At 54.4% G+C, this 134138-nt stretch overlaps 4 protein-coding genes and 1 long non-coding RNA gene across 8 annotated transcripts; 3 read left to right on the top strand and 2 right to left on the bottom strand.

Moving 5' to 3' along the window:
* Positions 1-45460: 45460 nt before the first annotated feature.
* On the top strand, positions 45461-92714 carry AIFM3 (AIF family member 3). 3 transcript variants are annotated; one of them, XM_020996686.2, is made up of 21 exons: positions 45464-45664; positions 56052-56251; positions 60826-61039; positions 61617-61726; positions 62377-62486; positions 62895-62939; positions 65942-66038; positions 66631-66743; positions 70402-70488; positions 75515-75606; positions 78458-78588; positions 78783-78898; positions 79086-79157; positions 82724-82787; positions 83376-83452; positions 84071-84188; positions 86621-86719; positions 88059-88134; positions 88506-88610; positions 90084-90104; positions 92173-92714. In XM_020996686.2, exons 2-21 carry the CDS (start codon positions 56116-56118, stop codon positions 92210-92212), a joined length of 1923 nt encoding a protein of 640 aa, XP_020852345.1. In that variant the 5' UTR covers positions 45464-45664; positions 56052-56115; the 3' UTR covers positions 92213-92714. The 3 variants fall into 3 exon arrangements, with proteins under 3 accessions (XP_078010605.1, XP_020852345.1, XP_020852348.1); XM_078154479.1 differs by lacking the exon at positions 86621-86719 and having other exon boundaries at positions 45461-45664; XM_020996689.2 differs by lacking the exon at positions 90084-90104 and having other exon boundaries at positions 45470-45664.
* Positions 92715-95387: 2673 nt separating this feature from the next.
* On the top strand, positions 95388-114747 carry LZTR1 (leucine zipper like post translational regulator 1). The gene is given in 21 exon segments (XM_020996394.2): positions 95388-95629; positions 95830-95892; positions 96474-96530; positions 97391-97470; positions 98109-98217; positions 99183-99266; positions 99917-99974; positions 101291-101430; positions 101695-101896; positions 103303-103362; positions 103364-103414; positions 104466-104558; positions 105151-105246; positions 109293-109455; positions 109844-110013; positions 110548-110704; positions 111141-111267; positions 111445-111594; positions 112159-112264; positions 112363-112443; positions 114280-114747. Coding segments are annotated over 21 exon segments (2382 nt in total). The 5' UTR covers positions 95388-95411; the 3' UTR covers positions 114397-114747.
* A 1598-nt stretch (positions 114748-116345) lies between these two features.
* On the bottom strand, positions 116346-119490 carry THAP7 (THAP domain containing 7). Its single transcript, XM_020996395.2, is given in 6 exon segments — positions 116346-117187; positions 117189-117291; positions 117581-117721; positions 117822-117977; positions 119202-119281; positions 119419-119490. Coding segments are annotated over 5 exon segments (945 nt in total). The 5' UTR covers positions 119419-119490; the 3' UTR covers positions 116346-116722.
* Positions 118083-121902, top strand: LOC144457156 (uncharacterized). The gene is made up of 2 exons (XR_013486515.1): positions 118083-118466; positions 121280-121902. It is a non-coding gene; the product is annotated as an uncharacterized LOC144457156 (long non-coding RNA).
* A 2085-nt stretch (positions 121903-123987) lies between these two features.
* Positions 123988-130526, bottom strand: LOC110215276 (tubulin alpha-3 chain). Of its 2 annotated transcripts, none has more exons than XM_020996630.2 (5): positions 130431-130526; positions 128505-128727; positions 127454-127617; positions 125419-126099; positions 123988-124380 (listed from the first exon to the last, which is right to left on the bottom strand). In XM_020996630.2, exons 1-5 carry the CDS (start codon positions 130431-130433, stop codon positions 124084-124086), a joined length of 1368 nt encoding a protein of 455 aa, XP_020852289.1. In that variant the 5' UTR covers positions 130434-130526; the 3' UTR covers positions 123988-124083. The 2 variants fall into 2 exon arrangements, with proteins under 2 accessions (XP_020852289.1, XP_020852290.1); XM_020996631.2 differs by having other exon boundaries at positions 127454-127602.
* Positions 130527-134138: the final 3612 nt, after the last annotated feature.

The following is a 134138-nucleotide window of genomic DNA, read 5'->3' as shown; positions in this document are numbered from 1 at the left end:
AACTTCCGAATGCCCCGCGCCCTGGCTCCTCTCCCCCTGTTCGACAGTCTTGTTCAGACGGACTCCACCCTCCTGCGAGCATCTGCGGCCGCTAGGGTCGAGCGCTCCTTATTCCCACCTCCGCCACCAGGTGGCAGCAGTGGCCCACTGCCAAAGAGGGGGCATGGCCAAGGCGGTCAACAAGTTACCGGCTAACTCGACGCCGGGGATACAGATACGAGCAGAAAGCAAGCTGGCGCCTGCCCGCGGGGAGCTTCCACTCTAGCGGAGGAAGACAGGCCGGAAAGGAGGCGGGGGGCGGCGAAGCCGCAAAGGCCCCTCACGGAGGGAGCCGAGGCGCTGCCTAGAGGGTGGGGGATGCGGGAAGACCCCTGCAGCCCGAGCGTGGAGGGGGGCTTGTGCCGCGGGAGCTTCTCGGTCGGGCAGGGGTCTGGGGCGCGGTGGTTCAAATACGGGGTTTAAGAGAAACGTGAAGAGACATGTGCGCGATGTAACGGACGGAGCGAGGACTGACCAGGATGGGGAGGTGGGCTGCGGGTCTCCCCCGAACCCCTTGTCGTCAGGGGCCTTGGAAGGAGCCCAGCGAGAGAAAGGCGGCCGAGCCCCGCGGTCAGGTCTTGGTGGTCTTCAGGGGATGAAAAGGACGGGAGGAGGAATGTCTTTGGGGGGGTGGGAAGAAGGGTTCGGGAAATTATCCCATAATCGGGTAAACGAGTAGCTTCTCTACAAACAGGGGGAGGGGCTGACACCTGGACCTCACTGTCATCTGAAGTGGTCAAAGGCGGGACCTCCCCCACCCCCACCCCATAGCTGGGTACAGGAATACATTTCACTCAGCGGGGAAATAGGGGAGAAAGGGGGAGGGACATTGGAGGATGGATTGGCAGTGGAGGAGGGAAGTTAGGTTAAGGGAGGGATTGACTAGTTCCAAGCAAAACAAACTCTAAGGGTATGCACACTTTGATAGCAGCTCTTTCTGATATGGCGAAGAATGGGAACCTGAGGGGCTGCCCATCAACTGGGGAATGGCCGAACGAGTTCCGGTCTATGATTGTGACGGAATACTGTCGTCTTAGAAGAAATGAGGAAGCAGCCTATTGGTACTAATCCTGACGACATGACTAATGTGAAAATGTTTGATAGGAATGTGTATGGAAAGTCTGTATCAGATTGTGCGCCGTCTTGGGGAGGGAGGTGGGGAGGAAGGGGGAGAAAAATTTTCAACTCAAAAGCATATGGGAGTGATTGTTGATAAATCAAAATAAATCAATTATTCAAAAAGAAATGAGGAAGTAGGACGCTGTCAGAGAAACCTGGGAAAACTTGCATGAGCTGATGCAGAGGAAGAGGAGCAGAGCCATGAGAACATTTCCTACAAGGATGGCAATATGGCAAAGACAACTTTGAAGGACATGTGGACCCTCATCAATGTAATGGCGGCCACGTGTCCTGGGCCTCATGATGAAACAGCCTCCCCACCTCCTAATGGAGGAAGGACTGCAGAATGGACATGGCGCGAGGTGGAAATTTGCTTAGCTTGACTCTCCGTGTTTGTAACAGGGCTTTTGTTTTTCTTCCCTTCTCAGTTGGGTAGGTTGGGAGAGGAGGAGGATTTTTTGCTGATTGAAAATCTACATATAATCTTTTAAAGAGAAAGAGCTGCTGCCTAAGCTTGTCCTCCTGTCCTAGCTGTGCTTGTGAGGGTGATTTTTTGACCCCGAATGTAAGGCTTTACGTTTCTCCCTGATGCAGTTCATTTTATTAGATTCAGTCCCTCTCCACCACGAGCGTCCTGGGGCCGTTCCCTTCTGTCCCGCTCCTCTGCACCCTCTCTTTCTCAGTCTCTCCCTCCTGACTGCTTCTCTGCTGCTGCAGCCTTAAAACCCTTCTCTTAATGAGAGCCGTGCTGCCGGCCATCGGCCTCTCCTCTTCGGCCTTCCCTCTCTTTCAGAGTCATCATTCCGCCCACACTGACTTCTCCAAGGCCACACTGATCTCTTGGGTTCTTTTTTTTTTGGGGGGGGGGCTAGGCAATGGGGTTAAGTGACTTGCCCTGAGTCACACAGCTGGTGAGTATTATGTGTCTGAGGCCCCATTTGAACTCAGGTCCTCCTGACTCCAGGGCCGGTGCTCTATCCACTGCACCACTGATCTTTTTATCACCAGGTCCACTGGCATTCTCAGTCCTAAGCCTCCTGGCCCTCTCTGACCCCTTTGATGTCCTTGACTTCCCGCTGGAAAATCTCTCCTCTCTAGGTTTTTGGACCCCTCCTCTCTGCTGGCTCTCCCACCTGGCTGACCTCTCCTCAGTCTCTTGTTGCTTCTTCATCCATGCCCTGTGCTCCAGGGGTGTCCCCCGAGGCTCTGTTCTGGGGCCTCTTCTCTCTTCCCCTGTATCACCTCGCCTGCTGATCTCATCAGCTGCCATGGATTAAGTTATCATCTCTGTGCCGATGATTAGCAGGCCTGGTCTCCCCCAGCTAGTCACCCCTCCCCACCTGCCTCTGACAGCGTCCTTTCCATCTCTCATGTAGGTCATCTTCTCTCTGTTCATCATCCCTACAATCCTGGACAATTTCAACAGTTCAGTCGCCTTATAACTGGTCTCCCAGCCTCTAGTCTCTCCCCACTCCAGGCCTAGATGACTTTTGTAAAGTGTCACTGCCCAGCTCAAGGACCCGCACTGGCTCCCTATTACCTCCAGGATCAAACAGAAAGCCCTCTGTTCTCCTGACTCCCCTCATGTACTCTATACTAGCTGTGCCCCCTGCTGGGATGCTCTGCCCCCTCCCCTGCCCTCTTATCTAGGATTCCTTCAAGGCCCGACTCAAACTCCACCATCTGCAGGAAGCCTTTGCAGGCCTTCCAGCTGGCTGCCAATGCCTTCCTCTTTCAGATTGCCTTGCTCCGCCCTACGTGTGCACCTTCTGTGTTAACTCCTATAGGAATATGAACTCCTTGGGGGAAGGGGCTGGGCTTTTTCTTTTTTGTATCCCCAGAACTTGGCACATAGTAGGTGTTTGTTTGTTTACTGATGCACCCACCGTGAGCAGCCCGAGGGCAGCCTGATTCACTTTGGGACTGTTCTGATAGGAAGGTTTTTCTTCCTCCTCAGCTGAGGTCTGCCTCCCTCTCCAGAGCAGGACAGAGATCTTTTGCTGTGCCCTGGGAATGGAGATAGGGGAGAAGACTTCATTCTGTGAGGGTCCATAAACTAAGACTGCCAAGGGTTAGGTGGTACAGGGTGGGTGAGAGCCCCCTCCCCCCATGGTCTGGAGCAGCCCCCAAACAAGGGCCATGAGGCTTCTAAATCACTGGGCTCCAAAGACTGGACTGGAGATTCCCCCAGCCCCTCCTCCATCATTCCCTCACAGTAGGGGGCAGCAGACTGTATCCACTCCTGTCCCAGTGTGTTCAGCTCCTGTCTTCCCTGCCCCCAGCTGAAGATTAGAGGAAGAGCAGCAGCCAGGCCAGGCCCTTTCCTCCCAAGCCTCTGAGCTGCTGCTGGTGCCAATAGTCAGGAGCCCACTGCTGACTTTAGGATTGAGTCTGATCCCCCTGACTGGAGCCCTGACACCCTTCGGTGTCCATCCTAGATTAGGGCAGACCAGCCTCGGGTGCCAGGGTCCTCGACACTTCCCCTGTTTTCAGGCCGCTCGTGGTAAGTTTTTAGTAAATGATTGTTTGATGAAACTCTGAGCTTTGTATCTGATGCCTCAGTTACCCACCCAGCCATTCGTTGTGCCCCAGTGGCCAAAAGCATTTTCCTGAATTGGCTCTGGCCAAGTCACCCCTTTGCCCTGAAAGCATCTGTGGCTTCCCATGGTCAGCAAGATAAAATCTAACCTCCTTCTAGGCCTCCACGAATGGGTCCTCACCGCTTGGCCCATCAGATGTCTGCCCAGCTCAGCTCCTCCCTGAATTTAGCCAGCTCAGTCTCGTGGTTCAGCCCACACAGGAGTCTGCTCTCCCCCACCCCCCATCAGATTCCCAGCATTTCTCAGGAATCAGCTCCACTGGCTGAAAGACTCAAGATAGGGCCAAGGCCAGATTCCTGTCTGCCCTGAGTGATGCTCCAAGAGGCCTTGGCCTTCCCTTGAGGGAGTTTGGTTGTGGGAAGGGTGCTGGCCCTCCAGGCAGAGCCCACTTCACATCCCAGCCCTGGGAAGTGGTGGTGGGTCATCCCTGGACAATCGCTGCCCTGACGCAGCCGTTTTCCTTCTCTGGAAGATCTGATGGAGGATGTTTGTGGCAGCTGTCCCCCAGTGTGGTCCTGAACACCCAGTGGAAGCCCTTTAGGAGCCTGGCAGCTGTCAGTGGTCCTGGCACCATGGACCCCAGAGGGGCCTGGCCTCTGCTTGGAGGCTGGAGAGACTTTCCCCTTCATAGACAAAGGACAGGCACCGGGGACCCCCTGGATTGGCGACAAGCTGAACACTGAAAGGTCCTGTCGGCCAGAAAGGAATAGGTCCCCAGCACTACTCTGGAGCCCTTACTCTGCTTACCTTCTCATAACCTCACAGCAGCACTTGGAGGTGGGCTTTCCTGCTCCCATTAGACAGAGAAGAAAGCTGAGTCTGAACAAGCAGAGAGACTTGGCCAGGGTCCCCCAGCCAGAGTATTGGAGGCAGGCTTCAAACCCAGACCCTCTGAGTCTCTCTGCCTCTGTGGCACCACCAAACTCCCCAGAGAGGTCGCCATGACAGCAGGCTTCATCAGTGGCCAAGCCCAGGGTTCTGCATTTCCAAGTCTTCCCTCCTTGAGGGCAGGGACTGGCTTTTTGCCTTTCTTTGAATCTTCTTCACATAACTGATCGTTTCGGACACATCGTAGGTGATGAAAGTTTGTTGATTGATTCTTGACTGATGGCTCAGTGCTGCCATTTTGAGTAGCCCACTGTTTCCTGAGTCAGCCTGGTTCGCTCTGGGATGCTTCTGATTGCTAGTTTTTCTTCCTCCTGAGCTGAAATGGCCAGCCCCCACCACCACCCCCTGTCTTTAACACAAGATGGTTTGGGGAGGACTGGCTTTCAGAGGATTCCAAGGGCGGGGTGCCCGTGAATTCCCTCATAAGGTAGCAACGCTCCAGAGTCTCACAGTAACTAAGTGGAGTCCAGGGACCTCCCCCAAGGTCTCCCTTCCATAAACCAGCACAAATCCCGGCACCTTTTCCCCCTCAGAGGCAGGACTGGATGAGGCCAGGCCCAGCAATCTGGCCCTCTGGGTCTCAACGGCCATACCATCTCTGTGCCTCCTGAAGTCTCCAGACTCCAAACCCATCAGCTTCCAAAGGCTGGGGATGAGGCACCTCCAGGTGGCCCTGCCGAGAGAACCCATTCATCAAACAGTGGACAGTTTGGTTTATTATTATTATTGTTATTGTCAGCTACAGATAGAACACGGTACAGAAGAAGGAGGATTGGATCATACCAGTGCTGGGTGTCTGTGGGTTAGTGCGAGAGGTTGGCAGTGGGTATGTAGCTGTTTCCACCCAGGCTAACTCCTGGGATCCAGAAGACTCTTCCACAGAGAGAGCAGTGTTGGGGGACCTGAATGATGTCCCAAACTCTGAATATCCTCCCAGGAGGAGAGGGGGGAAAGGGAAGAAGACAGGGAGGGAAAAGGGAGGAAGACAGGGGAGAAGAGGAAAAGGGAGGAAGACAGGGCAGAGCCAGGAAAGAGGAAGCTTTGATGAAGACGCAGACAGACAGGTGTAGGGATTGCATAGAATATCTGGGACTCCTGGTGTGGCTAAGACTGAGCCTGTCGGACTCTCTCCCCATTCCAGTATCCTATGCACTGAGACAGCCCCTCTCCCCAAAGCTGCTGAGGCCTCATCCAGGCTAGACCCGGCCTCTTCTCCCCCCTCTCCAGCCTCTGCCTTGGCTTCCCCTTAGAGGTGCCAGGGCTGTGGGTAGGGAAGCAGCCAGTGGGCTGAGTCCCAGGGAGGGGGAGAAGGACACCTTGGCTCTCACCAGCAAGCATAGGAAAAGAGGGGGCACTGGCCCCAGTCGGGGGAGCCCCCGTGGGCAGCACCATCCAGGGAAGGGAAGGGCCGGGGCTGTCCGTGAGCAGGGGTGGGGACCAGCCACTGGCCTGACCCAGCCTCTGGGCTGTAGGGCGGGTACAAGGGACCGTGGGGGCCAGCCTTGTCTGGGGGAGCACAGCCCCCGGGCAGCTGTCTGACCTCTGGCTCGACACCAGAGAGCACAGGACCCGGAACCACAGGCCTGGGCCGCCGATCACTGCCAGGAACAGCTTCCCAGACGCTGGGACTGCAGTCCTGGAACCTGGAGGAGGGCAAAGGGGAAGTCTGAGGGTGCAGAAGGCCCAGGCTGGCATTTTTGTCCTGAGTGTGAAGGCAGAGACCCCTGACTATCTAGAGGCAGTGAGGTAGGGCTCGGCTTCTGACTGGCTCTTTTCCCTTTTGGGCCTCAGTCTCCTCCTCTTTAAAATGGGAGCATGAGTCAAACACTGGCACAGTGGCGAGAGTGCCCATTGTGGCTGCATCAGACTACTTGCAGGAGAGACCTTGGATAAGTCTTTGCCCTTCTCTGGGCCTCAGTTCGCTCTGGATTGGACCAGATGGCCCTGACGGTCCGGGTCCCCTCCAGCTATAGATCTGTGCACGGGAACCTCCAGCCTATCCTCTCTGGGCAGTGACTTCTCCCCCTCTGGAACTCCCTCCCGGCATGATCCAGCCAAACTGGCCATCTGTGCTGGTGACCCTAGCGCTGACCTTCCTGTGCTTGGCTTGGCAAAACGGTCACCATTGCCTGCTGGCTGATTAGGACCCAGAAGCTTGGCCCAGAGAGGGGTCACAGCAAGGCCCCTCCTGCCCTTCTGGATGGGGGTGGGGGGCTATGGGAATGGAACACTGCATAAGTGGACTCTGGGACTCCGTGCGTGTGTTGGTAATTTTTGTTTTCGGTCTTTGTCAGAAACACTTTTGGTGGGAGGAGGAAGGGAGATGTTCAGAAACGTAGGTGGAATAAAACACATTATCCACACACACATTTTAAAGGGCTTGGTGAGACTACAAGCTTGGAAGAAATCAGCTTTGAGAGAACTGGGGGGGCCCTGAGAGACCCTGAGAGATCCTGAGGGACCCTCCCAAGAGGCCCCCTGAGCCCCATGCCCCTGGTCACTCCCTCCCTCCATCGCGGCGTCCTTGTCTCTTTCTCAGACATGGGTGAGTGCCCTTCCCTGCCCCCAGACTGGAAGCTTCTGGAGGGAAGGCCCTGCATTGCTGGCCGTTCCACGATCCCCAGCACAGCTTTGCGCCCTGTCACAATCATTTGCGGCACTTAAAGCGGGCAGAGTGCTTCACACACAAGATCTCCTCTGGTCCTCATGACAACTCTGGGAGGCAGATGCTATTATGAGCCCTGCTTTACAGATAAGGAAACTGAGGCAGACAGAAATGAAGTGACTTGCCCAGGGTCACACAGCCGCTAAGCGTCTGAGGCAGGATCTGAACCCAGGTCTTCGTGAGCAGGAGCCCAGTACTCTAACCACCGCGTCACCCACTGCCTCGAGTAGGTCGGATTGAATCTTTTCTCCTAAGCACCGTCAGGCCACGTGCAGGCCCACTCTCACCTCCCCTTAGCTGTGAACCCTTTCCTGGGGAGGAGGCCCGAGGGGCAGAAGGGCCAGGGGCCCTGGTCCCTACAAGGGCCTTCTTCCAAATCTGCTCTCAAATGGCCTCCCCCCAGTCGAATCCACAAGCCCGTGCCCCTCGGCTTCAGAGCATCAGCGTCAGCCCTTGGATCTTCTCACCTCCCTTAGCTTGGAGCCCTCTCAGAGAAGGGGAAGCCCACTATAGTGGAGAGAAATCAGGAAGATCTGGGTTCAAATCCTGCCTAGACCTGGGCAATCATTTAAAGTCTCTGGGCCTCAGTCTCCTCCACTGGTTGGCGGCCTGCCCCAGCCTCTTCCTGCCTCCTCTCGGTGTCCTCCTCCTGTTAGACTGTAAGCTCTTTGAGGACAGGGACTGTTCTCTATGTTCTTAACTGTATCCCTAGTGCTTCACAGCCTGGCGTGCAGTAGGCACTTAATAAATGTTTCTTTGTTTGGCCTCAGCTGTCCTGTTCTTCTCAGTCCCTTACATCTCCCTCACAATGGCCGGGCCTGCAGGACACCTGCACCTGCCAGGTCCACGACCAAGCTCAGGCCTTTCCCTTCCCCTCAGCTCTCCATTTCTGCCTGTGGACTCACCGCTCACCTGGTGACCCGGTGTAGAAGCTTGCTGTTCTCCCAGAGAGGTGGGCTTCAGGGCCCACCCTCCTACTGCGCGCCATGGGGTCCACCCCGGGCTCCTCCTGACTCCAAGGCCAGTGCCCTCCGATTGGTTAAATGGAGTCAAATTCCCTCATTTTGACCAAGTGGCCAAGGTCACATAGCCAGGAAGCCTCTGAGGCAGGATTCAAACCCAGGTCCTTCGGATTCCAAGTCAAACACTATCTACCTAATCACAGTTGCTGTTACTATTTCCCTGTCTATAAATGCCCAAAACAGAGAACCCCACCCCCCAACCTGTCCTGCCTCCCTAGGGATCTGCAGGCTGTCACTGGTGCCAGAGGAAGGGGACGAGGCAAGCATCGATCACCCTTTTCTCCAGGAGTGGAGCTCACCTGTAGGCAGGGTAAGTTGTACCCACCCCAGGGGAGGGCCCTGCTGCTTCTCTTGCCGGTTCCTCCCTCTGGTCTGCTGATGCCGAGGCCCTGGAGAGCCCCAGGGGCCCCCAGAAGGGGGAGTACCTTAGGCTGACCGGCCCAGGGCTGGCACTGCCCTGGACCTCCACGGTGTCATCCTTGGTCAGACCTACCCAGAGGGACATGGAAGAGGAAGGGACAGCTCAGTGCCCACTGGCCCAGGACTGCCCCCAGGCAGTAGGAAAGGTCCTCCTTGTGAAGTTCCTTGGTGCCTCAGTTTCCCCATTTCCATCCCTTCCTGCCTAAATAAGCCCACCCCAGGTCTCCTGAAGCCCCCCTTTCCTGGGAAGGTCAGACTTTACTCTCTTATCTTTCCCCTCCTCCCAGATTGCTTCCTTCCTCCTCTTACCAGATTTCTCGGACTTGGGGCTGGAAGCAAGCTCCCCAAGCCTCTTCCTCTTCTGCCCCCGGGCTGGGCTGAGTCTGTGGGCCCTGTGCAAGGGATGGGATCTCCTCAGTCATTGTCCTTCAGTAGGAGGCAGGGATGAGGAGCAGAGAGGGGGATGGTTCACTGCCCCTTCAGTGTGGGCAGGGATGGGGGCCGGCACTGGGGGCTCTCCCAAAGGGTGAGCAAGGCTCTTCACCAAGCCCCTCCTCCCCGCCAGGGGGTCCCGGTTACCTTCTCGTCTTCTTCCCTTGTTCCCGGAATCCTTTTGCAAAGGGATTGTTGTCGATTTTAAGTTTGGTGATCTTTAGAAAGGAACAAAGTCAATTTTGTCATGATTCTAAAGGCCGTAAGCTGACCCTGACCAACTCTGACCATCCTAGTCGGGGCCCTCTGCGCAGTACTGACGCTCTGGAACGTTCTAGGTCTAGACCCTGACTAGACTTGGCCCCTACGGGCCAAGAACCCTGTGGCTTCTGGACCAGCCCATGCAAAGTCCCTGAGGCCAGAGCGTCGCTTGTACAAGGCAGCAAACGGGCCAGTTTGACCAGAGTGTGTATACGGAGGCTGAGCCGGAAAGGTGCACAGGTGAGCAAGACCTAAAATGCCAGGAAGGTGTGTCTTCTGGTAGAGGCAGTGGTCAGACACGGACAGCCCTGTGCTTTAGGACTATCCCCTGGCAGCCAGGGGAACTGTGGACTGGAATGGGGAGAGAAGCAGGGGGACTGGGCACCTGAGGGCTCCCAGAGCTGGACACAGAAGACACAGGAGGGTCTGCCGCCAGCCTGGAGGAGAAGGGGGAATGGGGCAGGACAGCTGCCTTCTAGTGCTGGCCGCCTCGTTCTGCTTGGCCCCAGAGCGACCCCAAGTAGACTGGGCTGCCTCAGGCTCCCCGCTTCTCTCTCCCTGGAGGTCTCTAAGCAGGGGCTGAATCAGTACTCATGGGGGGCTTAGGGGGTAGGGGAATTCCTGGTCAGATCTGGATTAGGCATGAGATGTTGTCATTTCACTCATATCCGACTCCTCGTGAGCCCATTTGGGGTTTTCTTGGCAGAGGTACTGGAGTGGTTGGCAATTTCCTTCTGCAGCTTATTTTACAGATGAGGAAACTGAGACAAACAGGGTGAAGTGACTTGCCCAGGATCACATAGCTAGTAAGGGTCTGAGGCTGGATTTGAACTCAGGTCCTCCTGACTCCACTGCAGCACCACCTAGCAGCCTCTGGCTCACTTTAGACCCTTAATAAAGGTTGCCTATCGTCTGGATTAAAGGTACCTGTGCTCTCTAATCTACTCTATCCCATGGTCCACCTCCTCTTCCCCAGGCCCCAGACCCTGGGAGTCTGCCTTCCCCTCCTGGGAGCTCCAGAACCCCAGGTCGGCCCTTTTCACCGGCCTGTGCTGGCAGAACCTCGTGGGGGACCCGCAGGGAAGGCTGGCTACCTGTTCGTTCTGGTAGGCCGTGACGGAGATGAAGACCGTCTGGGGGAAGCTGAAGACTTGGAAGCCGTTCCAGCAGACATTGAAGAGGTCGTCGGCTTGGACCACGAGGAAGCGGGGCTGGTAGCGGTGCATGGAGTGGAGGATGATCTGGGGAGGCAGGAGACCCGCTGTGGGCTGCCCCCTCCTCCTGGGACAGGCCCCCCTCCAGCCCTAAGTTCTGGGAGCCTCTGAGTGGGGACGCATCATTCCCTCCCTTCTATGGGAAGAAGGGACTGCAGGCACAGCAGGGGTGCCTCAGCAGGTAGTGAGCTCCTCCTCACGGCAGGACTTTGAGCAGATGGTAGATGGCTACTCCTCAGGGACTGCTTTGGAGGAGCCTCTTGGTCAGAGAGAGGTTGGGGCTGGACGGTGACCAGAGGCTCCTTCTGGTTTGTCCACTCTGGGGATTCTGGGAGCAGAGACATATGGGGAAGGTGGGGAATGAGGAGGAAGGCTCTGCTTACGTGGCCATGCTGGTCCAAGGTGTTGTTGGTCAGTTTCATTTTGTGGAAGGACACGGACTCCTTCATCCAGTGGCTGCCATAGGCTGGCGAGTCTGGGTGGATGTAGGAGCGGCTGGGGAGCCGCGGCTCAGCCTTGCCCGCCACCTCCCACTGGTCTTTGGCCCACTGCAGAACACAGAAAGACCATGCTGAGAGCAGGCAGGAAAGATTGCTGTCCTTGGCAGGTGGGGAGCAGGGAAAGGCTCAAAGAGTTGTCGAACCCCGTCCCCAGAAGAGGAAACAGACCAGAGCAGAGGAGGTCCTCACTCAATGTCCCGCACCCAATGAGGTGGGACATGCTTGGGGGAACATGGATCTGGGTCTCCTGAGCCCAGCTCTGGTCCCTTGCCATGGTCCCTCCCTTCCCAGGTTCTCGTGTGCCAGGTTCCAGCTCACCCCTCCCCCAGAATCCCGCAGGGAGGGAAGGGCCCCAGAGAAGAGCAGGTACCTTATACCTGAAGTTGTCCATTGGTACGAAATCCGCCAGCACCACGTACTTCAAATAGGGGAGCAAGCCAGAGAGTCTGATTTTGCACTGAGGGAACATCCGCCTATGAAGGACAGAGATGGACATCGCCCAGTGGAGGCTGCGGCTCCGAGGAGCAAGGGAATCACAGGGCAGCTTCCCTCCAAGAAAGCCTGAAGAGAGGGCCCGGCCCGGGAAAGGACAGGGCTCACTGAGGCCACTGAGGAAGCAGCCGCCTTGAGGGAGGGCGTCCCAACAGCACTGACTGAGAGTTATGTGGCGCCTTCCTTGGGGGGTCGTTATCCTCGCACCCTCATTTTACAGAGGAGGAAACTGAAGCACAGGCCAAGGTCACGCTTGCCAGTGAGTGGCAGAGAGAAGAGCCCAGATCCTCTTTTCTCACCTCTTCTCCATCCGCTCCATGCCCTAGGACCCTCTCCCCACAGCCGGTTATGTCTTCATGACTCTCAGTTTTGAGTTCTCTCTAGGGCCACCCACTCCTGGGAGGCCATATCCCTTACCCCAGCCTCAGGCAGAGGCCAGAGCCTGTCTACAATGATCCCTAAGCCCTCAGCCCTGACCCTGGGCCTATCCTGACTGGGCAGGGGGGAGGAAGAAGGGATTGGGCACAGGGATGTAGATGGCTCCATGTGGCCCTTGCCTGCTGCTGGGATCCCAGGCCATCCGAAACTTGGGGCGCAGGGCTCTTTTGGATCTTTATTATGATGTCATCCTCCACCTGCCCACGGCCCTAGGGCCAAGTAAGCCAGCCTCACCTGCCAGATTTGGTGATGACCATCTCTGTGCCGGCCTGGTAGAACTGGGTCCAGAGCTCCAGATCCTCCAAGGAGGCGGTGATGGGACCATGGGCACCAGAAGCTGCCGTGCCCCTTGGGGCAGTGGGCTCTGGTGGGGGGTGGGGAAGACAAGAGGACATTTAGTTGACCAAGCTGCTAGAGGCCACTCAGGTCCCAGAATCACAGAGGAGCTCTGGTGAAGCTGAATACCTGAATACCACTGCCTGGTACAGTATCCTGGCTGCAGCCTCTGCTTGTAGACCTCCAGGAAGCTGCCCATTCATTCCCCCTCGGGACAATTTTGGCTGTTAGGGTTTTTTTGGGGGGGCACAATAACCCCTTCAGACCGCCAACACTCCCTGGACACTGGGGGCCAAAGCCTCCTAATCATCTCTCCTCACTCTGATACAGTTGTCAGGGATTATCCTCAAGCTCAGATCTGCCCAGGTCCTTCCCCTCTCTCAGTAATCTCAGTGGCTCCCTATTATGTCCGGGATTAAATCAGCTTCCTTTGGGCATTTAAAGCCCTTTGCCACAAGCTCTGGCCTGTTTACTTTCCTTCATACCCTGCTGTCAAACCAATCTTACACTGCCCCTCACAAGAGAGGCATCTCCCCCTCCACCCTTTGCATCAACCGCCTCCATGTGTGGGCTCCTCTCTCCCCTTATCACTTCCTCTTGGAACACCTGTTTTTTACCCAAGTTGGCTCAAACAACACCTTCTCCATGATGCCTTTCTGGTCCCCTCCCAAATGGCAGGCGCCCTATCCCAAACAGCGCCAGGTATTGAAATATAAGTATGCCTGCTCCATGGAAGGATGGGCTGCTGATTCCCTTCTGTAGCAGTAACTCTAGAGCCTGACATAGGGTGGCCTCAGTACCAAGTAGGGTCTTAGGTTCCTAGACCTCTCTGAAAACAGCTACACAAAATTCCTGCAGCTTTGGACAGTGCACCCTCTGCCCTGGAAGCAGAGCCTGACTTTAACAAAGAGTTGAAAGTCAAGTAATAGACTAGGAAAACTGAGCAAACAACAGAAAAAGCTGGGACTATATAAAGTTACTATGGTGACAAGGATGATCAAAACACACACTCAGAAGAAGACGACAAGGTTAAAGCTCCTACATCCAGAGCTTCCAAGAAAAATAAGAAGTGGTCTCAGGCCAAGGAAGAGCTCAAAAAGGATTTTGAAAATCAAGTAAGAGAGGTAGAGAAAAAATTGGGAAGAGAAATGATGCAAGAAAATTATGAAAAACCAACAGCTTGGTAAAGGAGACACAAGAAAACAACACCTTAAAAAACAGACTAGTCCAAATCGGCAAAAGCCGATGAGGAGAAAAATGCCTTACAAAGCAGAATTGGCCAAATGCAAAAGAAAGTCCAAAAGCTCGCTGAAGAAAATAATTCCTTAAAAATTAGAATAGCTAATGGCTTTATGAGAAATCAAGAAACAATACAACAAAGCCAAAAGAATGAAAAAATAGAAGACAATGTGAAATATCTCACTGGAAAAACAACTAACCTGGAAAGTAAATCCAGGAGAGATAATTTAAAAATTATTGGACTATCTGAAGGTCATGATCAAAAGAGCCTAAAATCGTCTTTCAAGAAATTATCAAGGATAAATGGTCAAAAGATAAGAAGAGGCAGTTTTCAGATGAACAAATTAAAGCTGTCTATAGTCATATGAAAAAATGCTCTAAATCATTATCGATCAGAGAAATGCAAATCAATACAACTCTGAGGTACCACATGACACCTATCAGATTGGCCAACATGACAAAACAGGACAATGATAAATGTTGGAGAAGATGTGGGAAAATTGGAACAGTAATGCACTGTTGGTGGAGTTGTAAAGTGAGCCAACCATTCTGGAGAACAATTTGGAGCTATGCCCTCAGGGCTATCAAATCATGCATACCCTTTGATCCAGCAATACCACATCTAGGTCTGTACCCCAAAGAGATCATAAAAATGGGACAAGGACCCACATTTACAAAAATACTGATAGCAGCTCTTTTTGTGGTGGCCAAGAATTGGAAATGGAGGGGATGCCCATCCACTGGGGAATGGCTGAGCAAGCTGTGGTATGTGAATGTGATGGAATGCTATTGTTCCATAAGTAATGATGAGCAGGCGGATTTTAGTAAAACCTGCAAAGACTCATATGAACCGGTGCTGAGTGAAGTGAGCAGAACCAGGAGAACTCTGTACACAGTAACAGCCACATTGTGTGATGACTGACTTTGATAGACTTGGCTCTTCTCAGCAATGCAAGGATCTAAAACAATTCCAAAAGACTCATGAGGGAAAATGTTATCCATGTCCAGAGAAAGAACTATGGAGTCTGAGTGCAGATTGAAGTATACTGTTTTCTCTCTCTCTTTTTTCCTCTTTTGTGGGTTTTCCCTTTGGTTCTAATTCTTCTGTGCAACGTGACTAATATGGAAATGTTTAATATGAATGTATACACAGAAACACACACAGACACACATATATATCCAATATCCGATTGCATGTCATCTTGGGAAGGTGGAAGCAGAAGGAGGGGGAAAGAATTTAGAACTCAAAATCTTGAATGTTGAATGTTGAAAACTAAAAACAAACAAATAAATAAAATAGAAAGAGAAATTATCAAGGGAAACTGCCCTGATATTCTAGAACCAGAGAATAAAATAGAAATTGAAAAAATTCACTGATCACCTCTTAAAAGAGATCCCATAATGAAAACTGCTGGGAACATTATAGCCAAATTCCAGAGTTCCCAGGTCAAGGAGAAAATATTGCAAGCAGCCAGAAAGAAACGATGAAAGTATCATGGAGCCACAGTCAGGATAACAGAAGATTTAACTGTGAAAAATATTTTGAAGCAAGTTTCTTTGATAAAGGCCTCATTTCTCAAACACAGAGAACTGAGTCAAATTTAGGAAAGTAAGAACGTTCCCCAACTGATAAATGATCAAAAGATATGATCAGTTTTCAGATGAAGTCATATGAAGAAATATTCTAACTCACTATTGATTAGAGAAATGCAAATTCAACAATTCTGAGTTACTATCTCATACCTATTAGATTGTCTAATAGGACAGAAAAGATAAGTAATAAATGTCGGAGGGAATGTAGGAAAAATGAGACATTAATTCACTGTTGGTGGAGTTGTGAACTGATTCAACCATTCTGTAGAATGGTTTGGAGCTGTATCCAAAGGTCTATAAAATCAAGCATACCCTTTAACCTAGCAATACCACTACTAGGTCTATATCCCAAAACAGATAAAAAACAAAAAGGAAAAGGACCTATATGTACAAAAATATTTATAGCAGCTCTTTTCTGGGAGTAATTTCTGATTCTTATCAGAAATCAAGGGGATGCCCATCAATTGGGGAATGGCTGGACAAATTGTGGTACTATAAGAAATGATGAGCAGGAGCTCTCAGAAAAACCTGGAAAGACTTGCATGGGTTGATGCAAAGTGAAATGTATGGGTATGAAGTAACACCAATATTAGATGATCAGCTGTGAATGACTTGGCTATTCTCAGCAATGCAGTGATCCAAGACAACTCTTTTTTTTTTTTTAGGCAATTGGGGTTAAATGACTTGCCCAGGGTCACGCAGCTAGTAAGTGTCAAGAGTTTGGTCTGAGGTCAAATTTGAACTCAGGTCCTCCTGACTTCAGGGCCAGTGCTGTATCCACCACGCCACCTAGCTGCCCCAATCCAAGACAACCCTGAAGGACTTGTGATGAATGCTATCCATCCCCAGAGAGGGAACTGATGGTGTCTGAACAGGTTGGAGCATACTTTTTTTGCTTTACTTTTCCTGAGTTCTTTTTGTCTATGTTTTCTTTCACAACGTGAACGAAGTGGAAGTGTTTTGCATGACTACACGTATAACCTATATCGAATTGCTCGTCTTCTCAATGGTAGGGAGGGGGGAGAGGGAGGAAGGAAGTCAGTCTAATATTGGCCGTACATATACATTCATGTTAAACATTTGGAACACAAACTTTTAAAAACAATGTTAAAAATTGTTTTTACCGGGGAAAAGTAAGATACTAAATAAAAATTAATTAATTTAAAAAACTTACATCAATAAAATAAAGAGCAGGAAAAAAGTCAAATTTACAGCAGTGAGATGCTAAATGACTTGCCCATGGTCACACAGCCCAGAGTGTTCAGAGGCTGCACTTGGAGGGCTCTGCCATCCCAACTTTAATATGTGTGTTTCTGACTTCAAGGCCAACTCTCTAGTAACAGCAGCTAATAACAGCTGATAATTACATAGCAGCAGGTACCAGGCTAAGTGCTTTCCAAATAACATCTCACTCCATCCTCACAACAACCTTGGGAGATGCTGTTATTATCCCCATTTTACAGATAAGGAAATCGAGGCAAAGAAAGGTGAAGGGTTACACAGCTAGTAAGTATCTGAGATCAAATTTGAACTAATGCCAGGCCCAGTACTCTGTACGTCGACCCATAATTCCAGGGTGCTTCTTCTCATAAACATACTTATTTGATGTGCTCATTATTCATTCGTCCATTCATTCACTCATTCTCATGCTGCATCTCCGCAGTCAAAGGTCAACTTCTGGGGGGGTTGACACAGAGTAGGCCATCAGTCTGGATTGGAGGGGAGGTATACCCCTGGGAGGTAGGGACAGTAGCCCCTAGCCAGGGCAAGCACCCAACTGGCACTGTCTCTCATCCAGTACTCGAAGGTCCTTCTAGCTCATACTCACAACCACTGATCCTAGGGAAGGCTTGGCCATGGCCCCCTGCCCACTTATCCCTGCTCTGCCTCGACCTCTCAGGCCCTTCCAAACACAGGCTGTGATGCCCTCAGGCAGCAATGGTTTCCCAGGGCCTGACTAGCACAGGAAAAGGAAATTCAAAGTTCTGACAAACGAGGCTCTTCCCCTACCCCCAAATTCACCCCTGGCCTTCCCTCCACTGAGGCCATCCTTCATTCTGGGACTCCCAGAATCTCTCCCCACCCAAGACCCCTAGCTCCCCTCCCAGGCCTCGGGACTCCCATCCCTCCGGATTTCCCTTGGACTCCCCCAGGGTTTCTGCCAGCCGGCCCCCTCCCCATACTCAGCCCCCTGGTCTTCCTGGGGATTCCCGCGGCCATGACTCTACCTCCTCTGTGATCATTCCTCTCAAGGTCATTCTGATCAGCCACAAGACCGCTCCCCCCCTAGAGAACACCTAGTCAAGGCTCTGCCTGACTGTTTGGACCTTTCCTTCCCTGCGGGAACCTCCCTAGCTCCCAGTGACCTGCGGTTTCATTGTTCTGTTTGGATCCAGAGGAAAAGACCCGGGACATGGTGTGGGGGGTGGGGAGCTGGCTGTCAGGAAGGGCTTCCTAGCAGGGAGCTATCCCGAGATGGGTGTGGGGCAGGGAGGGTCTCCCTCTTGGAGGGTTTCAGGAGACGCAGGATAACCATTGTTAGAATTTCTCTTTCCAAGTCTGAGATCCTTAAAAGCCTCCGAATCCCTCTCTTAAAATCTCTCCCAGTGAGCCCTGCCTGGTCCCTCCCTAGGATCTTTGGGATCCCCACCATCTTCTCAGCTCCCCACCAGTGCCCAGTTTCTGATCATCTCCCAGACATCCCAGGAACCTTAGCCGAGGACTCCCCAGCCCCTCTACTCATCTTCCAGCACCACTGCACCTCCATATACCTTCTATGCCTTCAGACCAGCCATAAGATACATCCCCCAACTCCTCTCCACGGTCCCCTCAGGTTTCTGAGATGATCTTACCCCCCCCTCCAGGACCTCCCCATCCTTCTAGGAACTCCCTGATTATCTTGGAACAGCCTGAGATACCCCTCAAGAGCCCCTCACTTCTTACGACACAGACTTTCATTTCTTCTGATCGGCTCCAGTCTCTCCCCAAGATCCTGGAGTCCCCCCCAAATGTCCAGCACCCTGAGACTTCCATCCCCTCCAAGCCCCTTTCACTCCTAATTTTCCCAGGACCCTGTGATATCCAGTCCTCCTTCACCCCATCACCTAACCCCCCAATCCATAACAACTCCCCACCCTTTTCCATCCTTCCTTCCCCTCTCAGGTCCCGCCAAGAATCCCTGGCTCTAGACTACCCCGCGTCCTTGGGACCTCTCCCCATTACATTTGACCTTTCACAGGAACTTTATGCATCTCCCCCCACCTCCCTTCCCACACCCTCACTCCGACCCAAACCCATGCGCCAGAGACTTCCCTGTAAAGAGCCTTTCCACAATCCCCTCACTACTCAGGGTATCTATCCCCCCCCTTGTTTTCCTCCGAGCTCTCTCCGCAGTCCACCAGCCTAGCCCTCAGGGCTGATTTTGCCTGGGATCCTCCCCCCCTTCCCTCCCTAATCTCCGTCTTCCTTCTGTATTCCCCAGGATCTTGTGGCCCCATCTTCGGGACCCCCCTTTCTGATCTCCTAATACCTAGATCCCCCACCCCGTCCACACGACCCTTCCCAGGAAGCGCCCCCTCTATAAAGCACCCCATCCCCATCCGGGGTGGCCCTACCAGGCAGAACTTGCATCTTCCATGGGCTTCTGGGGGTGGCACCCAGGGCCCACGGAGCCAAGAGCCTTCTTCAGAGACAGACTGGACGGCAGGAAGGAAGAGATTCTGCAGAGCCAGCCAGGGCCGGAGGAGAGCTAGGGAGGTAGATGGGAGGCGGCAGCCCAGGTGAACTTTAAGGAGGCTAATGAGGGAGGAGGAGCCTGGGGTCCTGGGGTCCGCCCCAAAGGCTTTGATGTCCCCAGGGACAAAGACTGCAGGGGAAGCAATGGGAGACATTAGCAAAAGCTTGGAGGGTCCGGAAGCTTGGAGGTTCTGAGGCCACTCACTGGGCTGCTAATGGGCCCGGGAAGTGCCCCAGCCCTGGGGAAGACGACCCAGCCCAGAATCACACGCTGTGGGAGCCCTCATTTGACAAATGGCAAAACTGAGGCATAGATTGGAGAGGGACTTGTTTAAGGTCACACAGCCAAGCGTAGCTGAAAGAAGGCTCTGTGTGGAAAATGGGCTGAATCCCGGCTGTGCCAGCTCTCACTGGGGTGACCTTGGTCCAGTCCCAGGCCCTCTCTGAGGTTCAGCTTCCTCCTTTGGGCAATAGGATCGGATGAGACAGAGTTAGGAGTCTCTGGCCCCAGGCAATGGCAGAGCCAGGGCCTAAACTGGTCCTTTTGCATCCTCCCATTCAGGCATCTCTAAGGAGGGATCTCAGCGGTGCAGAGACCTGGGGAGAAGAAGGGTGGGGAGATCTCCTCTCCCCATTCCTGCTGGGGTGGAGACCCCATGTTTTTAGTCTTATTGGGTGATCTGAGCATAGAACCTCCATAGCCGGGAGGGGCCTCAGAACAGAGGATGGCGGGCCCGGGAGAAGGCCATAGAGATCACCTAAGGACTTGTCTCTACTCTCGCTCCAGCCTTAACTGACTTACCCAGCTGGGTGGGAGGGAGACGAAGGGAGGATTCAGAGGGCAGCAGGAGTCACCTCCTTTCTGGGGATCCCCCCCCTGCCAAAGTCCGCAGGAGCTGGCAGGAGCCCAGAAGGAGTCCTGTCGGGGAAGCCCCTGCCCTTCCACCTGGTACTCTCTGGAGGACAGGCTCTGAGGCTCTGGCTTCTCTACCCCCACCTGGAGCCCCCAGCACAGCCTGGAGGGAGCCTCTGTGCTTGCAGGGGCTGTGGGGGCCTAGCCCCAGGGGGCCTCTGATAGTTAACTCCATGTAGTCACTCCGGTGGGGATGTCCAGAGCTTCCTCCCTCTGGACTCTCCCTCTCTGGCTTCTAGGGACAGGAGAATGGGGGAGCGCTCCCCAACCACCAGCTGTGTATGTGCAGCAGCAGCTTGAGACAAGGGGAAGAGCTGTGGTCTGGGGTCAGGAGGCCTGGCATCTGTACCGCTGACTTCTCCTACGAGCTTGGGCAGGCCACTGGCCTCAGTTTCTTTCTCTGTAAAACGAGGGAGTAGAAGCTCCCCAAAGGGCCTTCCCTCCCCACCATCCACTGGTCCATGATTCTCTAGGGGAGATGGAGTCCGCTGCCAGTTCACACCACGCCCCTCACACTCTGCATTGCGTCCAGCCATCCAGACATGCCTCCTCCATGAAGCTTTCCCAGATTTCGCCATTTGTGAGAGTGCTCTCCCGTCTCATAGGATTGTGCCATCCTGGTTCTAGAGGCCTCAGAGGTTGCCAGTCCAAGCCCCTCATTTTACATATGAGGAAAACTGAGGCCCAGAGGGAAGCCATTTGCCACCCAGGACAGGGCAGAGGTGACCTTTGGTTTACCAGATGGGAGCTAGTTCAGGGGGCATCCTAAGCCCTCCCATCTTCAGGGAATTTTCTTCCAACTCTGTAGCAGCTCGTTTCCAAGGCCCCATCTACCAGCCTGCCCCCTTCTTCCTCCCAGACCCAAATCCATTAAAGGGCTGAGGGGGGGAAGGAACAAAGCTAATGGCCAGGGCAAGCAGGGAGGCACAGATGGGCCATTGGATTTCCCATTTCACTGATTCATGAAGGCTTCCTTCGCAAATGGACAGAGGCCATTACCCATCCTGAGACTAGGGCCCCTGGGGCCGCTCAGAGTCTAGCCCTGCAGAGCTGTGTGACTGGGGGGGGGGGCGCGCACTTCAATGTAGGCCACTCAGCCAGGCCTGCTGGTTTCTTGCCTTCCTGCCCCCACCTCCCAGGGCCTGGCCTGCAGGGTTGGGGTCTGCTAGGTGGAAGGAAGTTTGGTACAATGGACAGAACGCTTGGGCTGCAGGGCCTGAGTTTGAAGCCTGGCTCTGCCCCTCTCCAGGCCTCAGTTTCCCCACCTGTAAAACAAAGGAGTTGGACAAGATGTTCTAACGCTATAAAAATGCGCTCAGCTCTCGGTGATGTCACTTGTCATCAGAGAAACTGGCGCCTGATACAAAGCAGCCAGTATCTAGGTGCCCTGGGAGGGTGGTGCTGCAGGCCTGGTCAGGCCCCATCAGGCGGCTGTGGCCAGGGCTGAGTGTCCAGAGGGGCGACCAGGAGGCCGAGAGAGACCTAGTCCTGTGTGGGGATAAGATCAGAGAGAGTGGCTGGGGACAAGAGCTAGGACAGCCTGGCTCATTGGCCAGGACCCTGGGGTCAAAGCCCCACCTCCGATGCTCACCATCACAGGCGAGCCACTTAAATTTCTCTGTACCTCAGTTTCCTCATCTGCAAAATGGATGACCTCTACGGCCCCTTTCTAATTCTAAATCTATGATTCTAGAATCCCCCTGAAGAAGAGAAAGAAGGCTCAAAAGACCCAGAAAGCCAGATGAGGCAGCTGTGGGGCCACAGAGGGAAGGCTGGACCTGAGGTCAGGAAAACCTGAGGTCAATCCCCACCTTACATGCTTACTTGCCATATGACCTTGGACAAGTCACCTAACTGCTACATGGCTCAGTTTTCTCATCTGTAAAATGGGGATCATAATAGCACCTACCTCCCAGGATTGCTGTGAGGATCAAATAAAGTAGCAAGGAGAAAGAGCTTTGCAAACCTTAGAAGGCTTAATAAATGTCGGGGGGGGCAGGCAGGGCGAAGTTGCGAAGAGATAGATTTAGGCTTAAAATCAGGAAAAGGTCCTAATATCAAGAACTGACCCGAAAGGGAGTGGGTCTGTCTCAGGAGGGAGGTAGTGAGTTCCCCATCACTGCTTAGTGATGTGATAGAGGGCAGGCTGTGACACTCCCTGTTCTGAGGCCCCTCCCAGCTCTGACACCCCCTGTTCTGAGACCCTCCCAGCCCTGACATCCCCTGTTCTGAGACCCTCCCAGCCCTGACATCCCCTGTTCTGACAGCATCCATGGGAGATTTTGTGAGTGTCTGATATGTTCAGTGGTGAGAACCCCAGGCCAAGCCAGAAGGGTCTTAGATAAACTGCGGCTTCTCCCCACCCCCAAAATTAAACAGCTGGGAAGCTAAGCCCCATAAGGAGCCCCGACTTGGCATAAAGCCTGGCACAGAGGAAGTGCTTAATAAATGTTTTCCTCTCCAGTCTCCACCCCAGGAAAGTGGGGTTGAGCTCAGACCAGGCTTCATTGTATTCAGAGCTCCAGGCTGGGAGATGACAGCTGTAGATAAGCTGGGCCCCTGCCCTCAGGGAGCTTAGATTCTCCAAGGCTTCCTCGCTGCTCCCCTTAAGAAAATTGTTTCTCCTCCAAAGTCCCAGAGCACTTGGGCCAGCTCTCTCCCCAGGCCCAGATACTCCCAATTTCTGAGTACTGGTGGCATCCCCCTCTCTCCCTTTCTGTCTCGGTATCCTCAGCCCTAATCACATAGGTAGGTCAAGTTAACATTGTTGGCTGACTGTGAGGTCTGAGGAAGGAAAGGAGGAACGTTGACAGAGGGAAGGGGGTGGAGTTGGTCTTTACCAGCTGGGCTAGAGTTCTGTCGAGGGGCCTGGGGTCTCAGGGACCTCTTAAGGCCAGCACCCTTGTGGCTTCCCCTTGTCTCAAGGATCCATAGAAACTCCTTTCTATAGCATTTCAAGCCCTTCCCCAGCAGCCCACCTCTTGCCTTTGTAGCTTTACCACATAGTGGTACCCTTCCCCTACAGCTTTCTTACTGTTCTTCATACACAGCCCTACTTTTCCCATCTCCCAGCCTTTGCAGCAGCTGTCCCCTATGCCAGGAGTTCCTTCCCTCTCTACCATTACCTGTTGGAATACCCTTCAGATTTCAGCTACACCAGTGCCTTCCCCACCAAAATCACCAAGCATCTAGCCAGTCAGTAAGCATTTATTAAACACCTACTATGTGCCAGGCACTTTGCTAAGTGTAATTTTAAAAAAATCTATTCATAGGTACTGATAGCTATTCCTGGTTTCTCCCCCAGCTTGAGTGGAAGCTTCTAGAGGGAAGGAGATGTTTCACTTTTGTCTTTGAATGGTCAGTGCTTAGCACAGTGGCTGGAATACAATATAGAAAGAGGTCATTAAAGGGTGATTCATCTTGGTTAAGCACGAATTGTGAGAACCAGAATCTGAACCCAGATCCTATCTCTTGACCCCTGTCGGATGAGGTTGAGGTCACTCCTCATCTGGCCTCAAGCAGGACACTAGGGGAGTCTGCTCCCCGGTCCTGGGCCCCGGACTCCAAGTGACCAAAGCTGCTTTTCTCACTCATCACCAATGGCCAACTTCATGCAGCCCCTTCCCTCCATTCTCAGGCCCCAAGAGCTGGACTTGGTTTTGAAGCCTGTCTGAGACACTGCCGCTCACCAGGAAGGCACCCTTGCGAGTCCCATTCCCTCTCTGAGCCTCAGTTTCCTCCTCTGTAAAATGAGGGGATTGGACGAGATGGGGGCCTCCACGTGGGTCCTGAGCACAGCCCTCTGGGTCAATCAATCTGGTTATAGCTTAGGAAGGTGTCCCTGCCTCTTCCTGCCCTGACAACACGTTCCCCCCCCCCCCCACACACACAAGTCAAGACATTTCCCTTGTGAAGAAGACGAGAGATGAGTTTTTTTTTTTTAAAGCAATCAGGGTTAAGTGACTTGCCTAGGGTCACACAGCTAGTAAGTGTCTGAGGCTGGATTTGAACTCAGGTGCTCTTGACTGCAGGGCAAGTACTTTATCCATCGAGCCACCTTGCCTTGGGTCTTAATCATCTTGGCTTCTTCCTCCATAGGACCTTGTAGGTAAATTCTGACTGGATTGTGTGCGGAGCCCATGGCCTATTATCCAGAGCTTGGTATCCAGAGCCTAGAGCCTAGTGTCCTTCCTGCCCATCGAGTTCCCTCGACCTAGCAGAGCTGGCTTGGGGGAGAATGGTGTCTAGGGCACACAATGGGCTGTGAAATTTGAAAGGAAATGGTGCATTTGCCCTTTTCCAGGCCCCTGGGGCTCCCCCGGGGAGGTGCTGGCCAGGCTGGTTCCTGCTCCTGGGGAGAGGGAGGGGCAGGGGAATGTTTGTAGGCCTGAAGCTCCGCTTTGGCTAAAGCTGCCCTTCTCCTCACCCCTCGGGCCCGTCTGTCAGTCTTCTCCACCTCTCATCTGACTCGCAAGGCAAAAAGGCTTGGGGGGGAGCCCCTCCCTAATCCTGCCCAACCTCAGTGATCTAGGACCCCAGACGTACCTCCCATCCCTGTGACGAAAGACAGAGAGGGAGATGGAGAGAGACAGACATAGTGAGAGCGAGGGAGAGACAGAGACAGACAGAGACAGAAAAAGAGTTAGAGAAAAAGAGGACAGAGAGACAGAGAGAGAGAAGCGATGAAAGAGACAAGGAAAAAGAGAGAGACATAGAGACAGAGACAGAAAAAGAAACACAGGAGAGAGAGAGAAGGAGGGAGAGAGAGAGAGAGAGACAGAGAGAGAGGGAGAGAGAGAGAGAGAGAGAGAGAGAGAGAGAGAGAGAGACAGAGAGAGTGAGAGAGAGAAAGGAGGGAGAGAGAACCAGCTTCTTCTATCTGACGGGAATTGACTGGGGCACAAGTTTGGACCTCAGACCATTGAGAAGTCCTTGAAGACCCCCGCTCCTCCCACCCGCAGGAGACAGCTTCAAGTCAGCTCTTTGACCTCCAGGAAGACGTCTGTAGTCTCTGGACCTGGGGGAAGGGGAATGTCTTGCCAGTGAAAAGCCTGAAATTTAGATTCCTGAGTCCCGGCCCTGCAACAGCTCACAGCAAGTCAGAGCCAGATGCCCTCTTTGGCATCGTCCACCCCACCCTCATTTGACCTGGGAGGAGACGAGATTTCCCCAAGGCTGAGCCGCCAGTCAGCGCTGGAGCCAGGATTCAGGTGGACAAGCATTCATTATGTGCAAGAATGTGCTAAAGTGCTGGGGATACAAAAAAGGCAAAGCCTGGGTCCCTGCCCTCAGGGGAGCTCACATTCTAGTCGGGGAGACCCCATGTGAGCAGGAGAACATGCGGCATTGGGGTGCAGCCTGTGAGAAGGCGCAGAAATGGATGATGGTGTCATGTGGGGGAGAACAGCCAGGAGGCCGGTGTAGTTGGCCGCCAGGAGACAGGAAAGGTAGGAAGGGGCTGGGTTGTGATGAGCTTTAAGAGCCAGACAGGATTTTGTGTTTAATCCTAGAGGCAACAGATAGCCACTGGAGTTCACAGAGCAGGGGAGCTAGTTGGTCAGACCCACGCTTTGTTCCTATTCAGTTGTCTTCCATTGTGTTTGACCCTTCCTGACCCCACTGGAGGTTTTCTTGGCAGAGATACTGGCACAGTTTGCCATTTCATTCTCCAGCTCATTTTACAGATGAGGAAACTGAGGCAAATGGGGTGAAGCGACTTGCCCACACAGCTAGGAAGTGTCTGGGGTCAGATTTGAATTTAGGGAGATGAGTCTTCCTGACTCCAGGCCCGGCGCTCTGTCTACTGCGTGTAATAAGGCCAGGAGCTGTCCTAAGGGACAGAGGTATAAAGAAAGACTCTCTCAGGAGACCTGAGTTGAATGGAAGGTCACTTTGGCAGCTGAGTGGAAGGCGGCCTGGGGAGAGCAGAGACGGAGGGCCAGCGCAGTGGCCTTGGCCATGCCTTCTCACTCCAGCCCCAGGACTCTCTGGGATGCTGCCGGCCCGTCTGGGGGCCTCAGTTTCCCCTGTTGCCTCTGCACGCCCAGAGCCAGTCATCTCGTCCCTTGGCCTCTCAGTTCTCCATCAGTGAGGGCTGGGATTCCGTCCTCTCCTAGAATTGGCTAACCCAGGAGCTGGGGGCTTGCTCTCCGAGGGGACCTCCCTTCTCCAACCAGCCCTTGGGCTCTTCCCCAGGCCCCATCAGAGCCCCCAAGGCTCCCACTCCTTTCTTCCCAGACCCCCCCAACCCTGCTCTGACTCCCAGGGGACTCATTTTGAAACCAAAGGAGCTTGGGATGAGTGTCTGAAGATGGTGATTAAGCCTCTGGGCAGGCTTTTAGCAGTTGGAGCTGATGAGTTAACAGCTTTATGGCCTGCTCTGAGGTCTTTTATGGCAGGAGAACTCCCTCCCCTCGGAGGGCTGCCCAGTCTGCAGTGACTTTCAGAGATGGCAGAAATAGGATTCTAGTTTTAAATGGTACTTAGAGTTACATTACCTTTCTAACACACTCATACTCTCACACACAAACGTACCTGTATGTTGTATACATAAATCTGTCTGTCTGTCGATCTATCTATGCATCTGTGGATACATGTATGTATGTATGTGTCTATCTACTTTCTATCTAATTGTTAGCACAGGCAGTAGAGAATGGATCCATACTTTGTTGCATCTCAGCTGCAGAGGCTGCATTGAGGGCGCAATCATAAGCAAACAGAAAATCATGCACCAACACTCCCTCCACTCTGGTCTTGTCTCGTGGCATTTTCAAGTTGAAGAATTTACCATCATAGTGGTAGCTGGCCTTGATGCCACGTTCATCCTCATTGAAAGCATTTGACAATATGGCTGAAAACATCCTGCTAAAAAGCTTGGGAGCAGGCACCCAGCCTTGTTTCACTCCATTGGTGCCTGGGAAAGCACGAGAGCATCGTCCATTATCTAGAACCGGGGCAATCATGCCATCAACGTCATGAATCGATGAACTTCTCCCGGCAACCACATTGTGCCATGGTCTTCCACAAGCCCTCACAGCTAACAATATCAAAGGCCTTGGTCAGATCAACAGACTTTATATACATACCTGTGCTCTGCTCCTAGAACTTCTCCTGAAGTTATCAGGCAGCAAACACCATATCTACCATTCCTTGGCGCTTTCTGAAGCTGCCCTGGCTCTCAGGTAGATGGCCATCTTCCAGGTGAAGGATCAGCCTATTAACAAGGGCTCTGGCAAGAATCTGGCCAGCAATGACTGAGAGAGAGGTTCCCACAGGACAATCTATTTCTTTTATCTTTATACAGATGGACAATGGAGGCATCCTTGAACTCCTTGGGGATAACCTCCTCTTGCCGTATAACCTGGAAAACTTCAGTCAGCTTTTATATGAGCAATGGACCCCCACCTAGTAAATCTCAGCTGGAATAGAATCAGTACCAGGTGCTTTGCCACATGAAAGACAGGTAGTTTTCTTGCCACAGGAAAACACAGGTGCTCAATCAGCCAGCACCACACCATCCATATGTGGAACCATAGGTTACAGCAAATGGAGAAGTTTTGAATGCTGTGGACAAGTTCGCTTACCTTGGCAGTAGACTTTCCAGGATGTCCACATTGATAATGAGGTTGATGCAGGCATTGCCAGAGCTAGCTCAGTGTTTGGGAGGCTCTGAAGGAAAGTGTGGGAGACAAGAGGTATTAGACTGCCTACCAGACTGAAGGTCTACAGAGCCATGGTGCTGACCTCATTGTTGCATGTTCCTGAAACCTGGACAGTCTACCAGTGCCATGCCAGGAAATTGAATTGCTTCCATGTAAATTGTCTTAGGAAGATTCTGATGATTACCTGGCAAGATGAGATACCAGACAGTGAGGTTCTTTCTCAACTAAACTGCCAAGCATTCAAACTCTGCTGCAGAGAGTACGACTCTGATGGGCTGGCCACATTGTTCAAATGCCAAATGTAAGCATGCCCAAAAGACTATTTTATGGATAGCTCACACAGGGCAGGTGTTCACATGGTGGTCAGAAGAAGTGGTACAAGGACACTCTCAAAGTCTCTCTGATGAACTTTGGGATTGATTGTGGACATGGGAGACACTGGCAGAGGACTTCTCAGCCTGATGTGCCCTTATCAGAGGAGGTGCTGTGCTCTATGAGCAAAGCAGAATTGAAGGAGCTCAAAAGAAACTCAAGATGCGCAAACTTAGAGAATCCACCCCAAAGGTTCGTATGGACTGTTTGTTCTCGATCTGTGGTACAACATTCTGAGCTCTTTTGGTCTGATCAGCCATAGTCAGACACACTGTACTTTGACTCCAACATAGTGATGTCATTTTGGTCCTCTTCAAGAAGGAAGGACAACATCCCAACCAACCAGCCTTACAGGGAGGCTGTGATTCTGTTTATAGTTCATACAAGTCTTCCCAAATTTCCTTGAATTCATTCTAATTATCATATCATTTCTGATGGAGCAGTAATGTCCCATTATATTCACTAAATTCTACAATTTGCTTAGCCATTCTCCAATCAATGAATGGGTACCCATTTTCCTTCCAATGAGTGTTGCTATATGTATTTTTGTATATGTAGGACATTTCCTTCTGTTTTTTAATTCATTTAAAATATTTATATGCCTAGTAATGCCACCTCAGGGTCAAATAGTAAGCCTCAACAACTTTTCTTTCTTCCTTAAAAAAAATAGTTTTGTGGATGGCATTTGCTTTCTATGAGAAGAAGTGATGGTTTAGTGGCGAGAGTGCCAGTCTTGGAACCAGGAAGACATGGGTTCAGGTGCTGCCTCTGACAGATCCTGGCTGTGTGACCTTGGACAAGTCACCGAACCTCTCAGTACTCTGGATAGCTCTGTAACACTAGGAGCTATAGAGAAGACGCTGACCTGCAGAGGAAGTGTCTACCCCCTACTAGGTAAAGTTCTGTGGCTCCCTATCACCTCCAGGAACAAATACACAATGCTCTGTTTGGCATTCAAAGCCCTTTATAACCCAACCCCCTCCTCCCTTTCCAATCTTCTCACACCTCACACCTCACTCCTCAACACTTACTCTTCAATCCAGTGATGCCGGCCTTCCAGTTACATCACAAACAAGACCCTCCATCTCTTGGCTCTGGGCATTATCTCTGGCTGTCCCCATGCCTGGAATGCTCTTCCTCCTCTGACCACTGACTGCCTGGCTTCCTTTAGGTTCCAGCTAAAATCTCATCTTCTATAGGAAGTCTTTCCCAACTCCTCTTAATTCTAGTTCCTTCCCTCTGTTAAATATTTTTCATTTATCCTGTCTATAACTAGTCCATGTGTATTTGTTTGCTTGTGTCCCCCATCAGATTGTGAGCTGCTTAGAGCAGGGATTGTCTTTTGCCTTTCTTTGTATCCCCAGCATTTAGCACAGTGCCTGGCATATTGTGTGTGCTTAATAAATGTTTATTGGCTGACTGGCTGGGAGCACTCTGTGCCAATGAAGTCACAAATCCAATACCTATCCTAAGTTCTTTATATCACTTTAATTCCTGGATATTCATCCCTACCTCCATCCCTGACTTCCCTACCCTAGACTTGAACCATCTCTTGTAACAAAGGAAAACAGTTAAGCAAAAATAATGTAGTTATGACGTCTGATACCATCATACAACATTCTGCCCTCTCAGCCCCCCACCTGGCTGCTGAGAGAAGGGGGCAGTTTCTAAATTCTGAATCATTTTCCATAATGATTGGACTAATTCAACAACTTTGGCCACAGCATATCTGTAGCACCACAGCCCCTCCACCATTGACCATTTTTGTCATCGTTTTTCATCTTTACCAATCTGATGAGTGTAGGTGAAACCTTAGGACTGGCTAAATGTTTACTTCTCTTGTTAATAGAACTTTGGAACATTCTTTCAAGTGGTTGTTGATATTTCTATTTCTTCTTTTAAAAACTGTTCATGTCCTGTGACCATTCATCTACTGGGGAATAGCTCTTGTCCTTACATATTTGTATCAATTTCCTATATATATTGACTATCAGGCTTTTATTAGAGATATTTTCTGGGTAAATTTTCCCTAATCAACAGCTTCTTATGTATTTTAGTAGCATTGATTTTTGGATTTAAGTTTAAAAAGCTTTTTAAATTGTGTGTTAATGTGTGGTTGCATTGATTTTTAAATTTAAAAGCTTTTTAATTATGTTTAATTGAAATTATTTATTCTTCCCTTTTATTATTCTTCTATCTTTTGTTTGGGTAAAGATTTTCTACACGCTTTTTTTTTTTTGGCTAGGCAATGGGGTTAAGTGACTTGCCCACAGTCACGCAGCTAGTGAGCATTATGTGTCTGAGGCCACATTTGAACTCAGGTCCTCCTGACTCCAGGGCCGGGCGCCACCTAGCTGCCCCATGGGTAAAGATTTTCAACAATTCAGTTTAATTCAATAGGCAGTTACTGAGTGCCTATTTATGCTAGTGTAGCAAGGTTTCTCCCTATGTATAACATGGGGATATTGTTATATAGCTCTATGGGAGGCAGGATAGATATCTTTAGCTTCTTCTCTCCCATGCTTCCTGCCAGGAGGGGAAGCAGGAGGTTCAAGCCAGAAGGTTGACCATTCTGCTCTCCTTGGAGAGAAAGGGTATGGCTAGAATTGTATCTATCTATTCTCTTAAATTTTGTAATTCTAGAGGATGGAATTTTCAGGTTCAGGCTAAATTTGTGGTTGCTGTTTTTTAATGAGAAAAGGAGGACCCAAGCCTCATATCCAAGGCTTGACTCCCTTCCCACCAAATACCAATTCTGCAACAGATACACACAGGAAGAATTTAAGAAACCCATTTATCCAAGTCAATAGCAAGATGGAAATCAGAAGGTATATGCAGGAGAACATATACCAGCCAATACAGACTGAAGGACCTCCCCTGGGAGCAAGGTAACTCACTCAGTTGAGAGAGAGAGAGTTCTAGATCTCAGCCAAGAAGAGGTCGTTTCAGGAAGGCTCTTGGGTGGCAAGCTGGAGACAGGGACACGAAAGAGATTCTTAGCTTCTTTTATGTTGCATCATCTATCTTCTCTCTCAAAGCTGGAAGCCAGAAGCACCGTGAAGTCCAAAGAGACTCAGAGAATTGAGGAGACTTTTAGAAAGTGACAAGACTGAAGAGAAGGGAGGTCTCTCCCTCTCTCACCAGCTCCAGCCCATCCTCATGCAGGCTTGTCACTTTGATCTCTGTCAATGAGGAGAGAATTCAATAGGGATGGACTTTGAGATGCAAGTTACATGAGGCTCTGGGGATGGGATGCAAAGACTAACAGGAAACAGCTCCTGTCCTCAATGATCTTAGATTCTACTGGGGGGAACCCACATGAGCAACACAAAGAAATACAAAATATATGCAGAGTGAATACAAGTGGGAAGGAGAGCCTGCCTACTGAGGGAGGAGGAATCAGAAAAGGCCCCTTGAGAAAGGCAGCATCTAAGGCATGCTATGAAGGAAGCCCTGGATTCTTTGAGGCGGAGCTGAGGAGAGAGAGAATTCCAGGCATGGGGCAAGATGGTACAAAGGCATGGCAGCTAGAAATGTACTGTCTTCTGTGAGCGTCCAGTAGGCCAGTTCAGCTGGAACATAGAATGTTTCAGGGGGAGTAATGGCAGAGGACCTGGAAAGATAACTGGGAGTTAGATTGTGAAGGGCTTGAAAGGATGGTCAGAGAAATTTGTATAGTATCTTGTAGGCAAGGTGAAACTAATGAAGTCTTTGAAAACATTTCTTTTCTAACTCAATTTGTTTTTTTTTCTATTAACAAAAGGTTTATTTTCTTTATGTCCTACCTGCCCCACACCAATGGAAAAAAAAAACACCTCTTATAACAAATACACATAGTCAAGCAAAATTAATTCCTCCACTTGGCCATGTCCCAAAATGTGTATTATTGTACACTCTGGGCCCATCACTTCTCTGCTAAGGGGGAGGGGAAGACATACTTCATTGATTCTCTGGAATCACAGTCAGTCACTGCGCTGATCACAGTGCTTAAGTATTTCAAAGTTATTTGTGTTTACAATATTGTTCTTGTTGTATACATTTTTCTCTTGGTTCTATTCCCTTGCTTCTGCATCAATTCATACATGTCTTCTCAGCTTCTCTGAAATCATCCTCTTCGTGGCTTACAGTATCCACCAATTCATAGTCCACGACTTGCTCAGCCATTCCCCAATTCATGGGCACCCCTTTTGCCATCATAAGAAGGAGCAGCTATAAATATTTCTGTATAGCTGTGTGCTGGTGTATTCACATAATTCCTGCTCTGGGAAAGCTGAGGCTGCTTGAGCTTAGAAGTTTTCAGCTGCAGTTGGCTAAGCCTATCAGGTATCTGCATTAAGTTCCCCATTAATTTGATGAGCCTTGGGGAAGAGGTGGGGGAGGGAAGGAGCTACCTCAGGTCAGAGGATGAGCAGGTCAAGGTTCTCTGGTGCTGATCACAGTGGGCCTGGGCAAGGGAATAGCCCTTAGCCTTCTAGCCTGGGCAAACTAGGGAGACATAAACAGACAGATAAACAAGTTTCGTACAAAGAGGCCTTTCTCCTCATTTTGATCCCTTTGGGATCTCTTTGGGCTATCGATCAGTAGCAGTATCACTGGGCCAAAGGGTATGCTTTGTTTAGTACGCTTAGGTAAACAGCTCCACATTGCTCTCCAGAATGGCCAGACTGGTTCACAGCTCCACCTGCAGTGAGTCAGTGGGCCTGTTTTCCTTCAGCCCCTCAACATCTGTCATTTTCCTTTGTCATCAACATTGCCAATTTGACAGATGTGAAGTAGGATTTTGTTCCTTTAAATTACATTTATCTAAATCTTAGTGATTGTTAAAAGATATTTTTGAGTGGCATGGTCAGGCATGCACTTTAAAAGAAAAATCACTTTGGCAGCTATGTGAAAAATAGATTGGAAAGGGGAAAGGCTTGAGTCAGGGAGACTGATGAGGAGGATATTGCAATAGTCCTGGCATTAATCAATGAGGATTTAGGGTGTGGGTGGACTAAAGTGGATAGATACTAAAGAAGCTATGGAGATGAAATCAACAAGACATGGAACTGGTTGGATATGAGTGGTAAGGAAGAGGGAAGAATCAAGAATGCCCCCCAAAGGGGCATCTAGGTGGCGCTGCAGTGGATAGAGATCCAGCCTTGGAGTCAGGAAGACCTGAGTTCAAATCCGGCGTCATACACTTGACTCTGTGTGACTCTGGGCAAGTCACTTGACCCCGATTGCTTCACCAAAAAGAAAAAAAAGAATGCCCCCCAAGGTTGTGAAGGTAGATAACTAGAACCAGGATTCTAGAGAACTAATGATGGAACCAGTTACCCACCCCTAGAAAAGGAGAGGAGGAACACAGGGAAAGAGACATCCATTTGTAGACATGGCCGGTGGGGGAAATAGTTTTGCTAGACTATGCATGTTTGTTACCAAGATTTCTTCTTCTTCTTCTTCTTCTTCTTCTTCTTCTTCTTCTTCTTCTTCTTCTTCTTCTTCTTCTTCTTCTTTTTGTTGAGGATGATCCCCTCAAAAGAAATAGGGAAATTTGGAGGCAGGATGGAGAATAATGAGTCCTGGACATATTAAGTCTGAGACATCATTGGGACATCTAATTTAGCACGTCCAATGGATGATAGAGGACTGGAGCTCAGAGGAAATACTGGGGCTGGAGAAACACGTACGGAAGTCATCTCCAATGGCTTTATATTATTACCACTAGGCTCAAATAGAAACTCTTCTGTTGAAATTTCCAGTGGTCTCATACTTGACCCCCCTCCCCATACTCTGCAGTCCAGCGACACTGGCCTCGTGGCTGTTACTCATACACAACAGACCTTTGTATTTAGCAGTTAGGAGATCGTTGGTACCCTTAGAAGGGGCAGTTCAAGTTGAGTGATGGAGTAGGGGGCTAGACTTTGGAGGTGAGAGTGAGGAGCAGGGTTTTTGTCCAAGTGACATAATGACCTCTGGAGTGAAAGAGGAGAGAGTGGGGGGTAACTTGGGCGGGGAGGGCAGGATTGAAGTGTAAAAGTGAGGAGAAGAGGGAGCTTCTGCCTTAAGATGCATAGCTAGAATGTTTTTCATAAAGTATGAAATGAGGTCTGCTGAGAGGGAGGGAGGAGGGGGGAGGATTGGAAGAAAAAGAGAAAGGTGAGGTCCGCTATCATGGAGAGTACAGTGGGGAGGATAAACACTCGTGTGGTGTGGTGTAATAAGCAATATGGATATTCTTAAACAGTTGATAAACATATGTGAACTGTCCAATAAGAGAGACCACCAATGAAAAGATATTTTAAACAACTTCACAGTAAATTTGAAGTAAACTACCAACCAGATTATTTGGTAAATTACTTAGGACCAGCCATAGCTGAATGAATAAAAATCCCACCTGAGTTGTTTCTAAGTGGCCTGAGGGCTAGCTCTTGCCTTTAGAGCTTGGGATTCAAGCAAATCCATGTTGGCCCCAGGCAGTGTTGACTGGTGGATGAAGATGTTAGAGATTTGCCTTTTGGAGACTGAAGACAAGGGGTCTCTGGCTGGGCAGAGAGGGAGGAAGGGTGGTGTGGGAGGACTGGGAAGAGAGAAGAAAGTTGGAGGCCAGGACTGTTGGGAGTGGAGTGGGTTCTCTTGTTGAGTCCAAATTAGTGCTTCTGTTGAACTAGTTAGCATCTGTACCAGTAAATCGGCTATCCATGTACATGTCCCCACACGTGACATGCTTTCTTCCACGTCTGTTTCTGTTCCCCACTCCCTCCCTGCCCTGCCGCCTCTTAGAATCCCTAGTTTCCAGCATCACTCTTGCCATCAGAATTCAGTGACATTTTCTCCATGAAGCCTTTCCTAAGCCCCTTCCCCCACCCCAGCACCTTATCTTCCCCAAAATTTTACCTTCTGGTATACGTTCTATAATGGGGAGACTGGCCAGTGAGGGCCCAGAGTACGTGATATGCCCTGGTCTGGTTCCAATCCATGTGAGGTCATCCAAGCAGTTGGGAGGAGGGGCCTTTACCCTCACTTCAGAGTACACATGGGGGATTTCTAACTGTTCCCTGTTGTCTTCCTTTCAAAAAATCCTTTTAATTGCCTGCTGCGATGGAATTGAGTGCAGGTACAAAAGACTCAAGCAGAACTATTTCTTGGCTTTTGAGTGCGGACAGGATTGCTTTGATCTGCCAGAAGAGGGAGCCCTAACCCCACGTGGCTGCCGTGTTTCCATGAACATACAATACCTATATATCTTTTGTCTCATTCATTCTTGATTTTAGGGAATGAGTATCTGGAGATGGAACAGACCAGGTTGTGAACCTGTGACCTTTGAAAGGTCCAAAGAGCCATCAGAGGTCTGGCAACTAGATTCAGTAATCAAGTCTCCTGGTAGCTTCTACAGCTTAGGAAGGAGTCCAGTGAGGAGGCTGCCTGTCAGCTAAGCAACCTGTTTGTCCCAGCTCAGCAAGGAGCTAGTCCAGATGAGCAAGGGAGCAGCTTATCTATCAGCAATGCTACCCCCAGGAGTGATCTATTTTACTGGCTCTCCTACTCTGAGATAAAGGAGCATTGCAGACAAACTCTAAGAAGGGAGAAAAAGACTCTCGGGTCCGGGAAGTGCTCCTTGGTAATATATGTTCCCTATATCTGTGTTTCAATACCTTTACGCTTCCAGGGTTATTCTCACTGTCCACAGGGACCCTGTGTAGGTGCAGGAGGAAGAGCGATCAGTGCAGTGGGGAGGGGTGTTGTGTGTCTGAGGCGTGTCTGAGCTCACTCTTTCAAGAGATCAAGTGAAGGGAAGTTGCTGATTGATCCTTCCTATGCCTTCTCCAGTGTTCTTTTGGAAAAGTCACCTGACTAGTTGATATTGCAGAGATACTAAGTGATTAAATGATATTGGGAAGCATCCTGGGGGAGGCACATGAGTGATAGCATTAGAATCTCCAGTCTCCTTGGGGGTTATCCGTAGAGCCCTGAGGGAAATAAAAACTAGCTGCCCCACTGAGGACTCAACCTACTAGTGCTTGTGGGACTTGGAACATATTAGGTGCTTAATAGATCCTGTTGACTGGGTGAATTAGTGAGTGAAAGCGCAACAGAGATTGCTGTGCAGTCGTTTCACTTGTATCTGACTCTCCATGTCCCCATTTGGAGTTTTCTTGGCAAAGATACCAGAGCGATTTGCTATCTCCTTCTCCAGCTCATTTGACAGATGAGGAAACAAATAGGGTTAAGTGACTTGCCCAAGGCCACACAACTAGTAAGTGTCTGAGGCCAGATTTGAACTCAGGGAGATGAGTCTTCTTGACTCTAGGCCTTGCACTCTATTCACTATGGTGCCATCCAGCTGCCTAATGGAGGTTAGAGAACATATATCTATATTGCCCTGGGTCAGCATGGCTGTGGGACTTCTAACTGCATTCAGAATTCTCAAGTAAAAACAGAGAAGGCAGACAGTGGGCGTAATCTACGGTTGTGCAAGGCGCCTCGTGCCCTCCTCCTTCATATTTTTTTAATGACATGAGCTTTTATATCTAGGTCATGTACCCATTTGGACCTGGCTTATTTTGGCTATGGTGTTCCATATTAACCATTTCTTTAATAATGCATGTTCGACTCTTCCCAAGAATCCAAGTCAACTTGCCTAGCTTATAGTTCCCTTTTTTGAGCATCAGGACAATGCCTGCCCTTCTCCAGTCTTATGGCACCTCTCCCATTTTCCATGATCATTCCTTTTCTCTGACTGGGGCTCGGCCAGCTTGGCTGCTGGTTCTTTCGGATCCTGAGGATGCAGGTCACCTGGGCCAGGTGACCCGGATTCATGGATGGTATCTCTTATCTCTGGCATCAACTTTCTGTTAACCACTGTTACCCTGTCATTTCTAGAATGACCGAGGTTGCTCTTAGCAGGGAAAATAGAAGCTAAATCACAACAGGTGCAGCTTAGCCCTCTCCTGGCCCTCCCTTAATCTTTCCCCTGCCAAAATATTTGTTAAGAAGTCCTTTTTTTGGTTATTGGGAGTGGGGGGCCTCAGTCCAGTTATCTGTATGTTGTCTCCTCTATTAGACTGGGAGCTTCCTGAGGGCAGGAGCTGTCTTTTGCCTTTCTTTGGATCCCACGCACTTAGCACAGTGCCTGGCACACAGTAGCTAATAATCACGGAGAAGAAGGCGCTCAATAAATCATTCAGGACTGACCGAGTGCCTGAATTTCAGGCAATTCTGCCATTCTTTTTACAAGATCAGCCATGTCCTAGTTCTTTCTCATTTCTCTGGCTTTGCTTCTTTCATCTATGCATTTATTTGTTGGTTTGTTTTTGAAATCGAAATTGGTGGCTGTATTCCCTCTGCAGTCGCACTGAGGTCCTCAGGTAAATCCCAGTTCCTCCTCACTGGAATCGTTTCCCTTTGTGTCTTTACAATTTGGGATGCCTTCCTCTGTACCATTTGGGTCTGTGGGTTCCTACCTATGTTTCATCTGAATGCTTTGAAATCCACCTTCCCCAAATCTAGGGTGCATGTTGGATTTGGTCCAGACTCCCTCTTCTCCATCACAAACTCTAGGATGTCCCCCCAAAAGGTCCCCATCATTTTTACTCCAGCAACCACTTTCTTCCTCTTTGGGAAAGGATTTCCCTTTATTGACTCCTTCACTTTTTATGTCACGAAGTTATTGGATTCTCTGCTATTACCAGATAGAGAGGGAGGTGAAGGGAGAGAGGGAAAAGAAGAGGAGGAGAGAGGAAAGACGAAAAGAAAGAGAGAGGGAGGAGGAAAGAAGGGGAGGAGAGAGAGAGAGATAGAGAGACCGAGACCTCTGACAGATGTCTGGAAAACCAAAGACCCCCATCACCGTGATGCCATCATGTTGCCTCTGTGCCAGGCTTGTGATCTGTTTCCTAAATTCCTCACCTATTTCTTTGTTCTGTGCAGGCGTTGTATACTCCGTGACAAAATTGCTTGTCTTTCTTCCTTCTTGGACCTTCACCTAAACACTCTACCACACTTCCCACCTCTGGTTCCTGGGTTTCCTGATGCAGATTCCTTAAGCTCTGGGGATTCCTATCCTAGCGTCTATTTGCTTCTCCAGTGTAGGGCTGTCTATGCATTCCCCCAGGGCTGTACAGGGGGCTCTATGAGATTTTCTCTAATGCTGTGGGCTTGAGCCCCCATTCTGTTACATTTCCCTAAATATCAAATGCCAGCTATCTCTTCAATACCGTCTCATCAGTGCTAGCTAATATTTCTTTAATATCGTTGACTAGCTTTTATAGAAGGGGTGTTTCTTGAGAAGCTATAGAGAGAACAGAAGTACAAACACGATTTCCCTAGCAGCCGGTGACCCCTTCTCTGGAATGGCCCTTGGGGCCTGGGCAGAGTGGGCTCAAACCGGCAGTGTTTGCTCCAGAGCCCTTGTGCCACCGGGTTCCCTTCCCACTGTGGCTGCCGTTGCTGTGTCAGGCAGGTTCCTACCTACTAGGTCCAGTTTCTGAGCCTCTGGTGGCTTGGGTTGGAGCAGGTGGCTGGTCCTTAGGCTTGGAGGGCTGACTTTTCAGAGCTCCCAAAGTTGCAGTCACAGCAGAGGGACCCAACCCAAGGACCCCACCTTCATCCCCAAGGCCCAGGTTGAGGATGAAGGCCCAAGGCCTCTTCCCAACCTAGGGGCTTCCAGCATGTTCTCCTTTGATGACCACATGGGAAAGAATGGTGCTTTGTATGCACATCTAATTCTAGTTCCTTGCTCATCACAAAGGCCTTTTCCTCCCATTTTGCAGAATGGTAGCATCACTCTGAAGGGGTGAGCTAGGCTCCTTCATTCCATAGCTTCAGGTGCTTCCAGAGGCAGGGTCACCAGACCCTCTCATGTGCACATGCTCCCAGGAGGGGAGCCTGGCCTTCATGGGTCAGTCCCTCCTTGTGCTCACACAAATATCTCTTTGTCACCTGCAGTGTTCTCTTCTACTCCCCACATTCCATCTGCCCTGTTTCTTTTGAATAAGCTCCATGGCCTGGTCCTGAGTATCAGTCATCTCACAAGGGCTCGGTGATATCTATGAGGTAAGATTTGTCTGTTTGCATTCCTCATTCCTCTTATTGCCTAAACTCTGGGCATTTCTTTGTAGCATCTTGAGGCCAATGGTTTTGACTACTGGCTCTTTCCTTAGATTTTGTTTCCTGGGAATTTCTGTAATCTTAGCTGCTCTTCACTAAGTGATGTGGTGCTAAACTTGGGGTCAGGGAGACCTGAGTTCCAATCCTGTCTAAGACACTTCCTAGCTGAGTGACTCTGGGCCAGTCACTTCACTTCTGCCTCAATTTCCTCATCTGTAAAATGAAGATAATAACAGTACTTACCTCCCAGGGCTATTGTGAGGGTCAAATGAGATAATAATTGTAAAATGCTTCAGGAATCTCAAAGCACTCTACAAATAAATGTTCTCTATTATTGTCAGGTTGACAAATAGTACCAGGAAGCAGGGAACCTGTCATCAGCTACTCTGAGTCTTCTGTTCTTCCTCAGCTCTTTACAAGATGGTCTCTCACTCTGGAGCTTGTGTGGATCTCCTCAGTCATTCTGAGAAGGAGGAGGAGAAGGAAGAGGAAGCAAAGTAGGAGAAAGAGCAGGAAGAGGAAGAAGAGGAAAAGGAGGAGGAAGAGGAAGACAAAGAGGAAGAGGAGGAAGAGGAGTTATGTTTCTCCTGCTTAGAGCATCCCTTTCACTCCTCTCCAGGAAGAACCTCACGTTTGTTTTGACCATCTAGTTATCCCCATGGTCCTCTCTAGATACTGGCCCTTCTTCGCCTCAGTGTAAGGATTGAACTCTCCAACACTCTAATGGGGATCAAGTCTCCCCTCCTTTAACACAGGTCCCTCCTGCCCCCTCATTGATGCCTCAGGTCTGTCTCCTTTAAGAATACTTCACATTCTTAAAAACCCCAAGTGGGGCGAGACCACATTCCTGAAGTCCCTGCACCTTCTCCTCCAGAGGAGAGATGAGCCTCAGATTACTGAGGTCACTCAGATCAGAGAGAACGGCAGGGTCTGCTGGAGCCAGCCCAGAAGGAAAGCAGATGCCACCCTTTGGAAATCAGCAAACACTACAAAATGGGGCTTGGTCAGTTATTTTGTGGATTGGCCAGACTTAAGAAAGGGAGAAAATATTAGTCGGGCAGATGAAACTTATACTTTTTTCCCCCAGAGAAGAGATTGCTATCCATTTACTGGTATACCACTAGAAGAGTCTGTGGCAGAAATGTAAACATTGTCCTTTCTATGCAAACCATGGCACCCTGCTCCACACTGTCCTCCATACTGGTTAAAATTTTCTACCTTGCTTTTTCAAACTGCTTGTAGGTGTTCAGACCCCAATCCCCAACCTCCCATTTGAAAACTTTTCCTGCTTGGTAGGTAGGACCCGCCCAAGCTTCTACCCTCCTCCCTTAGAACCCACAGTAGCGGCTTCCATACACAAAGAACAGAAAAAAGGATTGTCTGTGAAATTGGGAATCTGCATTATCTTTAAATGTAGTGTTCTTTCCTGTGGCTCATTTAACTGTTCTCATAAAGTATCATTTTAAAAAGGAAATTTTATGTAAATTTCCACGGTTTGGTAGAAAGACCCAAGTGTGAGGAGGAGGCAGGGAACCTGGGTTACAGTCCTGGCTGTGACTTTGGGAATCTCAAGCGCCTTCTTGTCATCTGTGAAAGGAGACAGTGATCTTTGCGTGATGAACCTGAGAAGGGCATTGGGAGGGAAGCGTAACCTAGAAAACATGACGGAAGAGGAGATGATTCGGCTAACGAATCATGACAAAAACAATCAGCTCCAGTCTAGGAAACATGACCGAGATACTTACCGCCCCCTAGTGGCCTGATCCCTAAATCGCAGCTCTCAATTCAGCTGGCTGCTCATCTATCAGACAAATGAAACAGTCTCTATTCCCAAGGAGTGTATCCTCAGGGGATACAAAGTACATAGAAAATAACACAAAGGGATTTCATAAGGCTGGGAAAGGTATCCCCTGAACTACTTGGAAGTTCAGGATTCTTAGTAGAAGTGGGGAGGAAGAAGTACCTTCTAGGCACGGGGACAGCCAGTGTAAATGGGGAAATGGGGGCCAGCTTGACTGGAAGGCAGAGCAAGAGAAGAGGACTACCAGAAAATGACCAGAAAGGTAGTGGGAGCCAGACTGGGTAGACAGAGCCTTAAATTCTGGCCTGAGGAGTTTGTGTTTTATCCCAGAGGCAATAGGGAGCCATGGATCGTGGTTGAGTCCAGGAACAGCATGGTCAGATCGGTGTTTTGGAAATATCATTTTGGTACCATTGTGAGAGAGTGGAGAGCCAGGAAGCAGGAAGACAACTTAGAAGGTTACTGCAATAGCCCAGGGAAGAAGTGACAAGGCTTGAACTGTTGTAGCAGAGGCTGTATGAGTAGGGAAAAAGTCTGAGAGATATTATCAACTGATTGGGTATGTCATGGGTGAGAAAGAGCAGAGTATCAGGAATGACTCCTGGGCTGCCTGACTGGGAGACTGGATTTTTTGTTTGTTTGTATTTAGGCAATTGGGGTTAAGAGACTTGCCCAGGGTCACACAGCTAGTAAGTGTCAAGTGTTTGGTCTGGGACGGGATTTGAACTCAAGTCCTCCTGACTTCAGGGCCAGTGCTCTATCCACTGTGCCACCTAGCTGTCCCCTGACTGGGAGACTGGAAGGATGGTGGTGTTCTGAGCAGAGGGGGTAGTTCGGAGGAGGACGGCATTGGACAGAAGTGACCATCTGCTTTGACTCTGCTGAGTTTGAGGGGCTTGTGGTAGGTACATTGTCAGTAATGTGTTACTGCAGGGGGATGCCCTATTCAGGTACACACTCGAGGACAGGGCGGTGCCTGGAGTCAGGAAGATTCATCTTCCTAAGTTCCATCTAACCCCGCACAAGTCACTTACCCCGTTTGCCTCAGTTGTGACCCAGTAGACAACTTCAGTATTGCTGATTTTATTAAGATAGCTGGTCACACGACAGGCTGAGCTTGCAGCATTTAGCTGAGACATCAAACTTTACAAAGCTCAGGTTCGTAATGGAAGAATTTCTGGCTCAGCTTTACTAGCCCTGTCTCGTTAAGCTGAGACAATTTCAGATAACCCTGGATCTAGCTGGTCAGTTCCTGCTCCATCTGCAAAATCCCAGCTTGAGATATCAGTTTTAGCTGTGTTATTTGCTGATCAGTTTATTAATTTACCTGATGTGGAATTTCCCTTTGTACTGGTCCTTTGATGTGTAAATCTTTACCTTCCCTTCTGCCCCTCTAAAAATTTCAATTGTATTCGTCCTGCCTAGTCCTGTGGAAGCTTTTTGAAAAGGCTGCCCGGGGTCCATTGGTTTTTGTGTACCCTGAGATTCTGCTCCAAGCATAGGATAAATAGGTTATTAATGACCTGTCTCTTCAAGTTGGTCAGTATGATTGGCAGCAGAACCTACTGACGGATCCGCGAACATTTTTATATCGAAGGTTACCTTGTACTTACTCCTATGTATCTCCTGTAGCTCCCATTTAGCTGTCGTATCTCCTCCTACAGAATGGCCTTGTGGGCAGGGCTGGTTTGGGCTTTTTTCTGTGTGTTTCTAGGGCTCAGCCTGGGATCTGGACCACAGGAAGCCTGTCATTAAATGCTTGCCTGATGGTTGAATTCAGACTCTACAGCGGCCTGGTCCACTTAGGAGACCTGAGACTCATGGTTTCAGAACTAGAAGGGCCCAGCCCCCTACTCCACCCTCTCATTTGTCTAAGGAGAAAACCGGTATTAGCTCAAGAAGTTTAAAGACTTGCCTGCTGGTCACACAGTGACCTGCTTATTTAAACCTGCTCCTTTGGGTTCCAATCTACAGGACTGGCCTTCTCCACTCCACCTTCAATTCAATTCAGTTCACCAAACCTTAAGTATTTATTATAGTAAGGCTCAGCAGGGTGTCTAAGTGGAGTCCCAAAGCCCAGAGGCCTTGTGCTGTTGCCTCCAGGACCCAGAGGCTGTGAGTGGGGCCCTGGGCTCCCGGAAGATGTCTGGGGGCAGCAGTGCTGAGCCTGGGCTGAGACCAGGGCCTTTTCTACTCATCTAAAGTAAGAAAAGTAATAATTCCAGCTTTGTTGTTGTGTTATTCAGTCATGTCTGGCTCTCCGTGACCCCATTTGGGGTTTTCTTAGCAAAGATCCTGGAATGGTCTGCCATTTCCTTCTCCAGAATATTTTACAGATGAGGAAACTGAGGCAAACAGGGTTAAGTGAGTTGCCCAGGGTCACACTGCTAGCAAGTGGCTGAGACCACATTTGAACTCAGGATGAGAAGTCTGTCTGACTCCAGGCCCTCCACTTTATCTATCTCACACCATAGCTAGGATTTATTTAAGGGTTTGTGGTTTGCAAAGCTCTGTACAAATGCTAATTCATTTGATCCCTCCCAACACTGGGAGGTAGGTGTTGTTACCCTATCTCTTTTACAGATAAGGAAACTGAGGCAGAGAGGTTAAGTTGTTTGCCCTCAGCGGGATCTGAACTCAGGTCTCCCTGACTGTGCTTCTTCCCACAGTCAAAGAAGGTGCTGGCTCTGTTCCATTTATTACCTGTGTGACCTTCCTTCCCTTCTCCAGCCCTAAAACAGGAGCCTCCACCCAGAAGCCAGCAGTCCTAGGAGACAGAAGTGGCCCAGAGACTCTGTTGTCCCGAGTCCTCTCTCCACTCTGGGGCTGGCTCCTGTGGCCTTCATGTGTGCCCTCTAAGGGGAAGGGGAATTCTGGGCCATCTATCCTTATATGCTCCCTGGCTGGGGTGGGGGCTCCCAAGGATGCTGGTCTCACCCTTAGGAGACTCAGGTCCCATCTAAGCTGCCAGGAGAGAACACCTATCAGCTGATCAGGGGGAGCCTGGGCTAGTCTCTTCCCCCATCTGGGCCTCAGTTTCCCTCAAGGTAAACTGGCTGTTGTGAGGACAGGGCTTTGTCACCAATAAGGCTCTAGAGAAATGTAGACAATAATGATTGTAACACAGATCCTGTGCAGCCAAGCCTCCAATGGCTGGACCTGCCACTTGGCTGTGGCCTCAGACCCTAGAGGTGTTTCTGTGGAAATGGGCTCTAGGAGAAATTAGGAGCAGGTTGAAAGGAGGCTGGCAGAAAGGCATAGTCACTGTCAGAGCCCAGAGGGGGAGAAGCCATCTGGGGTGGGTGGAGAACAGGGATGGTAACCTTTAGACAGGAGACAGGAAGCGAGGAAGGCTCTCAGGGGGCCCAGGTGGGGATGTGTGCCAGCCCTCTGACGGACAGTGACTGGGGCTGGGAGCAGAGCATGGCCAGGGCCCAAGAAGGGAGATGGCTCAGAAAGGGACCTCAGAGTCCTGGCCTTCTTAATCCTTGTGTGCTGGGCCCCATTGGCCTGAAATGATCGTGTGTGGTGAAGCCCACTGACCTTTTCTCAGGATAATGTTTTTAAATGCATAAAACAAAGTATGTAGGATTGCAAAGAAAACCAATTATATTGTATGTGTGTGTATATATGTATATATATATATATATATATATATATATATATACATACACACACACACACACACACACACACACACACACACACACCCATACTTTCCTACCTAAGGACCAGAGCCCCTGAACTCTACTCAGGGCCCAAGCTTGTCCAAGCTCCTTTTTTTCAGATGTGGGAACTGAGGCCTGCGATGGGGCACGGACTCGCTCTAAGTGGAAGGATCCCAGCTTTAGAGCCCAGAAAGATCTCAAAGATTATGGTGTGGCCTAATCTCTTGAGTTTATGCTTGAGGAAAATGAACCTCTCCCTCCCCCCAGAGAGAGGCAGGGCCTTGAGCCCAGCGCCCCAGGTGGTCAGAAGCAGAGCATCCTCTTTGCACTGGGCCCCATTGCTTCCTCACGGGGGAGGGTGGGGCTCCTGAAGCAAAAAATGGGAGTAGGGCTGCTTACTGAGAAGGAGCCGAATATGGGAATGGGGCTCTGGAGGGGGCTGTAGGGAGGGCAGCAGGCTCACTTAGGGGAGGAGGCGCTTCACTGATGGAAGCCCTGGAGAAGTTGGGGGGGAGGGAAAGGAGGGTTTGGGAGCATACTGAGGTGGGGTGTAGAGATGGGGGTGGGGAGGAGGTGTGCACCCAGGAACTGGGGGAAGGGCAAGGGGGCCACTGAGGGAGGGGCACATCCAAGGAGGCGCTATGGAAAGGGGAGGGCCTTGGGTGCTCACGGAGGTGGGGGATGGGACTGGAGCTTGGGGGAGGGTGAACACAGAGGAGGGGACGCTTGGGGTGGGGGGAGGGCAGAGGCCGGGAGTTTAGTTTTCAGGCTAGAAGGGCCTTTGACATAATCTCATCCAACCTCCTCATTTGACAGACGAGGAAACTGAGGGAGGGGTGCGGTGGGAGTCACGGGGTAGGGGGAAAGGGGTCCGATGTGCCTTGCGGAGCCAGTGCCCCCGGCCCTGTCCCTCAGTCCGCCCGCCCTTCCGAGGTGTCGCAGCGCCCGCCCCGCCCTCCTCCGGTCCTCCCCCGGCACCTCCTCCTCCCGCTTTCCCCTCCCCCTCCTCTCTTCTCACCCCGCTGCTGCCTGGCAGGAGGGAGCCGAGCCAGCTCTGGGAGGAGGCAGCGCAGCGCAGCGGAGCAGAGAGCCCAGAGGGCAGCTCGGCTCAGCCCCGCTCTGCCAATCTTGGCCCGGCCCAGCCCCGGTGGCGCCCTCCACTTTGGTGAGCCTCCGGGTCCCCTCCCCTGCACTCTCTCCCGGGTTAGGAGTAGGGGTGCGGGGCACCTAGGACCGGCCCGGGGCCGGGGCGGGGGGGGGGCGCGGTGCAAGGATGCTAGGGTTCCGGGATGCAGGGATGCTCGGATGGGGCAAGGCGGGGCGGGAGCCCTGGCTGGTCTCCTCTTCCCACCCCCAGGACGCAGGCTACTCCGCTATGCGGAGGGGGTCACCCGCTGATCTGAGGGACGGCTGTCTTCAGCAAGGGTTCTCTCGTGAGAGGAAGGGAGTGGGTTCTGCTCTGAAGGGGTTGCCACTTTGCTATGGACTGTCTCAGGGACTTCACTGTGGGGTTCAGTTTTGGGGAAGGGGTCCTCATGGAGAGGAGGAGGTTCATCGCTGAGTGAGGCTCAAAGGGGAGGGCTCTGGGGGGGGTTCTCTCCAAGAGAGGGGCTCCTCGGTGGGGGGGGTTCTTTCCGAGAGAGGGGCTCCGCTGTGGGGGAGGTCTGGGGGGGGATTCTCGCCATAGAAGGGGCTCTTCGGGGAGGGGGGAAGCGTTGTTTTAAGAGGAATTTGCTCTGGAGCCCGGGGACTCTCCAGAGGAGAGAGTTGTCTTGGGAACAGGGGAGCTGGGCAGTGGTGGGGGGGAGGCAGTGGGTAAGGGACCTCAGTCTTGGACTGAGGCCAGGACCCGGAAAGAGCCTGGTGGAAGTTGTAGCTTGTGCTTTGGGATCTGCTGAGGGAAAGAGGGAGGAAAGGAGGGAGAGCAAAGAAAGTCTGGAGCCAACTGGGTGAGTCTTAACTAGAAGCCGAAGGCTCCCCCCTAGGTCCTCTCCCCCCTAGGCTGCAGGAGCTGGTTATGGTGGAAAGAACCCTCAGCTAGGAGTAAGGAAACCTGGGTTCTAATCCTGCCTGCATTGCCTTTAACTCTGCCTTTGGGCAAGTCCCTTCTCTTGGTGCCTCAGTTTCCCCTTCTGTAAAATGCGGAGTTAGACTAGGTGGTCTCCACTCTGCCTTCCCTCTGGCACTTGGGTTCTCTACTTCTTTTGGAAGGTTAGATTGAAATAGTCTAGGTAAGAGGTGCTGGGAATGCTAGAGGAATGGAAAGTCAAGTCACCAAGCATTTATTAAGCACCTGCTGTCTGCTAGTGGGGTATCCTAAGAAAGTTAAAAGACAGTCTAATGGGGGAGATGATATGCAAACAACTATGTCCAGACAAGATGTGGAGAAGATAAAAATGAGAGATAATTAACAGGGGGAAGGCACCAGAAAGAAGGGGGGATGGGCAAAGGCTCCTAGGAAAAGGTGGCTTTCAGCTGGGACCTGAAGGAAGCTGGAGGTGAGATGAGAGGGAGAGAATTCCAGGCATTGGGATGGGTGGGGGTGAGAGTGAGATTCAAAGGAAGAAAGGAAGACTGGGGGACTCAGGGATTGGGGGGGGGAAGGAAGGATGGAATAGTTAATGATGACATTGATTTCAGAGACTGGGGGGATTACCAAAATATTGGCAGAGACTGGGAGCCTCAGAAAATAGTGCTGGTTTGAAGAGGAAGGGGGACCAGGTCAGTCTGGGACATGGGACTTTGATTGCCTAGGGGGAGATAGGAGAGGGCATCTCTGAGGAGTGGGCAGGTCAGGATGGGTCAGAAATTTGGAGAGGGCTGATGACAAAGCCTGGGGGGACACAGGGACTTCATGTGACACTCCCACCCCAAGGAGGAGAGGAAGAGGCAGGAGGCAGGAGGCCCATGAGGCCAAGCTGCATGGGGTCAGAGAAAAGTCTTGGGTTTGGGGACTGGGAGGTCAATGAGGATTGTCAAGTCATTTCATCCACACAATGTCTTGGGAGAGCGCTTTCATTGAAATGGCAAGGAGGAAGGCAGGGTGAAGCCAAGAATCCAATCCAATGTTTTTATCAGACCATTTCCAGAGCTCCAACTAGGTCTGAGCCTCAGTTTCCTGCTCTTTAAATGGGTTTTTGTGAGGCTTGTATAGTTTGAGTCACTGTGGAAACATTGGCTGTCATCACCACCGCCGTCATCATTAGCTCCTTCTTGTTCCAGTCTTTGGCAGTAAGGCTCACCCAAGTTGCTGCCCTGCTATTATAATTTGAGATGCAGTGTTCTCCTGAATTTAAATCACTGATCACATGAGAATAATTGTGGGTGAAGTAACTGCTTCGGGGAGTTGAATAGAAATATTAGGATGCAAGTGTGCCCTGGGTGTGGTAGCCCTGCAGGAGCAGTCTGGAGAACAGTGGTGGCTAGCGTCTCTCTCAAGCGCAGGGCAGCCCCATCTCTAACTCAGAGCCTTCGGAGCTGTCCAGAGCGCTGAGAAATGGAGCGCAGGGGCCCGGGGTGGCCTGGAGGCAGTGGGAGAGTGCTGGAGAATGAAAACCAGAGGGCCGGCCAGCAAGGAGCCAAGCCGACTGAGCAACAACAGAGAAAGAGGAGCCACGGCTTGAAAGGTAGCCCACGAGGGCTCTGTGTCAAAGGCCCCTGTGCAGCCTCCTGGACGTTGTTAGGATGGGCCTCAGTTTCCTTCCCTGTAAAGTGAGAGGGTTGGGCTGGCTGGCCCTGAGATCCCCACCCTGGTGCCCAAAGGCTGTGGACACTGAACAAATTTTGATTTCTATCCTTCAACTTTTCTATCTGTACCCCTTCTTTCCCCAGCTTCCCGTGAGCCTTATAACAAAGCCTTCTAAAAATCAGCAAAACCATCCTACATGCCAGAAGTACTCTGTCCCTGTGTGCAGTGCCCCCAGCTCTCCAGGGAGTGGGCAAAGGGTCCTTTGGCTCCTCTTTGGGTCTAGGCTCGTCCCCTGCACTTTCCCGACGTCCTCTTCCAATCGGCCTTGCCTTAGCATTCTCGTCACCAGGCTGGACTTCGTTCTCCTGCTTCTGCTCATGTCATCACTAGTTCCCTGAGTCTTCTCTATGGATTAAAAAAAGGATAAACAACATTGTCGTCCCACTCTTTGGGGCTAAGGTGACCATGGGCGAATGTAGGAGGGGATCAGGCTCATGACCTCTGTGGTCCCAGCTCTAGATCTAAGAGCCTAGAATGATATGGTTAGCAACATGAGGGGTGGAAGGGAAGCTGCTGGCTGGCAGAACAGAGAACAGGGAAGAGTTTGGCTCTTGGGTTCACTAGCCTTCTGGCCTGTGCAGGGCAGGGCTGGGCAGGGTTGGCAGGGCAGGGCTGGCAGGGCAGGGCAGGCAGGGCTGGGCTGGGCTGGGCAGGGCAGGCAGGGCAGGGCAGGGCTGGCAGGGCAGGGCTTAGCAGGGCAGGCAGGGGGCGTGAGCTCCCTAGTCCTTGGCATGCCTTACTGGCTCTCAAGGCATGGGCAGTCTTTCCCTCCTTTGCTGTGGATCTGGGCCTGGGCACACCTGTCCTCCCAGGGTGCTTCTTGTCCTTCCTTGCTCTCCCATGAATCCTAGCGGATCTGCCCAAGCGGCTTACTCCAGGTCTTTTGCCTGGGCAATGGGATTCAGTAACTGTTTAAACTGCAATAGAAGGGAGAAGTTATGACCTTTCATAGGATTCAGAGCTGGAAAGGGACCATCTGGTCCAATTCCCTTATTTTACAGAAGAGGAAACTGAGGTCCAGAGAGGGGAAGGCCTGGAAGTTGGCATTGCCCACACCCCCCCTCCTCTGCCTTTCCCCTGGACTATTGGGCCGTTCAGGAGAGAGATCTCTGACCTAGGAGCAGACCTAGATATAGAGCTGGAAGGGACTTAGCATTTGTCTAGCCCCCTTCCCTTTTACAGATGAGGAAACTGAGACCCAGATTGCTGAAGGGACTCTCCCCAAGTGGATTAAGGGAGGAAGTGGCAAGGTCAGATTTGAACTCCTTTCCACTATCTCGCTCTCATATCAATGGGATTGTAAGATAAGCCACTATGCTTACCTCTATGAGTCTCAGTTTTCCCATCTGTAAAGTAGAAATAATGTTGCCACGCCTTGTTGAAAGGCGAGCCCCTCCTGACATCTCTTAGAAATGCAGTCAGTGTTGGATTGACTCAGTAGGGCCCTGCGGCTCAGTGGGAGGCGCTGGGTGGGGCTTTTGGAAATGTGGCTTCTTGTCTCGGCCCCCCCACTCCTTATCGGTGTGATGTGGGGGAGACCATTGCTGCCCAGGAAGTCTGCGGTTCCTTGCTGGGAGACATGGAGTGTGGGGAGCCCAGACCTGGGAGACAGGAAACCTGCATTCCAATCCTGGCACTGGCGCGTGCTACCAGGGGGATCTTTGGCAAGTAACTTCTCACTGGGGCTCAGTTTCTTCAACTGTAAAATGGAAAGTTGTCCCAGATGTTCTAGGGCCTCTTCCAGCCCTGACATTCTAGGCTCTAAGGCCCTCCCAGCCCTGACATCCCCTGTTCTGTGGCCCCTCCCAGCCCTGACATCCCCTGTTCTGTGGCCTCTCCCAGCCCTGACATCCCCTGTTCTAAGGCCTTCCCAGCTGTGACTTGCATGATTCTGCTAATTTTCTGCCTCTCAGCCCAGGACTCCCCTCTCCCCCCAACCTGAGTTTGGGACCAAAAAGAGATGAAGAGAAAACAGCCCTTGGGGGAGGGGTTGGGGACATGTCCTTGTGTGTGTAGCTGGGGTATAGACCCTCTGCTGGCTGCAGAGGGGGCTTCTCCAGCTGGTCCTGCACCTCATTCCTGCCAGGCCCATGAGACGTAGGCAGAGCAGCATTTGTTAACCCATTTTACAGGGGAGGAAGCCAAGTCCACGTCCACACATCATGGACAGAATGTGCTGGACTCTCAGTGTTATGGCGGCCCATAGGGACGTGGGCTCTTGTGAGGGGAGACGCTGCTGCCCAGGATCCCACAGCGGCTCACGGGATTCCTCGGCTGTCTTTGGTTTTGTGAGGGTGGGCTTATGGCAGGGCAGCCAGGGCCACTGAGGCACACGGGGCAAGGGGGAGCAGTTGGGGGCCCTTCACGCAGGCTACCAGCTGGGCAAAAACCTCTGCACAGGAGGACCCAGGGAGAGAGGACGATTGTAGGGGAAAGAGCCTTGGGTCTGGGTGCAAATCCTGCTCTTCCTTGCCTTTTCCAGCCTCTGTTCCTTCCACTGTAAAATGAGAGGATTAGACAAGCTGCCTGATCTGGAAGCTTCCTTCTTGCCCTAAGCCCTGGGCTCTGAGCCCTGTAATCCCTCAGGAGCTCCACCTGACCCAACTCTACGGAGCTGGGGGCAAAGGTTACCTTGGTTAGCTTCCCCCTCCTGGCTCTCAGCCCCAGCGGGCTTGACACCCCTCCCACCTACCCACAGGAGGCCTGACTCCCGCTGCCCAGCCCCCCCCACAGGAGGCCTGACACCCCCTGCCCAGCCCCCCAACAGGAAGCCTGACACATCCTGCCCCACTAGGAGGCCTGACACCTGCTGCCCAGCCCCCAACCCCACAGGAGGCCTGACACCCCCTGCCCCCACAGTAGGCATGACACCCGCTGCCCAGCCCCACAACAGGAGGCCTGATACATCCTACCCCACTAGGAGGCCTGACACCCCATGCCCCCCATAGGAGGCCTGACACCACTTGCCCAGCCTCCCCAGCGAGTGCTGAGGTCCTGACACCCCCTGCCCACCCCCCCACAGGAGGCCTGACACCCGCTGCCCAGCCCCCCCCACAGGAGGCCTGATACCCACCTGGCAAGCCCCCCACAATAAGCCTTGAGAGGTCCAACCACGGGGGCTCCTGCTCCAGCCCCCCGGGTCTGGCAGAGGCCCAGCCCCCCAGAGGCCTGTCACGGGGAAGGGGATTAGAATTTCCCTTGGCCCCAGAGGGCAGAACCAGGACCAGTGGGGAGCAGTTTCAGGCAAACAGATTTTGTTTGAGGAGAAAAGAGAATTTCCTAATGAATAGTAAGCCCTGGATTGTGGTCAGAAGAGCCGGGCTTGAGCCCTTGCCGGCCAAACTCAATTCAGTGGAACCCAGTGGACATTTCCTGAGCTCCTGTGAGGCGCAGGGCCCCCCCTGTGCTGCGGGGCCTCCCTTGGCTGAGCCTCAGCCTCCTTCTCTGGAAGATGGAGCTCTCTGAGGCTGCTACTGGCTCCAAGGCCCCTGAGCTGCAGTGGTCAGGCCCACGCTGGGACAGAGGGTTGGCCCGAATGACCTTCGGCCTGTCCAACTCCGAGTCTGTGATGGCCGGCTGGAAAAGCTCACCCTAAAGGGGAAGAGGAAGAGAGCCTGAAGGCAGCTGCTCTCTAGCAGGGGGCCCTCCCCCCAAACTCGGTGGGGGGTGTACCCGACTGGGGGTACTCAAGCCCCAGCTGGACAGAGTTAGGCCGGAGGTAAGGGAGAGCCTTCCAGCGGTGAGCGTGGCAAAGCCCTGGGCTGAGCTGGCCGAGGTTGGGCAAACACTCTGTGGGGGAGGTGCCTTAGGTGCGGTCTGCCGGGCAGGGAGACGGGGAGTGACCTCCTTACCCCCCGGCAGCTCCCAAAGGAGGGATGCTAACTGAGCTTTGGGACCTCCCTCCACTTCTTGAGATCCGATTCAGTTCTGAGGTAGTGCGGCGCAGTGGCCAGAGCCCCGGGCTCTACCTGCGTGGCTTCACCTCCTTCCACCTCAACTTCCTTCTCTGCAAAACGGGTATAATAAGAACCATTCTTCTTGGGTTTATTGTGAGGTTCATGTGAGGAGTGGATGCAAGCACTTTGCAAACCTAACTCTTCCCCAAAAGCTACAATATTGTGATGACTGAGAACGCTGAGCTGGTCAGCATGTAACTCCAGCCTTGGGGAGGCTGCGAGGCTGAGGAGTCCTGGAGCCTCAGAAGCCCTTTGAGTCCTACTCCTCTTCCTTGGCCCCGCTTGACTGCTTCTGGGAATGGGGAACTCACTACTTAGCAAAGATCCTGTCCTTACCAAGGTCTTCTTTCCCCATGGCTCCGGGTTCTCCCCTCTGGGGCCAAGCTGACCAAGGCGAGTCCTTCTTCAGATGTCCCCCGCCCCTCACTCCCTTCCAGTGTCTTCTCCAGGACAGGCACCCTCATTTCCTTCAGCTTATTCCTGAAGTCTCCAGGCCTCTGGAAGTCCTGGTCCATCTCTGAGAAATGGGCAAATTTTCCAGTGTACTATCAGTGAACCTAGAACCTAGAGCCAGGCCAGAGGCCCCTGAGACTGCACCTCCCTCCCTCCCTGTCTCCTTGTCTTCCTCCCTGCCCACCTCTTTCCCTCCTTCCCTCCACCCTTCCTCCCCTCCATGTCTCTCTCCCACTCCTCCCTCCCTCTCTCCCTCCTTCCTTTTTCCGTTCCCCTCCCTCCCCCCTTCTCCCCCTCCCTCCCTCTCTCTCTCCCTCTCTCCTTCCCCCCTTCTCCCCCTCCCCCTCCCTCTCTCTCTCCCTCCATCCCTCCTTCCCTCCCTCCTTCTCTCCCTCCCCTCCCTCCCTCTGACCCTCCCCTCCCCCCATCCTTCTCTCCCTCCCCTTCTCCCCCCTTCTCTCCCTATCTCCTTCCCCCCTTCTCCCCTCCCTCTCTCTCTCCCTCCATCCCTCCTTCCCCCACTCCTTCTCTCCCTCTCCTCCCTCCCTCTGACCCTCTCCTTTGAAAGTTGCCTAGGCTGGCTCCAGCTTTTTCAGCCTGGCCAACCTTACTAAGTCTTTGCCCTTGCCACACTTGGGGCCCAGTCAGGCCCAGATGCCTCTGCTTTGCCCCCTCCCCAGGCTGCTCTCCCTTTTCCATAATCGGGGGTTTCCTGCTGTCTCCAGGAGAGTCCCTGCGGGGCAGTGGCCGCACCTCCCGGGCCTTTGGGCACCACCCAGCAGTGGGTGAGGGGCACCCTGGCAGCATCTGAGTCAGCCAGGCCGTTGGCAGGGTGGGCCCTGGGCACTGGCCCCAGGGGAAGGGGGCCTGGTAAGACCCTGTGAGGTCATGGGGCCCAAGAGAGGAGGAAGGGGGGCCCCGGGGCAGCGAGGACATGTCCCTGAGCTGTGGTTCCCTCTCTGTAAAATGAGGGGTTTGGCCTCACTGGCCTCTAAGCACCCTACAGCCTCTAAATCCATGAGCCTCTGGGGGTGGGGGCAGGCGACTTGCCTCTGGTCCCCAAGGCAGTCTGGCCATTTGGGGATCCCAAGCAGGGCTCTGGGCTTCCAAGGTCTGAACTGGATGGTGCCCCAGCCAGAGAGTCTGAGTGTTGGGCAAGGCCTCGGGGACGCTGAATCCAGCCCCATGCCCCCCCCCCCAGGAAGCGCTTCAGCTTACCCATCAAACGGATCTCCAGCCTCCATTTGAAGGCCCCCGATGACCGGCAGCCCACTCCTCTTTGGGAGAGAGAGCTCATGCTCGGGCACCAGACAGAAAGCTCTCCTTGGCACTTTCTGCCTGTAATAGACAACACATCCCCGGGCCTGCCAGTTATTCTTGGAATGAAAAATGAAGAATCCAATCTCCCACCTCCAAGCCCTTGCACAAGTCTGGAATGCACTCACTCCTCCCCTTTACCTGCTTAGGTCCTGCAGCTGGGGGCTCGGCCTTTCCCGATCTCCTGCCCTTGTTAGCGGTCTCTCCCTCCTGAAATTCCTCTGGATGTCCATTGCATCTCCTTCCTTCCACAGGAGCGTATTAAGTCCCCAGTGTGTGCCGTGCACTGGGCTGAGTGCTGGGGACAAAGAAAGGCAGAGCCAGAACCAGGCCTGTCCTAAGGGAGCAGGGCTGGGGCTTTGATCTGGTCTCCGCAGCACCCTGTACCTCACCTGGCACACAGTGCTTAGCACACAGTAGGTGCTTACTAGCTGAGGGCTTGCTGCCGAGTCCTACTCCGCGCCTCCTTCATCGGGACACCCCAGTGTGGCCTCTCCTTGGCCCGCCCTGGGCTCTCCTCTTAGGGTACCCTTCTCCTGGAGCCTGACCTTCACCACTGCTGTGTCCCTGCTGGAGGCCGGGGTGGTGTGACCTCCTAGACTTTCAGGGTGGGGTCACCCACATCTAATAGCATGATAATGATAGAGTGCTTTATGGTTTACAAAATACTTTATCTCATTTTTATCCTCATAACCCTGAGAAGTCGGTGCTTTTATTATCCATGTTATAGGTGAGGAAACTGAGGCAGTCAGAGGTGAAATGACTTACCTAGGGTCACACACCCAGTATTTGGATTTGAACCTGGGTCTCCCTGACTGCAGGTGCAGCCCTCTCCTCACTCATTGACCCACCTAGCTGCCCTGAGGTGACTCTAATTCCTTTGTTGGAACTCCTCCCCTGGCCCCAGCCCATCCCCGGCCTCCCAGGCAGCAGCTGGGCACTAAGAGTCCTAGCTATGGCTCTTGCCTGTTGCATCAGTAGAGAGAACAAAGCCCCTGGGTTCACTGGGGCCAGTGGGGCCTGGGTCAGAAGGCAGGACTCTGGCAGGGGAGCTTGGAGGTGGGCCCAGGGGCGGGGTCTTTGCCATTCTTGAAGCCCTCACCACACAGCCTGCTGGTAGCCCCCCTTCCCTCTGCTCTGTTTGGGGTCATGGGCACACTCCTGGAAGCCTCATGTGGGTAGGGCCTGGCCAATGCCCCAAGGCTTAAGAAATGCTTGTTCTGTGAAATGAGGCCTCTGGGGCCTCTTCTACCTCTAGATCCAGGGGCCTCTGGGTGATCTCTGAGCAGAAGAGCCTCAGGACATTTGTCCAGGGGGAAGATTGCAGGGCAGTCTTGAGTAGGGTGGAGCAAATCAGGGAAGCTGAGGTATAGGTCAGCCAGTCAGAGGTTCAGGTGGGCCTGGCTGGAGGCTCCACAGCTTTGGAGATCAACTGGAGAGAGACTGGGAGGGATGGAACATCGGAGACTTGGGCCTTGACCGGAGGTGGGGGGTCAGGAAGGAAGAGGAGGAGCTTTGAAAGCCAGCACAGGGTCTGGAGGCCTTTAGAGCCCAGTGACCCCATGCCTCCCCTAATACAACCCCATTGGACAACGGAAATGGTGAGGCTCTTCATAGGTGCTTCCAAAATGCTAATTGGCTGACTGGCTCTTAGAACAGGGAATGTCAGGACTGGGAGGGGCCTTAGAACAAGGGATGTCAGGGCTGGGAGGGGCCTGAGAACAGGGAACGTCAGGGCTGGGAGGGGCCTGAGAACAGGGAATGTCAGGGCTGGGAAAGAACAGAATGGAGGGGATCTCTTAGGTGTGTGTCCATGGGCAAGCCAGTTCACTCTTCTGATCCTCAGTTTCCCTATCTGTAAGACTCTTCCCCTGGGGGTGGGGATTGTAGGGAAGCCCTCTGGAGCCTTTGGGTGCTGGGGCTGCTCTGGTGCTCTGGGGCCCTCTCATCAATAATGTGCTGCCGGGATGTGGTCCCCAGTATCATTGCTGTTTTTCTTCTCTCTGGGGTAGGCTGGGGACAGGCTGCCATCAGGGGAGGAGGCTAAAGTCCTAACTGGAATTTTGCCTTCAATTCAGGTTGTCAGGCGACGGAGCCCCCTCCTGGCAGCAATGACAGAGCCATCTGGGGGACCCATGCGGGATGCGCTGGGTCCCTGATGAGGGGCCCGGCTGCCTCTGGGCGCCCCCACCATGGCCTAGCCTTCAGCCCGGCGTCCTCGGGGCCTCACTCAACATCTCCATCGCCATGGGAGGCTGCTTCTCCAAACCCAAGCCAGGTGCCGTCTCCCCCTCCCCGCCCCCACCCCCCACAGCTCGTCCTGGAAACAGCAGCTCAAACTAGGTCAGGCCTGTGGCGATCTCCATAGGGAGACGGTTCCAGGAATGTTAATACGGGGCTGCCCGGGCTGAGGCCAGAGACCTCTCAGAGCTGCTGAGACCCCTGCATGCCAACAGCCAGGGCACTGAATGGGGGCCAGCAGCATTGAGGGCGGGGGCCCACAGGGAACAGTCTATGCTGAGCTGGGGGGAGGTGAAGGGTATTAGGATTGTTAACACTGCTCTCCTTAGGAAAGTGCCTTCCTCCAGACAACCTTCTGAAGTACTTGGGGAAGCATGCCTACCACCAGTTTACAGATGGGGAAACTGAGCCTTGGGGAATTGTCTGCAGGGCACGTAGCCAGCAGACAGTGGAGCCAAGGGGCTGCCCTAGTCTGTCTGGGCAGTTTGTAAAGCAACTGGGCCTCTTGGCACAGCAGAGGGGTTAAGGGGCTTGGGGTTCAAATCCTGTCTGTGGGTGGCAATGGGGGGATCTCCTCACGGGCAGAGTGCAGCTTGTGTTCAGATGGCCTGTTCAGCAAGGTTAGGGAGACAGACCCCTCGCCCTCCAGTCAGCTGAGACTGGGTCAGACAACCAAGGACCAACCAGAGTTTGGGGGAAATGGCAAAGGCTGTGGGGATGAACATGTTCTGGGGAGTCCAGAGGAGAGGATGTCTGAGCCTTTCAGGGATGGCAGAGCTGGGAGGGGCCTTAGAACAGGGAATGTCAGGGCTAGAAGGGACCCTAGAACAGGGAATGTCAGGGCAGGGAAAGGCCTTAGGATAGGAGATGTCAGAGCTGAGAGGGAACTTAAAACGGAATGGCAGGGCTGGGAGGGGCCTGAGAACAGGAAATGTCAGGGCTGGGAAAGGCTTTAGAAAAAGAGTTGTCAGAGCTGAGAGGGAGCTTAAAACAGGAGATACCAGGGCTGGGAGAGGCCTTAGAACATGGAATGTCAAGGCTAGAAGGGACCCTAGATCAGGGAATGTCAGGGCGGGGATTTAGAATAGGAGATATCAGAGCTAAGAGGGAACTTAGAACAGGGGATAACAGGGCAAGAAGGGACCCTAGAACAGGATATGTCAGGGCTGGGAAGGGCCTGAAGACAGGGGATGTCAGAGCTGGGAGGGGCCTGAGAACAGGGAATGTCAGAGTTGGATAGGGCCTTAGAACAGGATCTGTCAGTACTGAGAGGGAGCTTAGAACAGGGAATATCAGAGCTGGGAGGGGCCTGGGAACAGGGGATGTCAGGGCTGCAAGATGCTTAGAACAGAGAACACAGGCTGTTGGGGCTGAAAGGGGCCTTCGGCCCTGTCTCTTCCAACTCCAGTGCTGTTCACATGCCAAGGACCAGCCAGGGAGCTCGCTCTCCTCTCTTGCTGTCCCCTCCTGGTCTGTTAGGGCCTTTCCCTCGGGCCAGTCAGCGGACTTCTGTCCTCGGTGGGCCTGTGTGGCCTTCCAGTCAGAGCTCACAGAATAGGGTGGGTCCTGACTCCTCCCCCCAGAGCCCCACGCAGGACCTTAGGTACTCCTGCTGCTCAGAGAGGGTGACTGCCCCAGAGCCGCACAGAGGAAGGGTCCCCAGGAAGGCCTCTCCCGCCTCTGTGTCTCCAGCGAGCCACAGGGTGCTCCAACACTGACACGGCAGCCTCCTTCCCCTCCTCCTGAGTCTTGCTGGTGTCGAGTATGAGGGAGGCAGAGAATCAGCAGTGAGGAAGGTACAGCCCGTCCTCTTCCCTGGTCGGAGCACGTTCACAAGGGATGATGACCAGCTGGAGCGGGGAGAGGGCCCCGATGGGGAAGGATGGGCCTGGGGATCCGTCCTATGAGGATCCAGTGAAGGAACCAGGTCTGTCTGTCTGGCTAGCTGTCTTCTAATAGCTTTGTACTGCCTGGCCCTCGAGTGCAGAACGAGGTGGACACTGCAGAGAGGAAGATGAAGGTTTGAAAGCCGAAAAATGCATAGTAATTAGAGCTGCCCAAAAGTGGAATGGACAGTGTCATAAGGTAGTGAGTTCCCTGTCATTGGAAGTATTCACATGGAGACTAAATAACTGCTGGTCAGAGAGTCTGGAGGAGCGATCCGTGTAGCACTTTTGGGGCTAGTCTGGGTTCTCTGTCAGGTCTGTTCTAGCTCTGCCATTTGGAAACTCTGTGAGGTCAGTGAGAGAATGTCCTGACAGCCCCAAACCCTGGCTGCAGGCCCTTTTAGGCTCAGGGATGGAGAGAGTTGGGTCAGATCCTGAAGGGAGTTCATGCCATCCCCCAAGGCCCCCTTCAAGGCCCTACTTTTCTGCCTCTTCCCCTCCTGTTCCCAGGCTTCAGCCCGGGGGTCCGCCGCCTGTGGCCTGTAGAGCTGGGCCGGGGCCCAGAAGCCACTGGGCAGTATCTGGGTCGAGCTGCTGCAGGTGTCCTCTGAGTGCAGGGCCCAGCTCGGCCATCCTGGCTCCTGCGAGGCCCGGTGTCCCCTTACGTGATAGCTATCAACAGCTACTTTTACAGGAGCTCTGTGTTACCTGGGGACCTCCTGCCTTTTTTGTCCGATCCACCCGAGAAACTCTTGGGGGCAGCGGGAGGGAGGCTGGACCTGGGATCCATGGAGGGCTAAGGGCTTGCAGGAGGGCCCTGAGGGGGCGGCTGCGTCTTGTCTGGGACAGGGGAAGGAGGCCCGGACCCCTGGGATCCATGGAGGGCTAGAGGCTGCAGGAGGACCCCGAGGGGCGGCTGTGTCTTGTCAGGAAGCCCGAACCCCTGGGTCTTGGAGGCTTAACTAGCTGCTTGTCCTTGGGCAAGTCATTTCCCCTCAGAGGTCTAGACATGGGGGCTCATGGGCCTTCAGTACCGATCTCACAGCTGGTACTGGGGGGGAGAGTGTTTATAAGCTTTCAAGCATTGGCAAAGTGGACACTGGAGTTCTGGGGCCGCTGGGTGGTGCCACAGTGCACAGAGCGTGGGGCTTGGAGTCAGGAGGACTCATCTTCCCAAGTTCAAATCCAGCCTCAGACATTTACTAGCTGTGTGGCCCTGGGCGAGTCACTTCACCCTGTTTGCCTCAGTTTCCCTATCTGCAAAATGAGCTGGAGAAGATCTCTCAGGGTAGGTACAGAGAGCAACTGGGTTTCCAGTTCGAGGACCCTTCCAGTGGAGGAGGGTCATGGGGCCTTGGGCTGTGCTGGGGGAGGGGAGCAGGCCTAGGATCTAATTATTGATTACGAAGAAGTGACAGAGCAGAGCAGGCCGAGACGATGCTGCGTGGCTGCATCTGAAGGTCACTCAGTGGTACCCTGCACACTCTTCCTGCCTGAGTGCTCTGGGGCGCAGCAATGATTCTGTCTGCCAGCAAACAGCCTCGGTTTCCATATGTAAGATGAGTGGATTAGCCTAAATGACATGTAAGGTGCGTTCCAACTTACTCTAAGGATTGATCAACCATTAAGCATTTATTGAGCACGTACTGTGTACTGGGCACTTGGCTAGATGCTGGGAATGTAGAGATGGAAATATATCCTGTCCTCCTTTGAAAGGGCCCCAGGGAAGGAGAGTCTGCCATTTTAGGGTCAGGGTTCGAGTCAACCACCCTCTCTCAGATACTTCAGCCCATCTCAGACCTCGTCCATCCCAGAGTTCCCTTCAGTGGAACCCATTCTGGGGGCCCACGGTCTGTTCATCCAGCGTCCGGCTCTCCCATGGGACCAGGCCATCCTTTCTGAGCTGGGGTGTGGCAGCCATTCCCTCCTACCTGGCTCTCTGCTGCTCCCTTCACTTGGGTGAAGAGTAGAGGCTCCATGACTGCCAGGTGTGTGGTGACTCAGTAAGACTGTAGCTAACATGGGGGCTCCCTGTAAGGCTTCCCTTATTATCTCCTTGAATGCTACAAATAAGATTGGTGCCCTGGGTAGGTAGGATCCTTATTTTCTTCCTTTCTTTTTTTTTTTTGGGTAGGCAATGGGGTTAAGTGACTTGCCCAAAGTCATACAGCTAGCAAGTGTTGTTGTGTCTGAGGCCAGATTTGAACTCAGGTCCTTCTTACTCCAGGGCCCGTGCTCTATCCACTGTGCCACCTTGCTGCACCACTGTCTTTTCTCAGAAAAACTGGGAGTTCTTACGATGAGTCAACAAGCATTTTTAGTGCCCACTGTGTGGTCAGCACCGTGCTACATACAGGGGTTTCTCAGACAAAAAATAGACTAGCTCCTGCCCCCGGGGAGCCTGCATCTTACTATAAATGTAAGCCCAGACTCTGGTGATGATGCGAATTTGGCCAGAGAAGGTGTGAAGTCTTCATGGAGGAGGCGGTAGCTGCGCAGGCTGTCGGGGTCCTGTGCCAGGGGAGGGGTGCACTCGATGCACTGGGAGAGGTGGAGGTGGTAGGGAGGAGGCTGGGAGTCAGAGTCTGTTGTCTGTTGTCTGTTTGGAAGTTATGGGTGCGAGGCAGGATGTGGGCTGTTCCCACACCAACCTTCCGGGGTCTGGGAGTGGTTGGCCCAGGGATGGGGGCGCCCTGGTCTCCTTAACTCTCTGTTGCCTCCACAGTGGAGCTCAAAATTGAAGTGGTGCTCCCAGAGAAGGAGCGAACCAAAGAAGATGCGTCTCCCAGTGGCCAAGCCAGCCCTCTGGCCTACAAAGCCAACGGCCGGGCCCGGCACTACCACCCAGAGGAGCGGCCATCCACCCTGCACCCCTACCCCAGCCCTCACGACCGAGTGGAGGCCGCCGCGTGCCACGTCAAGGACCTGGAGAATGGCCAGTAGGCGCTGGGCGGGTTCCCCTGGAATCCAGGGGCCTGGCGGGGAGCCCCGCGTGCCCCATGTCCAGACCGCAGGATGTGGAAGAGCCCCCAGAGACGTCTAGTTCAGTCCACCTGCATGAGAATCCCTCTCTAGTCCCTGGCCGCATCCTCTGACCTCTGCACCCCCATCTCCCGGGGCCGCCCCTTCGGGAGCTCTCCCCCTGCCCTTTGTGGGCAGCTCTCTTTCCTCCCCCCCTCCCTCCCTGCCTCTTCATTGCTCCTGGGGCCGTCCCTTTGGGCCAGGCAGGACAAGGCTGATCCCTCTTGCACTCAGGGACCCTTTAGATACTGGAGGAGAGCCCTGTGGGCCCCTTCTCCAGGCTCCGCCTTCTCACGTAAGATGAACACAGGGCCATCCACTAGCACAGCTCTTTTTGCCTGGTCCTTGGTCCATATTTCCTGAGGGCTGAGGGGCCTGCCCTTCCTAAGGCCCCAGGCCCTTCTCTAGGACTTGGGACTTCTCCAGGTTGGCAGGAATGCTGGGCCGAGCCAGTGGCCCTGGCTCCAGACTGCTGAGACTCCTTTCCTTCCCTAGGATGCGGGAGGTAGAGCTGGGCTGGGGCAAGGCCCTCTTGGTGAAGGAGAATGGGGAGTTCCATGCCTTGGGCCACAAGTGTCCACACTACGGAGCCCCCCTGGTGAAAGGTGGGCCAGGGACCCCTGCGTGGGAAGGGGGATATTGTGGACCCATCTTTGGGGAAGGGGCTTCTAGGGGCTTCTCTTGGGGGGAGGCTCTTACTAGCGACCTCTGTCTGGAGCAGAGTGTGACTTTGGGGGCCCTTGTCCCAGGACAAGAGGGTGTGGGCGCTATTTTCCTCTCAGGAGATGAAGGAGAAGCCCCAAGGTGGAGAAAGGTTTGGATCAGCCTCTTAAGAGCAGGCTTCAAATCCTTCCTCCCCTGATGAGCTGGGGGATCTCGGGGGTTGTAGCTGGGAGGGTCTGGGGGGGGTCCTGGAGGACAATAAAGGGAGGTAGAGGTTAGGTGGAAGGGTCTCTGAGGACCATAAGGATGGCAGTGGAGTCTCCAGAAGCCCAGAGAGAAATGTGGGGTCTGCGGCCCCAGCACCTTGACCAGCCCATAGAGAAAGCGGAGCCTTCTTCCCCTTCCTCCTGGGAGTAAGGCAGCTCTGGAAAGGCTGGAGTCTGTCCCTGAGGCCCTGGCCTGGCCAGCTGGCCTGAGAGAGCCCTTCCTTCCGCCTCAGGCCCCATGGCCCCTGAGCCTCCCTCCTACCCCTTTATTGTTGTGGCCAAAGCCCAGGGCTCTCCAGCCTCCAGCAAGGGCTCTCTCCTTCCAGGGGTCCTCTCCAGGGGCAGGGTCCGATGCCCCTGGCATGGTGCCTGTTTCAATATTGCCACTGGAGACATTGAAGACTTCCCAGGTCTAGACAGCCTGCCCAAATTCCAGGTGAGATAGGAGGTGGGGAGCGAGGCCCATGGGTGGGAGAGAGGAGAGGTCCATGGTGGGAAGATGGGAGGGCCAGAGTGGAAAGGCCCCTGGGGGGAGGGAGGGGAGGAAGAACCATGGTGAGGATGGTAGGGAGGGAGGGTAATGGCAAGGATGTGGGGAAGGGGGCCCATGGTGAGGATGGTGGGGAGGGGGGCCCACGGTGAGGACAGTGGGGAGAGGGGACCATGGTGAGGATGGTGGGGAGGGAGGACCATTGGGAGACAGGAGCATCAGAGAAGCCTTCAGCCCAGCTCAGGCTCTCTGCCCAGGGAGGGGCTGGCTGCCCTGGGGCCCCCTCTCCTTGGGTTGGTTCCACTATTTAGGGTGTGAGGTGACCCATTTTCCCCACTCTTTTGACTGTCCCAGGTGAAGATTGAGAAGGAGAAGGTGTACATTCGAGCCAGTAAACAGGTAAATGGCTGTATGTGTGTGTGTGTGGGAGCAGCTAGGCTCTGCTTTGGGGCTGGGGGCTCCGGAGGCTGGGACCTTCTTAGAGATGCTTCCTTTCCAGGGGCTGTGTGGGGTGGGGAAGCTACAAAGAGGCAGATTTAAGCTCAACGTCAGGGAGAACTCCCCTAATCATAGACTTGTGCCCGGGTGAAATGGGTGTCCCCAGAAGGGAATGAGCTCCCCGGCACTGGAGGGCTCTAAGCAGAGGCCAAATGCCGGCTGGCCTGGAGGCTGAGGTGGGCGATGGTGGGGGAGTGTCTCTGCTTGTTAGTTTCAGGGCCTCTGAGGGCCCTTCCAGCTGAGATGCTGGGATGCACCCCGGCCTCTGTCCGGAGAACTGGCTTCTGGCCCAACCCGGCATTTACAAGCACGGCTTGGTCAGCCTCATTTGATCAGATCATCACTTTCCCTGATGAAGCTGGTTCCTTCTTTCACCTTCACTTTTGAAGCTCCCTTTGCCAGTGAGAGATGCCCCCAGTAACAAAGCCTGGGCTGAGCTGGTTGGGTCTGCGATGCTCTGCTCCCATAGGCCCTGGCCCTTCGAAGAAGGGAGGGAGGTGTGTTTTCTCCCTTTACCTCCAGGGCCAGCCTTGGGCGTCATCCTTACACATCAACCCGTTCTGACTTTTTGTCCTTCACTTTTCAGTCCTCTTCCTTCTCTGTGTCCTGTACAGTGGGGATTCTCATCCCTTCTGCCTCCACTAGGTGTTTTCTCTCATCTCCCCCTACCCTGGCAGCTGAGCTGCTTCTCGGTGCCCTGGATGGTGCCCAATAATAACAATGACACAAATCATCAGAGCTGATATGGAGGGCTCCCCTGGTGTGCTGCCAAAAGATATTCTTAGCAAGCCTGGGAGATGGTGCCATCATTGCCTCCATCTTACAGAAGAGGAAACAGGCTCAGAGCGGTGAATTGGCTTACCTAGAGCAGCCCAGGCCATGTCTCAGTCAGGATTCAAGCCTAGGTCTTCCTGATTTCAGGTCTAGAACTCTGCCCATGACTCCTAAGTGGGGGAGAACATTCTGGTGTGAGAGCTGGGCTCTTGTCCCGTCTCTAACACTTCCTTTGAGTGTTTGGGAAGATCTTGAGCTAGCCCAGGGTCTCGGTGCCCCAGCAGGGAAAGGTCGTTTCTTGCTGGTTCTGGAACCAAGTGGAGCCGGTTGCAAATCTTGGCTCTGGTTCTTACTGGCTGGGTGGCCTCGGACCACCCTTTCCCCTCTGGGCCTCAGTGTGGGAGTATGTGAAGCATGGGCTCTGGGCTGAGACCCCTGGGCTTGCCTGGGGTCCCTGGAGAGCTGCCCCTTCCCCAGGCCTCCTGGACCAGACAGAGCTGTCTCTATGAGCAAGGCTGAGGAAGAAGGGAAGGAACCACTGTCTGTACATAGGAAATGATCATAGAAGCTCCCATCTCTAGAGGCCAGTGGGCTCTATGAGACCTGGGTTCAAATCCTGCCACTGCCACTTACTAAGGGTGGGCAGGTCCCTTTGGCTCATTATGAAATGGGGATGAGAAAAGCACCTGCCTCCAGGATGTCTGGAGCTGACGAATGAGCTGATGCATTTAAGGCACTTGGTAGATGATCATCTTATATATCAGACCTCACAACACAGAGCTCTCACCTCTAAGCCAGATAAAGAGCGAGAAGAGTGAGCCAGTCCCTTCCCACCCCCAGGGAGACACAGGGATGCTCTGTGGGAAGCCGGGACAAAAAGGCTGGTCCTCCCTCCCTCCCTCCTTCCCTTGCCCCCCACCAGGCCAAGGACACTGACCTTTCCAGCCCTGCTGCAGCCTGGGGGTGGGGGGGTGATGGGGAGACTCCCTGAGGCGAGGGTCCAAGGTCTGGCCTCTGCAGATGCTTCCTAGCTGGGCACTGGGCCTGGGCTCAGGGAAAGATTGGTTGGAATCCTGCTTCTGTGACCCTGGGAAGTCCCTTCCCTTCCCAGGACCTCCGAGGGCCCTCTAGCTCTAGAGCTCAGGGCATCTGTGCCCTGTGGAACCTCTCCTTCCCCAGGGGGACAGGCTGGGCATGGGGCGGCAGGCAGGCAGGGAGGCCCGAGCTAGGCCTCCCGTAGTGATTCGCTCCCTGGCTGCTCTCCCCCAGGCTCTGATTCCCCTCAGTGTTCTGAGAGGGCTGAGCCGGCTCTCCCCAGGGACCCCAACCTTCCCCTCACCCCTTCCTCGCCTCCCTCCCATTGTCCTCCCATCACCTCCCCCTCTCTCCCTGGACCTTTATCAGCTAAGTGCCTCTTCTTCCTTAACAAAGGCCTGGGCTAGATCAAAGGCTTGGCGGCTGGAAATGCCTCCTCCACACCCCTTCAGGGAGGATTTCCCAGGAAGGGAGGGGGGTGTCTGTCAGGGTCTGTGTTTTCTTCTGTGTTTGTGTCTCTTGGTCTCCTTGGGAAGAGGTGAGGTGGGATGAGGGGTGTGTGTGTCTGTGCGTGTGTGCGTGTGTGTGTGCGTGCACGCGTGTGTGTGCATGTGCATGTACTTGTGTGGATGCAAGTGTATATATGTATATCTGGCATTTGTATGCATGTGTATCTGTGTATGTGTGTGCACGTGTATGTGTGTGTATGTTTGCACAAGTGTGTGTGCGTATGTTTTGTGCATGAGTGTGTGTATGCACATGAGTGTCTAAGAACCTTTAGGGATCCCAAGGCTCAGACCTGCCCTGGAAGGGGGCGCTGCTCAGTGGGACACAGGGGTTCCGTTGGTACTCTGAGTGCTTTGCGTTATTGGGGGTTTTGGCCCCCTCTATCCCCAGTCTGTAGCCCAGTGTCAGCACACAGTAGGTTCTCTGCAGAGGCTTAGATGGATGCTGGGGAGAACTCTCTGTGGGGAGGGGGCAGGCCACTTTGGACAGCTCCTCAGATCCTTCCTCTTGGCCCCCAGGGCTGGCGCCTGCCAGACTCTGGGGTGTTCTGGGTAGAGGGGATCCTTCATCACCTTTGGGTCCCACAGGCCCTGCAGACACAGAGGAGGACAAAGGTGATGGCCAAGTGCATCTCCCTCAGCAACTACCATGTGGGGAGTACCAACATCCTGATTGTGGGAGCTGGTGAGCAACTGGGGGCTTTGGGCAGGGCCTGGGTGCCTGCATGGGCACGTGGGGGCTGGGGCTCAGGCTGGCCCTCGGATCAAGGCTCAGACTGGGTGTGACGGGAGTGCTCGGGCTGGGCCTGGGATCAGGTGCAGCCTCGGCTTGGGTCAGGCGCAGGCTTGGCTCGGTATTGAAGAAAGTCTCCAATTTCTTCTTTGAGAACAGTGGCCACCCTTGGTCTTGTGCCAGGGCCAGGCCTGAGATGGTTCAGAGAGGTGATACCCCAAAGACCCACCCACAATATTTGGTTTGGAGCTCTGTGACTGAGATCCTCAGCTCTCCCCGACCCTCACAAAGAGCAGCTTTGTCCTCGAGCCGAAGTCTGGCCTCAGATCTCTTCATCCCTCTTTTGCTATCCTCTTTCTCAGCCCTCTTCTATCTCTGGGGTTCCCAGGCCTTGCTCCCCCCCTCACCCCCAAGGGCCATGCATGGGTGGTCTGCCAGCCTCAGAGTGTGACTGGTGATGGGTGGCTCATGGCCCTGGGGGAGCGGAGGGGGAGAAGACAGTCTGATCTGCTCAATGATTCAAGGCTCAGCCTTCCTCTGGTAGGGGCGGCCGGCTTGGTGTGTGCAGAGACCCTGAGACAGGAGGGCTTCTCCGACAGAATTGTGATGTGCACGATGGACAGACACCTTCCTTATGACAGACCCAAGCTCAGCAAGGTGGGCGTCTCCTCCCCTCCCAGGCCCCACCCTGGCCCACTGGGCTTACCCTCCAGTACAGGGGCTGGGGAGAGGAAATGCATGTACTTGACTTCTGGGCCCTGGGGCAGACCTTGATGGTCACCCACGTTCAGAGATGCCCTGAGGATCCTGAGCACCGAGCAAGACACCCAAGAAACCATGACATCATCTCTAAGGCAGCGCAGGCCTGAAATAGAATGTGAACTCACAATTATGATAGCTAGCATTTACAAGTTCACAAAGCCTCGTACCTAATAGTAAGAACTATTATTATATATATATATAATATAATATTACATATATATATATAGTGATCCTATTATTATCCTCATTTTAAGGATGGGGAAACTGAGGCCCAGAGAGGTTATGACCATGCAGTGAGTAAGTGTTGGACTCCAGATTGGAACTCGGGGTCTCCCGTCTCTAAGCCCTGTGCACTCTCTCTCTCTCTCTCTCTCTCTGCTGTGCTTCTTGGCTAGAATGATTCTCAGGACTCCAGACTTCTCCAGGATGCTTCTCTTTGTAGGGCTGGAGACAGGTCTAGATTCAGCAGACAGAGGCTTAGCCTGGCTTCTAATATGGAGTCACAGGACCCGAGTTCAAATCCAGACTCTGTCACTTACCAGCCCTCTCTGGGCTGAGGAGAAATGAGAAGGAGGCAGTTAGGGGGCACCAGAGTGCACACAGCACCAGACCTGGAGTTAGGAAGACCTGAATTCAAATCCCACTTCAGACACCGACTAGCTGTGTGACCCTGGGCAAGTCACTTTACTGTGTTTGCCTCAGTTTCCCATCTGTAAAATGAGCTGAAGAAAGAAATGGTCAACCACTCCAGGATCTCTGTTGTGAAGAGTCAGACATGACTGAATGACAATAAAAATGGGGGAAAGGGGTTTTAATGTGCTCTCGTCCACAAAGAAGCATCCAGTCCTCACCTGGGAAGGTCACCTCGGTCCTCCCTCGCCTGAGCTCACAGACTGTCCCTAGTCAGGGTCCTCCCACCTTCTGAAGCCCTGGGGCTTTTGGTCAATGGGCACGTCACCCTCTGAGAAGCCTCCTCTCCACTTGGCTGGGGCTTTCTCCAGCGCCCGGCCCCTGACATGCTTGGAGGAAGGCAGGGGCTGGAGTCTGATTTGGACATCTGAGGAGGGTAGGGAAGTGCCGGCACTCCAGAGACTCCAGAGGTCTCTGCTGCAATGTGATGGTGGGTGCCTCTCCCCCCATCGACGTCATCTACTGGTGGATAAAGGTGGAGCTTCGGAACCTAGGAATGGGGCACGATTCGAATTTAAGACTGGTCTGAGAACCACAGGCCTCACAGGTGAATGACCCAGCCCCTCATGGACATGCACAGACCCAGAAATCCACAAGCCCTTGGGTTCCTGGAGAGGGGCCTCATGGGGGATCTCCCTTTTGTCTCCTGCCACCTTCCAGGCCTCCCTTGGCCTGTTGCACCCTTGGATACTCTCAACAGCATTGTCCTTGGTTCCTTCAGACCCCAGGGCTGAAGAAGGGATGGCAAGTTCCTTATCCCCCCATCTCCTCCCTCCCTCCCTCCCAGGGGGCTGGCAATCCCCAGAAGGGGCAGCCTCCCCAGGACCATCTTCTCCAAACAGTCTGGCTCCTCCCTTTGCCCTTGGCCCTCCTTCCCCTCCTGAGCACCTCTTCTTCTTAGCCCACCCTCTCATTCACCTTATGATCACCCACGGTCAATTCAACAAATGTTAAGTGTCTACTGAGTGCAGAGCAATAGGCAGGTTGCCAGAGAAGATGCCAAGTTTATGAGAGGTAGGGAGTGCAAGTGTTTTACTGGTGAGGAAATTCAGTTAGAATGTAAGCTCCTTGAGGGCATCCCCAGCACCTGGTGAATGTCTGTTGTTTAGCTCTGTGGCCCCACTCGCCTTCCTCAGGGTAGCCTTTCCTGTTAGTAATGGCGTCCTCAGACCTCACTGAGAAGTCTGCCAGCCCCTAACGACAGCTAACGTGTCTCGAGTACGCAGGGTTCTTCTGAGGATCCGAGTAAAACACTGTGCAAACTCTAATGAGTAATAACAGCTCAGTCCTTGTTCAGTTGTTCAATCATGTCCTGCTCTATGTGACCCCATCTCAGGTTTTCTTGGCAGAGATCCTGGAGTGGTTTGTCATTTCCTTCTGCAGCTCATTTGACAGATGAGGAAACTTGGGCAAACAGGGTGAAGTGACTTGTCCAGGGTCACACAGCTGGTAAGTGTCTGAGGCCAGATTTGAACTCCTGACTCTGGACCCGGCGCTCTATGCACTGCAGTGCCACCTAGATGCCCCCTGTATGAGGAATAGCTAGCAGGCAGTTTGACTAAATTGGATAGCGCATGAAAGACTGGAAAGGTCAGGGGTACCCTACCCTTCAAATGCCCAGCTGAGGATTTGTTATTTTATCCTTGAGGCATTAGGGACTCCCTGAAGCCTTCTGAAGAGGGGAGTGGTAGGGTCAGATCTGTATTTCTGGAAGATCACTTTGGTAGCTCTGTAAAGAAGGGATTGGAGAGGGGAGAGACTGGAGGCAGGGAGAGTCATTAGGAGGTCCGAGGGAGAGGCAGCCATGTCCTGAATTAGGGTGGAGTCCATGAGAGTAGAGAGGAGGCATTGGAAGAAAAAGATATTGTGAAGAATGGCAAGGCTTGGTAATGGACGGGGCACAGGAGGGAGGGAGATGGAAGAAGAGCCCCCTCAACAGCGATGGGCTAGGAAGAGGTACGAGCCTGCGGCCAGGGTGCATTTAACAGTTGTGGAGTTTGGGAAGAATGAATGAAGATTAGGTAAAGGCTTGTGTAGCACCAAGAATGTGCTAAGCACAGGGGATAGAAATCTAGAAGGGAGGCAATGTCCAAACGCTGGTGGGACGGCCCGGGGAGCTGTCCAGCAGCGCTGGAGCTCAGGAGGCAGACCAGGACTGTGAGCAGGAATTTGGGAGTTATCTGAATAGACTCAGTAGACCCCTGGGTGCTGATGAGATCCCCATGAGAGTGAGGGAGTGGGGAGAGAGAAGAGAAGAAGCCCCTACATGAGCCTCAGAGGGTGCCCACGTTTAGGCCAGGGGAGAAGGATGACCCGTCAGAGTAGACTGAGGAGCAGTAGCCAGGAAGTGGGAGCATAACCAAGAGAGAGTAATGCCGCCAAACCAAGGGAGGGGAAATCTTTGGGATGAGAGGGTGGCTGAAAAGCTGAGCGAGGATAAGGAGAATGGATCAAGCAAAGGTCCCTGGCTCAAATCAAGTGCTGGTGCTCCTTAAAGGGCTGTGTAAATGCCGTTATTATCATTATCATTGCTATTTTTAGGCAACTAAGGGGAAGGTGCTGTGGATAGCAGGACTGAGAGTTTAGAGGGAATGTGACTGTAGAGCCCCAGAATCCCTGCTTGATAAACTCTGACCACTCTATTTCTCAGGGCAGGTTTTCCTGTCCAGAACCCTGGAGCTCTGGACCCTGGTTCGGCACCGATAGTTCTACTTCTGTTTGTAATAATGGATGAGAATGAGGCCAGACTGGGGAAGGGGAGGTGGTCAGCGCCCATGCAGCCTTGCAGGGCTGAGACCCAGTGGGAGGTAGGGGAGGTTTGACCAGAGGGTCAGGGATGATTCTGGTATCTTCTTCTTCGCAGTCCTTGGACTCCCAGCCAGAGCAGATTGCCCTCAGGCCCAAGGAGTTCTTTCTGACATATGACATCGAAGTCCTGACCGAGACCCAGGTGAGGGGGCTTTGAGGGTCTTTCATGTTGGACAAAGAAAGGCTATCAGCCCTGAGAGGACCCATGGGTTTGGGGTAGTGGCCTTGGGAATGAGATTTGAAGGTAGCTAGTGAGTATCCAGTCCAACCCATTATTTTTAAGAGAAGGGGAGAAATTTGCCCAAGATCCAGCTCATCCTCTGAAGCTTCTAGCTGAGTTACACAGATGTGAGGACAAGGGCCCCGGATGGAGGTGAAGATTGAGTTGGGCTCACTGTGGAGAAGTGAGAAGGGCTGGTGTCCAAAGCACCAGGAGATAGAAAGAAGAGGGTCCTCAAAGCCCTTTTGCATTGGTGCACTGGAGGCTGTTCAAAGGGTGGGATCAAGGCAAGAAAAGACAGGGTGGTATGGTGAATGCACAGAGTCAGGAGACTGAGCAGAGATTCCCACACAGAGCAATCATGTGGTCCCCATGTTTGAAGGCACTTGACTCTCTCACTTTGTAGCCTATTCTCCCTCATTGATTAGACTTGGACCCAAAAAGGCGCCTCCCTTGATTGCTTCCTTCCCTTCTGAGGGATGAAGTGGTTTTTATGGTAAGAAGGGTTATCTCAGCTGCTCCATTTTTTCAAAGTATCCTCCATCAAATGTCCAGGCATTTTTTCTCTTCCCTTCAGGGTGCACTTATCCTAGCTTTGTGGTATTGTATCATGTGTGTCTTCCATCTGGCCAGGTGGTATGTAGTCTAATCCCACCACGATATCCCTCCTGTTGCTTCCTCCTTTTATCTTCACCTCTGCTGCTTCTCCACTTTATCTCAAGGCTTTCCACGTAAGAGTACATCTTCTCCCTTCACCACTCATTTTACCTAATCTGTCCCTTTTGAATGAGGTATGACCTTTCATTATTCTATTCCCACTGTAAGCCATAACCTGCCAAGTCTCAGAGATACTCATACCCAACCCACTCAATTTCTCTGTGTTCTGTGTTGTAATAACAGTTATTTCTGCAGTGTACAAAGAACTTTCTGGTAGTACAAGCATCATCAGACTCATTTTACTAGAGAGAGAGAGAGAGAGAGAAAGAGAGAGAGAGAGAGAGAGAGAGAGAGAGAGAGAGAGAGAGAGAGAGAGAGAGAGAGAAAGTGTCTTGCCTTAGGTCATACAACTTGTAAATAGTAGAAATAAGGGTTGAAAATTAAAAGTTCACCAGACTTTTCCTTGTACTGCACTTAGGAAATGGGGTTGGGCTATAAATCTGACCTCTCAAAGGCTGGTGAGAGTAGCCCCATGGATCTTGGCTGGTTTGCCTGGCTATCTCCATGGAGTCATACAGCCTGGACAAAAATGCAGCCTTGGGGATTCCAGGAATTGCTTCCTACTGAGTCTGAATCATCAAGTTGCATCTGAGGATGGCTCCTAAAAGCCAACCTGAGGGAAGCAAGGAGGCCCTGGGGAGGAAGGACAATTACTTTGTAGACACATGAAGGGTTTGGAGCAATTTATTTAAAAAAAAATCAATTTGCAACCCCCCAGGAGATATCAAAGAGCAGATCACAGCATGGAAACCTGCATTTCCTTCTGTGATAAGTGCCTGCCTGTTACACCCCTTTGTCCACGATGCGACTACCCCCCTCTAGTGGCAAACATGGAGGAGGTTAGTGCTGGTGCCTTAGGTGGGAGCTTGTAACAGACTAGTGTGTGGCCAGCTCTCATGGAGAGCCCTTCCTCCCAGAGACCTCAGCTGCAGCTTCCAGATTTCCCCAGCCCCTTGCACAGATACAAAGACATGTAGACACCCCCCTGCAAGGGAAGTCCATTCCCCAGGGGTCACAAATGACATGCAGATCCTTGTGATTGTGCTATGTTCTCTCAGGGACATAGATGAGGAGCAGGCTATTTGCACTCAAGATGAGTGAAGGGTCTGGCTCCCAAACGAGGAGGGATCAGAATTTCTAGGAATCATGGCTCTGAAAACGGGGATAAAATCTTGTCAGCACTGAGTTTGCTCTTTTCTTTTGGAGGAGGTGGGGGACAGGGGGACAGATGTGTGTGTGTGTAGTTTGGGAAAACATGTGGCTTTCAGACCTTGGGTCACAAATCCCCCTCTCTCTGGCTGCCATCAATGCCTGAGCTGGGGCAATAGAACAACCCATATATAATAAGCATATGTTTCATAGTCCTAGAATTTAGGGTTGGAAAGGAGCTCAGAGACCATCTGATCCAGTCCATTCCCAATCAGGAATCCTCTCTACAGCATCTCTGATGAGTAATCATCCAGCTTCTACTTGCAGAGCTTCAGTGACAGGGACCTCACTACCTCTAAGGCAGCCCCTTCCATTTTTGGACAGCTCCAATGAATGATTAAGCATTTCGTCCACACATCAAGTCAGAAGCCGCCTCTCTGCTCCTCCATATGACCCCCTTCTCCTTTTTCTGTCCTTCTGGGCCTGGCAGAACCGGTCCAAACCCTCAGCCACAAGACAGCTTCCGTGTCCTCCCTAAACATCCCTAGTTAGTTCCTTCAGCTAGTCCTCATAGTGTATGACCATGAAGGCCCTTCATTGCTCTGCTCATCCTACCTGGATGCCCTGCATTTCATCAACAGCTTTCCTAAAACATGGTACCCAGAGCAGGATGACATCCCACGGGAGCATTCTGCTTGCCTTGATGAGGATCGGGGGGGAACCACTGAGACTCAGGCTCAGACACTCCCTGGAAGGTGGGAGGACCTCAGAGGCCGTGGTGTAAGAGAGGAAGACTGAGGAAGAAGAAGGCACTTTTCTAGGGTCTCAGTGAGTGAGTGGCAGAGCTCAGGAGTTTTTACTCTAAACACAGAGTTCTTTTAATCCAACTTAATAAGCATTAATTAAGTTCTTACTGTGTACTACATACTGGAAATACAAAGACAAAAAACCAAAACAGGCCCTGCCCTCAGAGAGTTTATTGTCCACTGGGGGAGATAACATACATGCATGCAGATAGTGAAATACAAACTCTGTACAAAGTAATGCAGGGTAGCTGGTTGGGGAGAGTCCTTAATACGGGAGGGAGAATGAGGAAACATCTCATGTAGCACTAGAAGGCTGAGCTGAATCCTAGAGGGAGATGGGGATTCTAGAGGCAGGAAATGCTGCCAGTCCAATTCTGGGCCTGTACTTGGAAGTTGTCCCACCTGGGCAGGACCTGTGAGAGGTAGGGCTGCACCGGGCATAGCCTTTGAGAGATCAGGGGCCTTTCCTGGCCATGGCGAGAACTCCCAGTGAGGAGTGTCAAGGGAAGAGAAATAACAATAGATTCTTAGGTTGTCAGAGATGGGAAGGACCCTAGAAATCATTTTATAGAGAAGAAAACCAACTTGATTTGCCAGATGACAGAATTGGGACCCAGTGACCTCTCAGCAGGCCAGAGCAATGGGCCAAGCTGTGGAAGAGGACAATTAATAGGGATGTGTGAAATCTGACATTTGGGCTCAAACAATCAACTTCACAAATTGACCTTTCTGTGACACTTGACAGTTACAGAGCATTTGGCCCATTTCTAACCCTACCATTGTGAGGCAAGCATGGTGGGTTTTCCTATCCCCTAGGAAGTTCAGAGTACTGAACCTCAGAGAGGTTTAAGTGACTTCCTCAAGGTTACACAACCAGCGAATGGCTGGGGTGATTGATACTCAGGCTTTCAGTTACCCCTGAGTCCAACACTGGAGTATAGGATCCCGAGGAGTTAGTCTAGAATAGTGGATAGAGTGTTAAGGTCAGAGAGGCCTGAATGTATCTTGCCTTAGATATTTGCTAGCTGTGTGGTTGAGGTCAGATTTGGGAGAGCAGTTCACTTAGATAATGTTCTCTTAGCCATTCATCAGGAGCTTTATTTACCATGTAAGCAGCATGGGCCTCCTTAGCAAGAAAGCTAAGTGAGACCTCGATATTTGGGGGAGTTATGCTTATATAGAAGTTTCAGAATGATGATGTAGTTTTAGAGGTTTTTATGGAGGTTAAAGGTTAAAGACAGGACAGGATGAAGGAGACAAAAGGAATTCTTTATGGTTTAAAGACTTAAGGATAGGACAGGTCGGACACTGGTTAAACATTAGAGATGGGGGAACACAGGATAAGGGAGCTTGGAAGATAAGGAGAAGTTTTATGGTATTTCAAGATAAAGGGAAGAGACTTTAGGGCACTCTCAAGTTACAGGATTTCCAAAGTACTGGAAAAGCAACTCTTAATATTCTTTTTAACCCTTAGGGCACCATTTGTATCCACATCAGTGTGACCCAGGGCAAATCCCTTAACTTCTCAGCCTCTCATCTGTGAAATGGGGCTAATAACAGCAACTACCTCAAAGGGTTAATGCAAGGATCCAATGAGATAACATATAGAAGGTGTTTGCAAGCCTTAAAGGGCTGTGGGAATGCTGGTTATCATCATTATTATTATGATTTTTATCCTCCTCCCCCTCCAGGGCTGCCTTTCTTGTGGAGCAAGTTGGACAAGAGCCTCTTTAGGATTCCTTCCAGCCCCTGGCTCTTCTTCATGACTAGCCCAGGGCTTTCCACATAGAAGGCACTTAACAAGTAACAATGGATTTTGTATTTGTTCATTTCTTTGTAAACACAAAGACCTCAAGCTGGCATTTCTCAGTTCTGACCCCTGATTGGAGCATCCCTCAAGTCACCAAAACCAAAGAAACTACATGGGGGCTGCCAGGTGCAAAACTCAGCTGTTTATGCCTGCTGAAAGAATGCAGCTGTCTTCATGGCCAATTGAATTGCAACCCCCGGACAAGGTCTTGTCTTGGTTTTAGCTCCGTTTGCTATCTCCTAAACCTCCTCTCCAGAGGGTGACAAAATACTGTTGTCTCCACTTTCCTGGTAATAAAATGGCCAGGAAGAAAAAGGATTCCTGGGTTCAAATCCTGCCTTGCCTCCACGTGACCTTGGGTCAGTTGCTTCACCACCTCTCTCCCCATTCCTGCCAGGCATCCTGAGCTGGGCTGTTTGCCACCCTCTGGTTCTGTGTTACCTCTTCCTTATTTTACTGATTTCAGGTTGTCACAGTGGATGTGAAGAACAAGAAAGCCATATTCAAGGATGGCTTTAAGATGGAATACAATAAGTTGCTGTTGGCCCCAGGAAGCACGTAAGTGGCCCTGGGGGTGTGTGTGTGGGGAGAACAACCCTCAGCAGGCTCTAGACCTCTCAGGTCTGCAAATCACTTTGCTCAGTCAGTCAACAAGCTTTTATTAAGTGCCTACCATGTGCCAGGCATTGTGCCAAGTGCTGGGGCTCAAGAAAGGCAAAAACCCAGCCCCTGCCCTTAAGGAGCTCACCCTGCAAGGTAGGGAATGTAATCAGCATCTTCCATTATGCAGATTAGGAAACTCAGGCCCATCAGAGTAAACTAGGAAGTGTCAGAGGTGAGATTTGAATTTGGGTCTTCTCGACTCTAGATCCGGCACTGTGTCCACTCTGGATGCCAAGCTGCCCTCCCTGTGTGACTTTTCTGGTCCTATGCATCCATAATGATGGTTTTCACCTCACTTCTCATTACTAAGTTATTGTTGGTGATGTCTTGCCACCCACTGACACCCATTTGTCTCTCTAATGCCCTTGGGGTCACCCACAGTTTTGATTTTTCTGAGATAATGGTGTTCCATGATTCACAGCCATAGAGCAGCCCCAGAAGAATATTTGTATTGAAAGAGGTGGGATTGTCATAGGGGAGCAACTTAGGATATATTGAAAGTTCTGCGTAGTTCCCCAAATGCAATCCAGCCTTGCCCCCAGCCCCATCTCCCCTATCCAATTCTTGACTCATCTCATCCCAACACATCCACCTCATCCTATATACTTCTCACCAAGTTATTTATATACACTGATGAACTGTGGGCATTTTTCATCCACTTGGTTTTTCTTGTGTGGATTGCTAAGCATTACTTGAAATGGGGAAAAACCATTCATTCAACATTTACTGACTCTGCTCTGTCCATGTTCTTGTACTAGGCACAAAAGGGGTCACCCAGATAACTAGATATAGTCCCTTCCCTCAAGTTGTTTACACAGTAGTTAGGAAGATGGTAGCCCTGCTGAGTTACCAGGGAGATCATTCTCAACACCTGCTTTTGTGAACCTTAAAGCACCACATATGTTGTTATTATCCTTCTCAGAACCCCGTGAGGTATAGAATAGAAATAGTCAGCCCAGTTTTACAGATGAGGAAACTGAGGCCAAGAGAAGGTGAAATTACTTGCCTATGACCACACAAGTAGTGACTGGCCGAGCTGGGATTCACTTGAACCCAGGACTTTTGACTCCAAACCCATTGGAGACTTATATTTTACCAAACCTGCCTCCTAACCATAACAGTAATGGAACAAGAAGAGTTCCAGTGAGAGTGTAGACATGCCATTTTTGATGGCTCTGAGGAACGAGGGCTCATGTTTGATTGTGAGCAGCTCAGGGCAGGATTCCCAGAGGCCATATTCTTGGAAGGTGGCAGGATTTTGATAGGTAGAGGATGCCAGGGAAGCGCATTCTGCTTCCCCACACAGAGAGCCTGGGACTCCCTTGGCCCTTGCTGGCCCATGAGGAGAAAGTGCACTGACTTCTTTGTTCCCCTGGATAGACTCTTAACCCAGGCAGAGCAGAAAGGTCTCGGGATGTGGAGTCCCAGGCCCTGGACTGGCATCCCAACTCCACTATTTACTGCCTGAGTGACCTTTGTATAAGTCATTGCCCCACCCCCCAAGTCTCAGCTCTCCTCTGTAAAATAATTAAATGGTAGACTTGTCACTTGGACATTATTCGTCTACCTGGAGGTCACTAGGGCACTTCAGAGCGGAGGGGGGGGCATGAATTAAGGGGAGACATTCAGGAGACTTGGGGAGATTACAGGGGAAAATTGGAGGCATCTCGGGGATTAATGGGAAGGTTGGGAGAAGACTGAGGGGACTGAGAGGATTAAAGAGGGAGGCAGGGGGAGGGGGGATTAAGGAGCTGAGATGGAAAGAGTTTCTTAATGAGTTTCCTAATCAAGCTCGCTCTGGCCAGGTCACTCCTTTGCTCAGAAAGCTTCATGGCCCCCTCCCGACTCTAGGACAAAACCAGCCACTCCTCCACGAGCATTTCAAGCCTTCCCTGTGGGGCTGCAGCCCCTCTTGCCAGATCAATTACAATTACCCAGCACTTTGCCTGTGTTTGCTGCTTGCTGACTTGAAACGTAGCAGTCCAGCCCTGGCCTCTGGGTCTTTTGCCAGCTGCCCCCATGCCTGGACTGTGCTCTTTCCTCATCTCTCTGGCCTAGATTTCTCTGCTCAGCTGCTCCCTCCTCTACTTCCCTCTCCTCCTCATTTCCCCTCCTACCCAGGGGGGAGCCCTCCTCTCCCTCTTGAGTTTACTCTGTTTTGCTTTGCATTTGCTTCTCTGTATTGTGTTGTTCCCCCAACAATCCCCACAGTAGAACATAAACTTCTTTTTTAAAAAAAAAAATATTTATTGCCATCCGTTTTTAAAAATGTTGGGTTCCTGATTCTCTTCCTCCAGCCCCTTCCCCCCCTCATTGAGAAAGCAAGAAATTCGATACCCATTATATGTGTGAAGTCATGGAAAACATTTCTGCATTAGCCATGTCACCAAAAAAAAGCGAGAAAAATACATAAAAGCTATCTGCTTCAGTTTGCACTCAGAGTTCATCAGGTCTGTCTCTCAGGAAGTGGATGCTTTTTTCACCGGGTGTCTTTTGGAATTGTCTGGGACCACGTCTTGATCAGAGTAACCAAATCTTCCACAGGTGATCATTGTTACAATGTTGCCATTGAACACAGGGGAGTTTTCCTTTTGTGTCTCTGGAGCCACAGTCCCTAGTGCGAAGTCTGACACACAGTAGGCACTTAATAAATGCTTTTTGGATGAATGAATGTTAAAAGTTGGAGAGGAAACCTCATAAATGGAGATGACGTTAGAATAATTTTGCCTCTTTTTGGGTGGTGTAGCCCCAAGACACTGAGCTGCAAAGGCAAAGAAGTAGAGAACGTCTTCACCATTGGGACCCCAGAAGACGCCAATAGGATAGGGAAGCTGGCCCGTGGGAGGAACGCAGTTGTTGTTGGGGCCGCCTTCTTGGGTAAGTAGGCCTTGGACAGAGGCCTCCAGGCTCCCCTCACACCCTGAGGGACCATTCTTGCCTCTGCCCCTTAGCAGGTCAGAGCGTCCTTCCTCCCAAGAGGCCAGCGCCTAGCTCCATCTCCTTCCCTTGGGGAGGTCAGAGTGTCCATCTCGTCTCAGTCCCCTGGGTCAGCGAGTCCTTCTTGTCACCAGGAATGGAGGTAGCGGCATACCTGACTGACAAGGCACACTCTGTGTCAGTTGTGGAGTTAGAAGAGACACCGTTCCGGAGGTTCCTTGGGGAGAAGGTTGGCCGAGCCCTCATGAAGGTGAGAGGCTGGCCCAGCCGGAGAGCAGAAGCAGCCACGCTGAGGTCCCAGGCTGAGGGGGAGCAGCAGTACCCTTGCTGAGCATGTGTTCTTCTAGCACTCCTGGGGAGAGGGGAGCCCAGAGACCCTTCCCCCGGGGACAGAGATCTTCTGGGGGACCCACCTCCCCCTTCTCTTCCTGCAACAGATGTTTGAGAACAATGGGATCAAATTTTACATGCAGACAGAAGTCTTGGAGCTTCGGGCCCAGGAGGGGAAGGTAGGTGTCCCCCCAGACTCCCTGTGTTCACCCTTCTCTTCTCACCCTTCCCTGAGCCCCTTAGAATGCCCCTCCCATCCAGTCCAATTCCAACCCAGTTCAGAAAAACTTTGGTTAGGTCAGGGGGGATGGGCAGGCACAGAGTGCTGTCCCTGGTGCTGAGAGAGACCAGAGGTTAGGAAACACATTCAGTCCCTGCCCTTAGGGGGTTTACAGCCAAAACAAAACAAAAAAACTAGATTCTCCAAAGAGATCAGAGTTGGGAGGGACCATCTGGCCCAATCATTTCATTTTATAGAGGAGAAAACAGACCAAAAGTGTCAGATGACAAAGTCAGGATTCAAAGAGGGCTCAGCAAGCTAGAACATTGGACCAGGCTGAGGAGGATGTAACCAAATGGGGATAAATGTCAAGTCTTACACTTGGGTTCAAAAACTCAACTTCCCAAGTATAGCTGTGGGGGAGGGGTGTGACTAGGGGCTGTGAGGAACCAAGCCCCTCCCCCCAAACTCAAGTACAAGGTGGGGAGTCATGGGCTTTAAAGGATCTTTTTACCACAGTGCTATGAGAGAGGTAGGCAATACAAGTAAGATACCACATTACGAAGGACAAACTGAGACTGAGAGTTTGGGGACTGGTTCCAGGCCAGAGGCAGCAAGTGGCCAAGCTGTCACACACCAGCCAGGTCCCCTGACCCCCCAATCTGAAGCCTTTTCTGCCTCACTAGCCAACCTGTAAAGGATTTGGGAAACTATGAGATGCCTTTAAAGTGCGGTAGATAATGTGTGTGCTAGACTTGGAATCAGGAAGACTGGGTTCAAGTCCTGGCAAATCTCTCTAGCACATGGTACTCAGGCAAGCTTTGCCTTTCCTTATGCTGACTAGTGCAATGGAAACACTAATTAGACTTCAGAGCTCTCAGTGCTAACAAGCTTTATTAATTAAATGTATGCAAACATTAGTTTATATTATAAATTAGACAATTCGAATGTTGACCCCACTAGGAATGAGCCATCAACCTGATTTCCTTGGGCTTCCCACTACAATATCTTATATTGGTATTCTCTGCCCTATTGGAGGCCATGTGCCTCCATCCAATGTGGTTGCCTGATAAATCTGGAAATCTCTATCAGTCATCATTGCCTTCAAGTGAACATAGTGGATGCTGGAGTCTCAAGTGTGGACAACCTAGGAGAGACCTATGATCAGTGACCCCCTATGGGGATCTCTGGCAGATTTCTTGTAGTACTAACTAGGAGTGCTGGCTAATTATACCCAAATTTGAGTTGGTGGTCAGTAACCTAATTTTTAATTTTTTTAATAATAGATTCAGATTTATTTTTTTACAACCAAGAAGGAGGGAGATATGGTCTCTAGCCTCCTGTTAGCTTGTGAAGTAGGGAGGTTTATTATGTGTCCTGTACTTTTTTTTTGTTTATTTAATATTTTATTTTCCCCAGTTACATGTAAAAGCAATTTTTAACATTTGTTTTTAAAACTTTGAGTCCCAAATTCTCTCCCTTCCTCCCTCCCCACCCCCCCACATTGAGAAGGTGAGTAATTTGATATAAGTTATAGGTGTACAGTCATGCAAAACATAACCATAATAGTCATGTTGTGAAAGAAAACATAGACAAAGAAAACTCAAGAAAAATAAAGAAGGCTAAAAAAAAGTCTGCTTCAATTTGTATTCAGACACCCTGAGTTCTTTCTCTGGGGATGGATAACATTTTTCATCACCAGTCCTTCAGAGCTGTATTGGATCATTATATTTCTGAGAATGATAGCTAAGTCATTCACTAATCATCTTACGATACTGCTGTTACTTTGTACACAGGACATTTCACTTTGCTTCAGCTCGTTTAAGTCTGTCCAGGTTTTTCTGAGAGCTCCTGCTCATCATTTCGTATATAGCACAGTAGTATTCCATCACAATCACATACCATGACTTGTTCAGCCATTTCCCAATGGATGGGCATCCCCTCAACTTCTAATTCTTTACCCCCAGAAAAGAGCTGCTGTAAATATTTTTGCACATGTGGGTCCTCTTTCTTTTTCTTTTTTAACTCTTTTGGGATTCAGACCTAGTAGTGGTATTACTAGGTCAAAGGAGAAGCCTAATTTATTTACCTATTCATTTAATTGGTGCCTAATGCCATAAACTAATAACATAGTTGTTTATTAGGTTTTCCCATTGGTTGTCTGTGTTCCCTGGTGGTCCCATATGAACAACACACATGCATACGCACACAGGTGGCTTACTAACCTATGCTCACCTTGATATTGAAAAGCATCAAGCTACTTCATCACAAAATAGCGGCTTGATGCCAGATGGAGTCAGCTCTGTTGAGCTGACAGAGTTATTCTCACTACAATCCCTTCACCTCTGAGCCTCAGTTTCCTCTTCAGTAAAATGAGAAAGTTGGGCTTGATGACCTCTCAGGTCCCTTCATGCAGTACATCTACCATCCTATGATCCTAAGTTCTTTGTAAACTGTAAAGTACTTTTCAAGGATAAAGTGCTTCGTGAATGGTAAAGTGGTTTATGCACTGTAGAATGCCATATAATTTGAGGGGTTATCATGACCAGAGCGTAACCTGCTTGAGGGCAGTTTCTTTTTTGTCTCTCCCCAGTGGCTAGCATAGGACCTGGTCCATAGGAGCAATAGGGACTGACCTTGTGATCTCACTGGTATAGAGAGCTCTTGGCTGAAGAAGCTCCCTCTGCGACTAAATTCAGGAGTAGTTGGGGGCACCCAGAGACCAGGAGTCTGGCTCGCTCAGCCAGGATGTGGGATTAGAACGCTGGACTTCCTGCTTCCAAGGCAGGCTCTCTGTCCACCATGCCAAGCGGCCCCTCACATAGGTGCCTCATACTAGGTGCACCCTATATGCTGGTGGAACCGAAGTGAAGGGACTAGCCTGTGATAGTGGAAAGAATGCTGGTTCAGGGTCTGAGGACCAGCTTCAAGCCCAGGCCAGGCTCCTCTCCAGCTGTGTTTCCCCAGACACTGAGCCTCAGCTTCCTCTCCTGTACAGTGGAGCTAATCCTCTTCCCAGTGCTGCTGTGGCATCTGCAGGGGCCGTGGGGCTGGGAGCTGGGTGGTGGGGACTGAGGGCGGCAAAGGCCGCCAAGTTTGGCAAGACTAGTTTTGAGAAATCACATCAGTGGAGACTCATCATCCCCTGGCTCCCCATCAGTGGCCTTGCTGGTTTCCTAGCAGGTCACAAAAGCGGTACCCCACGGGTGGCTGAGGAGGGGGTGGGGAGCCTGGTCTATGGAAAAGGTGCTGGCTCAGAGAGGGAGAGGGGTTTTCTGAGGTCACACAGCAAGCTGAACTTCCATCCAGGTGTTTTCCTGCCTTGGGACTTCACCCCCTTCCAGTCACTGCTGGTCCCAGATTTGCTCCCTCCTACTTAAAGCACTCTGCTTCACTCATTTACCATGTGGATAAAGGCCTTGGGGTTGGGGGGTGACAAGGGACTCTCAGTTTGGTGTCTTCCCTGCCCCACTCTGTCCCAGGCCCCAGCTCCTCACCTCCTGCTTCTTTCCCTCCTCCCTGCAGCTGAAGGAGGTTATCCTGAAGAGTGGCAAGGTGGTCCGGGCTGACGTCTGCGTGGTGGGCATTGGTGAGCGGGCAATGCTGCCCCCGCTCCCTTGCCAAGCAGGGCTGGGGCTGGGGCTGGTGCTAGGGCCGACTGAAGTGTGGGTTATAAGGAGGGGGTCAGGAGGAGGTGGGACTGGTGGGGGCATTCCAGGCCCTAGGCTAGGCTTGAGTGTAGAAGTCTGGGTTAGCCAGGGGAGGCGGCTCAAGGCTAGAGCTAGGGGGGCCTCTGGGCCGCAGTCAGAGGCCTAGCCCTAGTTAGGAATGTTCCTGGGATCGAGCTGGGGTGAGGCCTAGGACTGAGCTTGGGGTGAGAGCTGGCATAGGGTTCAGGAGTGAATGTTGGGTTAGGTCTCCCTTGGGGTTTGGGGTGAAACAATGGATTAAGTTTGGGGTTAAGGCTGAAGCTAGAGTTGGGGCTGATGGTAGATAGTTGCCTTTCATGCTCCAGAAGGCCCAGGAGAAGGGCCCCAAGGACCAGGCCCCAAAGCCACACTCCCAGGGCCTTCCTCGGCCCATCCTTCTTCCCTCCTGCTGGCTCCTGGGCATCTCTCAGGGTGATCTAGACCAGGGGGCAGGAGAGACTGCCTCACACTTACTTCTGTCTCATCAGGCGCGGTGCCAGCCACAGGCTTCCTTAAACAGAGCGGAATCAACATGGATGCCCGGGGCTTCATTCCTGTTAACAAGGTCAGGTTGGGTCCTCCTCCTGGGGTCAGGGTGGGCAGGCTTCCCAGTGGATGGTTCTGTGCAGGCTGTCCCCCTGAAGGGCCCTCCAGGAGGATGAGTCAGGGTTGAGCAGTCAGGACCCTGACCTGGAGTGGTCTGTTGGGCTCCAGGCTGGGCAGGATAGCTCTGTTCTGGGTCTGAGCTGGGAGTTCCAGGCTCTAGGCTGGGTGGGGCAGATATATTCTGGGTCTGAGCTGGGAGTTCCAGGGTCTGAGCTGGGAATTCCAGGCTCTAGGCTGGGCTCTAGGCTGGGCAGGATAGCTCTGTTCTGGGTCTGAGCTGGCAGTTCCAGGCTCTAGGCTGGGTTCTAAGCTGGGCAGGACAGCTCTGTTCTGGGTCTGAGCTGGGAGTTCCAGGCTCTAGGCTGGGCTCTAGGCTGGGCAGGACAGATCTGTTCTGGGTCTGAGCTGGGAATTCCAGGTTCTAGGCTGGGCAGGACAGCTCTGTTCTGGGTCTGAGCTGGGAGTTCCAGGCTCTAGGCTGCGCTCTTGGCCCATGAGCTCTCCCAGACCAATGCGTCTGCGTCTTCCCTCTCTTGCCCTGGTCGCCATCTGCATTCTACTCCTCCTCCATCCCCAGATGATGCAGACAAACGTCCCTGGCGTCTTCGCAGCTGGTGATGCTGTCACATTCCCGCTGGCCTTGAGGAGCAACAAGAGAGTGAACATTCCACACTGGCAGATGGCCCACATCCACGGTGCGCGTGGGGCCCTTTGGGCCTTCCTGGCAGGCGCCTGCTCAGCCTCGCGCTGCTTTGGAAGGGGGTGCGGGTGGGCAGGGACTAGAAAACTTCTCCGTGAGCCCATAGCTGCTGGGCTCAGTCCTGAGAAGGCAGAACCGCGTCTCCTTCAGCACCTTTCGTTGGGCCTTACACCAAGTAAACATGAGGAAATGTTTGTTGAATGAACCACAGTGATGCCCATTTCTATATTGTCTTAGTTTACGAAGTGCCTTCTTCACAGCAGCCTGTTGAAATAGACAATGCATTATGATGCCCATTTTATAGAGAAGGAAACTGAGGTTCTGAAGGACGTACAGGGTCACATGGCCAGGAAGTGGCAGAGCAGAGACTCCAGTACATTTCTTTAGACTCCAAATCTGGTGCTCTTTCCACGAGACTTTGTGGTCTCTAATGAATGAAAAAGCATTTATTAAGTGATTACTGTGTGCCAGCCGTTGTGCTGAGTGTGGGGGGGGGATAGAAATATGAGCCAACAAGGCAGACCCTGCCCTCAAGGAGCTTCCATTCTATTAGGAGAAGAGAGCTCTAATGGAGTTCAGGGAGGAGCATGGTGGATGGGGAGACAGAGACAATGGTGATTGATAGGATTGGGCCGAGGTTGACATGTCTGTCTAGGAAATGGTGGTTGGATGGATGACAGTTCCCAGAGTTAGTCTTAGTAGGGTTTATGGAGGAGGGCACACAAGCCAGGAATGTGGCCTGGTGGGTTTGAGATCTTTCAAGACAAAAGGGGCAGCCAGGTGATGCACTGAATAGAGCTCTGGCCTTGGAGTCAGGAGGACCTGAGTTCAAATTCACCCTCAGACACTTAACCTTTACTAGCTGTGTGACCCTGGGCAAGTCACTTAACCCCAATCACCTCACCAAAAAGCAAAAAAAAAAAAAGACAAAGGTGATAGCTTACCAACCAGCTCTGAGTCACAGACGTGGGACCTTCAGTGCTGGACGGAGGTGGAGGCTAGAGAGTACGCCCCAGCACCTGGAGAGAGCCAGGATGGGGCGGATGAATGGGTGGATGGATTGATAGATGTGAGTGCATAGGTGGCTGGATAAACAGATAGGCAAGTGGGTGGATAATTGGATGAAGAGTGAATAGAGAGATGGATAAGACATTTATCAAGTGATTACAGTGTGCCAGGCACTGTGCTAAGTACAGGCAATACAGATGTGAGCAAAAGTAAAGACTATCCCTGTCCTCAAAGAGCTTCCATTCTAATGGGGGAAGATGACACAGAGGGGAGGGGAGGAAGGAAGGGGGCACTTATGGGGGGGTCCAGGGAGTCATGGATGGATGGACAGATAGGTAAAGGGATGGGTAGAATGGACAGATGGCTGCATAGACCGCAATAAATGAATGGATGAAGTAATGTATGTGCTGCTGATGAATGGACGAATCATTGGGGAGAAGAGACAGATGGATGGATTGGTGAATGATGAATGGAGATATAGGTCAATAAATGATTGGGATGATGATGGATGGTTGGATTGGGGGATAGAATAGACAGCTAGATGAATACATGATGGATGAATTAATGAATGAAGTGATGGATGAACTTTTCATCTAAGTCATTGGTCAGAAATCTGAGTGGGGTTTTTAACACTTTTAACAAGACCTTAAATTTCAGGCACGAACAAACATTTCAGGGAAAGGTGTGCATGATCTGTTTACTCTCTCCCTTCCCTTTTCCCCTCCCAAGGCTCAGTGAGGTAGGGAGAATGCCCCCCCCCCCAAGCCTTTGAATATTTGCTAAGAAGCAGTCTTGCATGGACAGAAATACCATGGCTTGCCCTTGGTCAAAGGGTCTCCCCATCCATCAGAGCAGACACCTCCCTCCATGTCTTAGCAGATGGTTTCATGAGTGTCGGTGGCCAGAATCTGCATGCCCCTGTGGCCAGCCTTCTGGCACTGCGCCATGATGCATTTATCCCAGCTTGGCTTTGATGAGGGACAGAGAGTCCATCTGTGTGTACCGGAAGCCTTTCTGGCATGGTAGGAATGTACAGGACTTGGGATCACCTTCGAGAACTCAGGGCCATCTGCCCAAGACACAGAAGGGGGATGCCAGTGGAGAACCTGGTCCATAGCTGGAGAAGATTTTGTTTGTCAGTCAGTAAGCATATATTGGAGTACCTAGTATGTGTCAGGCATTGGGCTAAGTGCCCGGGAAAGGCAAAAGACAGCCCCTGAGTTCAGGGTGTTCACAGTGTGACGTAAACGACTATGTATAAATGAGATGCATGTGGAAGGCTTTCGTCAGGGGCTGTTTCCCAGTTTCTCGCAGCTGTAATACCCTCTTGTCCAGGGGTGGGGTGGGCTTAGCAAAGCCACCTGGGGGCCACTTGCCGGGCTGGTGTCCTGGTCCTCATGGGCCTCCTCCCCCCACCAGGGCGTGTGGCGGCTCAGAACATGCTGGCCCAGGAAGCCGAGATCAGTACTGTGCCCTGCCTCTGGACTGCCATGTTTGGGAAAAGCATCCGTTACACAGGTTATGGTTGGGGGCTGGTTGTCTCCGGGGACGGGCAGTGGCCTTGAGTGACGAGGAAGGAGGGAGGGAGGGAGGGAAGGTGGGAGAACCAGGTGGCGAGACAAACTGGAGGGCTATAATATAGCCTGAGCAAATCAGGAGATGGCCGCTGAGCTTGCCCTCAGGGAGCTACCAGTCCAGCCGGCCACCCCCAGGAAGGGAATGGGTGTGGGGAACAAATCTTAGAATCTCTCCCAGTCCCCAGAGTTGGAGACGGAAGGGACCCTGCTGCTCCTGGTCTTGAGCAGAGGAGCTGACCCTCTCCGGGGCAGCCTGCTGGACAGCTCTGAGCAGCAACGAGCTTTCCCTTAGGGCAGGGCTTCTTATCTGGCTTGTGCGGTGGACTGGCTTCTCGGAGTCCTGCTGTTAAATGCCTAAAACAAAATCTGTGAGATTACAAAGGAAGCCCATTGTATTGAAATGTGGCCATCAGTTTTTAAAAAGCTTAGAAAGGCCCTGCTTAGACGGCCTGAAGTCTGCCTCTCTGTAACCCCACCCCCTAGATCCAGATTCTGCCCGGTGGTGACAGGTCTCAGGGGGTGATGGAGAGATGGGGAGGTCTGGTGCTGGCGGACCCGGTTCCTGCCTGGCTTAGCTCTTCTGTGAGACTTCGGGTGGTGAAGTTCGTCCACGGGCCTCAGTTTCCTCTGCAAGAGGAAGGCTCGGACCAGGCGACCTCTGAGCTCCTGTCAAACTCTTAACCTTCGGGCCACATTCCATTAAGCCACAAATTCCTTGAGATAAGGGCTTGTTTCACTGAGGATCAGGGGAGCAGAGATTTAGAACTGGAAGGGAGCCCAGAGGACACTGAGTCCGCCCCTCTATCTCGGGGAGGCCCAGAGAGGTTAGATGATTTGCTAGGGTCACATGGCCGGGAAGTGTCTTACAGGATTTGAACTCGGGTCTTCTTGACTCCAAGGTCAGTGCTCCATTGGGATGATTGTTGGGTTGGCTGATTGGTTGATTTCCCTAGAGTCCTGTCATTGGGAGACTCATCCTGACCCCAGACCCAAGCCTACCTCTCTGAATGTCCCCCTTCCCACTATGGCTCCTTGCTGTGCCCTCTGGGTACAAGCAGACAAGGCTAGCCTGCTTTCCCCAGGATGGCCCTTCAGATCCCCATAGGCCCATCCCAGCTGAAGGGAGATGAGCATGTGTGGGGATCACTGCTGGCCGTGGCAGGCCAGGATTGCAGGAGAAATGAGCCTCACAGCTGGATCTGGGGGAGAAAGGGAGGGTAGTACCTGCATCCTGGCTCTGCCATTCACTGGTCACCTTTCTGTCCCCTGACCATTCCCAGGGTACGGGGAAGGGTTTGATGACGTCATCATCCAGGGGGACTTGGATGAGCTGAAGTTTGTGGCCTTTTACACCAAGTGAGTTGAGTCCCTGGTGACTTCTACCCTAACCCTAGCCAGCCATGAGAGGGGGAGGGGGCCTGCTTTGGGAAGACCATCTCCACCCCCCTCCACCCTTGTCAGCTGTGAGAGGGGGAGGGAGACAAGCTTTGGGAAGACCTCCTCCACCCCCCTGACCCTTGCCAGCTGTGAGAGGGGGAGAGGGACCCTCTTTGGGAAGACCTCTCCCACCCCCCTGACCCTTGCCAGCCGTGAGGGGGGGAGAGGGACCCTCTTTGGGAAGACCACTTCTATCCCCCTGACCCTTGCCAGCTGTGAGAGGGGGAGGGGGACAAGCTTTGGGAAGACCTCCCCCACCCCCCAGACATTGACCCAGCTCTTCCTCACAGGAATGATGAGGTGATTGCTGTGGCAAGCATGAACTATGACCCAATTGTCTCCAAAGTGGCTGAAGTCCTGGCCTCGGGGAGAACAATCCGAAAGCGAGATGTGGAGTGAGTAGAGGCATCTGTGTGTCTCCCCCTTCCCATCCTGGGGCCTAGGATGACCACTAGCTGGGCCAATGAATAGCCCCTCTATGTGGGCTCATGGCAGAGGGCTCAGGTACCAGGGTCTTTCTGCCCTTGATTGGAGAGAAGCTCAAAAGGTCACCCATTCAGAAGGTAAGACTGAGTCCAGGACGATGGTCAACTGGGCGTCCAGTGTCTGAGAACCAGCCTCACTTGGGGGGCTCAGCCCAAAGGGGTTGGCTATCAGAGAATGAATTCTTTTGGTTCCAACATCTCATGAAGACCATCTACTGAGGTTTCTTGGAGTTAGGATCTGGTGCAATGAAGAGGGCATCCTCCACTGTATCTCGAAATGTTGAATGGCTTGTGGGGAAGAGACTGGGGTAGGGTGGTCCGACACCACGCTCGTCTTAGAGCCGCCTTGCTGGCTGCCCTTCCATGAGGGTAAAGGCTCTTCCTTAGCCCTTTTATCTGTAGCCACCTAAGAAAAGACTCCGGTCAATGTGGGGTCAGGAGGGTCTGTGTAGGCACAGCCCCCAGCCCTCGCTGTGAATCAGCAAACACAAGGCAGGGACATACAGAGAGCAAAGAGTGGGCTCCACCAGGCATCGATGGCATGGCCTGGCTGTTTTGTGGAATGTTGGTTTCAATGATCTGGATGTGGGAGAGGGCGGAGAACCATGTAGGTCTGCAGATGGCCTCGAGCCCTTCCAGAGAGAACAGGGCAAGGAATGAGATCAAAACCTAGGAAGACTCAGGAGGCCACAACACCTCGATGTGAACAAAGCAACCTTCTCAGAGTATCTACTGTGCTCAGAGCTTGTGTGTGTGTGTGTGTGTGTGTATGCAAGTATGTATATGTGTGTGTATGTGCACACATGTGTGTCTGTATGTGCATGTGTGTGCGTGTATGGTGTATGTGCTCAAAGTTCAGATGAGGCACAGTCCCTGCCCTCATGGGGTGCACAGTCTTGGAGTGGGGTGAGGACAAAGCACAAACGGATTATTGTAACATAGAACAACCCAAGAACAAGGACAGAACACACTTGGACATCCGTGGGAGCATTTAGACAAAACCCATCCACGCTCTCTCTGTGGGAGCTGAGGCTCCTCGCCCTCAGCCATGGCCCCAGGGAAAGGCTGGAGACCACTGGACACTCTGGGGAGGGGGGCTGGGAATCCAACAGGATCACTGCCCTTCATCCAAGGGCATCCATGGCCCCCCTCCTCTCCCACCTCTGCTTCCATGCTGGGCTCTCGGCATCACCCCTGCAGAGGCGGCCCAGGGTGGGGTGAGGTTCTGAGAACCTTGGCAAGATCTGGATTCCAGGAATGGGGAAGGACCCAAAAGCAATGAGAGCCTCGCCCTGAGGCTGCTGGGGGAGAAGCTGGGGCTCCTAATGACGACTTTTCTTTCTTCTCTTTCTCTGTCTCTCTCCTCTGCTTTCACATCCTAAGGCTCTTTGTTCGGCTTGGCAAGTATGTTTCCCTTCTTGGCACCTTCCTGACTGCCTCAGTAATGCCCATGAGTGTCATGGCAGCTCCCATTGCCCCCTGCTGCCCGTCCATGGGGCCCTAGGACAGGGGATCAGGGTTCAGGGTCTTCCAAGCTTACATGGCTCCTCCCAAGCTCAGATTTCCAGGTGTCCCAGTGAAGGGCTGGATGAGTCAGAGTTCTGGGAACCAGCTGGACAAATGCAGGAGAGGGTCAAGCAGGACAGCTCTCAGAATTGTCCATATGCCATGCCCTCCCCTCCTGCCCCAGCCTTGATGATCTACTGCATTGGAGGGGGATTACCCACACTGATGGCATCTTAGATCAGTGGAAATGTGGCCACAGTTTGCAGTCAGAGGACCTGGGTTCAAATCCTGGCACTCAGACAAGTCACTTCCCCCCTTGGGGGCTCAGTCTCCCTCTTTGTAAAAATGAAAGGATTGCACTAAATGACCTGCAAGGTCCCTTCTAGCTCAAGGTCTGGAGGTGAGAGATGGAGTTTTGTGGGAAGAACAGTGAGAAGACCAGTTTGGTTGGACAGTAATGAGCAGGAAGGGGCGTGACATCCAATGAGGCTGGAAAGACAGGTTGGGACCAGACTGCGAAGGCTTTAAAAGCTAAGCAGAGATCATATTTGGTCCTGGAGATAACAGGGAGCTTCTGGAGCTCCATGGTCAGCCCTGTGCTATAGGAGAATCACTTTGGGAGCACAGCATGAGATGTATCAGAGTGAGAGGGGCAGCTAGGTGGCACGGTAGATAGAGCACTGGCCCTGGAGTCAGGAGGACCCGAGTTCAAATGTGGCCTCAGACACATAACACTCACTAGCTGTGTGACTGGGCAAAAAAAAAAAAATCAGAATGAGAGGAGGGGTTGGGCAGGCAAGTCTAATGAGAAGGCTCCTGCACCAGGCCAGATGAGAGGGGATCAGGTAAGGAGGGACTGAATGAGGGGGCGGCTGTGGGAGCGGGAGCAGGGGTGTAGATGAGACAAGATGTGACTGGAGATGCCAATGATGTGAATGAGAGGAAGGGCAGTGGTGCCCTCCCCATAGACAGAGGATTTCAGAGGAGGGCTGGCTGCAGGCCAGGGAGAAGGAGACACACCAAGTTCGAGAGGTGCATGGGCTGTGGGGCTGGAGACGTCTACGAGCTGGTGTCCAAATGTTGGTGATGCACCAGCGGAGCTCGAGAGAGAGACTGAGGCTGGAGAGACAGAGAATTAGACCCATAGGAGCCAATGGGGTCACCCAAAGATGGCCTGGGAGAGCCACGTACTCCAACCCTCCCATTTTACAGATAAGTCAGTTGAATCTCAGGCAGGGGAAGTGAATTGCCCATGGTCACAAGAGTTGTGGTTGGATTTGAACCCAAGTCCTCTGACTCCAGAGACAAGGCCCCTTCTACAGTGTCTCTGGACAATGACAAAAGTAGGTAGTGAGGTCCCCATCCTTGGTGCCCACATGTTGGAGCAGCTGTCGAGGACAGCTGCTCAGCTCTCGGGTGGACCTGCTGACCTCTGGGGTCGCCTCCACATCTGAGCTCTGGCAATGCAGAATTCAGAGCCATCGTGACGGCAAGACAGAAGGCTGAGAAAAGGCCATTGGATTGGGGGGTTGCCGGAGTGGTGACGTGGGGGAGAAGGGTTTCATTTGAGGAATGGGGTCGGAGTCTCAATTGCCAGGAGTCAAGGAGAGGTGGAAGGTGAGGACGTGGAAGCACTGGACACAGAGGACGTTTTTCAGAAACTTTAAGGAGAAGGGGGGCGGGGATGGAGTCCCAGCATGTCAGAGACCTGGGCACGTTTCCGGCTGAGAGCAGAAAGCCAGCGGGCGTGGGAACCATCGGATGGAGGCTCCCCAAAGTGGGCGGGATGGGAATGAGTGTCCAGGCAGAGCAGTTGGCCCCAGGGAGGAGGTAAGGCAGCGCCAACTGGGAGCTCAGGAGAGCAGCTGCGGGATGCCCCGGGCTGGAAGTGAGGAGGGCTGGGGGCAGATGTCTGGCCTCATCCTTCAGAGCCTCCAAGTGAAGCAGCACCAACTCTCTTTTCCAGGACGGGAGACATGTCGTGGCTGACGGGCAAAGGCTACTGAACACCCAGCGGGCCGGGACGTGGGCAGCTGCTCACTCAGACTCTTGCCAAACCCGCCACCTCCCCAGTCTCTCCCTCTGAGCAGAATCTAGCCTGCCTGTCTCCTGCTGCAAAGCCGACTCTTGTCCGGGGGCTCTAGCTCCTCTGGGAACTTTGGGGCGACCTGACAGTGGCGTGGGGCGCCGGCCGATTCCTGACGCGGCTCTGCCAGCATTGGAGGCGGCACAGAAGGAGCTCGGAGCAACCCCCTCGCCCCGTCTCTCCTCTGGTGGCCACGCCTGCCTCTTGCCGGTCCCCACCCCCCTGGACCCGCCCCGGGACCCGCCCCCGGCCGCCTTCAGGAGCGTGGGTTCTGCCTTTCTGGCAGAATCACCTGTAAACGAAAGGGCCTCGAAGCTAATCTCTGACGTCCTTCTGGATGATTTTTCCTCCCAGGGTCAGCGGGTGACCCTTCCCCCTCTTTCCAGGCACTGCTGGCTTTGGAAACCAGGGCAGGCCCCCCCCCCCCCCCCCGGACAGACCAAGCAATAATAGTCAATAAACAAATCTAATTTTGTGTCGGAGCAGAACGTTGCCTGTGGATCGTGCGGCTTCCACCCCCCCCCCCCGCCTCCCGGGAGCCCCTGACCCAGGGACCCCCGGGTGTCTTAGAATGAAAGCAGCACGCGGCGCTGCCAGAGCCCCACAGGGGGTGGCTTCTCCGTCCTGCCGGGGGTGTGGCCACAAGCCTGGCAGGACCCTCTAGAGTTTCACCCTTTGGGTGCGAGTCTGCGGGAGGCAGAGACAGCTGGCTCTCTGATCTTGTAGGGAAGAAGGCCAGGGGTCCAGGCCCACTCCCCAGCTACCCTCACTGCTCGGGGACCTTTCAGAACTCACAGCATGCTAGAAGGCACCTTATGAATCATAACCCCCCTGCCCTTTGTTTTTAAACAAGTTCAGAAACCAAGGCCCAGAGAAGGAGGTGACTTGTCCAAGGTCACACAGCTAGCAAATGGTTGAGCTGGTATGTGAACATGGCCCTCCTAATGGGAAGATGGCATCGTGGAGATCCAAGTTCGAGCTCTTCCAGAATGCTGTTGTTGGGCGCAGGACCTCCATCCCTTTGTCCCTGCTGAGGGAGTGGTTACCACACTGGCTCTGTTTCAGACAACTGAGGTTCAGAGGGTGTGTCTTGGCCAAGCTCAGAAGTGGCCAGGCTGGGATCGGGACCCAGGCTTGCCTGGGCGCTGTTGGCCTTTGACCCACTGAGGGTCCCAGCATCTGCCCGGGGGGGGGGGCTGCGGCCTCCAAAGGAGGCTTCTCTGCCAGGAGCAGGAGGTTTTGTGTGAGGTGGCCCAATGAGGCCATGCTGCAGATGAGGATATTGAGGTCCAGCTGTCCAAGGTCACCCGGGTGGCAAGGGCTGGGGGTTCCCAGCTTCCCTTTGGGTGGGAGGGGGATGATGAGTGGTCACTGAGCTTTGTCCTATGAGGCCAGGAGCAAGCCTGAGGACCCGGCCACCTGTGAGTGTGCCCTCTGCTCACCATCCCTTGGCAGGGCCTCCTCCTACCCAGCCCCACCCTTGCCTCAGAGCTTTCCCAGGAACCCACACCCACGGCTTACCTCTGCTTTACACCCATTATCTCGTGCTGTTATCCTCCCATTTTACAGATGAGAAAGCTGAGACCATAGGGAGAGAATAACATAGCCAGGGGCACAGCCAGCGTCTGAGATGAGCCTCAGGCCTGCATCTTGACCCCAATCCAGCGAGCTACCGCCTGCGTGGAGCCTCTGACAGCCTTCCCTGTAAATTCAGGGGGTTCTGCATCCCCATGAGGCGCATTTACAAATACTGGAAGGACTGGCCCGTGAAAGGGGGATTGTCTGGCCCCCAGGACCAAACCAGGGAGCTCTGAAAGGCCATGTTCGGCCCGCTCCTGGCCATGGTCATTGTAAAGCAGGGAAAGCTAGTGAGCTCCCCACCACTGGCGGTCTTTAGGATGGCACTGAGGCCTCCTCCAGTGGAAGAGCTGGTTTGTACATGTCCCCGGAGCCTAGGTCGGTGCCCAGCACACAGCAGGCACTTAATGAAGGCAGTGCTGCACAGGACTGGGAGTCAGGTCTGGGCTGGACAGCCTGGGGCAAGTCTGTCCCAGCTCTGGGCCTCAACGGCCTCGGTACAAGGAGGCACTTGGAGCAGGGGGCCTGGGTGTGAGTCTGCTTGCTTCTCGCCAGTCACAGGCTGAAGGTTCGTCTGGGACTGGATGAAGGGGTCTCCCGGAGCCCCCTCCCATCTAGGGGTCAGCAGGTCAGCTCATGAGGCTCCCCTCCCCCTCGTCTGCCTGGGTTCTTCCTTCAGCCCAAGGGAGGCAGGGTGGTCCAGTGAGCCCTGCACCAGGATTGAGGAGACTGGCCGAGTGACCCTGGGGTGGGGGGAGGTGGTTTCTACCTCCACCATGACCCCGCCCCTCCCCCCCTTAAGGCAGAAGGAAGGCATGTGGGTTTGTGTGTCTGGCACAGTAGTTTTAAATAAACAATGGATGAACAGATGGATGGATGGATGGATGGATGGATGGATGGATGGAACTTTACTCCACCCTCAACATTCCAATTGAATATGACACGCAAACCAACAAGTAAACACAAAGTAATTGGATGTAAGAAGGCATTAATAAGTGGGCGGAATCAAGGAAGGCTTCCCAGAGGAGGTGGCCAGAGTAGGGCCTTGAAGGTAAGGATTACAAGAAAGTGAAGTCAATGTATGCAAGGCAGACAGGATGAAAACTGAATGCTTCTTGACGCCCTAGTAGGGGCAGTGGGAAGAACTACTCGGTGTTAGCTTCCAGCCACGCTTCCCGGCGTGCTCCGCGCTCCCGTCAGGTTCCACCTCCCTGCAGCCACGGGGCTCTTGGTAGCAAGCACTAAATGCCACTCACAGAAAACCCACGAATTGACTACAACTCCCAGCAGGCACCGGCAGGCGCAGGAAGACTACATTTCCGGAATGAAGTCACGCCGCCGTGGAGCGGGCCACACCTGCTCAGGCTCCACCTCCCGGCGGTCCTCGCGCCCCAGACCGGACTACATTTCCCAGCAGTCGTTGCGCGTATCCTCTGCAGGAGCCGGTATCGGTTACGTGGGAAGGGGTTGCTGGGAGCCGTAGTCCTGACGCGGGGGCCACTGGGAGGCGCGGGCGGGGCTCCGAGGGGGGCGGAGAGGGCATGGCGGCGGCTCCGGGCGGAGGCTGCTCGGGCTCCGGCTCGGGCTCGGCCTCTGTTGCGGGACCTGCTGCAGCTGCGCGACCCAAGGTGGCCCCGAGCGTGGACTTCGACCACAGCTGCTCGGACAGCGTGGAGTACCTGACCCTGAACTTTGGACCCTTCGAGACTGTGCACCGATGGCGCCGCCTCCCGCCCTGCGACGAGTTCGTGGGCGCACGGTGCGTGCTTGCGCAGGGGGCGGGGCCAGCGGAGGCTCTGGAGGGGAGAGGGGCGTGATCGTGGAGGGGCGGGGCTAGGCCAGAGTTTTGGAGGAGGGGCGGGGCGGTGGGAGGGCTTGGCCGAGCCACAGCTGGGGGGGGGTCTCCCAGCAGGGGTCCTCCCTGGCCCTTGCCCTGACCCCGCCCTCCTCCTCTGGCAGGCGCAGCAAGCACACGGTGGTGGCCTACAAAGATGCCATCTACGTGTTTGGAGGCGACAACGGGTAGGTGAGCGAGGGGGGGCTGGGAGATGGACGTCGGGGGTTTCTTCCTCTACTCCCTTCCCTCTCCCCGCCCCCACTCCCCCTGTCATTTTCAGGGGCCCTTCTTATAGGAGACCCTTTACTTTATCCTGACTCAGTTTCCTCATTTGTAATAATGTGCTGCCCATCCCAGGCAGAAGAGATGCCAGGTGTACTAAAGTGCTTTTAGATCTGGAATGGCCAGCCCCCAAAGGCCTCCCCGGACAGAGAAGGAAACTGAGTCCGAGAGAGTTGGAAGAGAGCTGGCCAGGGCCGGGGAGGGCGGCTGGCAGACCTGTGGCCTCGGCCCCTTCTTTCTCATGGTGGGAGGGCAGGTCTGGACCTTGGGGGACGCCCAGTCCGCCTCATTTTACAGGTGAGGAAACTGAGGCAGGGCAGCCATCTGCCCAGACTGACTTGGGGAGAAAGCAGCTGAGCCGGGATCTAAACCTGGCTCCCCATTCAGGGCCCTGAGGAGCAGGAGCAACGCCTGGTCTCTGTGGACTACCACGTGGCCTCTCTGAGGTCAGTCTCCCTTCTCACCTTGGCCGTGTTCTTTTCAGAAAGACGATGCTGAATGACCTTCTGCGCTTTGACGTCAAGGACTGCTCCTGGTGCAGGTGGGCTCTGGCTGCCGCCGTCCCGGCTGCCCCCTGCTTGCGCTAGCCTGCCCTAACCTGCTGTGGGGGTGGGGAGCGGTAAAGCAGCCCCATTCTGACTTGGGCTCCCAGCCCCGGCCTGGCCCCTGGGCCCGTGGCCCAGACCCCCAGCCTCATCCTGGCCTCAAGCCCCATCCTGGCCCCCAGCCTCATCCTGGCCCCTGGCCCCCTGGCCCCCAGCCCCTCCCTGGTCCCTGGGCTGCCAGCTCGGGCTCCCAGCCCCGGCCTGGCCCCCAGCCCCATCCTGGCCCCTGGCCTGGCCCCCAATGGCACAGAGCAGGCTAGACCAGACTTGTCCTGTGGGAGTTCAGGGAAGGGGGAGGTGGGTGGGCCCAGGGCAGGTGGGAGGGGGTGGCACTGAGGCTGGCTAGGATTGTAGAGGGGGAGGAGGAAAGGCCTCTCAGGCTGGGGTGCTGACGTGGAGACGTCCATTAGGCAGTTCTAGATCCCAGGGCTGGGCCCAGGCCGGATGCTGCCGTCTGGGCACGCCTCCCCCAGGGTCAGAGCTGGCGCTGGGGCCGGCCGCTTTCCCACCCTCCAGCCTCTGAGACCCTCAGCCCTGCTCTTGTCCCTGTCCCCTGCTCCTGGACCTCTGTCACTCTCTGGTCCCCTGCTGAGGCTCCTTGGGGTCGTCCACATGTGGGCTTTTGCGGCAAGACACTGCCTTCCCATTGGCCCCCAGGCCCCTGGCCCCAATTCATCCTGGGCTCAATTTCAAACATGTTACTGCAGAATTTCGTTCTCTCTGCTGGTGCATCTAGAAACCCCGGTGTGCCCGCCACGTGTTTGGCATTGATGGCGTTTGCCCCCCCTCTCTCTAGGGCCTTCACCACGGGGACACCGCCAGCCCCCCGCTATCACCACTCAGCCGTTGTCTATGGGAGCAGCATGTTTGTGTTTGGTGAGGGCCAAGTGGGGCTGTGCTTCAGGGGCCCACCTGACCTGACATGATGGGAGGGACTGTGCCAGGATTGTTGACCCACTTTATGCATCAGGAGACTGAGGCGCAGTGAGCGAAAGGGCGTTGGGCCTTGTTCTGGGTTCTGTCTTCCAGTTGTAGGCCTTTGCCCAAAGCCCCCGGGGTGCGCCCTTGGCCCCAGTGAGGGCCCGGCTTCCAGGTCAGGCCTGGGAGGGGTGTTGTGCTTATCAGCCCATCTCAGGGGCTCCTGGGGCCGGGGGCTCGGCCTCAAGCATGTTTGTTCTTCATCCGTCAAGAGGGGCCCCTCCTGAACCTGGGGCTGCAGGGGCTGTGTGATCCTGGGGGAGAGCGGACCTCCTGGGGTGAGACCAGCTCTTCCCTAAAGTCTGTGCCCCGCTACGCTCACCTTGGATACTTCCAGTGATAAGGGGCTCACTCACTACCAAGGCTGTCAGTTCTGTCTGGATCACAGATTGAGATGCAGAAGGGGCATCAGAGGCCTTCCAGGGGATGCAGGTGGCCCAGAGCTCCCCAGTGGGATTGGAAGCTGGGCCTCAGTCTGCAGGAGCAGGGCTCCCCCTTGGCCTCCATCTGGAGGCTCATAGAGCTTGTCTTCACAGGTGGCTATACTGGCGACATTTACTCGAATTCCAATTTGAAGAACAAGAATGACCTATTTGAATACAAGTTTGCCACTGGGCAGTGGGCAGAGTGGAAGATTGAGGGGCGGTGAGTGTGGCTGGGGGCCTGGGCAGGGCGGGGCCCTGGGGCCGGCTTCACACGAGCCCCCTGCCCCTGGGCGGTTTGTCTGGAGGGGGGGGACAAGTGGGACCCTCGGGGGACGCGGCCCTGGCTCCCCACGCACCCAGCCCCGTGTGAGAGGAGAGGAAGCTGAGGCTGGGGAATGGGCCGAGTGCCTCGCAGAGGGCCTCCCAGCGAGCCAGAGCTGGACCCGAAGCCCCTCCTCCACTGGGCTCCGGGAAGGGAACGTCAGGAAACCAGAGCAGAGCCAGAGGGGCCTGTGGGAGGGGCAGGGGACGTGGTGGGAGGGAGGACGGAGACGGCGGTCAGCTGGGGTGCCCAGGGTGGCTGTGTCCGGTCCAGGGCGTGGGGCCGGCATCTACATAGCGCTTTTGGGGACGGCTGGGTGGCCCAGTGGATAGGGCGCCGGGCCTGTAGTCAGGAGGACCTGAGTTCAAATCAGACACTTCCTAGCTGGGTGACCATGGGCAAGTCACACCCTGTTTGCCTCAGTTTCCTCATCTGAAAAATGAGCTGGAGAAGGAAAAGGCCAAGCCCTCCAGGATCTTTGCCAAGAAAACCCCAGGTGGGGTCGCGGAGGGTCGGATGTGAATGGAACGATTGAGTGACAATGCATAGCTTTGAGGTGTTCAGTAACCTGCGTCGTGGCACGTGTACCCTTCAGGGACTGTTAGGTCCCTTTTACAGTTGAGGAAACTGAGGCACACAGGCATGTGACTTGCCTTGGGTCACACAGGAAGTATCTCAGGCAGGTTTTGAAGTCAGGTCTTCCTGACTCCAGGCCCGGCGCTCTGTCCGCCTGGGTCAGGGGTTTGGATGTGGGCAGACCCTTGGAGGCCTCCAGGGCCTGTGACGACACAGCGTGAGGAATGAGGAGGCGCTGTCCCTGGGAGGCCAGTGACCTGCCCTCACATGTCCCTCGGCCCCCCCAGGTTACCGGTGGCGAGGTCAGCGCACGGAGCGACTGCGTACAGCGACAAGCTGTGGATCTTTGCGGGTTATGACGGCAATGCCCGGTACGTGAGAGTGGGACTGCCGAGTGGCAGAGCAGCCGTGGCCGTGCCCTCAGATTGCCCTCGGTCCTACGAGGCTGTGGTGTTTCTGTGGCATTTGTCAGAGGCCCCACTTGGCCCCCAGGGAGCTCTCCTGCCCCGGGGGGCTGGTTGAGTCTGAGCCTGAGCAGGAATCCCCTCGGCCACTGTTTGGAGAGGGTGTCTGGGCTTCGTCTGGGACGGGAAGCTCATCACCTCCCCACGTGTCCCGTTCTGTTCTGGGTCAGCTCGGTTCTCTGGAAGCCGCCTTTGTGTGACCTGTGTCAGCCCTTCAGAGGCCTGAAGACAGCCGTTCTGTCCCCTTGGGCTTCTCTCCCTTGTACACCCTGGGGGGGCGAGGGGCCCTCCCATGGTCTGGGCCCGCCTGGGGGCTCAGGGGAGCAGCCTGCTGTGCTGCGCTCTGGGTCCTGGCAGGGATGGCAGGCCCGGCCGGCCTCCAGGCTGGGTGGTGGGTGCCCCAGCTCTTGCCACCATCTCTGCTCCCACCTGGGCCGGCTCCTTCCCTGGCCTGGTTCGGGCCCCTGGGGGGTCCCTGTGAAGATGGCAGCCAGAGCCAAGCCGGGGCTGCCTGAGAGTGTAACTGCCTGAACCCCTTTCCCTCCCTTCCGATCCAGGCTCAATGACATGTGGACTGTCGGCCTTCAGGACCGAGAACTGACCTGCTGGGAGGAGGTGAGAGGCCTGGCCTTGGCCTGAGGCCGTGTGGCCATTCCGTGGAGAACCCTTCTGGTCAGGCTTGGGTGGAGGGGAGAGAAGCCCTGGGTGCAGATCCTGTCTCAAACAGGAAGGGCTCTGTGGCCTTGACCAAGTCACCTGTGCTCTCAGCTGTCTCATTTGTAAAATGGGGTTGTCATGAGACACAGGAAGAAAAGTGTAACTAGCTATTCCCACCTTGTACGTGTGACCCTGGGCCCGTAGGAAGGCTGAAGAGGAGAAATGCAGCTGAGAGTGAAGCAGTTGTGCGGGGTCACTGGGGGTGGGGGCGGCCGCAAGTCACCCGGGGGAATTGGAAAAGGCTCTAGGGAGAGCGGGGGTTTGAGCGGGTCTCGATGGAGAAGACGGATTCTCTGAGGTAGAAGGGAGTGGGAATGGCGTGCCTGGCATGGGGGCCGGCTGGTGCAGAGGTGTGGAGATGGGAGATAGAGGGCAGAAGAGGGAGAAGGCCAGAGGTGGCAGCATGGAAAGGGAGGCTGGGGCCAGACCGTGAAGGACGTCGGCAGATAACCGGGTGTTTGTAGAGCGTCCCAGAGGCGACGGGGACGCTGGCATGGGTATCATTCCTGCTGGTAACGCTGGTAGTTGGGGTTTGTGTAGTAATTGTCACATGTTAGTAACCGTGTCAGGCACTGGGAATCTTCTCATCTGGCCTTCACAGCGGCCCTGTGAGCAGTACTGCTATTTGTTTATTTTTTTTTAAAGGCAGTTGGGGTTGAGTGACTTGCCCAGGGTCACACAGCTAGTAAGTGTCAAGTGTTTGGTCTGAGGCTGGATTTGAACTCAGGTCCTCCTGACTCCAGGGCCGGTGCTGTATCCAGTGCGCCACCTAGCTGCCCCCACGTACTGTTATTGTTATCCCCAAGGTCTTACAGTTGAGGAAACCAAGTCAAATAGCGGTCAAGTGACTCGCTCAGAGTGACACAGCTACAAAGTGTCTGAGGCCAGATTTGAACTCAGGTCTTCCTGCCTCCAGGGCCGGGCTCCTGGGAGGGGTCCCAGCACCAGCCAGGGGCCAGAGGAGGCAGGTGGGGTGATGAGATCCCTGAGCAGAGCAGGGACAGGAATGTAAAGAGGCAGGATGGTGCTGGGGCCACTGCGCCGGTCATCCGTGTGGGGGGCCTGGGTGTCCACAGTCCAGGTCTCGCCGCTTAAGCTTCAAAGGCACCCCCGGCGCCATGGAGTTAGGAAGCTCTGGAGCAGGCCGGTGGCGTCTTCCTGCCCGGCCCCGGTGCCGGTTGGTGACCCGCTTTGTGCCCCTCTCGTGTCCCCAGATCGAGCAGAGTGGCGAGATCCCGCCTTCCTGCTGTAACTTCCCCGTGGCTGTGTGCAGGGACAAGATGTTTGTGTTTTCGGGGCAGAGTGGAGCCAAGATCACCAATAACCTCTTCCAGTTTGAGTTCAGAGACAAAGTGTAAGTGTGGCTGGGGGCTTCCCTGCTCCGCAGGCCTCCGAGCTCCCAGAAACCCATTGGGGCTCCTTGGCTGGCTGTTCTCTGTTCGCCAGGCCTGGGGGTCAGGCGCAGCGCCCAGGACGCAGGCTGGAGCCAGAGGCGGGACTCAGCCGCCTCTTGGCTTGCCGATGTCGCTGACTTAGCAGTTCCGAGGGGCCTGGAACCCCGGGAGGGTCTGTGAGCTCGGCATTGCGTGGGGATAGACATCTCCTCCCCATCTCCTAGCTGGACTCGGATCCCCACGGAGCACTTGCTTCGGGGCTCGCCGCCCCCTCCGCAGCGAAGGTACGGGCACACCATGGTCGCCTTTGACCGGCACCTGTATGTGTTTGGGGGTGCGGCTGACAACACCCTCCCCAACGAGCTCCACTGCTACGACGTGGACTTCCAGACCTGGGAAGTCATCCAGCCGAGTCCCGACAGCGAGGTAATGGTGTTGTGCGCGGCAGCAGGGGGCTGCGGCAGGGGCGAGAGCCCATGGCCTCCCTGACGCTGTCCACCCTGGGGGCGTCTGACTTCTTTAGGAATTATCCGCTTACGTCTCCTGGTGGTTCTGTTGGGAGCCATGTGTGCCCTGTGGGTAAAGGGGGCGTCTTCCTGGGGTCGTGGGGTTCGAGGGAAGGCTTCCAGGAGAGTGGGGTCAAGGTGGAAGCAAGCCTGCAGCCGGGCAGTGTAGACAGGCGATGTGGAGCGGAGCATAGTACTGCCTCCCTTTTTCAGCCGCAGGATCTAGAGATGGAAGGGCTTTGAAGGCGGAGGGAATGACCCTTTAGGGTCCCCAAATCCTTATGGCTAAACTCCCAGCCCCTCATTTGACAGGGGAGGAAACTGAGGCCCAGGCTGGGGCAGGGACTCGCCCAAGGTCTTGTGTGTCATAAGTAATAGAGCTGGTGTCAAGCACCAGGCCCTCGGCTGGACGGCAGCACTGAGGGTATTTGGAAATGCTCATGTTTTTGGGTGGGTGTCAGAATTTAAAACCGTCTTTGGACAGACACGAGGCCCTTGGTCTCCCAAGCCCTTTACCCCTCTGCCATTGCTGCTCCCCTGCCCGGCCTCATGGGGCCTCCAGCCTCACCCCCGCCCTCAGCCTGCTCCTCTGGGTACCCGCCCTCATGCCCCTCGCCTGCCCCCCGGCCCTGATGAGGCTGTCAGGCCCAGCCATCCGCACCGGGCAGGGCCCCTTTGTCCGCTACTTCTCCGTTCTACTTCCGAAGACCTTCTTCCCTCGTGCCCTTGGGGAGAGGGGACGCTGGGCTCACGAAGTAGAAACCCCAAAGCTTTGGCAGCTCCTACTGACCAGAAAGGCTTGGAGCCTCAGCCCAGGGTCTGATGTCAGTCATTCAGTCAGCCAGCACTGACTTGCTGTGTGCCAGGCACTGTTTTGAGGGCTGGCGATACAAAGAAAGGCCAAAGACCCTGTCCCTGCCCTCAGGGAGCTCCCAGTCTGGTGGGGAAATGACCATGTCCTGATGAGCTGCTGGTGATGAACGGGATGTGATCCGCAGAGGGAGGGGAGGCCCCAGCGGAGGGCTGGGGAAGGGTTCTCACAGAAGGTGGCATCCGGCCTGAACCTCGAAGGCCGCCAGGGCCACAGAGCCTGGCTCAGGGCAGAGAGGCTTGAATGGGCAGCCCCTGAGGACGGATCCTCATCAGTGACAGGCCCCACGGCTCTGCCTCTGCCTTTGGCCTCGGCCTCTTCCTCCCTCGTCGGCCTGCCCGCTCGGCCCAGACCTCCTCGCCTTCAGCCCTGCTCGTGGGGCGCGGCAGGTGCGCCCCAGCTCAGCCTCCCTCGCCCTTCTCACCCCGGCTCTCTTTTCTCCTCCTGTCTCCTAGCTGCCCAGTGGGAGGCTGTTCCACGCGGCCGCCGTCATTCTGGACGCCATGTACATATTTGGGTGGGACGGTGGACAACAACATTCGGAGCGGTGAAATGTACAGATTTCAGGTAGCTGGGAGTAGGGGCAGGGCCCAGGCGGGCCTCTGACCTGGGCATCTGCACAGGTGCACACCAGCCTGGACCTGCGTTCAGGGGTGGGCTGGGCCCTGCTGTGGGGCCCATGGGGCGGTAGTCACACGTGGCAGAAGAAGCCGAGCTTGCCCCGTCTGTGTGGCCTGAGGCCCCTGGACCAGCAGAGGAGAGGTCTGTCAGGACCCCCTGGGGGGCTGAGACCCAGCGCAGCACTGGGCAGCGTTCCCGGTGCCCCCCTTGGAGACAGGACGGTGGGACGTGGGCCGAGTTGAAGAGCCAGGTGGCTGGACTTGGGGTGGAGAGGACAGTCCCTCTGAGGGCCTGCCCGCCAGGAGGGCTCTGTCCTCCACCCAGGTACATCAGGGTCCGAGAGGGAGGCCCAGATCTGCCGCTGATAGTGGACGAGGAGGGAGAGCCAAGAGTAGGGACTGAGTGTGGAGCACCTGGTGGGCGGGGTGGAGGGCCAGCCTTCCTGTGGGCCTCATGGGTGAGGGGGTCACCTCGGGCCTGAGCCCTGCCCAAGATTGGGGGGTCACTTCATTTGGGCAGCACATTTTAGGCAGAATGCTGAGAAGCAGGAGCCAGGGATGCCAGTCCAGGGGGACATTTCTGAAGGGCTGTCCTGTGTGGGAGGGGTCAGCTTTACTCCTCAGGGCTTTGCAGGGCAAGGGGTAGGAAAGGGCGGGGGGGGGGGCGGTTCAATTGATAGGAAAAAAAAAACTTTTCTAAAATTTGGAACTACCCAGAGATAGAGGAGGTGACTTGGGAAGGTAGTGAGCTCCCCATCCCTGGTGAGGATCTAGTCAGGCCTGGAAGAGGGGTGTGTTCCTGTATGTGGGAAGGGTCCAGTGAGAGGGTGCCTTCCTGCTCTGGTGCTGTGATCGTGGGGCCGCTGTGTCCGGGGAGGCTGGCGAGCTGGACACAGAGAGGAGACCTCGTGAGACCCGTTTGGGTTCCCCAGGCTCCAATCTGGGAGGGCGTGGCGGGAGGCCCAGGAGGACCACCCAACGGGGCGCTTATCTTTCAGTTTTCCTGTTATCCAAAGTGTACGTTACACGAAGATTACGGCCGTCTGTGGGAGAGCCGCCAGTTCAGTGACGTGGAGTTCATTCTGGGAGAGGTGGGTGTGAGGGGCTGCTGGCCTCGCCCTCCCCCTCCCCCTGGGGCCAGAGCACCTTTCACGGCCATACAGGGTCTGGGAGAGAAGTGCGTAGGCACTCTGACGGTGCTCCAGAGGCGTGGGAAGTCAGACGTGGCCGTGGTCAGCGTTACCGTCAGGCCGAGGGGAGTGGGGGTCATGTTTTGGGCTGGAGTCGAGCCAGATGACCCGAGGGCCGTCCCCCTCATGTTGTGGGTTAGGACATTGAGGTGCAGGGTGTCGGGTCAGGCCGAGGGGCGTGGGGGTCATGCTTCGGGCTGGAGCCGAGCCAGATGACCCGAGGGCCATCGCCCTCATGTTGTGGGTTAGGACATTGAGGTGCAGGGTGTCACGTGACCTGCCCAAGGGGACCCAGGCAGTAGTAGTGGGCAGAGCCAGTCACCCCCCGGCTCACTGACTGCAGGTCCGTCGCCCTCGGCCCTGCGCCTCGCCAGGCCTGATAACTCCACTGACCTCATGTCCCCAGGACAGTGCCTGCGCCAGCCCTGAGGCACAGGGTGCCTGCTGGAGGCGCCTGTGGAGCCTGACGCGGCTGCTTTCTTTGCACTGACAGAAGGAGGAGCGGGTCCGAGGACACATTGCAATCGTCACGGCACGCTGCAAGTGGCTTCGGAAGAAGATAATGCAGGCCCGGGAGCGAGTGCGACAGGTGAGGGGCAGCTTCCATCCCAGGCCTCCTCCAGAGGGCAGTGGGCTGCTCAGGAGTGCTGATCTCCACCCCTCTGAAATCCCCGGCAGCATCGGCCCCACGGCCACTTTCTTAGAGGCAGCAAGGACAGAGGGGATGAATCTCTGAGCTTGGGGCACAAAGACCCGAGTGGGAATCCTGCTTCAGACTCTTATGGGCCTGGAGCGTCTTCATCCGTAAAATGGGCGTGGGGACATCTGCCTCAGAGGGGTGAAATCAGAGGATGGCCGATGCAGTTAAAGACTGAAGGGCATATCACTTACCGGTCCCTTCTCCACGGTCCCGTCCCCTAGCTCTGACATGCCCTGTTCTGAGGCTTCTCCCAGGTCTCTAAGGGAGCTGCTAGCAGGCATGACAAGGACCCTGCTAGTCCCCTTTCAGCCTGTCTGGATAGCTGGGGTGGCTTCTGTCTCCACCACACGCCTCTAGCCGGGGTCCACAATGCAGGCCGATTTCCGTCCTAACAGGGCTGGCCAACAGGATGCCGCTTCTCCTGCTGGCTCGTTAGTGTGAAGGAAGGGACTTTATAAACTAGGACGGAGGGATTTAGTGTGAAAACAAAGAGAGAAGCTTTGTGAGGCCTGGTGGGTGTGACCGGTGTGAGGAGGAGGAGGAGGAGGAGGAGTGTGTGTGTGTGTGTGTGTGTGTGTGTGTGTATGTGTGCGCGTGTGTATGTGTGTGTGTGTGTGTGCGCGCGCATCTCTGTGTCTGTGTGTCTGTGTGTAAAATAGAATGCTGTGGAGTAGGTGAACGGGAAGGACCAGCGAACACCGGCAGCGATGCTGTCCTCTGAAAATGTGAGTCCAGGGCACTAGCCGGGCTTGGTCTCTGCCCGAGGCCACGGGCACTCTTCTGAGATCCAGGGTCCGCGGTCTGCTGGGGCTGCGTATCCGGGACGTGGCGGACGTGACGGCTGGCCTCCTGCTGTCGTCCCCTCTGCTGACTGACATGGGAAGAAGCGTTCCGTCACATTCTTTTCTGTCGTGTGGCGGATGGCAGGCAGGAACCTAGAGCATTGCCAGGGGTTGTGATTCTGAAGACGCCCGTCTGGGTCACGGCACACTTTCATGTCCGCCCCCAGCAAGGGCAGGCGCTTGGGTCACGGCGGCGATGCTCCCCGAGGACAGGCCACAGCCTTGAGCACAGGTGTGACGGGTCCCTCTGGCCAGGAGTGGAGCGCACGCTTGGCGCAGCCGGGCGGCAAGCACACGGCGCTTCTTTGCATTCGGGCACCCACGTCGCCAGGCCTTCCCTTATTTGGGCCTCAGTTTCTAAGGTCCTGTCCAGCTTTGAGACGGGTGCGCCGTGATCCCGTGTGAGAGGCCTTGAACCTGAACAGGAAGGAGGGAGGAGGCCGTCAGTAGGGCGAGCCCATCACGCCTTCCTGTAGAGTTTTCAGCTGGGGAGACAGACTCCACAGAGGCAGCCAGTGATAAAGTGTAGGCGCCCATCTGCAGATGTCCGGAGGATGGGCCGGAGCGCGGGCCCGGCGCTGCTGATGCATGGGTGCCAGGGGCCTTGGGGCGTCTGCACGGGATCAGTCACCTTGTGAACTAAAGGGGTGGGGATGTGTTGGCTTTAAAGGTCATTTCCCGTCAGAAGATGGGGGGGCTGGTAGGGGGAGGGTTTGAGTGAAGACTGGTGGTCGTCCAGAGAAGAGCTATTGTCATCTGGGCGTTGTGAGCGATGCTGGGCGGGAAGAAGAGAGACCGCGGCTTGGTGTCCGGAGATGGATGGCTCCTGTTAGGTCCCACTTCCTGGCGAGATTTTTGTGCAGAGTGGCACAGGTAGGCTCAGGTGACTGGCCCTAACGATAATTTAATTGGCATTATCAGTGCTCGGGAGAGAAGGTTGAGAATGGAGTTTGACAATGCCAGGAGACCTGTTCTGATGTGGAAGTGAAGGGTAGGTTGCCTGAAGAGACGCACGGAGGTGCTCGGCAGCTCAGATATTCACAGAATGTGTGTGGATGATGGTGGCAAGGCCAGGGAGCTGAGGCGGCGTGGTCCCTAAGGACAGCGTCAGGAACGTAATGCTAAGAATGAGCCAAGCTGTGGAGGGTCAGAGGGGCTGCGCAGAGTGGGTGGCACGCCTGTCACAGAGGATGCCCGGCAGGCCTGCTCACCAGGGGTGTGGCTTCTCCACCAAGAACAGGATTTCGTGGACCAGAAGGGACAGAGCAGAAATGGCCCTTCTTCCCAAGCTAGCTCCTTGGGTCTGGAGGAGCCCCATTCTCGGGCCCTGGCTGGGGCGATGCTGTGTGATTGTTGAGCCGCCGTTGGGGGAATCCCAGCTGCTGCGGCCCTGGAGTGGGGCAGGTGTGGACCAGGTTTTCAGAGAAGGGAAGAGTGGACATAGGCCAGCAAGCTCGCCTTGGATTCCCGGTGAAGGCCAGTGGGCTCCCTCGGGATGAGCGGCTCAGGTCCGGGTCCATCAGGAGAACCCCATTGGTAGAGGTTACCTCGATTTTTAGCAGAGCGTCTGACCTTGTATATCATGCTATTACTGTGGAAAAGAGGGAGGGCCGGTGGCCCGGCAGTGAGACAGCGAGTGACCTGGTTCAGTGGCCAAGCTCATGTCAGCGGGAAAGGAGGAGCTCCTGGTCAGTGTGGGGCGCGGTGCTGCCGGATCTCGTCAGGGCCCTGGATGAAAGCCCACACTGGATGTGTGCCGCGTTGTTAGAGGGCGGGGAGAGCTCCCTCTGGGGTGACAGTGGAGAGCCCAGAGAGCTCAGCAGTCTAGAATGGGGGGACTCCACGATGAGAAGGAATGGGGAGAAATACAGACTTAGCTGAAGACTTCACCGGTACACGATGGAGGCTGCCTGCCACGAGCCAGTGAGCGAGCGAGAAGCAGTGAGGGAGCTGGGAGTGAGCCGGCGTGGGAGCACACAAATCAGGCGGCTGTGGGGGCCTGGCGGCCCATCCGCATTCTCCTCACTCGTAGGATGATCTTCCTCCCGATGCCTAGGGTCTTTGCCCGTCTTTGGGGCTCTCTGCAGGCCGGAGGGTATCTGGAGCAGGATGAGCCGGGGATTGGCCAATGGGAGGCTGGAGGAATGGGGTGTGCTCAGCCTGCAGGGCCTGGGGAGCTGGGGATCATCGGCTCTGGGGGAGGCCCTGGAGGGCAGAGTTGCAAAGGGCCCAGTTTAAGCGGGAGGTCAGAGAACCTGGGAGCTGCTGGAAGCTGTTCCCAAGTGGACGGCTGCCCCAGGAGTGGACGTGTAGTTACAGGGCTGCTTGTGGGGGCATGGACAGTCTCAGGAGTGGCCGACGTCCTGTCCGTCTCTGAGATTCTGCCCTGCTGAGGCATGTCCTGGCCCAGCACCCCAGATGTAGCCCTAGAGGGCCCCCAGAGGTTGTCTTGTCCGCGCCCCTCAGGCCCTCACAGGGACCCCCACTGAGGCCCCAGTGCTCCAGGGGGCGGCATGAGCCGGTCTGCATCGTCCAAGCCTGGTTGTGAATCGGTTCTGGGGGACTGTGGGGCATAGGGTGGGGAGAGGCATTTTCTGCAGCGTGGAGGACCAGGGTGCTGGCCTGCCTTGGCCGCTGAGTGGCCAGTCACATGCCCTCCCAAGCCTCAGTTTCCACATTTGTGAATGGGAATGTTTTCTGTACCTGCCAGGGAAGAGCTCTGTCAGAGTGGTGTGACCCGGTGCTCCCCAGTCCGGTTCTAGCTCTTCCCTTCCAGCCTGAGCCTTTGTGCTCTCCCCAGCACCTGCTCCTTCCTTGGTCCCGTCGTGGGACAGACACAGGCAATAGGAATTCAGGGGGGTTTGGAGTTGCGGGACCTGGTCACCTCTTCCCTCCGAGCCTCAGTTTCCCTACATGTAAAATGCTGGCTGGTGCCCTTTACATACAACAGCCTTGGGAAAGTGAGAGGGTGGGTCGCTCCATTTTATAGGGGAGCAGACTGAGGCTGCCGGTGACCACACGGCAGGAATCTGGCTCTATAGGTGTTTGTTGGCAGAGGCTGCCATTTCTGCTTCCTTATTTTTTTGGGCCTAGAAATCCAAGTCGGAGCCGGAGGAGGAGGGGCCCGGGCCGGCCGGCGGGAAGCCACCTCTGCCGCCTTCTCTGCTGGAGGTGGCGATCCGCGAGGCCGAGGCCCAGCCCTTCGAGGTGCTCATGCAGTTCCTGTACACGGACAAGATCAAGTATCCGCGTAAAGGTAGGGAGGGCCTGGTGGGGAGCCCAGGCAGTGTGTGGCCTTCCCCAGCCCCGGGGGAAGCAGGTGTCAGGGCTGGAAGGCCTGGACCCCTTGGGACAGACAGGAGAGCCAGACAGCTAGGCAGCTGTGGGCCTGGAGCTGAGGGAGGCAGCCTTGCCCCCTGCTGGGTCTGCGGCCAGTCTCCTGCGAGCTCCTGTGGTGGTGGGGTGCTGTCACAGGGCCGCCCGCTGCCCGGCCACTCCGGGCTCCTCCGGTGGCCTGGCCCTGCATCCCCAGGGGTGCTGGGCACCGGGTAGCACGGTGGTCAGGGTCCCCGTTTTACAGCTAGGGAAGCTGAGGCAGCCCGGGGAGCAGGGCTGGGCTCAGCCGACTCGTTGGTGAATGCCAGGGCACGTGCATGAGTTGCTGCTCATCATGGACGTCTACAAGCTGGCGCTGAGCTTCAAGCTGTGCCGGCTGGAGCAGCTCTGCCTGCAGTACATCGAGGCCTCCGTGGACCTGCAGAACGTCCTCACTGTGTGTGAGAATGCCAACAAGCTGCAGCTGGACCAGCTCAAGGCGAGCGACACGGCTGCCCGCTCCCGGAGCCGGCACTGGCCTGGCTGGCAGGATGTGGGGCCGAGGCGACTTTGGCCCAGCAGGAGAGAGGGGCCGCTCACCCGCGGGGAGGAGGGGCTGTGGTGGGGAAGCGGGGCAGGCATGGCACGGAGAGAAGCAGGGTCAGCATGAAGCAGGACAGACTGCTTCCGGTCGACCCTGGGGAGAGGGTCCCACCATCACCAGGAGCCTAGAGGAAGGGGGCTCATTCAGGAAGCAGTGGGGGGGGGGTCTGTCCTGGTGGTCTTAAGAGAACAAGAGGGGGGAAGGGAGAGGGAGGAAGGAAGAGTCCTTGCAGTCGGGGGGCCCGGAGGCCCAGGCTCAGGGAGCAATGTTGAGGCCACCCCCAAAGGAGAAGGACAGGCCGACTCCAGGCCAGGCCCCGCGGCAGGACGGCAGGGATTCCCCTGTGCCCCCGCTCTCTTCCCTCTGTCTCTCTGCTCTCCTCGTCTCTCCCACGCCTCTCATCTCTCCCCCCATGTCTCTGCCCTGCAGGAGCACTGCCTGAACTTTGTGGTGAAGGAGTCCCACTTCAACCAGGTGATCATGATGAAGGAGTTTGAGCATCTCTCGTCCTCCCTGATCGTGGAGATCGTGCGGAGGAAGCAGCAGCCGCCCATCCGGGCCCACTCGGAGCAGCCCGTGGACATAGGTGGGCCCCTGCCCCCCCTCCCCCACAAGCTCCTTCCAGGTGTTTGCCCCGCCCTTCCCCTGCTGCCCATTTTACAGATGAAGAAGCTGGAGCTCAGAGGGTGCTTCTCCCGTGCCTAGGGCTGTCCCACTGCCCAGCCAATAGCTCACAAGGGCAGGAAGCCTCCATTTGGGGGTGCTGCTAGGTTGGGGGCTGAGCCACAGCCTCCGATGATGACGCCCCCTCTGGGCCCCCGCAATGGGATCAGAAGGGCCCGCACAGCCCCGGATCCTGTTTAATCCTCTTTGTCCCTGGGGACTGTGAAACTGAGAAGTCGCCCTGCTGCTCCTGTCCTGGCGAGAGGGCTCTGCCTCACCCAGAAGGGAGCCCAGGCTCAGGGCCACCCTGACAGGGCCCCGTGGATGTGGGCACCCTCATGCCAATCCCCTTCTTGTAGGGACCTCGCTGATCCAGGATATGAAGGCTTGCTTGGAGGGGGCAGGGACAGATTTCTGTGACATCACCCTCCTCCTGGACGGTCACCCCCGCCCAGCTCATAAGGCCATCCTGGCTGCCCGTTCCAGGTACATGATGAACGGAGACGTGGCCCAGGAGGGAGGTGGAAGGCGGGAGGCGGGAGGTGCAGTGGGCACATGTGGAGGGGACAGAGGAGACCGGGCCTGGCAGGAGGGATGGCCGCCGCGGGTGGGGACGCTGGCTCCGGTCTCACGAGTGGCGGCCGGGCCTCCTTTGTCTTCCAGTTACTTTGAAGCCATGTTCCGGTCCTTCATGCCTGAAGATGGCCAAGTCAACATCTCCATTGGGGAGATGGTGCCCAGCAAGCAGGCCTTTGAATCCATGCTGCGCTACATCTACTATGGGGAAGTGAACATGCCCCCCGAGGATTCTCTGTATCCTGGAGCTCGAGGCGGACATTGGGCTGGGAGAGGAGAGGAGAGGGGCTTGGGGGGAAGCCACCCAGGCTGGCTGCAGGCCCTGAGAGCCCACGGTCTGGGCCTAATCTGGCTCTGCCCTGGCCAACCAGGGGATCTGGGCCTTTCCTTGCCTGGACTCGGGGACTTGGCCCCCTTCTTCGGCTGTCGCGCTCCTTTCCCAGGCCTCCAGGCCCCTTGGGGCTGGACGGGCAGCCCTCCCTCTCTGTACAGCGCTCGCTGGCCCTATCTCTCCCCTTGTCATCCAGAGTGTGGGGTGTGTGCACCACTGTCTCCTAGAGGACACCCTGCTCACGGAGATCTTCTGCAGGGGGCCTGGCCTTTGTCCCTGCGGCTCAGTCTGTGTTAATGCCAAGCAGAGTGTCCCCTCCTTCTAGTCTGCTTACCTGCGGCCAAAACATCCCCATTCACGCGTCCTCCCGCAGGCAGCCTCTAAGCGTGGCCCCTCTCTGCTCTCTGGCCAGCCTGGTGCGTGCAGAGGGTCCCTCGGGGGTGGCCCAGCTTTCCTTAACCGTCCCCCAGCTATCTCTTTGCAGCCCCCTATTACTACGGCTTCTACAACAACCGGCTGCAGGCCTACTGCCGCCAGAATTTGGAGATGAACGTGACGGTGGAGAACGTGCTCCAGGTACCGGCCGAGGGTCCTTTGGGTGACGTGTTGGGGTGGGCAGCGGAAGGGGGCCCCTCACAGCCAGTGCTGACAGCCTCAACCTCTGTGTCTCTCAGATTCTAGAGGCCGCTGACAAGACCCAGGCCCTGGACATGAAGAGGCACTGCCTTCGCATCATTGTGCACCAGTTCACCAAGGTTGGTTGGTTCTTTCCTGGGGTTTGGGGGGTTTGCTGCCCGCCCTGCCTGCCCTGGCTCTGAGGGGCCAGCGCCCAGGCCACAGACCGGAAGGAAGCCTCGCACCTGCCGTCCAGAACAGGCCCTCGTCCCCACAGCCTCTCCTGCTGCTGCTCGCTGGCCTCCCCTCCCAGAGAAGGCCGCGGGGCCAGCTGGGTCAGGAGGAAGAAGGGCCCAGAAGGGCAGCGGTTGTGGGACGCTGGGAGTGCCTCGAGGGGACGGAGAGGGCCTGGCCATGAGCAGACCCCCCGGGCGGTGGGCAAGTCCCTTTTGAAGTGATGTCTTTGCTGCCTGGCCTGATGTCCCACCGAGCAGCTGGGCCCGTGCTAAGTGACGGACCTCATCTTCCTAGTGGGACCCGAGCTCTAGCAAGAGTGGGAGCAAATGGGCGTGGTGGTGAAGTTCGGGCCCTCCTGGGGTGGCAGTCCTGGTTCTGGACAGCCATCGTGGGCTGTGACCATCAGCTTGTGGTCAGGAAGGGGAGGCCTAGGAGGTGGGAGGTGCCGAACGTGGCCACTGACATGGGCAGAGCTGGGGCGATGATATGCTAGGAGCCTGCGTCCCAGCACCCAGGGCTCCCAGGGTCCACAGCCCCTTCCTGGTCTGGGCCTCTTGCAAGCACTTCTCATCACACATGCGGGTCAAGCCTGCAAACACGAAGCTGCAAATCGTATTTGATTGTTTGAGCTTAGCCACTTAGTGGGTCCCAGAGAAAGGAAGAGAGGGGCCGCCATGCCCAGGGTCCCAGCTCCTGAGGCCTGCGGGCTTCCTGGTGATGCTCCCAGTGGGACCCAGAGTTGGGATTTCTCGAAGAGTCCTAGCTAAGCAGGAGGGTCTAGGCACCCTGCAAATAAACGTGCTGCTGCTCTTTACCCAAACATTGCTCCAGGTGGAAATGTCCTCCCACATCCTGGGCTCCGTGAGCCCTGGCTACCCCCATGGTCCAGGACCCATGTGATAGAGGGCCCTGCTTGGTGGGCTGAGGGCTGGGAGTTTTCCTAAAAGGGACAGACTGGTTCGAGGCCTCAGCTATGGTCCAGACCAGAGCTGAGCCTCCATATTCACCAGATCTGGCCACTGGGTGTGACCTGTGTCCAGAGGTCATTGTCACAAAGAAGGTTGGGGATGCCCCAGGGAGGGGGGGAGACAGTTCAGAAGGACACATGCCACACTGAAAGTTGGGAGGAGCTACCCCTTCATCTTAGAGATAAGAAAAGTGAGGCCCAGAGAGGGCGTGGCGTGCCCTGGAGCACACAGGAAGTGACAGCCAGGATTTGAACCCAGGCCCTTGTTCCCAAGCCCAGCGCTCAGCTCACTGTACCATGTGGTTGAAACCATGTCATCAGATAGTTAGCTTAGAGATGACGACTTTGGGTGGAAGGGAGGACTGGCATTACTGTCTTCAAGGATCTGGGGGGGTGTGTGTGCCTGCGTGCATCTATGCTGCGCGGGTGTGAACACGCTTCATGGCTATGAGCACGTGTCTCACGTGCTTTCTGGCTGTATGTGTGTCTAGGTGTGAACATGTGCTGTGTGGGTGTGCATATGTGGGGGTGGGGGAGAAGGGGAGCACATGCATCCGTGCTGCGGCCCCTCCCCCCATGGGGTGTCTCCCGAGGTGCCTTGGCCCCCCCCTGGCATTCTGGGGGTTTTCAGCCCATTCTGCTGTGGGGAAATGAAGAGGAGAGGATGTGACCCCCCACTCTTGGACCCCTCTGGGCTGTCCCAGCCGCAACCCCGAGATCCTTGCCAGGGGACGTGGAGGCTGTAATCCCATTGTCCTTGCTTTTCCCAAAGGTTTCCAAGTTGCCCAACCTGCGAGCCCTGAGCCAGCCACTCCTCGTGGACATCATCGAGTCTCTGGCCACTCACATATCTGACAAGCAGTGCGCTGAGCTGGGCTCCGACATATGATGCCCCCTGGAGCCCCCTCCTTGGGGGGCCCAGCTGGCCGTGCAGCAGCCATTTGCACCCCTGGGAGGCTCCATGTGCTCAGGATGGCCTGGGCAGAAGCAGACAGGCACTCGGCGGGACCAGGGCAAGGGGGCCCACAGGCGGAGAAGACCCCCTAGCGGGGCTGGACTAGACCCATGAAACCCTCAGTCTGGGTGTGACTGTGCTGGAGGGACCACCCCCTGTGCCCCAGGCCCTGGCCCCTCAGGTCAGAATTGAGCCTTTGCCTGGCTGTGGGGGTAGATGTTTTAAGAGACCAAAGGCGCTTTACTTTGAAAGACCATTCAGAGGAAGTAAAAGTTGTAACAGTTTTGTGCCTTGGCATCCCTCACCCCATAAATGAGCCTGGGCCAGCTAGTGGGGAGGGAGGTCTGTAGTGCACGCGTCTGCCCTCCCCGGGGCCAGGGATGAAGGCTGGGCCAGAGAGACAGCAGCCCGGGTTCTCTCCTGTGCTGGGAGCACATGGCCGGCCTTCTCATCACCAGAGCCCTTGGGTATGTACGTCACTATTGTTGCTGCCCTGGCCTGGTCAGAGAAGCCATGGGCGATCTGCCCCTCCATGTGTCACAGTTGTGGCACTCCACCTTGGGAGGCCCAGCCTTAACGAGCCCCACGTCACCCCCAGGCACGAGGCACCCAAGTGAGGACGCCATTGAGCAGTCAGCCACGGGTACTGATGATGTTCTGGCTCCTTTTCCAGGTCCCGGTCCCTAGTGGGCCTCTTAAGGTTCAGAGCCCCACAGCCGTGGAGACCTGGAGAGGTGGTGGGAAGGCCTCAGCCAGGAGCGGCCCCCGGGCTCCCTCCCAGGCGCTGGTCCCCCCTGGGGGCCCTCTGGGCTTCCAGAGGTTGTCCTGCCTCCTGACGGCAGCTTGCACTTCACGGGGACTTGGGGTTTATAAAACCTTCTCCCAAATGGGCCAAGCTAGGAGGTGTAATACCCCTTTCATCATTGCGGAAACCCAGCCCAGAGAGGAGATGGTCACTCGGCCAGTTATCCGGGTTAGAGCCCGAGTCCAGGCCCAGGGGGGCCCCTCTCGTGACCCCACACTGTCTGGCTTCATGACAGTGGCAGCTGAGAGGTGCTGCCTCTCCCTAGTGGGAATCTGCCAGGCCTCAGGTTAGAGTTGCCCCCCTGCAGGGTGAGACCCAGGGCACCTCCTCGGCTCATCGGGCCTTTGCTACTGGTTCTGTTCTGCCTTTCTAGAACCGAGATTTGGGCTGAGCTGGCCGGCTGTTTGGTGCATTGTCGCTAATGATCATTAAGTGTGTAATTTAAAAAAATACACCATTAGCCGCGATGGGGGAGATGTGGACCCATACCATCTGGTTTTAGCAAGAATGAGCTAGCAAATGCTGCTCTTATTGGCCCATTTATCCATCTGTCACTGAGGCTGCTGAACTAGCTAGTGACAAAAAAATACAAATGTGTCTGATTTGTTCAGGATCCTGGGGCAGTGATGGCCCAGAGGTGCTTTTCTTAATGGGAGACTGTTCTGAGAAAGAAAGAAATCTGATCACTGGATCTGCTTAGGAGGCTTGTGGGAGGGATGACCACGGTGCTTGTGCGTGCGTGTATGTGTGTGTGAGAGATACGTATTCTACTCAGCTCAATTCTCATGTGTGCTGAGAACAGCGTGTGTGCATGCGCATAGATGTGCACGTGTGTTCTACTCAGCTCAGTTCTCGCGTGAGTCCATGCGTTTGTGTGCATTCTACTTAGCTCTGCCCCATCCAGCCTGTGCAGCGCCATCCCGGTCACTTCTCTGGGCCTCCATCTTGCACGGGCCTGGATGGCCTTCAGCTAAGTTCCCCAGGAGCTTGGAACAGAGGGCAGATGGCGGGTGCTCCCAGCTGCCCCTCGTAGGACATGAGCCGGCTGGCCGGGCACTCAATAAACTGGGTGAAGAGCTGGGTCTCCAAGGGTCTTTACTTGCCATCAGGGAACAGTTTGACATGAGAGCAAGTGAAACAAAGCCCTGATTTCCAGCTGGTTTTTTCCCTTCTGCTGCCCACTGTGGGCAGCCCCCGGCCTCACCTGCCCTGGCTACTCTGAGCCTGGACCCAGGCAGGGGTGGACAGACTGTGCCTGGAGCAGGTGGGCAGAGAAACCCGGGCAGGAGAGCTTAAGATCCCAGAACTACCATGGAGCCAAAAGCCTGAGATGGACACCGGTGGCGCCTAGGCGGCCTCAGGCCGGGGCCCTTTGGGGCAGGGGTCCCAGGGCAGGCCCGCACTCCTCTGGCCTCTGGGAGAGAGCAGCTGCCTGGCAGGGGAGACACAGCCCCTTCACTGCAGCTCGAGGCCCTGCAGCTGCTCCTTCAGGGCCTGCCGCGCATCCGCGTGGGTCCTCTTCTCCCGTGCCCGCTCCTGCTGCAGCCGTGCAATCCGCAATCGCAGCCGCTGTTCCCTTCGCTTGCAGGCCTGTAGCTGGCGCTGGGCTTTGTCCAAGGCGTCCAGGGCCGCCTCCGCCCGTCGCTTCCACAGCAGCGCGCTGCCCACCTGGTAGCTGTGCTCATTCTGGATGTAGGCCCCGGCCGGGGGCGGCAGCCGCAGCATGTAGGCCGAAGGGGACACGGGCCGGGCTGCCGAGGGTGAGGGCTCCCGCTCCGGGGACAGTGGGGTCCCGCAACTTGCTTCATCCCCGTGAGGCTCCAGGGGCTCCAGAAGGTCAGAGAAAGGGCTCACGAGGCCACTGGGGGCTGGCGAAGGAGGCAGAGCCGGCAGGCTCACCGGGGGAGCGGGGGCCTTCGGGGGCGGGCAGCTCCTCCCCAGGGAAGCAGGGGACATCGACGGGAGTGGGCCCGTTCACCAGGGCGTTATTCACAGGGGGAGGGGGTGCCCGTCCCGTGGAGCAGCTGTGGAGGAAAATGTCAGGGCACAGATCCAAGGACTCTCCTCCCCCACGCTCCCTGAGAGCCAAAGGACCATCCCTGCCCGAGAAGCCTTGGGGATTGACTCGCCCAGTGCCTTCATTTTACAGATGAGGAGACTGAGGCCTGGAAAGGAAAGGACTTGCCCAGGATCATGAATCCAGTCAGGGGCAAATGCAGGCCCAGGCCCCAGGGTCTCCCACTGCACCCTGCTTTTCTCCTTTCTGGTCCCTCCCCACGGACCCTAAAGGGAGACAATCATGGGGGGACTTACCGGCGCCTGCACCTTCTGAGCCGGGAAAGGTCGGGAGAGCCGGGGTGGTACCCGTGCGTCTTAGCCTTCGATGTCCGTCGCAGCTTGGAGAATGACTCAAAGATGGTGGGAACAGCCCCTTCCTTCAACCGATGATAGCCACTGTGAGGAGAGACCATGAGCCTCTGGCCCGCTGCTGCAGCTGGACCCCCACCCCCGCCTGAGGGCCCAGGGAAAGCCCCCCCCCCAACCCCGTTCCTACCTGATCCCCACCAGCTCAAAGCAGTCCTCCTCAAAGTGCTTGGAGCAGAAGTAGATATACTCAGACGCCGGGTCCCAGAGCCCCTGCCCGCTGGGGTCCAGGCGCCGGCAGTTGGCCAGCCAGAGTCCTCGGCGAGGGTTGTCCTTCTTGGGTAGCCTGAGGGGAGCCCCACCCCCACGGCCCTTAGGAAGGAAGCCACAGGCACTGGCTGCCCTGCTCCACCCCCCCCCGCAGGGGGTTCCCACCTTTGGGGAACTGGGTCCGCCCCCTCCAGATCCAGACCCCCCCTAAGGCCCGTGTAGCAGGAGAGCCAGGAACCTCAACCTCCTCACTTAGTGGAAGAGGAAACTGGCCCAGAGGGAGGAAGGAAGCCGCAGAGGCCACTGAAAGCCGCTGCCTTCCACTCCACCAGTGGGGAGGCACGAGGTGGGGAAACGGGGTCTGCACTGTATCTAAATAAGCAACGTTCTTCCAACCACGTGCCAGGCCTTGTGATGGGTACCAGCCACCTCTGTAAGCCTCAGTGTGCTCGTCTGTAAAACGGGGGTAAGAGTAGCACCTGCCTCCCGGGGGAGGCAGGCACCAAGCTACGGTGACGAACAGTCTATGGGGGAACGTGAAGAACAGGGAGTCTGCCCACACCAGGTAAACGTGGGAGGGGGCGCCTTCAGCAGAGTCGGGGGGGGGTGTGCTGCAAAGGAGCTGAGGTGAGGACGGAGAGTGGGCATCCAACATCAGAACAGCCAGGGCAAAGGCCCGGAGGCTGGAAACGAGAAACACAGAGAAGGCCAAGGCCGGCGCGGCGGGACACTAGGCAGGTGGCGGGAGGGGGAGCAATGCTGCTAGGCGTGACCCTCAGGGCCGCGGCCCCCCAGGGCGTGCGCAGCCGCGGGGGTCCACGAGGAAGACCTCGGGCCGCCTTCCAAGCTGGAGCCCGACCTGGGCCGCCCCTCCCACGCGCCGGGAACCCCGAGGGCTCCTGGACAAAACCCCACCCCCCGCGGCGGTCTTCCCAGGCCCTCCCGGCCTGGAGCCGGCTGCGTTCCCCGCCCCCACCCCAGACTGTAAGCTTCCCCGAGGGCGGGGCTGCCTTCCTCTCCCGGGATCCCCAGCGCTTAGCCCAGCGCCTGGCGCACAGCAGGCGCTTAACGAAAGACTGCTGCTCGGCCCCTCTTTCCCCCACACCTGCCCGGGTCTACCAGGTAAGCTCCCCGAGGACAGGCAGGCAGACGCCGCCCGGGCGCACCACCGCCCCCTGCTGGAGCGGGGCCGCCTGTTCCCGCGCACGCACAGTATGCGCCGACGCCGTCAGGCCCCGCCCCGCGCAGGCGCACGCCGGCACGCAGCACGCACGCACCCGTCGGGCGGGGGCGCGCTCACCTGTGGAAAGAGATCCCGCGGGTCCGGGTCTCGCGCGTGTCGCGGGTGCAGCAGCCCGCGGCCGAGCAGTGCCGGGGCATCTGCGAGAGAAAGGGCAGAGGGGCGTGGCCTGAGCCTACGCGGGGTGGTCCTCCCTCCGCCTGCTTGGGCCCGCGCCGCCCTGACCCTTCCCGCCCCTCCCCTCCGCCCGGCCCCTCTCCCCCTTGGCCGCACTCACGACTCCTCCATCGCGAAGCCACGGACGTGGTCTCGCGAGAGCGCGCCCACCGTTATAGGGCGTGCGAGGGGGCGGAGCTTGCGCCTGCGCAGGGAGGCTGGGGCAAGTGGCCCGTTTACCCAGGATGCTTCACGGCGGCGGGGAGAGAGCGAGGCTTCGAAGGATGGATGGGCCGGCTGGGAGGGGGCGGGGCCTTGCCATGATAGGGCGGGAGGGGAAAGGGCACTGCCAATCAGAGGGGGCGGAGCGGGGCCGGGGCTGATCCGTACTTGGCTCAGGTCGGCCCTGGCGTAAGCCCCTCCCCTGGAGAAATTCTTGTTCCTGATTTAGACTTGGGGAAACTGAGGCTCCGAAGGAGGGAGTAGGCATTTATTTGGTGCCTACTCTGTACCAGGCATATAGAACTAAAATTCTTCCCCCTGGAGGGCAGGTGCTGTACTTTTCCTCATTTTACAGTTGAGGAAACTGAGGCAGAGAGGTGATGTGACCTACTCAGGGTCACACGGCCAATGTGGCACTATTCAACAGTTATTAAGCTCCTGCCCTATGCCAGGTATTGTACTAAGCGCTGGGGATACAAATGCAAATTAAGGCACAGCCCCTGCCCTCCACAAAAGGAGGCCGGAAATGGGGGTGGCCCCAGAAGCAGTGTAGCTGGTGGGAAATGGGACAAGGAAGCCGAGTGCAACTGCTTTAAATAGGCCCTGCTCTGTAGTCAGAGGGGTCTGATGGGAGGCTGTGTGGCAGGGTTTGAACTCGGGACATCCTGACTCCAGGTCCAGCACCGCATCCATCTAGTGCTGCTTGCTGGCCCTGCGGGTGAGCAGGGAGGGCTAGATTTGGAGTTAGAGGGGCTGGTTTCGAATGCTGGCTGTGTTGTGATCCCTGTGGGACCGATTCGCTCTGTGCCTCAGTTTCCTTGACTGTAAAATGTGATGGGACTGGGTTAGATAACATCCCCTTGACTTGAAGATCTTCAGTGAGGGAGAGGCTATCATCACCTGAGGCAGCCCGTTCCCCCGTGCGACAGCTCTGGGTCTGTCTCTTCCTGGCCTTCCTCCTTTTCTCTTTTGCTTTCTTTAAATGCTTCATTGCCCTCTTTTCTTCCTTTTTTTTTTTAGCAGCCCCATTGCTACCTTTTCTCCCACCATCCTCTCATCAAATGGAAAGGATTAAAACAAAAAGCCCTTTTCACAAACTTGCCCGCTCCGGTGCTCAGATGGAGGCCTCGTGCTGCCCCTCACAGCCATCATCTCGCCCAGAAGGTGAACGGCCCGCTTCGCTGTCAGGCCTCTGAAGTCTCGGGTGATTGGCTCTTAATGACAGGATGCGCTCTTGATGAAGGGGCCTTCCCTGGCACTTCCTTTTCCATGACCATCCCTTTAATGCCATGTACTATGGCTGTCTGTGGCCCCACTCTCCCAGGGCCAGGCCTGCTCCATCTCTCCCTCTGGGCTCTCCGTACCCGCTATGTTCCTCCTCTTTTCAAGGGGCAGTTGTTTTTCAGTCCTGTCTGCCTAGTGACTCCGTTGGGGTTTTCTTGGCAAAGATGCTGGAGGGGTTTGTCATTTCCTTCTCCAGCTCATTTGACAGAAGAGTAAAAAACTGAGGCCAATAGGGTGAAGTGACTTGTCCAGGGTCACCCAGCTAGGGGGTGTCTGAGGCCAGATTTGAACGGGTCTTCCTGACTCTCGGCCCAGCACTTTATCGACTGCGCCACCAGCTACCCCTATGACAGTTTTACTAAAGGAAGTTAATCAGATTGGCTCTTTGCTGTTCACTGAATGGGGCTCTCATCAAATCTCCCTGCTCATCTTCAGCACCAGATCTCTTATTGGCCATTTTTGTTTCATCTTTTCAGAAGAGAGAAGGTAAGATATGAGTGCCTCTGGTCATCGCCTCCCCCAGCTGGGCCTTTGCATTCATCTGCTCCTGCTTCCACCTTCCACATCCAGTCAGTACATGCTCATGTAGCGGGAGTGCAGCGTGTGCCCAGACCACTCCAGACGGTGCCACCCCACCTGGAGAATCTGGGGAGCATCACGACAACGCGGTCAGTGGCCAGCAGGCGGTGCCTCGCGGAGACACCATGGAGCCCGTGTAGACACCCTGGCTGGTTTTGGTCAGCTAACCACGCGTTGAGGAAGCTGAGTTGGCTGCTGGGGCATTCACAGAGGCCTGGTAGCCCCCACCATCTCTGCCTCCCTCACCGCTAGGGGGACCTGTGACTCCGTCCCTTGTGGCATCCCATGAAGGGAGCATTGCGGCCAGGCTAGCCTCAGTGCTGGAAGGACCTGCACCCGCTGGAGGGGAGAGGCTCCTCTGGCAGGGGTGATGCCTTTGGACACGAACGAGGGCAGACAAACGCTGTCCCCTCAGTGGACTCAGGTGGGACAAGGAGAGCATGCCCCGCAGACGTTCAGGGAATCTTTTGTATGTTTGTCCTGGCTGAATTGGAAGTAAAAATCCTTTTGTAAAAACTAATTCACGTTACGGCAGCTGGGTGGCGCGCTGGACAGAGCACTGGATGTGCAGTTAGGAGGACCTGGGTTCAGATATGACCTCAGACACTTGCTAGCTGTGTGACTCTGGGCAAGTCACTTAACCCCAGTTACCCCCCAAAAAAACCACCAAAAAAAATGTTTGCCTCCGTTTCCTCATCTGTAAAATGAACTGGAGAAGGAAATGGCAAACCCCTCCTGGATCTCTGCCAAGAAAACCCCAAATGCGATCATGAAGAGTTGGAATGACTGAAATGATGAAAGAACAAATCAGGAACTAGGTGCTAGTCACTGGCTCCCTAACTGGGGGGGGGAGTGCCCCTGCACATACACAATGCTGGTAAAGGCTCCAGCCAGTGGAGGGGAGGTGGCCTGCCTGGCCCTCCAGTGGGGCCTGAGTGAACACCCTCACACAAGACAAAACTGAAAAGCTCCTGCCTTCAGAGAATTTACATCCTATTGCTTGTTGAGTTCCCTGCACATTTCTGTGGGGATCTTAACTTTGGAGTCTGTAAACTTAAAAAAAAAATGTTAATTGTATTCCAACGATTTCCTTTGGACTCCTTTGTTTTGTGCATTTAAAAACATTCTGGGGGCAGCTAGGTGACACAGTGGATACAACACCAGCCCTGAAGTCAGGAGGAACTGAGTTCAAATTCCGCCTCAGACCACACACTTGACACTTATTAGCTGTGTGACCCTGGGAAAGTCACTTAACCCTAATTACCCCCCCCCAAACCCCATTATTCTGAAGGCTTAGTAGCCTCATGGCTACCAAAACCTTGAGATTTTCTTTCTCCATTGAGTTGCTTAAAGAATTTCATTCTTGGTGGCAAAGAATTGGGAATGGAGGGGATGCCCATCAGTTGGGGAATGGCTAAACAAGCTGTGGTACAGGAATGTGATGGAATGCTATTGTGCTGTAAGAAATGGTGAGCAGGGGGACTTCAGAGTTCTTTCTCTGGATGTGGACGGCATTTTCCGTCATGAGACTTTTGGGGTTGTCTTAGATCCTTGCATCGCTGAGGAGAGCCACGCCTGTCCAAGTCAGTCATCGCACAGTGTGGCTGTTGGTGTGTACAACGTCCCCCTGGTTCTGCTCACTTCACTCAGTATCAGTCCACGTGAGTCTGTCCAGGTTTTTCTGGAGTCTGAATGCAAATCGAAGCAGACTGCTTGCCCTTTTTTGTCTGTTTCTTCTTTCTCATGGCTCCTCCCACTGGTTCTGATTCCTCTTTACAACATGACTAATGTGAAAATCTTATGTTTAGAGCCTGCATCAGTCTGCACATCATCTTGGGGAGGGGGAGGACAGAGAGGCAGAGAAAACCTAAAACTCAGAATCTTATGAAGCGAATGTTGAAAACTAAAAATAAATTTTAAAAATTGATTCTTGGGAGATTTCCTTTGAGGGTCACAGAATTCAGGGGACCAGATCACATGGCTCTCTGACAGAAGGGGAGACCAAGGCCTAGAGTGCAACTTGCCCAAGGTTACATAGGTAGGATTTGAACTCATCTTCTGACTCCAAACCCAGAGCTCTTTCCACCACTTGGTCACTGGCAAGGTGAAGCGGGTGGCCCAGTGAGGCCTAAACCCACACCCCACACCTGGCTGCCCAGGCCCTTTCCCTAGGCATACGGAGGCTTCCATCTGCTCTCACTTTTGAGGTGGGAGTGCCCTCTGGTGGTTCTGACCACGACTGCATGGAGCGAAGCTGCTCAGGGTCCAGTGGGATCCTGGGAGGGGCCGGGGGCCCTGGAAGTTACGGGGTTCTCTGCCCTCATGCAGGAGCTAGCGTGGCTTCCTGTTCCCCTTTCTCTCCAGTGGCCTCAGGCAGGGCCAGAAAAGCACCTCCCAAGGCTTGAGCAGACTGACCAGTGTGCAGCCGTTATTTTTACAAGGGCTTTGTCACGGGAGGTCACTGCTGCAGTCACCGTGCCCAGCAGCCCCAGGAGCCCAAGCAGGGCCTTCCCAACCCCTTACTAGGCACCCGGCAGGGCGCTTCCTCTTGTAAAGATGAGCATCTATGGCCTTGGGATCTGGGTGAAAAGGCATCAAGCCAAACTCTGCTTTAAAAGTAAACATTTATTCGTAAACAAATTATGTAACCAGGTACACTCGCAGGGGGTGGGAGGTGAGGCTCTCCGGCATTCCTCGCCCCCTAGTACTCTTCCCCTTCCTCGGCCTCTGCCTCCACCGAGTCGACGCCCACCTCTTCATAATCTTTCTCCAGGGCCGCCAGATCCTCTCGGGCCTCCGAGAATTCGCCTTCCTCCATGCCCTCCCCCACGTACCAGTGGACAAAGGCCCGCTTGGCATACATCAGGTCAAACTTGTGGTCCAGCCGCGCCCACGCTTCTGCGATCGCCGTGGTGTTACTCAGCATGCACACGGCCCGCTGCACCTTGGCCAGGTCACCACCGGGCACCACGGTGGGAGGCTGGTAGTTGATGCCCACCTGCCAAGGAGAGGGAAAGAGAATGTCAGTGTTAAACTATCACTGGTCATCACTACCACTCTGACCCTGGGGCCCCATGTGTTCTCCTGACTCCCCAGATTGTGTCAAACACTGCAAAACTAGCCCAGAAACATCCTTCCGTTCATTGCTTCGGGCACAAATCCAGGCTAGTGCTTTGACCTTCCAAGGGTGAGGTTTCCTACTCACACCAGAGACACTGAAAATGCGCTGTAAACTCCCCCCATAATTTTACATCAACTGCCTTGGAGCCTTCACAGGCCCAAGCGCCGATGTTGCCAAGGTGCGGGGTAACTCATTCTGAACCTAACAGCATGACAGGAAAGACAGAGAGCCCTCGCAGTGCGCACACACTGTCCACAGGGGCGGGCGTCACGGGAATGGCAGACTAGAGGACACCATGTCCAGGAGCTATGGATGCTGGGAAAGCCGGGGGCCCTCTGCCCTGCCCACCTTGCTGACCACAAACACAGGCAGCGTCTGGGCTCCAGTGTCCTCTTCTGGTAGAAGCCTATCCCCCAGAGGAGCACACCTGAAGCAAACTCACCCTGAGAACACGTCCCTCACCCTCCTGACACTGTGCCTTTGAGGCTGCTGCTTCCCACGCCTGCAACGCCTTCCCCTCTGCCAAGTGACATCCTGGGCCCCGCCCCCATCCTTCCTAGAAGTCTTCCCTGACCTCCATCTAGCAGGACATGATCTCAGGCCCCTGTCAACACCCACTCTCACGGCACCCTGGGCTCCCATCCAGTTTTGCATTATATTTATAGACTTCTCTCATCTCCGGGGACCCAGCACCGTGCCTTGCCCAAGGCCATTCCAAATATCTCCAGGGTGACAAAAGCCAACCAGGAAGACCTCTTGAGTCTGCAGCATCACACCTGGGGTCCCAAAGAGCAAATCGACTTCCTGCCCAATGTGTGCAGGGCTGAAGAAGTGTCCTTATAGGATTTCATACAGCATTTTCCTAAATCTATAGCTTCCTGCCACTGAAACATGACCCCAGGGACCCCAGGTTACCTTGAATCCTGTGGGGCACCAATCCACAAACTGGATCGTACGTTTTGTCTTGATGGTGGCGATCGCGGCGTTCACGTCTTTGGGGACCACGTCCCCTCGGTACAACATACAGCAGGCCATGTACTTGCCGTGGCGCGGGTCACACTTGACCATCTGATTGGCGGGCTCGAAGCAGGCGTTGGTGATCTCTGCCACGGACAGCTGCTCATGATACGCCTTCTCGGCCGATATGACGGGAGCGTAGGTGGCCAGGGGAAAGTGGATGCGTGGATAGGGCACCAGGTTGGTCTGGAATTCCGTCAGGTCGACATTCAGCGCTCCATCGAAGCGCAAGGAAGCCGTGATAGAGGAGACGATCTGCCCAATCAGACGATTCAGGTTGGTGTACGTAGGCCGCTCGATATCGAGGTTACGCCGACATATGTCATATATGGCTTCGTTGTCGACCATGAAGGCGCAGTCGGAGTGTTCCAGGGTCGTGTGCGTGGTGAGGATGGAGTTGTAGGGCTCCACGACCGCCGTGGAAACCTGGGGTGCTGGGTAAATGGCAAATTCGAGCTTGGACTTCTTGCCATAATCAACAGAGAGCCTCTCCATAAGCAGAGAGGCAAAGCCAGAGCCGGTGCCTCCTCCAAAGCTATGGAAGATGAGGAAGCCCTGCAGCCCGGTGCACAGATCTGCCTGAGGGAGGGAGGAGGAGAAACCTCGTCAGTCCCATGGACCAAGAGGCCGCCAGCAGGCTCCCCCAACCTCCCACCCACTGGCTGACTGCTGGCCATTCCTCCAACCCCAGTACTTGGAGACTACCACCCGCGGCACTTAATGAGCCCCTGTGGTACCACAGGACAGCCTGTTGCAATAGCGCTCCGAGTTTGGCACTGGTCTCTAGCTCTGCGCTCGTGCCAGGGCAGGGCAGGTGCTCCACATGCCGCCTGGATTGCTGTCCTGGGCCCCGCCCCCAACCCGTCAGGGGACCACCTGGGCAGGCCACTTCAGGGGCCTCTCAGCTGCAGGGCCTGGGGTCTCACAGGATGGCTGTGCCCAATGTATCTGCGCTACCTCCCTTAGTGAATGGGAACCACGCTCACTGATTACAGGCTCCGCTTTGTTCCCCGGGGCGCACCATCACACTAAGGTGTTTCAGCTCCTCCTCAGCCTCTCCTGGGCTGTGGGACCAGCTGCTCTGCCCTCCCCGCCCAAACTCCTGCTCCACCAAGTCTCTGTGTTCCTTCAAGGCCCAGCACAGACGTCACTTCCTCTGGGAAGCCTCCCTCATCTCACCCCCTTCTTAGATTTGATCCTGCTGGCTCGCAAAGGGTCTCTTTGAGGGCCGGGGACTTCTGGTTTTCTCATGTTCCCAGAGCTTACTAACATCTCATGCAAATAGGTATGCATTCAGGCACAGCTAACTGCGTACAGCACCAGCCCCGAGTCAAGAGGGCCTGAGTTCAAATCTGGTTTCAGACACTTACTAGCTGTGTGACCCTGAGCAAGTCACTGAACTCCAACTGCCCCTCCCCCCAAACAAGGTATGGATTCAACTGAACAGCTGATGTTCATGGTGGGTCCAAAAGCTATTTTTTGGGGGTTTCTGCCTCATTTCCCATGGTGCCCACACAGGGTGTTTGGCAGTCTGCGCTTTTTTTCTTTTCTTTTTTGGCTAGGCAACGAGGCTATGTGACTTGCCCAGAGTCACACAGCTAGTGAGTGTCATGTGTCTGAGGTCAGATTTGAATTCAGGTCCTCCTGACTTCAGGGCTGGTGCTCTATCCACTGTGCCACCTGGCTGCCCCTCCAGTCTGCATTTCTACTGACTGAATGGGTCACTCTTGTCAAAAACCTGAAGAGTCATGAACCAAGGATCCCCAAATCCAGTCGAATACAAGCTGCCTGCGTGCAGGGCTGTCCCACTGGTGGTGCAGAGGAGGATGCAGAGAAAGGCTTTGCCCTGGTTTAACCATCAGTCCTGGCTGGAAACACTCGGCTTCCCGCTCGTCTGTGGCCACAGCCAGGCTCCCGTCCACCCAGCTCCTACCAGTTTGCGAATCCGATCGAGGACCAGATCAACGATCTCCTTGCCGATGGTGTAATGGCCTCGGGCATAATTGTTGGCTGCATCCTCCTTTCCGGTTATCAGCTGCTCAGGATGGAAAAGCTGCCTGTACGTGCCAGTACGGACTTCATCTAGACAAGAGCGAGCTAGGGGTTGGTTATTCGTTTAGTATGTTGTTAACTGGGCTTGGATGCTGAAATGGGCAAATTCAGGGACCATCCCAAGTCCCGTAAAGAAGGAGCTGCTTCTCAAAGCCAGATGATAAAAGACTTAAATGCAACAGGGGCTCTAAGCACCACAAATCCGCTTACCATTCTGAGGGATTAAACGGAATTTTTTATATTAGCAGAGTCAACATACACCACAATGCAATTACAGCCAGCCCTCAATTACTTGCCTTCAAATACCGGAAAGGCTGTCATGTGCGAGAGGAGGATTCGACTTAGTCTCTTGGACTCGGGAGGGAAGCCCTAGAAGCGATGCATATTAGCTACTGGGAGGCAGGTGGAGGCTCCACTTAAGGAAGCATCTTAACCTCCTCACTTTTCCCAAAAGTGAGACAAAGCATGCCCTGTAAACGAGCGCTCCCCATCGCTTGAGGAGTTTAGGAACGGAGGGGAAGCCAAGGACTTCTGGGGATGCTGGGATCTCTGCTGGGGGGCAGTGTGGCCATCACGCCGCTGCAAGAGGCAGAGATGTGGTCAGGGTGCGTCTCACGCCGTGAAGGCCTCACCACATTATGATGAGGTGCTCCTGTGCTCAATTCCAAGGACCCCTCCTGGTGTGCTGCAGACACAGGGCTGGCTTTCACAAGGAAGCTTGTTTTCATATGGAGTAGGGGTGCCTTCACCTCTGCACCCCAGGCCTCTCTATGTGAGCTAGGGGAAGGACAGAACCAGCTCCTTCCCTCCATCTGACACGGCCCTTCCTCATCACCCATCGGCCCGCCCCACTTCTGACTCCATTTACCCAGCTCTCTGTGGGTTTTCCCACCACTCTGGCTAAAAACACCCTTCATGAGCAGAGTACGTACCAACTACAGTTGGCTCCAGGTCCACAAACACAGCTCTGGGCACATGTTTGCCGGCCCCCGTCTCACTGAAGAAGGTGTTGAAGGAATCATCCCCGCCACCGATGGTTTTATCACTTGGCATCTGACCATCAGGCTGAATTCCGTGCTCGAGACAATACAATTCCCAGCAGGCATTGCCAATCTGAACCCCTGCCTGTCCAACATGGATGGAGATACACTCACGCTGTGGAAAGGAAAACAACCGTCCGTTACTCTTCCAGGATGCAGGTGAGCTCATGAAATAGAATAAAACACCACAACTTTCCATGTCTCACCGTTTCCTATATTCCTATCCCTCATCTCACAATAGGAAGGCCCGGCAAACACTGTTGCCCTCATTTTACCGATTAGGAAACAGCCTTTAAAAAAGGATTAGATGGTTTTCCCAAGGTTGTCCGCCCAGCAGACCGGCTCCAGGAGCCGGCTCCCCCAGAACCAGGCCAGAAAGAACGCTAATTAATTACGTCCATATCAGAGCGATTCCCTGAAGCACTCAGCATTTGAGAGCGGGGAAGCCTGACCGGCTGACAATCATCTAGTCCTTTAAAGTCGGGGGCAAAGCATCTGTCTACTCATGTTACCTCCCTGGCTTGTTTTAATCACCCACCTACTAGGTCTTCAGTCAGGAAGACACCCCCCCCCCCCCGGTTTTTAGGAGGGAGCAGCCTCCAGGTGGCAGGGTAAAGAACTCAGAAGGGAGCGTGTACGCACAGCAGAAGGAGGGGGCAGGGACCTGCAGCACACTGGCTCCTAAATGCAATTTCGTTACCAGACTTAAGCTTTACATTTCTTTTTTACCATGTTTTTATTATTTTTTTTAGGCACTTGGGGTTAAGTGACTTGCCCAGGGTCACACAGCTAGTGTCAAGTGTCTGGTCTGAAGCCGCATTTGACCTCAGGTCCTCCTGACTTCAGGGCCGGTGCTCTATCCACTGCCTAGCTTCACATTTCAAAAGGAAGCTGCAGGGAATGTCTCATGCAGCCTTCAGAGAGGTTAAGCTCCCAGCCCAGGATCAAAGGGGGGAGGTGCTCCTCACAGGTCCTGCGAATCTCTGACTCGCGAGGATAGCCCGCGAGGCGAGGCGGAGGGGCTTCCGCTCTTGTCCGTGACCCTGGCGCCTGGCACACAGAGAGCTCTTAGGAAATGCTTCCCATCCGCAGCTCTGTGAGACTTGGCCGCGGGGACACAGGCAGGTGCCCAACGGGGCTGGCTCTGTGACCCTGGACAGGTCATTTAACTTCTCAAGCCCCTCAGCCGCGTGGTCCGGAGCTTCCTTCCCCCCACGGAGTGACCAGCCTGGCGGGCCCCCTGACCCCAGGGCGAGGCCCCAGCCCCCGCCCCCACCACGTCCCATGGGTCGGGGCCCACCCGCTCCCCCGGCCTCGGTTTCCCCAGCCGCTAAAATGAAGGGCTGCACGAGGTGCCTTTCCGGGTCTGAGGCACGCGGCGGAGGGCGTGGACGGAGCTCGGCCTCGGTCCGTCCCAGGGCCCGGGCTTCTGCCCGCGGGGCCTCAAGCCCGTCACGCCCGGCCAGGGTCCCTTCCCCTTCTCCCCTCCCCCAAGCCCTCAGGGGGCCGTGCCCGCCCATGAGCACGTCATAAGTGCCTGCTGTGTACCAGGCTCTGCGCTAGGCCCCAAACCCAGCCCCCTCCTTTTACAGATGAGGAAACTGAGGCTGGGAGTGGGGCCTCGGAGACCACAGAGCGCAAGCCCCGGATTGGCAAACTGCGTGTGGGGGTGGGGGGGGCACCGCGCAATGCTCCCCTCCCCCCGCGTCTCCCTCCGAGCCGGGCCCGGGGCCGGGGTCCGGGCAGAGGCCCCGAGCAGGGCGGACAGCAGGGGGGAGGCGGGTCGGGGCCCAGGCCCGCGGGGGCGGCCGCCCCTACCATGATGAGACGCCGACACCGACACCGACACAGACGACGCCGCCCTCAACGACCAACGACTGACTGAGGGCGCGCGCACCGCCCGCGGCGCGCCGCCCTCTGATTGGCCGAGCCACCCGAGCGCCGCCGCCCATTGGCTGAAACGGCCGCGGTGCGCGCGCAGGGTGGGCGCCACGAGGCGCGAGGCGCGAAGCTACTGCGCCTGCGCCCGCGCCCCTGCCGAGGTTGGAGAGGGCTGGGCGGAAGCTGTGGTTGGGCGTTGAGGGCGCAATGGGCGGGAGTGACTTCTGCGCCTGCGCAAAAGACCAAACGGCGGGTAGACTCCCCTCCCCGAGGACCTTGCCTTTCCTCCTCTATCAAATGGGTACAGGCTTCCCAGAAGATGGTCAGCTTTGCTTCCTGCTGGACCTGAGGGGCCGAGCTGCCAGTCCTGGGTGGGACCTCCTGGAGAAGACAGGACCCCAGCGCATAAACTGGCCCTTCCTTCCTCTGGGCCTCAGTTTACTCTCCTGTAAAATGGGGTCCCTTGCAGCTCTGCTAGCCCAAGATTCCGTTAGCTGGGGCGTGGCCCTGCTCAGGCCCCTTCTCCCTTGTCTCCAGGTGTTAGGTCCTGCGGGGGCGGGGCAGCAAAAGTTGATCAGATCGATTGATCAGTACTGACCCCAAGCGCAGAGGAGGCTCCAGGGATGGCAGGGCAGCAGGGATCTCTGGCCAGATCTGTGAGGGTGTGAGGGGCTGTCACAACAAGCAGAAGACCTGGGTTCGAATCCCACCCTGGGCCTGGCCGGGCTCAGCCTGAGCCTGTCGCTCATCTCCTCGAGCTTCAGACTGTTAAGGGACCTGAGAAGACTGTCCAAGGTTTTCCCCTTGGGTTTTGCACTATCTGTGTGAGCATCACCAGCTTCCCTCCTGAGGGCTAGGCGCTGTGTAGAATCAGCCTCCTGAGAAGGGGTCGGGGGGCTCCCCAGACGCCCAGAGGGCCGTGACCCGCAGACGGCCCAAGATCCCCGATGCTAGCCCAAGACGGGTAAACCGAGGCCCAAGGAGGCCTCCCCAGGCCGAGTGCCTGGCTGCTGCAATGGGCACAGCCTTCGAGGTCTCCCTTTGAAAGTTCAGGGGGGTGGGAGCACCCAGTGGGCACCGTGCTGGACTGGTCCTCAAAAGCCAGCTAGGGAGCTAGTGGCACCGTGGATGGAGCTCTGGAAGAGCTGGGTTCAAATCCTGCCTCAGACACTTGCTAGCTTTGTGACCCTCAGCAAGTCACTTAGCCTCTCTTTGCCTCAGTTTTCTCATCTGTAAAATGGGCACCACAGTGCTGACCTCCCAGGGTCACTTTGCAAACCTTAAAGTGCTACAGAAATGCTGCTCTTATTGGTGCAGTCCTTTCTTTTTACACAAGAGGAAACAGGCCCGGACATAAATAAATAATAAATAAAGAGCCGGAGCTCCAAGGACCTTCAGAGGAGGCTAAGGGACAAAGTAGTTTGGCATCAGAAAAAAAAAAATACAGCCTGGCCCTGAAAGGCCCTGGGTGGGCAGGGGGCCGAGGGCCAGGCACCAGAGGGAAATACTCTTTGTATCCCCATGGCTTAGCACAGGGCCTCCACACAGTAGGTGCTTAATTAATGTTTATTGGCTTGACCTCACGATTTTACTCAGCACAGGCCTCGGCCAGAGTTGCTGGTGGGTGCAGCTGTTATTTGTCTGTGGCCTTTTCATTCATGTGACATTTTGTACATTGGGAAAATGAGGCCCAGAAAGGTGCCCACATTGCTAAGTCCTCTGGTCTCTTCAAGAGTGAAAAACCTTAAGTCATTCCCCAATCGAGAAATGGTCAAAGGATATGAACAGTTTTCAGAGGAAGACATTAAAGCTATCTTTATGAAAAAATGCTCTAAATCATTATTAATTAGAGAAATGCCAATCAAAACGACTCTGAGGTACCACCTCACACCCATCAGATTGGGCAACATGACAAAACAGGTAAATGATAAATGTTGGAGAGGATGTGGGAAAATTGGAACACTAATGCATTGTTGGTGGAGTTGTGAAATGATCCAACCATTTTGGAGAACCATTTGGAACTATGCCCAAAGGGCTACAAAAACATGCATACCCTTTGACCCAGCAATAGCACTTCTAGGGCTATATCCCAAAGAGATCATACAACTGGGAAAAGGACCCACAGGAGCAAAAATATTCATAGCAGCTCTTTTTGTGGTGGCAAAGAACTGGAAATGGAGGGGATGACCATCCGTTGGGGAATGGCTGAGCAAGTTGTGGTATATGAATGTAATGGAATACTATTGTGCTATAAGAGATGATGAACAGGCCGACTTCAGAAAAACCTGGAAAGACTTGTATGGTCTGATGCTGAGTGAAGTGAGCAGAACCAGGAGATCGTTGTACACAGTAACAGCCACATTATACAATGACTAAGATTGTCAAACTGAATCCTTCTCAGCATTACGAGGATCTAAGACATCTCCAGTGGCCTCAGGATGGAAAATGCTCTCCACATCCAAAGAACGATGGAGTCTGACTGAAGATAGAAGCATACTATTTGCTCTCTTTTTTTCTTCTGTTTTATTTCCTCTTTCTGGTGGTTCCTCCTATTGGTTCTAATTCTTCTTTACATCATGACTAATGTAAAAATATGTTTAATAAGAATGTATATTTATAGCCTGTATGAGATTGCACGTCATCTTGGGGTGGGGAGAAATGGGGAGAAAATTTGGAACTCAAGATCTTATGGAAGTGAATGTTGAAAAGTAAAAATAAATACAAATTTAAAAAAAGAGTGAAAAACCTTCATTCTTGGGACACTTATCCTATTCCCACCCAAAAGATGAGACTAGGACCAGCGGGGAAAATTAGAAGGGCAGGTTTAGTTTACATGGAAGGAAAAAATTTCAAGTGCTTGGACCTGATCCAAAGTGGAATGGGCTGCTCTGACAGTTAGTGAGCTCTCCATCTTTAGTGGTATTTAAGTAGAGGCTGGACAAGCACCACCAAGTCATTGGATAGGTCAGACTAGGCGCTTGAGAGCCCCCATCCCTCTCTGAGGGTCTGTAAATCCATTGGTAACTTGGGAGCTATTTGGAGCACTTAGGGCAGGAGCAATGTCAGCAGGCCTTGAAAATGGGCTTGGGGGGGCAGCTAAATGGCAAAGTGGATGGAGCACTGGCCCTGGAGTCAGGAGGACCTGAGCTCAAATCCAGCCTTAGACACTTGACACTTACTAGCTGTGTGACCTTGGTCAAGTCACTTAACCCTGATTGCCTTGCCAAAAAAAAAAAAGGCTTGGGCAGTCAGAGGGAGGGAAAGATGACTATGTAGAGAAGCTTCCTAGCCAGGTGGTTAGGATTTCTAAGCAGAAGAACCCTTCCTGATGATCTTGGCCAGTCCCATTTTACAGGTGAGGAACACTGAGGCCCAGAGATAGGAGAAGAGTGACTTGTTTCAGGTTACACAGAGCCAGGATTCAAACCTGGGTCATCTCAGACTTCATCCTAGGTTCCCTCCATTGAACAGGCTGCTTCTTGCTGGATGCTGTTACTTGGAAGGGCCCAACCATCATCCAGCAAATCTTAAGTGCCTACTGCACGCAGAACAGTGTAGGTGCTGGGTTTGGCTACGTCATGGCTCTGGCCCTAGCAGAGCTCACAGTCTGTGAAGGGTATGATTTGTGGTATTTGATGATAAAAG

The sequence above is a fragment of the Phascolarctos cinereus genome, unplaced genomic scaffold, assembly GCF_003287225.1.
Source record: "Phascolarctos cinereus isolate Bilbo 61053 unplaced genomic scaffold, phaCin_HiC Scaffold_4;HRSCAF=312, whole genome shotgun sequence".
Classification (NCBI taxonomy): domain Eukaryota; kingdom Metazoa; phylum Chordata; class Mammalia; order Diprotodontia; family Phascolarctidae; genus Phascolarctos; species Phascolarctos cinereus.
The sequence above is the reverse complement of the archived record's forward strand: the minus strand, read 5'-3'. Positions and strand labels throughout refer to the sequence as shown.

Coding starts and splice junctions, on each gene's coding strand:
- AIFM3 (XM_020996686.2), top strand. CDS start 56,116: ATGCGCTGGGTCCCTGATGAGGGGCCCGGCTGCCTCTGGGCGCCCCCA. Junction 66,039..66,630: donor CATCCTGATTGTGGGAGCTG/GTGAGCAACTGG, acceptor TTCCTCTGGTAG/GGGCGGCCGGCTTGGTGTGT. Junction 75,607..78,457: donor CTGTTGGCCCCAGGAAGCAC/GTAAGTGGCCCT, acceptor TGGGTGGTGTAG/CCCCAAGACACTGAGCTGCA.
- LOC110215276 (XM_020996630.2), bottom strand. Junction 126,100..127,453: donor TCGATCGGATTCGCAAACTG/GTAGGAGCTGGG, acceptor TCCCTCCCTCAG/GCAGATCTGTGCACCGGGCT. Junction 124,381..125,418: donor GGTGCCCCACAGGATTCAAG/GTAACCTGGGGT, acceptor TCTCCTTGGCAG/GTGGGCATCAACTACCAGCC.